Raw genomic sequence first — 143618 nt, forward strand, 5'->3', positions numbered from 1 at the left:
GGAGCTACTGAGTCTTCAGGGAGTAGAAAGGATAGACTGACCTGGACTTAGCTGAGAGTCATTGCCTCCTCTCGAGAATGGAGACAGCTACCTCAGACAGCTACGGTCTCTGTCCTCGGCCAACACCGTGTGTGGTATATACTCAAATTGTCATAGTCATGTCACATGTGGTGGGGGCCCAAGTCTTTACATGCTAAGGTCATGTGTGGCGGATGCTTGAGCAAAGACACGCCATATGTGGTGTACGCCAGAGTCCTCACACAGTCACTACACCTGTAGTGGGCGTCTGTGTTCTCAGGCTATCTTTGTGCCGCACAGCCTCACCTCGTTTGTGAGGAAAGGTGACCGATATATACCCAATAATTTTGGAAGATTGCTGGATAAAGCCAGCACTGGACTGCAACACTGGACCGGTGTCCCCCAAGTTGTGCGGGGTACAAGCATCTGTCAAGAGCATGCCACCAATAAACCCCAGGCCAGCTGTACTGTGGAGGAGTTCACATATTGCTATAGAGGTGCCTTGCACACATGATATCCTGGGGACTAATGTTGGATGCTAAAGAAGTCCGTGCCAGGATTCTGCTCTTCTTGGAGAATCTGACACTGTGGAATCGTGGGGTGCTCTGGAGGGCCCTTGGGGCAGTGTCCGTACCTCCTGGACCATGGCCTGGGACCCCTTGGGACCCAGCAGTCCTGTGGCTGATTAGTGCTGAGTGCTGTAGATAAGGCAAATCTCCCATCATCCCTTCCCTGTTCACTCCATCCTGCAGAGCATCACACATGTATCAAGTCCTGGATGCATATTTTATTTTATTGTATTCTGGCGCTCATTTGAATAGGCTCTGGGTTGAGGACACTGGCAGTTTGTCTGTCTCATCCTGGTCTTCACTGGGGCCGAGGAGTGTGAAAAAGGTGGGTTTTATAGCAGCCTCGTCAGGTTTGGGGGGCCTGGCCCTTGTTACACTAGCCATCATTCCTGTTTGCCCTGCCCAGAGCTCGTGGAGCTGACGGTGGAACCTGTGTGGCTGTATAGGCTCAGTGCCAGGACCCCACCCTGCACCGTAGACTAAAGAGCAAGACATACAGTCCAGTTTAAACTTCAGATGACTAGTGAACACTCTCCCAGTGTAAGTATGTCTCAGCTGTATTTGGGACACACTTACACTAAAACTATTCATTGTTTGTCCGATTTAAATGGGTGCCCTGTAAGTCTTTTCAAAAATCTAAATCCAGCCAGCCTGTTGCAGACCCATCAACAAGAAGGGATGGAATTGGGAGCCATGCTGCTTTGCTTTTCTGTGTCTCTTGGGGTCTAATCGGGGAGGTCTCTTCTCACTCGGGCCCACTCACATACGTAAGCTTGAGTGTCACTCAAAGAGATACGTTCTAAGGCTCAGTTAGTGAGCACAGACACCCAGGAGCCATGTTCTCGGTTGTCCATGCACTGGTAGCTTTATCAGAGGGGTGGTGCTGAGTGAAGGATGAATTGCTTGCTCTGTGCTCTCTGGGTGGAGATTTTAGCCAACTCCCGTCCTAAAGCTTTCTTTGACCATTTTAGGGGACCTCCACTGTAGGTGTTCTCTCAGGGATAGTGACCTTTTGGCCTAAAGAGTTTCCCCCATTCCCACTGTCCCTCCTCATCCCCAGAGCTTAGAAACTCCTAGGTCCTAGAGCTCAGGTCTTGCTTGGACGCTGACCTCAGGGAGCTGTAACTTACCCACTCTGATCCTGACAGCTGCCGGCCATCTTGGTTATAATCTCCCAGGAAGATAGCTAGCAGAGGACAACCACCAGTTGAAAGATGTCATGAACGCTGCTACACAGGCCTGTGCTAGGGACTCTACAGGAAAGGACCTTTTTGTCCTCAAGATGAGGAGACATCTCTCAGACTAGAAGCCTACCTGGGAGCCCTGTGAGATACAGGCTGTCTTGTACCCAGGTCGCCAGCATGCTGTGAACTGTTTCACGTTTGACCACTCAGAGATATACAGCTGTGGTGAGATTCATTTCTGCAATGGCTCTAGTAATTCTTCACCCTCAGAAGGGACCTGGTAGAGGAGGCACTTTAGATGAGACAGAGAGGACTCTGGGAATTGGAGGTCATCTAGTGAAAGGCAGGAACCCACCATGAACAGTAAGGCCATGTCAGCTTTTGCGGTGTATTCAAACCGGGTTTGGACTTCATTCCTTTTTTTTGGATTTTATTGATAATTATAGGAATAATTATCAAGGAGGATGAAATTCTCCAGCAGGCCCTGGAACTCTTTCCAAACCCAAAATCATGTCACAAGTGGTCTGGGAGGCTAAGCAACCGGGTCCCCAGCTATGGTTTGATGAAGGTTTTATGCGTGCCCCAAGGTCTGTATCTCCTGTGAGGTAATGTGGTAGTAGTGGGGCCTTTCAAAGGTAGAGGAAAGGAGCTGGTCTTTTGTGGGAGTTCTTTGGAAAGGCTTAGCTATTTCTGTGGGGTTCTGTCTGGGCTGTAAGAGAGTGGATTCCTCTATGGGCGTGGGTCTAACCCTGAGCCCCCTGGCTTCCTGGCTGTCTACATTCTCTCTGTGAGTCCACTGTGCCATCACCAGAAGCCAAACAAATGGGGCCACTCATCTTGGCTTTCCAGCTTCCAAAACTGTGGGTTAAATAAACCTCTTCACAAATTACCCTGTCTGTGGTTTGTCATAGCAATAGAAAGTGAACTGTCAACTTTAGAATTTTACCAAACAATGTAGACTTCTGGTTCTAGACAAGATGGTATATACACACTGTGGTGGTTTGAAAAGGAATGGCCCCCATAGGCTCATAGATGTGAATGCTTCATCATTAGGGAGTGGAGTTACTTGACAGGGATTAGGAGGTGTGGCCTTGTTGGAGTGGGTGTGGCCTTGTTAGAGGAAGTTTTTTTTTTTTTTCCCTGGAGGTAGGCTTTAAGGATTCAAATGCTCAAGCCAGGCCCAGTGTCTCTCTCTTCCTGTTGCCTGCTGATCTAGATGTAGAACGCTCAGCTATTTCTCCAGCACCATGTCTGCCTGCATGCCGCCATGCTTCCTGCCATGATGATAAAGAACTAGACCTCTGAAACTGTAAGCAAGCTCCAATTAAATGTTTTGCTGTATAAGAGTTGCCATGGTCTTGGTGTCTCTTCACAGCAAGAGAACACTGACTAAGACAGAAGTTGGTACCAGGAAGCTGGATATTGCTGTGACAGGCCTGGCCATACTGCTTGTTGGCAGAATGTGGACTTTGGGACTCTGGATTAGGAAAGCATTTGAATGCTTTTGAGGTTTAATGGGTCATGCTAGGAGGAGTGTGAAAGACAGTGGGGCTGAGAGCCACGTAGATTATGACGGCCTGGCTCAAAAGGTTTCAGAGGAGAAGAATCTTAGTAAGTGGCCTAGAGACTGTTCTTGGGATACTTTCGTGAAGAATGTGGCTGCCTGAGGCTAACTATAAGAGTTTTGGATTAACGACATTGGCAGAGGAGATTTTAAAACAGCCTATTATTGAGAATGTCATGTGGTTACTAGTGGCCACTCTTATGCAGCTCTATAATGAAAAAGAGCAAGCTGAGCAAGGAAAAATACAAAACGTACAGTTTGAGGAGAAAAAGGGACTCCAGGAAGTGGAATGGAGCTAAGTCTTGTGCTCATGGAGAGAGACAAATTTAAGAAAAGTCTGATGCTAAATGGAATAATGGGAGTGGTGATCTCAGAGCAAGACTCTACTCAGTTAAGCTTCCAATTTGTAAAAAGGAATTAACGAAATCTTAAGAAGTAAAGGAAACAATCAACAGAAAACAGATGCAGATGTAATTGAATAGGGGGGCCATGTTCCAGCTCTAGCAAGCAGCAGATCTTGGCAGCTTCAGCCACATGGTTTGGCTTTAGAGTCAAGGATAGAAGAAAGGGGTGTGGAATCTCCCTGTGAGACTAAGGAAAGCCACTGAGGCCAGGCTGTCAAGGATGTCCCTGTATGGAGGCCCAGAGAGGCTATTGCCTGAAGCTATGAAGGAGAAGCCTGGATTGCCTTGGAAACCCCAAGATGTTGAAGATGCCAGATCTGTGGAATATCTGCCAAGAAAAGCTGCTAACAGGGAGTAGAACCAGCCAAGAGAGAGAAGTGTGTTGCAGTCAACAAAGCTGAAAGGAGTTAGAGATCTGAAGAGCACTTTGACATTAGACATGGGTATGGGGAGTTTGGAGTTTGACCTGCTGATTTTTGGTCTTGCTTTGGTCCAGTATTTCCTCACTATGGTCCCTTCTTTATGTTTTAGAATGGTAATGTATATCCTGTGCCATTGTATGTTGGAAGTATGTGATCTGCTTTTTTACTTTTATTTTACAGGGGCTTATACTTAAGAGATTGCCATGAGTCTCAGAAGATACTTTGGACTTTGGACTTTTAAACAGTGTTGAAACTGTGATAGACTATGGGGACTTTTGAAGTTGGACTGAATGCATTTTTGTATTATAATATAGCTACAAGCCTTTGGGGGTCAGGGAGTGGAATGTGGTGGTTTGAATAGGAATGACCCCCATAGGTTCAAATATTTGAACGCTTGGTCATTAGACAGTATCACTACTTGAGAGAGATTGGGAGTGGGTGTGGCCTTGTTAGAGGAAGTGTGTTCCTGGGAGTGGGCTTTGGGGTTTCAAATTCTCAAGCCAGGCCCAGTGTCTCTCTCTTCCTGCTGCCTGTGCATCAGGATGCAGAGCTCTCAGCTCCTTCTCTAGCACCATGTCTGCCTGTGTGCTGCCATGCTACCCGCTGTGATGATAATGGACTGAACCTCTGAAATTGTGAGCAAGCTTCAATTAAATGTTTTCCTTTATTAAAGCTGCCATGGTCGTGGTGTCTCTTCACAGCAATAGAACACTGACTAAGACCCACATTTTTTGCACTTCTTCAAGTAAGTGCAGCTAAACCCTTGAGTGGTGTGAGTGAGGACAGTTGACAGGACTCTGCAGAGGGGGAGGTGTGGGCAAATAATGACATTTCTAAAGAAAGTTGGCACTGCTTCCTATTCCTTGGCCTTGGTGTGGCCCTGGATCCTTTGGGTAAGTATCAGGTTTGGGGAGCTCACTGATGTCAGGTATCTGCATGTGTGTCTTTCTTCAGCTCCCAGAGTTTGGAAATACTTTACAAGGTAGAGAATTGAACAGACCCTGCTGCTAACCCAAGATAGGCGGGACATGAAGAAGGATGTGAGGAAGGGTGGAGGTGTCCCCTGGAACCTGGGAAAGGGACTTTCAGGGTGGGGTGTCCACACACACATGAGACAGGTGGAGAAAGGTTTGCTGAACTCATTGCCAGGGTAATCATCCTGTGCCAATCTCTACTCTCCACCAGCAGCACTTACCAATCCTGTCACCAGGCAGTGCCTAGCCCAGGCCCTGGCCCAGGGTGAGTAGAGAAAAATCCCACTCATGTGGCTGCTTCTGTGGGATATGGCCGACGTCAAAGTAACATACAAATTCTCTAGAGTGTCAGGCGAAGTGGAGAGAAGCAAGGAAGGAGGTTTGTGATGGGGGCAGAGGCCAAGACCAAATCTGCTAGGTGGCCATGATAGAAAGCCCACTTCTCAGGAAAGATCTGAGGGGCCTGTCAGTAGACCTTCAACAGCTGGTACAAGGAAGTCACAGTCAGGTTCTAGAAACAGCTATGCTTTCCCATGACTGACTTAGTTGGTCTGGGCACATGGAACTTTTTAAAGCCCCACTGTGGTGCTTTGAATGAGAATGGCCCCATAGATTCATATATTTGAATGCTTGGTTTCCCGTTGGAACTGTTTGGGAAGGATTAGGAGGTGCGGCCTTGTTGGAGAAGGTGTGTCACTGGGGATGGACTTTGAGAAGCCCACACCATTCCCAGTTAGCTCTCTTTCTCTCCCACCTTGTGTTTGTGGGTCAGATGTGAGCTCTCAGCTACTTCTCCAGCACCGTGTCTGCCTGCTTGATGCCATGTTCCATTCTGTGACACCATGGACGCTAATCCTCTGGAACCATGAGCCCCAAATGAAATGTTTTCAAGGTTGCCTTGGTCATAGCATTTTGTCACGTCAATAGAGGAGTCATCGAGACACATGACGTGATTCTAAGGTATACTGTGGTTCAGAAAGGGCCGGATCAGAGCTGGGTATCATACAAGCTGATTGGACACCCATCCCTCAGTGCATGCGAGCCCAGACCACCAACGCCTCCAGGGGATGTTTCTCCATCAGCTCCCATCCATTGGAAATCATCCAGGGAGGAGAGGGGCTGGCAGCATGTCCCATGGGAAGCTGAAGGGATAAGGGACACTTGATATTTCGTGGCTGTTGGTTATTTCTTCGCTGTGGCCCTGGCACTGAACTCATCTGTTGCTAGCTAGTCACAATCTGCATTTGGGTGGTCCAGACCAAACTCTAAAATACAAAGGCATCACCCAGCTATCACTGGTCTCTCCTCTGTGCTATCTTTTCCAGTCATGCAGACTGTTATGTTCCAAACCTGGGCCAAATGGCTGAGGTACTTATTTAACATATCAAAGTGGACCTGGCTGCCAGGTTCTCCTGGCATCCCTCAGTTCCTACCTGTTACAGCGTCCTCCTGGCTGGCATACTGCACCCCCTACTGGGCTGCCCTTCCCCAGCTACCCTTCCCTATATAATCCAACCACTTTGGTTCCCCGTTCTCTTTGTACCTTGGGGCCTCCTGGCTGCTGCACCTGGTTCCCCTGTCTCCTCTCTCCCTGTCCCTTCCCCATCTCCTCACATGACACAGTTCAGTCTGGTCCTGTCCACTCTGGACTTTCCCAGATGTCCCTAACTCTGACTATGCTCTCCCACATATCTATAATAAACTTTCTCCTCCACCGTACCCACGAGCATCATGTCCTTGCCTTTTATTTCTTTTTTTTTCATTCCCCATCTACCCATGACACATTGACACATGTGCTCCATCTGTGTGCATCTGTGTGTGTGTGTCTTTGGAACTGCTCTGTTTGTCTCCTTTTGGCAGGATGGATATGTAGCTATTTGATTGACAGCACTGAAAATGTTCAGCACTAGGAACGTGTCATACTCTGGCACTGTCTTTTTTACAGAAAGTCAATATTATGCATATGATGTCATATGTATCCACGAGTATATCTGTTGAATTCAGCTGATCAAATCCCTGAGGTGAATAGAAATGAAACACACTGTGGATGTCCCAAAACTGACAAGCTGTAACCATAGATGATGGGGCTTTCCATGGCTCCCACCACAGACTTCATTAAAGCAACAGGGGCTATACCTGTGACCACACAGCCTTGGAAACTTGGGGACTGCCTTCTGCTACCCTCATCCCTTTGCCTTGAAGCAGCCGTCCCCGACTGGGTAGCACCAGGAGCAGAAGGCTGTTGACAGATCTGTCAGCAGGGGTTCTATGGACAGTAGAGTCTGCAAAGCAGGCATCCCATCCCTGTGGCTGGGCCGAGGGATCCTGGCTTTGGCTGGGGAAGACTGGAGAAGAACAAGAAAGGCTTAAGTGCTCAGGATGGTATCCAGCCTGGGCACGGCCAGGTCCCCACCGAAGGAGCTGGGGGTAAGGTTGGGTTCCTTTCCTGCAAGCCAAATATGGGTGTATTAGCAAGTCAGTCTCCTCCATGGGATTGTCCCATTGTGGCACATTGCTGATTCTTCTTTAGTTGATATCCTGTCTGGGTCTGTCAGATACATACCATCCTGGACATGAGCTCCACTGAAACGAGTCCCCAAGGAATGTTGTGCCATCATACTGCACCCCGTTCTGTCATATGAGAGTCTATCTGGTTTGCTCAAACCCATGCACCATGCTCCACCAGGGGTCAGGTGTCGCAGCTCCTGGAAGAAGGGCAGGAAGGAAGACATCCTGGAAAACATGATGCTGAAAATAAATGTGAAAACATTCAAGACGAAGTTTGATCCGGTGTTTTTAAAACCAACTCTAAAGCCCTAGCTACACAGCAATGTTTTTCTAAGGTTACCTAGTCGTTGCCAAGACCAGTGGGCTAGGGGTCCTAAGCAGGATCATGGCGCAGGGTGTAAACAGAACTGGCACCCGCTGTTCCTCCATTGTCCAAGTCTGTCCTCCTCGGCAGGTCAATATTTGATAGGCTCTGGGCACCCAGGCCCAGGGAGTAGCTGGGTCTTGTTTCCTGGCTGGCTGGTGCCTGTTCTCTCCTTTCAGCAGTGGGGCAGGGCTGCTGCACACGGTGCTTTGTAGACCTTTTGGCTAAACCAGGAGACGGTGGTTGCCGGGAAAGACCCCATTCAGTGGGATGGGATGAGAGTGGGGTGTCGTGTGTCCTGTGGAAATGTGAGTCACTAGAGACTCCCTTGTGACTTTCAGCCGGAGTGAATGCTATCATGTATCACAGCTGCAAAATCCTTCTAGCAGGGCTCTGGATGTTATTAATTTTAAAAATTCATGTCTCCGAGAACATCTCCTTTCTGAGCTCACTTCCCACCTGTCCATGCAGGAAGGTGGCCGCTTCTGTCTCCCTATGTTCGGTCTACATTATTCATCTCCAGCTTCATTTCATGGGCTATTTAGTTTCAGGAGGGTTTGTGTGTGTGTCAGCACTACCCAGTTCCTCAGCCCTGAGCTGGCAGATGACACAGGACTCTGGCCGTTGCCATCCAAACAGCTGCTGGGAAAGCCAAACTGTAGACGAGGCTGGGGAAGGTGACCACAAGGTTTTTGTTTTCTGTTTTTTGTTTTCAAGACAAGGTTTCTCTGTGTACCTTTGGAGCCTGTCCTGGAACTCACTCTGTAGACCAGGCTGGCCTCGAACTCACAAAGATCCGCCTGCCTCTGTCTTCCGAGTGCTGGGATTAAAGGCATGCGCCACCACTGCCCAGCTTGACCACAAGTGTTGTGGCTGATGCTGAGGGCAGGTGAAGCCTGTATCCTTGTTTAGGGTCCCGTTGATAGGTCACCTGTCTCCTAAATCAGTGGGGATCTTAGCAATCTGACTGGTGTGAGCCACGTGGGTGAAGGCTCACCAGTGTGCTGGCCTCTAAATGTACTTACCCAGCAGGTGGTAGAGGCTAACCCAGAGTCTGGGGGAAGTTTAATGGGTTCCTCCAGCACATTATCGAGTATCTCTTGATGCAGAGTCCATCGAAGAAGAGAAGACAGGAGGTGAATGTGCCTCCCAGTAGATCTGCTCTGATTGTGGGACTCATAGCTGCCACCCTCTTTTACTCAGGAAAGATAAACCTTGCAGCTCAGCACTCTGGCCTTCCTGGACACCCAGGCCAGCTCCCTCCTCCTGGTGTGGCCAGAGGACCTCACTACACACCTGCCAGTGAGCGTTGAGCAGGCTGCATGGCCAGCCGGACACGACACAGGGCACTTCATTACTGTGAGGCTTATGGATCAGAAGGGAGCTTGCGGCAGGGGGCAGGGGACATTTTCAGTCTTTGCCTTTTTGGTTTCTCCACAGCCTAAACCCAGAGCAGAGATGAACAGTGAGAAGAAGGAAGGCAGGGTTCCTGGGCAGCGACAGCCTTTTAAAAACCAGGAAGGAGACTCCTGGAGTCCAGGAGCAATGCTGAGGACAGGGACAGAGAGGCTCAGCCACAACAGCAGAAGGAGTGGAGGAGGTCACATAAAGCCCCCTGATCTCAGGTGGAGATCAGGGAGAAATGTGTGGATCATGCCAGACGTGCCTCTGCCCAGCTGTCACCTGCCGCTGAGACACATCTCTATGTAGACCTGGAACTAAGAGCCAGTCTTACGTGTGAGCAGTGTGAACCTGTGCATTCTGATATGCATGTGAGCCTGTGTGTGAGCAGTGTGAGCGTGTGCATTCTGATACACACACGTGCGTCTGTGTGAGAGCAGCACGAGCATGTGCATTCTGATAAGTATGTGAGCCTGTGTGTGAGCAGTCTGAGTGTGTGCATTCTGATATGTATATGAGCAGTGTGAGCGTGTGCATTCTTATGTGCATGAGAGCCTGTGTGTGAGCAGTCTGAGTGTGTGCATTCTGATATACATGTGAGTCTGTGTGAGAGCAGCGTGAGCATGTGCATTCTGATATGTATGTGAGCCTGTGTGTGAGTAGTCTGAGTGTGCGCATTCTGATATGCGTGTAAGCCTATGTGTGAGCAGCCTGTGTGTGTGCATTCTTATATACATGTGAGCCTGTGTATGAGCAGCCTGTGTGTGTGCATTCTGATACACATGTGAGCATGTATGTGAGCAGCCTATGTGTGTGCATTCTGATACACATGTGAGCCTGTGTGTGAGCAGTGTGCACCTGTGTGGGAGACCCACAACAGTCAGACTGAAGCTTGTGTGCCAATGCCACACCCCAAGCCCCCACCATCTTCACATGCTAGACAGGACCCAGGTCAATGGGGGAATGCTCTTCTAGGAGAACCCTGCAGTGAAGAAGAAAGACAAAAAGAGACCCCTGGGAAGTGTTGCCACAGCCCAGGGCCTGAGAGCATGGTGCCGCGACACAGCTCTCTGCCTGTGGGCTCTGCCTGCTCAGCTCCACTCATCAGCCCGAAGCAAGCCTGATCTTGTGAGTCCCTGCTTCTACCCTGGTCCTTCCGCCAGCAAAGCAGGCACCATGGGTCTGACTGCGTACGGAGTCCAGCTTGCCTCCAGGAACCATCCATATACTCTCCCTTGTTCTGGGCACCAGCCCGCTCCTACGTGACCAACCAAAAGGTGAGTTACCCACTGAGTTCTTGATCACCCCAAGATTGGGTGGCAAGTGTGGGACTTCATGAATGAGCTGCTTTGGTCCCCTCTGTTCTGCTATAATTGTAGCTAAGTTTTTTTTTTTTTTTGTTGTTGTTGTTGTTTTTTTTATGATTTTTCGAGACAGGGCTTCTCTCTGAAGTTTTGGTGCCTTTCCTGGATCTCGCTCTGTAACCCAGGCTGGCCTCGAACTCACAGAGATCCGCCTGGCTCTGCCTCCTGAGTGCTGGGATTAAAGGCGTGCACCACCACTGCTAAGTTCTTGAAGGGCAGTTCTGTGTGGCTTTTTGTTGCCACTCTCCTGCTCTGTTGCACAGAGATGAAATCAATAAATACTCAGCTGGGTGGCTGAGTCAAAGTTGGATTAAAGATGGAGATTCAAGTGAGTGCATGCTTTCCTTCTCAGAAGACAAAGTTACATTTTAAAATCGGACCTACCTGATGTGTGTATTGTTTCTCCCACTGACCAACCATTTGCCTTGGGAAAGTTTATTCAATGCCTTGGTTTCCCCATCTGCGAAAAGCCCATGGCATCAATGAGGATTAAATGGCAGTATGTGGAAAGTATAGTCACACTGTGAGGCGCACAATAGGTACTCAACCAGGGCCAGGCCTGTCTGCTTCTGACTCTACAGTTCCTAGAGCCTTCTGAAGGCAGGGTTGCTTTAATGAAAGCTCCTGGGTGTGGGAGCTGCTGGGAGGCTTGTTCTTGAGGCAACATTTGAGCCCAAGAGCACAGAAAGGAAGTCCAGGCAGGAAACCTGAGGCTGTGGTAAATACTTTGCTGCAAACAGGAAGGAATCTGGGGCTGGCGAGGAAGTGTGTGCCTGTCGTAACTGCTTAGTTACCTTCCAAATGTCAAAGCAATTTACAGGTCTCTCTGATGGTCTTCAGGCCAGCAGAAGGAAGATTTCGTCATCTCTCATGATTGCTTGCTGGGGAATCGAAATTAGATTATATTTTAAAAATACCCCGATTCCAGACTATTGCTCCCCATGGAGTTAAGCCTGCTACAGCCAGGCCTGGGCCTTGAGCAGCAAGATGGCATGAGGGAGATGGATGAGGATGCTGCTTCAGCATGTGATGGTTTTCTGTACAGTTAACTTTTTATATAGGTAGAAGGACGTGTTCTAAAATAGCAAGTCGTGTGATAAACATGTTGCATGAATTCTAGAAGGTCTTATAATAAAAAACTCAGAGTCAGATATTGGGGTAATTGCTGAAAGATCAGAGAGACAAAGGAACAAGCCACTAGAGAAATTTCTCACCACTACCGAATTCTCAGGCTGAATGGAAGGCGAGATCCTATCTCCACAAATCCTCAGACTGCAAGCCTCCGAGTCCTCAGCCCAAAAGGCTCTAGTTCCTGTCTCCTCATGCCTTATATGTCTTTCTCTGCCCAGCCATTTCATTTCCTTCCTAGTGGTGGGATTAATGGCATGTGTGTTTCCCAGATACTGGTAGCAAAGGCATGAGATCTCAAGTGCTGGGATTAAAGATGTGTAACTTCCAAGTACTGGGATTAGAGGTGTGTGCCACCACTGCCTGGCTCTGTTTCTTTCCTAGACTGAATCAATCTCATGTAGTCCAGGGTGGCTTTGAACTCACAGAGATCCAGACAGATCTCTGCCTCCCGAGTGATAGGATTAAAGGTGTTTAATCTAGTGGCTGGCTCTGTCCTCTGATCCTCAGGCAAGCTTTATTGGATACACAATACATCACCACATAAACACATAAAAACAGCATAGCCCTTTACCAGCAAGTCTTGTGCACTGTACACCATGACCAACGGTAGAGGCCTCTCCCCCCTCTACTCTAATTTCCCTGAGGACACCCTCCCAGACACACCCATAAATAAGTCCTTGGAGCTATGATGGTATCCCTCAGTTCAGTCAAACTGACATCTGGAACAACTGTCATCAACATCCACCATGTTGCGAACAGGTTCTTAAAATGTCCCTTCATTGTCCAGCTACATAGTTGTGTGAGGTTAGATTATCTCTACATATTCCAACCAACAAGTCCACCCACCAAGAGAAGGGAGAGCACGCATCCACATGATAGGAGCTATTCCTGGAAGTTCTGCATTGAACAGCCTGACCCTACTGAATGCCCAAGTGGCCCCTAAATGAACGGATGAACACATTGTCACAGAGTGACACAGTCTAATCAGAGGCAGTCACTGTATGTGTGAGTTTCAGCTCTGAGCTCTGAGTGGAAGAAACCACAGCAAAAAGCACATTGTGATGACTTCTAAAACGCTGCACTGTGCTGAATTACTGGGGAGGGAGGGGCTGTGTAGGGGGTTCAAAAGGAAGCCAGGAAAACATGGAGTGACAGCGTTACTGGAGTTTAGAGGGTGCAAACCTGGGCTCTGGCAGTCCCAGCCAGCACGGTTTGGCTCCTGTCTCCAGCATAGCAATTACAGAAATAAGGGATGTGAAAGCAGAAAAGGGTTTACTCAATGTGGCCACAGCAGGAAGAGAAACAAATCAGTATGTCCAATGACCTCAAGTCTGTCTTCTGGGTACTGATATGAGGTTTAGGTTTATCGAGAGGGTATGAGGTGAATCACTCAGTAGCCCTGGGCTGATACTCATCATTGGCCCATCATGGTCTCAGCTCTGGTCTGTCCTGAGAGATGGTCTGTTAAGTTGTCAGATGGCATGAGGTCTCTTCCTGGGAGGAAAGTTCCTTCTCTGGCTGGCTTCAGGGCCCCAGCCTTTCCCTTCCATCCACACCAGATTCTCAGGGAAATTTTAACTTGTGGGGTCCACTGATTTAATACTCTGATAGCACGAGAACTTATTTTTGAGCTATCCTCCTTCTTACCAAGACAGCTACAATGGATGGGTGTTAGAACATGGTCCAAGAACGGAGTCTTGTGAGGAGATTTCTGAGTGCTTGTGAGAAAACGTCAAGAAAATAAGACACGAGTCTTGTGATCTCTGTGTCTTCAGAACACAGAATTGTTCTTGGAGTGTTTTCACGCCCCTCGTAGGTGTAGTGGACAGGAGTGAGTTTACTTCAGCTGTTGCTATTCATACGCGTCTATGGAAAAACATGTTTTTGCCACGTGTGGCTTGTCCTTGGGATTGTACACTTTACTGAGGTGACTCTTAACCCTCAGAGCACAAATTGTCTGATGATCCGAATAAAGCTGGCTATCGCATGAGACTTTGGTCAGCCTTGTTTTTTAGGTCCCACTGCCTCTAGAATGGGAAACAGATGTGTCCCCATCATGACTGTGCTGGTGATTTTGTGGATGTATATGTCAAAGTCTGTGACATGGGGCCAGGAACACAGTTCAGCAGGTGAAGGTGCTTGTCACCAAACCTGATGATCTGAGTTCGAAGCCCCTGATGGTGGGAAGAGAGGATCAACGCCCCCCCACAAGCCATCCTATGGCCACCACACTCATGACATGGCACATGTACAAGCATGCACGTGCATGTATAGATGTATGTATACACACATATAAATAAATGTATTTTAAAAATATCTATTAATTTTTTTTACTACAAAAAGTACAGTCTGTTGTATGCCAATCACCTCTCCCCAAAGGAAGCTTTTAGAAGTGCTCAGACACACACCTCATTGCAGTGTTCAAGAGAAGGACTCCTAAGACCACTAAGGAACTCAGCCACTGGCCTGCAGCAGACATACTCTAACTTAGTTATACCGAGCTGTGTTGCTAATGTGTATACACAACCCTTTAGACTCAGAACAGTCAGTTGTGGCCAATTTTGTAAAACACTTGGCATGTCTCCCACTTCCTGTAGTTTGGACCAGGGCAACTGGGCATCTGGTGTTCACAGACCCCCCTGGGCAAGCTCCTGTTAGCACCAGCTCCAGGCCCCTGCCAGAGCCTGCCTGGTTCCTGCAGCTGCGTGTGGCACCTGCCTGTTCCCTGTCCTCTGTTGGCTGAGCTGGAAACATGCCTGGTATCTCTTTAGAGGCCATCTGTCTCCACATCTGCATCCCTACCAGGGTCTGGGATCCTCCAGGGCCAAGCAGGGGCATCTCTCTGCTTGTAGTGACTAGCTCCTAGTCAGGCCTGAGCAACCAGCACTCAGAACAAAGGTGCCCACCTTGCCCGTCTGCTGCTGCTGCCTCGATTTCCTCCACAGGGAGGGAGCTCCCCATCCCCCCACATCCCAGGCGGCTTAGACACCAGGGGTCCTTGGAGAGTTAGCCAGATCGTGTCCATGGGTAGCAGATGAAGGAAGGCTGGGCTGCTGGGAAGGGTGTGCCTGGCTTGACCCATGCACACAGTTGGAAGCCCCTTTCAACCTCCTCACGTTCACCAGGAAAATTTCTGTCTTCCTGCAAAGGCTTTGGCTGGCTCTGTGGAAACTGGCACACAGAATAGCTGCTATGGGTCTGGTGTTGAGAGGGAACAGCACCCAGGGCCCGGCTCCTCAGGACAAAATAAGCCTCCTCCCTCCTCATCCTGTGAACAATTGGCGATCTGGGAAGAGGCTCTGTAGGAGTTCCCGAACTGTTCTTATTTTTAATTGTTTTTAGGGACTGGAAATTGCTCTGCTCTGAGCTATGCCTCAAAAAAACAAATTAAAAACACCTCCCAGAAACCTTCCAAATAGCATGAGTGTTGATACACAGGTACCACAGACTTCTCTGTACCCTGACACAAATACTAGGCAAGGTTTCTCCCTGTAGCCCAGGCTAGCCTCAAACTCATGGAACTATTCTTTCCTCAGCCTTCAGAGTACTGGGATTACAGGTATGAGATGTCATTCTCAGCTTAATTCATGACATTTGCATCTATAGGCATACTCAATGGCATTTATGTACTGGCCCCAGCACCTAAGGTGCTAGAAGACTGATCACAGAGTCCCTGTTACTGGTTATGTACTGGCCTCGATGTTTCTGGTAGTCACAAAGCAGCCTCAGTGCACAGGAGGTCATTTACCAGCCACAGCATCCCTGGTGGTTATGTACTGGCTTCAATGTCCCTGTAAGTCACGTGCTGGTTACAACACTCTTTGAAATCACACCAGCACGGTGTGTCTCTGACCTAGCCATGTCTCCTCCTCTGTGTATCTATCTTGGTCAGGCCACTGTCAAGGTGTATTGGATCATGACCTCCTAACACGGGTCTTGGCTCCTACAGCAGCCTCTCAGTGGCTTAAAGAAACCCCAAAGCCCCCTACATTCCTTAGAAAAGGGTCCGAGACCTTTTAGTTTCTTACATGCTAGTTCTGCATTCTCTGGCATGCAGACCTTCTCCAAGCTGCCAATGTCCGAGCCCTTGGAGACACACCTTATCTCCATACACCAGCATCTTTATCTGCTTTGTTCACGGCTATGCCTCCCGGCATGGGGGGAGTGTTTAGAGCAAGATGGAGGCTCAGGAGAGTACTGAGAGGTCAGACACTGCTCTGCCGTCACTGTGGATGTAGGAGATTTCATTCTCTCCAGGTCTCTCTCTGACATCTATTCAGATTGAGCTGTACAGCTCCTGCACTTTGTGTGCCCTGTGATTTCCCTGGCTGGCTCGGCTTCTTTCTTCCCTGGTGATGGACATTCTGTTTGGGACCATCTGTGCAGCTGTCACAGCCCGTGAAAAGCATTTGTGGGACCCGTTTTTCTGTGTCTCAGTGGGTGTCTATGAGGGCAGCGGGGGTTCCCAGCAGAGGTTCCACTCCCCGGGGGTGCTCTGCCTCAACACAAGAGTGATTTAAAGACTGGATGATTCTGGCAGCACCAGAAGTGTAGAACCGCACTTCCTCCTAAGGACTTGCTAAGGGTCTGTTCCTGGGCTTCTCTTAAAGCCTGCTGGTTTGTGGGACCATCATCAGCGCACCTGAATATTGCTCGCTGAGTGGTTGTACAGGCATCCCTCCCCCTCACCGTGGATGCCCTAAGTTCTCTCCGCTGTGAGCAGGCTAGCAAGCAGAGTTCCTCCATGGTCTCTGCTTCAGTTCCTGCCTCGGCCTCTTCCAGTGATGGACTGTGATGGGACACGGCAGCCCGAGAAGCCCTTTCCTCGCCGAGCTGCTTTTGGTCATGGCCTCTTTAGTGAAGCGATAGAAACCTAACTGGGCTATGTCCTGTCCACTCTCTTGTTTCTTGCAGCCCCTCCCCTCCTTCCCACAGCAGCCTTCACTCAGGCTGCCCCAAATGACCTAATCGTCCTCAACTGTGTCTCACTAAGGACACAGCATTCAAGTGCCTTCCTTGGGGAGGAGAGGTTGATTTCCATCACTCTCAAGAACCCTCCTTCCTTCCTTCCCTTGTCTCATTTTTTTGCAGTTAGGGATCAAGCCTGTGGCCTCCTGCATACCATACATGCCAGGTAAAGCACTCTCTACCATCAAGCTACGTGCACACTCTACCATGGAGCTATGTGCACACTCTATCATGGAGCTACGAGCTATGTAAACATTCTACCATGGAGTGCTATACTCTTGATTCTCAAAATATTTTTTAACAATACATTCATATTCTTTAAAAGACTCCCTGCTGCTATGCATGGTATCCAGTCTTGTTTTATTTTATTTTATTATTTTTTTTCAACTTGACACAAGCTACAGAGCTACAGTAACCTGGGAAAAACCTCCGCTGAGAAAACGCCTCCATCCGATCCCTCATGGGCACATCTGCAGAGCATTTTCTTAATGACTGATGTGGGAGGGCTCAGCTCACGGGGGTCTGAAGAAGCCAGGAGCTGAGAACTCTCCAGCACCTGTGTAGAATCCATGGTCTGCACCTGCTGCGTTTCTCTGTTTCTCTGGGCCACCCAGTTCTCGGTCCGGGGCCACCTCTGATGGAGGGCTGGGCTCAGGCCAGCAGCCCACAGTATTTCTCTAGGTACATTCCTCCTCTGTGGGTCTGTCTTCCATCTCTGGCAGCGGAAGCTCAGGGTCCTTTCCTAGACTCTGATTTCCAAGGGCTGGAGGCTGGAAGGAGAGGAGAACAGGGGGAGGAGGAAGGGGAGGGGGAGGAGGAGAGAAAACGGAGGAGGAGCCACAGGCACCAGGACCTAGGAGGGAGGAAGGGAGGTGTAGGAGATGGAGGGGGCAGAAGGGTGGCGGTGGAGGGAGAGGGGAAATGACCAAAGGAGAGAGGAAGACAGAAGGAGAGGTAGGAAGGAGTGTCCGTGGGGTAGAGGACAGCGGATACAGGACGGCGCTTCTTGGGGCTGCTCCTGGGCCTCCTGAAACCTAACCAGACAGAAGGAGCGGCCGCTCAGCGCTGCCCTCCCAGCGGAGGGCACTTCGGGAATGCAGCCGCTCCCGCCGCCTGTGCCTGGCCCTCTGGCTCTGCTGGATACCACAGGTTAGCTGACCGCATCCTGGGTATCTCTACCACCGACGGGCAATTTGGGGGCCCAGGAGCTGGGTTAGAAGTTTCTAGCTCCTCTAATAGGGGAACTACTGGCGTAGCTCAGGGCTCTGGGTGCCAGACTCGCTTGGGGTTGGGGCTGGGGATTCAGGGCTGGTTTCTTGAAGTTCATGTGGCTCGGGCCACCGAGCCACAGGTGCGTCATCTTTCTGCTGCACATCAGTCTATGCTGCACACCATTCTGTTTCTGTCCGCTACTCTTATCTTTTTATTAACGGACCCGGGTACTTCTAAGTGGTGCCGTCCCGGACCGCCACCTTTCCAGTCCCACTGTATTTATTTCACTTTCTAAACTTTTCTGGGAAATGTTTGTTTGAAAGAACCAGGGAGCGCGTCCTGCCTGAGAGAGAGAACGGTACTCAGGGCATTTTGGTATTGTTGGTGGCAGCGAAGGCTTCCACCCACCCATTACCCAGCCACTCCATCTCTAATTGTTTGATTTCCCACACCAAGCCCAAAGCAACTGAAGCCAGGTCCTTCTGGGAAACCAGGAAACCTGTTGCAGGCTCTGGCTCCCGCCACTTGGGCTTAGGTGCTCCTCTGGGAAGTAGTCAGGCCTTGGAGGGGTGCCAGGCATTGTTCCAGGAGGGCAGAGGGTGGGAGAGACTTATAGGGCTTTCTAACCCTGGGTGACCCTCTGCCACGGGATTAAAGGATTGGTGGGGGATGGGGGACTCTGAAGGATGCTTTCAGAGCGGACCCATCATTAAGAACCCAGGTGATAGCCTCCACCCTTCACTGAGACACTTTAGGGGAGTCTTCAGAAACTAGATTGGTAGTGCTGTTAAATAATAATGAAGGAATCTGACTTTGAAGAGACTTCTGTGCACGCTCCTCTAAGGCCAGATGCTCTGTGGTCATTCATTCTCCATCGGCTACTAGCTAGCTAGTGTTGACTGACAGCTACTCTGTCACCAGCTGCCACTGTTGTCATGTTAGGGTGACTTGGTGATTAACAGCAGCAGCTTCTGGCTTTACCCTTTTCTTCTGGTAAGGAGTTCCAGACTTTAAAGTGGTCTGTGGGAGTCTTTTACTGAGACAATCTTAAAAGCAACTAATGGCCTGGTGGCTCCAGGCTGTGACTGTTATATATCGATGCTGCTTTGCTTACAGCTTGGAGCAGTGTTAGATATAAAATCAGAACCTGGTGACTGAGCAGTGCCCAGCTCTGTGCTACTTGGGGTCACTTTGCCTCTGCTATAGGATATGGCCTCGTGGGATCTCCTAGGCTGGTCTCAAACCCCCAGGCTCAAATGATCCTTTTACTTCAGTATCCCCAGTACCTGAGACCATAGACACAGGCCATCACATGAGACCCCAGAGGATTAACCTCATTCTGGGGGTTCAGGTCCTATAGGCATCAAAGTCATGATGAAGAGCCCTGCTGAGTCTTATCCTCCGGGCTGGGGTATCTCTTCCTGTCTCAGTTAAGTGGGGAACATGGTCCAGTACAGAGTACAGTCTGCTTGCTGTCCGTCAGTGCCTGAACCTTCTGGGCAGACCAATTGGAACTATGAGTGCCTGAGTCGGCAGTACAGCCAAGACAGGCAGAAGCCTGGAAAAGAGGACAGCATTTGGAAATGAGGGGTGAGGCGGGGATGTGTTAGGAATGGGTGGGTAGAAAACAGCTAGATGTCACGCTGAGGTGTGTGTGTAGGGCATACCTGCAGCTAAGTAGACAGAAGCACTAAACAGTTGAGAAAGTACCTACCCGCTGGCTCAGTGGTACCCGCAGAACATCCCCGTGCTTTTAAAATGAGTAGGACAGCTTTCACAGATGGGTTTTGGGGATCTTCTCATAGGCTCAGTCTACCGGGTTGTTACCATTTCTGTCTCCACCCAAGGGAAGTCTTTCACTTATTCACACCGGGTGGAATCTCCTCCTCCCACTCTGAGCTGGACACTGGCATCCTGAGAGTGAGAGGCATGACCCTGCTTGGCCACCTTCTCTTCGTGGGCCTGAGTTCAGTCATCACCCATAGTAACTAGGTAGCAGTGGTTTAATTAGCACTGTCTAGGCACAGGACAACAGCACTTTGTTGATGGGATAGGGACAGAGGGAGATGGTGCAGTAACTGTCTGGATATCTGTCATGCGTGAAAAGCCCTGATGTAGAAATGCTTGCATCTGGGGATTTCAGAGATCCCTTCACCTTCTGGTCTTGGGCTTGGTTTTGTTTTTGTTTTTGTTTTTTTTTTTTTACTTCTGTTTATTGCCATACTGTGGATTCAGATGTATTTATAAAAGGCACTTTGAGCAGGACAATTGATTCCCCTGTCTGTCTGGTGGGGAATCCATTAATTCCAGGCCAAGTAGTTGGAAAGTGATGCTCAACTGCCCGGTCCAGCACCATGCAACTTTCCAGACCTTGTTATACCTGGGAACTGTGGACGGAAATGCTGGCAGACTGGCCTAGTTCATGTCTCTGGGTTTTTTTTTTTTATTATGGAATACTCTAGGACAGTGGTTTTCAACCCATAGATTGTGACCCCTTTGGGGATATCGAGTGACCCCTTCACAAGGCTTGCATCTCAGATATCCGGCATATCAGATATTTATATTATGATTCATAACAGAAAAATTACAGTCATGGAGTAGCAACAAAAGTAATTTCATGATTGGGGGTCGTCACAACATGGGGAACTGTATTAAAGGGTTGCAGCTTTAGGGAGGTTGAGAACCATTGCTCTGGGGGGGGGAGTGAGACAGACTCAGGAAGGGACTGAGTAAGAAGGCAAATTGATTCAAGGATATGAACGGGCGAGAGTATGATCTGAAGAGCCTGACCTTTGGCCAAGTGGCTTTGCTCAGGTCAGAAACGGTTAGCTCAACAATGCTAAGTGCCCCCAGCCTAGGATGTCATACTAATGACCCAACACAGAGGAGGACATGATCCAGGGTGCTGTGGGCTGGTGCCTCCTCAGGTGAAAGATGTTTCTGCAGAAGGGTCCACCCAGATCTCAGCCATTCTGGGTCATTCTTAGTTGTTTGGAATACAATTGGCATGTGATGTACTTAGGAAAAAAAGGGGGAAAGTAAAGCCCTTTAGGTGAGAAAGCTCCTATGTGGTTCGCTACATACCTGTTATCTCATTAGCACCTGCTTGCTAGGTAGGACCTAGCACCAGGTATGACCAGGTGGTAGCTAGGCCCATCCTACCTCAGGCGGCTTGCTCCTGAGGCTGAGTGTCTGCAGGTGCTGGCCAGCTCTTGGTGGGGCCATGGGCACCGTGGAGAAGCCAGGGACTGCTTTCTGCTTCAAAGCATGCTTCTCCCATGTTCTGCCAAGAGTGTTCTGTGCACGGTGCTCTCTGCCCTGTTCCTGGTGCTTTCAAAGAAGGGTGTTCCCTTTGCCTCCTGCTAGCCCACCCTCACACATTCAGAGGCCTGAGCCACGTAGGGTGGATTCCATTCAGCCTGCCTTGCTTCGTCTAAATTCACTCAGAGGTTGTGGATGTAGGAGAAAGTGGAATTAGAGTTTCTCCCTCCTGCTCACCTGACTACAGTAGCCTCTCCAGATCCTATTCCTTCAGTTCCAGGCTGCCCACTTTCCAGGCTGCCCACTTTCCACCCTCCAACTTCAGGGCTTTCTCAGGGCCATCTGGACCCACTGCTGAACCTGCTCCCAAACACCTCGGGCCCCATTTCCTGGGAGGTGTTTCCACACTCCTTCCTGAGTTCTTGTCCCCTGGCTCTGCTTCATTTCTGTACTGAATTAGGCACTTTATAAATCTTACGTGTACTGTGGCTCATCTTATATCTGTGGGTCTTCTCTCCCAAGACCAAAAGCTCTCAACGGGGGCAGGATTCACCTCGTGTTCACGGCAGTGTGTCTGGGGTTTGGAAGCATCTGTACATAATGAATGCTCAGTTAAACGGGGGATGGGGAATTTGGGGAATGAGTGTGAGGATGAGTAGGAAGCAGCATAGGGGTGAGTGAACATGTGTGGTGTTTCTGCAGGTGGTATTCAAGTAAGCCCATAGGGTGAGCTGAGGCAGATACAAGGGCCCCATGGACTCTGGACATAAACCTTCCTCTCAGAGGCAAAAAAATGAGGAATGGGAGTGGGAAGGGGAAACTGACTCATATTTGAGGCCAGGACTTAAAGAGCCTGGTCAATAGGAATTCCATCCTCTATGACCCCTTGGGGACCTGGGAAGCAGTGAGGCCTGAGGTGGAGGACAATGCTTGCCCCCTCCCGGGAGCCAGTGATTACTGTGTTGGGGAATGGTAGGTCTGGTCCCTCCAGGGATGAAGGGCGATTTAGGATAAGATTCTGAGAAGACACCTGTCACACTCTGGTCTGGAGAAGGGTGAGAAGGCTGAACAGGGATGAGCAGAGCCCCTGGAAGGAGGTCTTACTCCTGGAGATGTGCCCTTGCTGGGTCAGCCAGATAAAAATGACTTTCTCCAGTCAGCTGAGTCACCGGGAGTGTGAGAAGTCATCTGAAGCTCTTTGAGAATTTATGTCTCACGTTTGTAACAATCCCTTTCTTGGGGTCATAACCTTGACTTGTGTTAAGCTTCACTGGTCGGATCAAAGATGTGTGAAATCCTCAAATGGGAACTTCTCGGAGCGTGAAGAGTTGCCCGTTCAGAGGCAGTGGTCATTTGAAAGGGGGATGTGATTGGGAAGGCAAGCCACTTCCTGATGAAGCTGGCACTGTGCTGTGTGTATGCACATATAGGCACACGTGAGTACACATCGCCGCAGGTGTATCCACACTCAAATGTTGACTCGATAGGACTCTGGAGTCACGAAGCCTATCAGACTTTCCTTCCACCACACTTTTGTGCGCAGCGACTTGTCAAATGCCTGGCTGGATCAGAGCTGAATGTGGTTTTCTCATTTGGTTTTAGCCGTAGCCTGTGGTTCAGGTGTGTGGCTATGAAGCCATTAGGGGAGGCAGGTGTGTCTGGCAGTCAGCGGAAAAGCTGTTAAGAGTCAGGCTCCAAGAGGTGCAGTGGAGGCCGAGCCCTTTCCTGAGAGCTGTGCAGCGCTTGGAGTTCAGCTGCACAGAGCAGGCCGTCCAGAGGAGCACTTTACGGTGCTCAGGCTTGTCTGAGGAAGGCTGGAGATGGATATTCAGTGGTATTTCCTCTCTGATGTTCTCTGCCTGTGACTTCACGCCAAAGTCCTAGTCCAAAGTGGCTGCAGGGCCCGGCCATTGTATTTGTATCTGAGGCAGGAGGCAGGACAAAGGCCCAGCAGCAGCAGTGCCTTTGAAATGCTCCGTGAGTCCAACAACTTCTGCTGAGCTGCAGCATGGGCAGAGCTCAGTCTCACAGCCTGCGGCTGCAGGTGCAACCTTCTGGCCGGGTGGGGAGGTCCACACCCAGGAGCCCCCACGGCCGCATCTGGGTCACGGCTGCCTCTGACACTCATGGCACCTCCTCCATTCCCCATGAAGTCATTCTCTCCTTGGACTTGAGATGGATGAAGACAAGCCAGTCTGCAGCCTCAGGCCGTGACCCCTGACTATGCTCAGCGCCATCGAGGAGTGGGTAGCGGACAGGCTGCTCGCCTGCCTGGCACAGCTGGGACCAGGTTTCCCCATTGTTGATAGAGGACAGGTGTGGAGCTCACGTGATTCCTAATAACTGGGCCTGGAACAGAGTGGGTAATCAGCACCCGGCTCACTACCCCTCCCTCTTTTCCTCCTCACAGAGGGCTTTGGCAGGAGGAGGAAGATCTCTCTGTGGTTTGTGGGCTCTCTGCTGCTGGTGTCCACGCTCATCCTGACCATCGGCCTTGCTGCCACCACCAGAACAGAGAATGTGACCGTGGGCGGCTACTACCCGGGGATCATCGTGAGTCAAGGGCCTATGGGGAGCTGGTCAGGATGGTCAGTGTTCTATGTGGACTATGTTCTATGTCAGAGAGACACATTCTCTGTTGATCCATGGTGGGAGGGGGCCAGAGTCCTAGGAAAAATGACCCCAGCCTAATGCTTAGTATCAGAGAGCGTTTAGCTGAGGGCTGCTGGTCAGAGGGCCCTAAGCTAGGCCATTGTCTTGCACCATGCTGGCGGGCCAGTGTTGTCACAGGGCCTTGGAAGTAGAGGGGGCAGGAGAAGAGTGTGACTTGTCGAGGGTAGGGTGGATTCAGGGCCACATAAGTTTCCATGGTGAAGTGGGGAGGGGTCTGAGGCTGAGAACGGCCAGAGCCTGTGGAAATCTGAAGAGATAACAACACACTGTCAGATCCCTGGAGGTCCAGCCCTGCTGCCCCTGGACATTAACACATGCAGCAACCCCAACCTAATTCCTGGAAGATGGGCTTGTGGTTTTGAGAGCCCCGTGGGGAGGTCACGCATTGAAGCTGTTGTCCACGATGCCACCATGAGAACAAGGAGAAGTGTACAGTTGTTCTGGCTTCTCACTTCTCACAAAAGGGCAGATGACTCCAGTGACAGCATCAGTGACATCAGCAAGGCAGGTCTCTTGGCCCTCAGGATCTAAACCTGCTTTACTGTTCATTTTATCTTTAGATTGCTCTGTATTTACACACCTTGTGAATCGTGTTATCTGCCTGAGTGTAATCCACAGATGACTGTAAAAAGTGTCCATGCAGGAAAAGTGTTCCTGTAACATTGCATGAAGTGCATTCCAGAGATGCTAGCCTTACATAAGCTTCTTCTGCCACACTCCCTGGGCAAAGAGGGGATCCTAAAATTCAGGAGCTAGAGGGTATTAGGGGCGTTTACCCACCAACCCTACAGTTCCCCAGAGTTTTCTTGAGGAAAGAAAATATTAGAAGGATTTAGATTATGGAGATAAACAGATAGAAAATAAAGGATAGCCTCGAGAGGGCCTGGAACCTATTCCAACGGGCTCTGACTGTCTCTGCCCCAGGGTATTTATAGAAACGCCAAGGGGTGGAGCAAAAGACCTCCCCCCAGCATAGCCAAGTGCAGACCATCTCAGACACCTGCACTCAGGCCCGTGGTCCAATCGTCCTCTCTATGAGGGCCTGCTGAGTAAAGCCATAAGGAACCTGAAAACGGGCTCCCACAGGGTATGAAGGTACAGCATCTCAAATTCTTGGAAAAATATGAAGATCGGCCCGCAGTGGGCTGAGTCTTCCCACTTCAGTTATCTTAAGTCAGTCTCTTAAAGACAAAGACCACATCAACCCGATGTAGACAGCCCTTCACTGAGACTCTTTCCCCAGGTCTCTTTAGGTTGTGACAAGCTGATAAAGCTAATCACCACATGATTACATTCCAACATTTCTGAGGGTAATACACAAGGAGATGTTTTCCTGGGGGATGAACTAACACCATATTAACCAGAATTAGCTTTGTCTCAGACTTTGTATTGTCATGGAGACGATAGTGAAATTAGAGAAATCTGAGTAAAAGTTAGGTCATAGAGATACTCTATACAACAAAGCTGAGAAGTCCTGGCCATCTCAGGGAGAGCAGCCTGGAAATGAAAAAACTCATCATTTTGGCAAAAAAAAATTCACATCCAAAAAATAACAAATTTAGTCTAAGTCTGACATTTGTGAACTGTGGGCAAGGAGTGTGGCCTTCAGAAGCTCAGTACTTGGAGAGATACTATTCTTCAGAGACTAGATGGGCAGGGCCTCCAGCAATTGACCCCTCAGACCAGCACAGGCTCAGAGCGGTGTATACAGAGCATGGCTGGAACGTGGGCCTGATGCCCCAGCTTTAAGGTGAGGACAAGTATAAGCATATGACCCTAACACCCAACTGTGCCTCCATCTAGGAGAGCTTCCATCTAGGAGAGCTCCCATCCTGCCTTTCTCCACATCCAATCTGAAGACTCTAGTGTGGGCAGGGTCGTGTTCTTAACAACTCCTCTGCTGAAACACCATAGGTGTCCCAGCTGCCAAATTTCTCTCCATCTTTCTTGGGCTGGCTGGAGAGGGCGTGTCAGAAGCTCAGTGTGAGGTCCCTACAAAGGTGTACCAAGATGGAGTCCTGTGACCAAAGGTTGAACTGATCTCATGAAAGCATCAGCTTCCGTCTATCCCACCAGCAGGCTTTGGTGGGTGTGCTGAACCTTTCTAGGGAAAGCAACTCCATGCTGTGTGGTGTTTCCTACAGTGGGAGTGGCCACACTCTTCTCCCCGACAAAGTATTTAATTTTATTTTTAGTTGTTTTTTAAAGACATTGTCATTTGTTACCTCAAGTTGGCCATTCTCCTGCCTCAGCTTCCCAAGTGCTGGGATTATAGGATGTGAGTTAACATACCCAAGTAGACAAAAAACATTTTAAGGGGTTATTAGTAAAGTAAGTAAATTAAGGGGAAATAGTAAATATTTAAAAGTTATATTTACTTAGCTTGGGAGGGTGGGATGTATGCTACGGTACACGTGTGGAGGTCGGGGGATTGGTTCTTTGCCTTCTGTCCCGTGGGTCTTGGGGATTGAACTCAGGTCATCAGCCTTGCAAGCAGGTGCCTGCACATGCTGAGCTATCTTGCCTGCACAGGGGCATTGTTGACTGCGATGGGTCAGGGTGATGCTAACCAAACGTCTCTCTCTTGTTCTTTTCATCTCAGCTGGGCTTTGGGTCCTTCTTGGGAATCATTGGCATCCACCTGGTGGAGAATAGAAGACAAATGGTAAGAAACATCTCTTTCCACATGGGGTTGTGGGAGTGTTGGTCCTTCAATACAGGATGCTGCAGTCACAGCTGGGGTTTCCTCTCCACATTCGTCTGAAACCCCTGGACTCCATATACTATACAACCCAAGACTCAGGGCCTAGTTGGTGCCACTGCACAGCTTGCTCTAAATGAGCATACCCCACTGGGGAACAGAGAGAAGCAGAGATAAAAGCAGAGCAGGGGATGCTGGGGTCAGATCTTAGAAACAAAGTTACTGTTCTATGGCTGTGAAGAGACACCGTAACTAAGGCAACTTAGAGAAGAAAACATTTACTTGGTTGCTGCAGTCAAACTTCAGCAGGTGGAAGAACCTGGAGAGGTGATGGTGGAGTCAGCGCTATTAAACACACAGACTTACCTGAGATGGTGGGGCGGGTACTATTAAACACACAGACTTACTTGAGATGGTGGAGCAGGTGCTATTAAACACACAGACTAACCTGAGATGGTGGAGCAGGTATTATTAAACACACAGACTTACCTGAGATGGTGGAGCAGGTGCTATTAAACACACAGACTTACCTGAGATGGTGGAGCAGGTGCTATTAAACACACAGACTTACCTGAGATGGTGGAGCAGGTGCTATTAAACACACAGACTAACCTGAGATGGTGGAGCAGGTATTATTAAACACACAGACTTACCTGAGATGGTGGAGCAGGTGCTATTAAACACACAGACTTACCTGAGATGGTGGAGCAGGTACTATTAAACACACAGACTAACCTGAGATGGTGGAGCAGGTACTATTAAACACACAGACTAACCTGAGATGGTGGAGCAGGTACTATTAAACACACAGACTTACCTGAGATGGTGGAGCTGATGCTATTAAACACACAGACTTACCTGAGATGGTGGAGCAGGTGCTATTAAACACACAGACTAACCTGAGATGGTGGAGCGGGTGCTATTAAACACACAGACTAACCTGAGATGGTGGAGCGGGTGCTATTAAACACACAGACTTACCTGAGATGGTGGAGCAGGTACTATTAAACACACACACTTACCTGAGATGGTGGAGCTGATGCTATTAAACACACAGACTTACCTGAGATGGTGGAGCAGGTACTATTAAACACACAGACTAACCTGAGATGGTGGAGCAGGTACTATTAAACACACAGACTTACCTGAGATGGTGGAGCGGGTGCTATTAAACACACAGACTTACCTGAGATGGTGGAGCTGATGCTAATGAACACACAGACTTACCTGAGATGGTGGAGCGGGTGTTAATGAACACACAGACTTACCTGAGGGGGCTAAAACTTAATTCTTCATTTTATTTTTCTCTTTCTCCTCCTGTCTATTCATTTTTCTCTTATCCCTTTTATATCACCTAAGACAAAAACTTCCATGCAAGAAGAAATTACCTGACAACCACACATTACATATTTTCCAGAAACAAATGAAAATCTTTACAAGGAAGAAATCATATTATGATCACATTACATGTTTTTCTTAGAGGCCCACAAGTAGTTAATCATTTTCCTTTGTATTATTTCTCCCACCATAACATCTTCACCCCAAAGCAATGATCCTTTTGTTATTGATTAGTAAAGTTTTAAGCAAGCCGAGTATATCTCGGCCAGTTTCTTTGCACCGGCAGGCAGCTGTCTGCCGTTTCGTTGTAGCAGATTCCTGTCCTATTTCTACTCTACAAAACTTTACTCAAGTGGTCTAACCATTTATTTTTTCTTTACACACAATGGGGTCATCTAATTTTCTTCCATAACTTTGTTTTTTCAAGGTGTATACCGAAGCCTGTGATTAATTCTGTAAGCTACATGATCAAGGAACTCGGACCTAACCTTGGGTGTAGGGACATAATTGCTTTCTTTGATCATCAGCCTGTTTTCCCACAGGCAGAATTTGTGGGTCTACAATGCATGAAACTTCCTTGTTCTTATTTTTCATCCTCAGCAAGTCTTACATCTAGGAAAAAAGGAAGGTGACTTCTAGCCTTATTTTTATTTTTCTTGTATCTCTTTTTGGAGCAATTGGCAGAATAACCTAGACCATTTCCCTAATCATCTTCACTAACTGTCCTAACCACCTGTATCTTTAAATCATTGATCTAACTAAGCATCATTGCTCTACAAAAATCATGTTCATTATGATCTGCAAGGAAACTGCCCAGCGAAGAGTGGGACTTTCCCATGAACTAATCACAGTATACTCGATAGAGTGGGATTCTCTCACATAGCAATCACACCTCGCCAGATACAGTAGGAACAGGACAGCAGCAGGCAGGAGAAGGCACAGCAGAAGCAAGGGGCATTCTGGAGACCATTCCCCGGGGCTTTGCCTCTCCAGGCTGCACCCATAGTAGCCGCGCTATCTGGTGAGCTATACTCCATGAGCTCCATGGCTGACTGCAGCTCCTCTGACATGGCCACTGGCAATTGGTGGCTCGCTTACAGTTTCAGAGTTGAGTCTATGATCATCATGGCTGGGTGCATGGCAGCAGACACAGGAAGACATGGTGCTGGAGAAGTAGCTGAGAGCTTACATCCTATCCTCAAACACCTGGTGGTGGTGTTGGCGGGGGGGGGGGGGGGGGGGCGGGGAGCTGACGGGATGGTGTGGGATTTTGAAACCTGAAAGTTCACTTTCAGAGAGGCGTCTCCTCCAACAAGGTCACACCTCTAATCCTTCCCAAGTAGTTTCACCAACTGCAGACCGAGCATTCAAATATGAGCATATGGGGGCTATTCTTTTTTTTTTTTTTCTTTTTTTTTTTCTTTTTTTTTTTTTTTTTCAAGACAGGGCTTCTCTGTGTAGCTTTACGCCTTTCCTGGAACTCACTTGGTAACCCAGGCTGGGCTCGAACTCACAGAGATCTGCCTGCCTCTGCCTCCTGAGTGCTGGGATTAAAGGCGTGCGCCACCACCGCCCGGCATGGGGGCCATTCTTATCCAGACCAACACAATAGTAGACATTTAGATGATGATTGTCCAAGTTCATAGAGTATTAATTGCCATGAGTAGTACAGGGGACTGTAGACTATATTTGATGGTGAACTGTTGTGAATTATTGTTGTAAAACTAAGTTGTACTTTTTTAGGTCTTGTCTAAGCAGCCATATTTTTTAGGTACCATGGGTGAAGCTCTGCTGTTGTTTCTAGGAGACACAGTCTCCTAGATTTCCTGGCCCTCTGGCTCTTGCAATCTTTCTGCTTCCTCTTTCATGATGGTCTTCAAGCCTTAGGTATAGGAGTTGTGCTGTAGAAGTATCAATCAGGGCTGGTAACCTCATGACTTCTTGTTCTCTGCATTTTGACCAGTTGTCCATCTGTTGAAAAGACAAGTTTCTTTGCTATCTGGCTTGGCTCTTGTGCAAGACGTGTACGACCTCGCTGGGCTGACAGATTGGATGTGGTGCATTGGAGATTGGAATGCATTCTTTCTCCATCAAATGGGCTTGGTGCCTCTGTCAGTCATCTGACCATAAGTATGTGGCTGGTTCCTGGGCTTTCGGTTCTGCCCCGCTGGTCTATGGATCTGCCTTTGAGCCACACCATTTTGTTTTCTTCAACTTTGTCATACTCTCTGCAATCAGGCTATGAGTCTTCCGGCTTTGTTCTGCATTTCCAGGTTGTTTGGCTTAAGCAAGATCCCTTGTAATTATCACGGGTTGAATCTCCACAGCAAGATCTCTGGTAGGGACCGTGCTAAATGTGCGGTGCTAAGGCAGAAGGCAGAGGGCTCAATCCCAGGAAAACAACCATTCCCCATTTGTCTGGCATGTTTTTTTTAAACTTCTTTCACAAATGTTTTTGGTTTTCTGAGTATGAGTTTTGTTCTTGTTAACTTTGTTGACGTTATTCCTAGTTTTATTCATCAAAGGGTATTATGTGGCTTTTGCTAAGTTCATTCCAAGCCTGCAAGGCATAGAGCTCATTTGTTGTTTCTGATAGCTTTTCAGTGGATTCCTTGGGATTGTGTCTGCAAGAATGTGTCACCTTGCAGAGAGCAGCTTTACCTTTCCTGGTGGAGTCCAGAAACCCTGACCATGGCTCCTCTGGGCCTGGCAGATTGAGCATAAAGATTCAGAGACGATGTAGTGTCGAGGGCAGCAGGTAGGTTCCCCCAGTGGACAAGTGGAGTTGGTCCCCCACGTCCTTAGATTCTCCTGATAGGCTGTGTGTGGCTCCTGCATACTCTTGCTTCCGCCCTTGTATGACAAGCACACATTTCAATCTAACACACATTTATGATTGGGTACCTTACTTGTGTACAGCTGGAAGCTTCACCCCTGCTGACTGGCCTTCATGGTGCTAGAAGGTCCTCTGCGTGGTCCTGGAGGAGGAACATAGTCATTGATACCACCCAGCTATAAACCCTGTGACCTACAACAGTGATCATCTGCCTGTGAGATATACTGGTGTAATAGTGACACACGTGTCATGGGAGTAACCAACCATTAAAAATAAAATTTAAGGTCCATTCCATGAGATGAAATCTATACCTGACACTGATCAACTGGCCGAGAACCTGAGACTGAATAGCCCCTGTGAGAAGCCTACTAAGGAAATTAAAAAATGGTATTGGACACCTTACACCTGAGCCCACCATAAGTGCTGTAGTACTAGGGAACTGAGCCACTCTGGACTTCAGTGCTGTCTGGGACAGGGCTGGTACTCGGAGTATCTGCAGTGAGCATTTAGAAATGGGGGCCACTATTTTGTATCTCGGTGGGGGGGCATTTAGGTTGTTCCAGGGAATGGCATCAGGTGGGCAGCTTCAGCCAAGGAGAGGATAGCTATGTTGAGCTGTGCAAAATGCTTTTCTTTTGGGTTCTCTTTATTTTAAAATTGTCCTGTAGAAAAAATTTAAACATATGCAAAAGTAGACTAGCACAATACCCCCATGTACACCCATCACCTCTCAGCCAGTTCAGAGCTCATCTATGGTTCCTTCTGCACTTCCCGTGGGAGGCTGAGGCAAGTCCCAGACACTCCATTTGTCCTTGCTCCAATCTGTCCACTCTAAGGGTGAAATCTAATTAGAAATGATTTCACCATTATCTCTGCCTAATATTATGACAATCTCCAGTGGAAACCAAAGAAAGACTCAGAGGGAGGGCTCTCCTACAGCGAGGAGGGTGAGTGACATTCCCTGGAGAGGGCTTCTGTGCCTGCTGAGCCTTGCTAAGCATCATCCCCTCCCTTCCTATGTTCCCTTCACTCAGTAGTTCTCAGCATCCAACCGACTCAAGATGACACTTCTGTGACTGGGAGGAACAGCACTGTCACTCTGAAACAGAAATTTCTTGTGGCAATTTGTCACAGGAAGTGCAGAAACTGGGTCTCTTCCATGTCGGTGGTACCTCTGTTGCCCCTCTTGAGGCAGGTGTGGCCTGCGTGTCCCTCCTGAACCCTTTACTGCCACACTGGAGCTGTGGGTCACAGGTCCTTCCTTCTTCCTCACAGGGGCTGGGGAAGGAGCTGCACTTCGTCAAGATGGTTCACAGCCAGCCCCCCTCTCTCTCTCTCCCCCTCTCTCCCTCTCCCCCTCTCCCCCTCTCTCCCTCTCCCCCTCTCCCCCTCTCTCCCTCTCCCCCTCCCTCTTTCTCTCTCTTTCCCTCTCTCCCTCTCTCTCTCTGCCTCTGTCTCTCCCTCTGCCTCCCTCTTTCCCTCTCCCTCCCTCTCTTCCCCTCTCTCCTTGTCTTTCTGTCTCTCTTTCTCTGTTTCTATTCCTCTTCCTCTCTTTCTCTCTGTATGTTTATTTCTCTCTCTTCCTCTCTATTTCTTTCTTTCCCTCTTTTCTGTTTCTATCTGTCTCTCTGTCTTGCTCTCTTGGACCGGCACACTGGAGGGTTTCTTTACTTTGTTTCTTCACTCATGCCCATGGGCTCAGGGGAGGGGGATGGGGACTCGGCTGTCTTTTTCTGTAGTGCACTTTGACTTGGACCCAGCTCAGTCATCCCCCGCTGTGTGGTCACTCTGTCTCAGATGGCTGGGGGATGGCCAGAGCAGAAATGCTGGCTTCCTGTACATGGGACACAGGGGTGCCCAGCCGTGGCTCTGTTTTTGGAAGGGCACAGTTCTCCAGACCTTGCTTCAGAAAGCAGGCAGCCTTTGTGCGGTCACTTTTTTTCAGCACCTGGAACAGCTCCCACCACAGCCCCAGTGCGGCCGGGTGACCGTGCCTGTGGTGGGGACTGATGGGGTTAGAGACCCAACACCTGCTAACTGTCTGATGGTCCTTGTTCGTCAGAGGGTGGCGCTTCCTTCCCAGGTGTGTGGGTAACCCACGTGCCCTCAGCCTCTGTGGTGCGCTGCCCGCTTGCCTCTCTTGTCTAGTACTCGAGCTTAGCCTCTTTGACGCTGCCGCTTCCTCCCGCTATCATGACAGGGCCCTCAGGTTCTGGGATGACTGGAGACCTGGAGGATGAAGAGGACAGAGTGCTGGTCGGGATAGTCCCCCTTGGTTGGCTGGCAGGAACTGTGGAGAGTAGCCGGCATTGGTCAAGGGTGGCATGGTAGCCCCAGAGGCTTCAGGATGAGATGTTCCCATTGGGATAGGCTCCAAGTTGTCTCTCTGAGGTGTGTTTTGTTGTCCCCAGCTGGCAGGGTTGGCTGTGAAACCATGTGACTGATGGCTGTGACTGGGTGGGTGGCAGTGTGGAGGATGGAGAGGGAGCTTAATGAGTGTGTAATTCACATGGATGGAGGATGTGGAAGTGACAGACTGGCTGTGTGAAGTTGTGTTGGTCATGCCCCAGGCATGCATGTGATGCATCTTGTTAGTTCCCTATGACAGGAGACTAGTTTCCCCAGGCACCTGGCATGGGTCTCCACCATGCTGTGCATTCCGGTGTTGGGCTGAGATCTGTTTCCAAGGCTCTTGGCCTCCTGGTGACTGCTTGTTGGTTGATCTGCTGCTCTGGAGGCAGAGAAGAGGACGTGAGCAGCACTCCAGATGCTGCTGTGGTTCAGTTGGTTGCAAAGCTGGGTGACTACATCAGGATTCAGGTCACACACACAGGAGGACTTGGGTGACAAATTTGGAGGAGGCCTCTGATCTTACCTTCCTTACAGCAGAGTTCTGACTTTTGGGTTCATGTCGAACAAAAGCTGAGTTGAGTGAGGAGAGAGTGGCAGAGGACACCAGGGTTCAACTACATTACCAGTGCATGGACCAACCCCATGCCTAAGAATCCTGACGCTACCCCGAGGCTAAGGAGAGAGCTGCTGTGCCTTGCTATGCTTGGCTATTTCCTTCCTCCTTCCTCCTTCCTCCTCCCTCCTCCTCCTCTTTCCCTTTGAGACAGAGCCTTACTGTTTAACTTGGTCTAGCCTCAAACTCACTATATAGACCAGGCTGACCTTGAACTCACATGGCATCCACCACCATCTGCCTCCCAAGTGTGGGGATCATAGGTGTATACCACCACGACTGGCCTTTGCTTGCTATTTCTTGGTGGTCATCCCTCTCTCTCCCCTGTGGCTGGTTAATCACAAAGACTTTATGCAACTCCCAGGACTGAGCAATAAACCCACACATTGAACAGATTTTTTCTGCTGGGGGTGGAGGGAAGTGCAGGGCTCACACATGTTTTAGAAGCTATAAATAAGCTGGGTGGTGGTGGTGCACGCCTTTAGTCCCAGCACTTGGGAGGCAGAGGTAGGCGGATCTCTGTGAGTTTGAGGCCAGCCTGGTCGACAAAGCTACACAAAGAAACCCTGTCTTGAAAAACAAACAAACAAACAAAGAAGTAATAAATACCTCGGGGGGGGGGCTCCCAGAAATGAAATGCAGGTTGATTTTTTTTTGAGATAGGATCTCACTGGGTAGCGGAGGCCTTGAACTCACGACCCTTCTGCCTCATCCTCCTGAGCCCTGGGGTTATGAGTGCACTACCACACTCGGGTCCAGGAATCCTCTGAGTTTGTTTTCCTGTTTGGTTAATCTGGAACTGTGTCACAAGAAAAACTGAAGATAAATGTGGTCAACAACTATAAGGAGGTTTTCAGTCTCATAGTCAGAGAAATGTAAATTGAAATATTAGTCAGAAATGTAAATTGAGGCAAATATCTTTTTTAGCACCAATTTCATGTCGTTCTGTATGCAAGGAAGTGGACATTCTATTGTCAATGGCTAAGTGTGTTTATAGGACAGTGTAGCATTCCTTGTTAAAATTTTAAAGTGCAAAGAACCTAAATATGCTGCATGTCAAAGTACTGTGTTAATGTATATTCAAGGAATTTATCCTACAGAAACTGAACCCATACATTTTTATATATTGTATATATATTGGAATCTACAGTAGATAGTTTAGATAACACGGGCAGGCACTCCATCACCTGTGGCCAGATGTGACTCTCAGCCCCTGCAGGCTGGGGTGGTGCAGAATGAATCCAGTCGTTGGAGGCCCAGGGCAAGTACTGATGTGTCTGAAAATGGGACACAGTGCAGCTGAGTGTGCAGAGGTGAGGGCAGAGAGTATACCTCCTGCAGTGGTCGCCCCTTGTGTCTCGTGATACGGAACCCACAGCGTGGACTGGTGGGCGAGTATGTGGCTGAGTCACTGGTGGGTGGAAGTAAAGTGTCGGTGGTCTGGCCAGGGTGCCACAAACATCCACCAGAACTCAGGTTGTGTCCCAGGCTGTTTTAGGTTAAAACCCCACACTCCTCTCTCTTCTCCTCCTAGCTGGTGGCGGCCATCGTGTTCATCAGTTTTGGTGTTGTGGCGGCATTCTGCTGTGCCATAGTCGATGGCGTGTTCGCAGCACGGCACATCGTGAGTACTACCTTTGACTGGTGCACAGTCTATCTCTAGGGCTCAGTGCGCACGTGGGAAACAAAATTTCAGTTACAGAGCCCGACTCCGACATCTTCACACCAGCTTCAGCTCAGCTGCCACGGCTGTCCTTCCTTGTCTTTTCTTCACACCAGCTTCAGCTCAGCTGCCATGGCTGTTCTTCCTTGTCTTTTCTTCACACCAGCTTCAGCTCAGCTGCCATGGCTGTTCTTCCTTTTCTTTTCTTTTCTTTCTTTTTTTTTTTAAGATTTATTTATTTATTTATTTATTTATTTATTTATTTATTTATTTATTTATTTATTTATTTATTATGTATACAGTGTTCTGCCTGCATGCCAGAAGAGGGCGCCAGATCTCATCACAGATGGCCATGAGCCACCATGTGGTTGCTGGGAATTGAACTCAGGACCTCTGGAAGAACAGCCAGTGCTCTTAACCGCTGAGCCATCTCTCCAGCCCCCTGTTCTTCCTTTTCTTGCCAAGTCTGGCTCCAGCAACTCGAATCCTCTGCCTCCCACAGGTCACACACAGGACACAGCAAGCACAAACACATACCACACACAGAAGGCACAAATACAACCGCACACACAGCAAATACAAATACCCACCACACAAGCAGGCACAAACACACATGCTACACACAGCAGACACAAACATACACAACCATATACAGTAAGCATAAACAACCACACCCAGTGGGCGCATGCACGTGCAGACACACACGCACACACACACAGCAGACACAAACACACAACAGATACAAACATCCTTCACTATTTCAGTTACCCTCCACCCCCACCCAATCCTCCCCAACCACTAGGGAAGTCTTGTCCCCGCCCCCTCAGTTCTGGGGCTCAGGTGACTGTCCACAGTGCACTCACCACACTTAAAGCCAAGTGCACTGTGAAATCTCGGACTTTGCTCTTGCATGTGCTTACAGTTCCGTGTTCTCTCTTCGAAGATTGTTACTAATGTGGGGCTACATAGATGAAAAATCTTCTTATCTATAAGAATCAGACTTTAAGAGGATGTAGAGTCCTGCTAGTGGCACAGTTCTGGACCACAGAAGGGAACCCTGCCTGCATCTGTTTGACCTGTAGCTAATCTGAACTTTGACCCCACAGGGAAGGAACAGGCGTGCTTATTCGCCTGTTTAGCAGCTATGGGGCCAGGCAGTAGATCAAATTAAGGAATAAGCACATGGAGTATGTCATGTGACATGCTCTGCTGTGATGTGTGCTGTAGCATGAATAATATGGCACAATATAAAAGGCACAGTAGAACATGGTGTGTGCAGCGTGATGTGGTCTAGACTATGGTGTGAGAGAATAAATAGATGGTGATGTAGGAGGAGGTGCAGAGCATGATGTCATGTGATATAAACATGCTGTGATGTGGAGTGGTAACGTGGTAGGCTGTGATCTGAATGATGTGTACTATGGCACAATCGGTGTGGTACAATGTGCTGTGACACAGGAGATGAGTAGCATCATATGGTGTGATATGAGATGTGAGTGACATGATGATGAGGATGATGAGGATGACGGCTCGATATGTACCAACCAGGTAGGAATTCTGTGCATGTGCATTTGCAAGTATGCACACCTCTGTATGTATGTATGTACAGGTGTGTGTCGCTCCCGCAGTACCTGCAGTTTGGTGTTCAGGCATCTGGCCATTTGCCTTCTCTGGACAGGCATATAGACTATAGTGCTCCCAAAAGAATGTGCCAGTCTTGCCTTGAGATTCTGTCCCTGTGTAGGGTAAGGTTTCCTCAGTCCCATGTCCTCTCAGCTCTTCAGTGCCTGTCTGGGAGAAGTCACCTTCCAAAGACTTCTGTCTCCAGGTAAGTAAAGTCTCCTGCCTGCAGCCATAGGTGTGAAAGGATGCTACTCATCCTTCCTGGCTTCACTGATGAGAAGAGTCTAGAAGGTAGTCTGTCTGTCTGCATATCTGTCTGTGTACCTGCCGCATGCAACCACCTGAGCATGCCCATCTGTTTGTACCCGTCCCCGTGTGCCTGCCTTTGTGTGCAGATAGGACAGGACCTCTGAGGAGTGGCCAGTGTGGTTGAGAGTCCAGCAGAGGGTCCACATGAGCAGCACTGGCTGGGCCCTGACACACGGTATCATCTAGTCACCCTAAAGTCTAGACCCCTGGTGTCCTGCGGTGGGTTACAGTTCTGTGGAGTGGGTGGCCAGATTGTTGGTGACTCACTGGGGTCCCCTTCTGAGGCCACTGGTATCATGCGAATACACACTAAGCTGCCACCACTTGGGAAGATGGTGTGAAGACTCCATGGATCTGAGTCTTGTGATGAAGGCCATGTAAGTCTGAGAACCCTGAAGCCAGGTCTCCAGTCCCAACCGCAGCCACCTGTCTTCCCTGCCTTCCCTGTACCTGTCACGTCTGCTCCCCTCATGTATCACCTGGGGCCAATAGGGCTGCCTCCCATCTGAATCCGTCCACGCCCAGCCTGGCACACAGCTGCTCTGCTCCGCCGTAGCTGCTGCCTACCACTCATGAATGACTCTTCTGCTGCTGCCAGAATTACTTGTGGTTTCTAGACCCCACTTAGGTCAGGAGTAGTGCTTTGAGAAATGGCATTGATACAGAGAAATGAACTCGAAGCAGCATTTACAGACTATATGGCCTTGTGGCACTTTAAGACCCGGGCCCCAACTGTCTTCTGCCTTAACAATTGTAGAAATTGCCTACTTGTTGCTCCGCCCCGCTTCACTCACCTACAGCTCTCTCTAGCTTACCTTGGCTTCCTCGTGGTTCAATGCTATGTTGGATCCATGAATGTTGGAGACACAGGAGTGGGGACATGGTAAGCTAGGAATGGATGAGCTTGTGTCAAGTGGTAGGGCATGACATATGGAAGGAAAAAAATGGATGGATGATTGCCGTCTAAGTGAATAGATGGGTGGTTTGGATGGATGAGTGAATCAGTCCCAAATCTTTTATTCCCTTCCTAGTAGAAGAAACTCCTTTTTTCTTTTAGGAAGAGAGAAGCCTAGTGCCCCTGGCGAGATGTAGATGCAGCATTCCCCTTGTCCCTGTGCTGATGTGTGTGCCCAGCAGGTAGATGGAGGGTGTCTGTAATTCTCTCCTCTGCAGCCTTCTGGACGACACACACACAATTGCTATGCAGGCAATAATGAGTGTGGCCTTGGTCCTGCTCCAGTCCATGGAAGGCAAGCCTGAAATGACCACTCCTGGTTGGGGATGACCAGTCTGTTCCATCTACATTTATTTCTCTAGGAACCAAGACCTCTCAGCGCAGGAAGGTGCCAGTTTTACTCCAGTGGGACCGGGTATTTGTATGATGTCTATCAGACAGAGGTGAGCCCCTTTGGCCCACGTGGTTTCCATATCCCCCAAGTCTTCTGGGTCTGCTTAAAATGGCTGTCTTAATTCTTACCGATCTTCCTGCTGTGTGGATATCAAGGCATTGAAAGCTAGGAGCTATCCGTGACAGTTCAATGCACGGTGGCACTCTATCTGGAATCACAGCTGCACCCTTTCCTCTTCGACACAGTGTTAGGATTCATCTGTCCAGTTCTGTGTGGTCAATTAGCATTCCAATTAGCATTTTCCCTGACTTAATCACTGCCATGAAACACTGGGATCACACATGTGCAGTGTTCAAGGGACTCTCTGGCTCTCCCTGGGCTGGCGACAGCTGTAGTGTGACCTCACTCTTAAGCTGAGTGAGAGAGATGCCAGGAAGAACAAGTACTCCCAGCAGTTAACCTATGAGACCAGCCCAGGTGGGCACTGGCCAGTGGCTCAGTTGGGCTGTCTACACTAGTGCTGTGGGGATTTCAGACCTGTAGAAGGTTGAAAATGCATGCGTTGAACATTCCAGAAAAACGATGTCAATGATAGATGCTTGGGGGATGTGGGTGGGGATTCTGACAGCCCTACCTCACCTAGTCCTGTTCGGATCTACCTAGTGCTGTCCTGTCCAGCCCCATCTTGTCCTGCTTCGCCCATTCCTGCCCTGTCTAATCCTATCCTGTGTCCTGCCCTGCCTAACTCCGCCCCACCCCAGCCTGCCATGAATCAGGGAGGGTCCTGGTAATGCAGCCCTGCTTTTAGACCTAGGCTGCCTGCTGTCTATGTAGGATAAAGTATGAACCTGCCTGTCTCTACCCCAGGTCACCTGCTACTCTCTGAGTGGAAGGTGCCAGCTGAAAGTGAGGAGCAACACATGTTACTGCTGTGACCTGTATGCTTGTGGGAGGTAAGGCTGCATCAGGAGTCTGTGCACATATTCGGCATGTAAACACACACACACACACACACACACACACACACACACACACACACTCACACGCACAGAAGTGAACTTTGCACAGACATCTGTCCATGAGAGAGGCCCCCATTTCTCCCTTCCTATATCTACCTGCATTTTCTGTTTCTTCCTTTGGATCTAGTTTCAGCAGTGGAAAAGTGGATTCTTGGAGTGATCGGGTCTCCACCCAAGAGCACACAGAGTGTGGAAGTACTTAAACACGGCCTGGACTCTGTCGCATACCTTGAGGCAGCTGGCCACCAGTTAGCCACTAACACATCTCAGTTCTGCTCTGCTCCCTGCCAGGGCTGAGATCCACCTGCAGCTTTCTGTTATGATATACATGGAGAATGAGAACACAAAATGCTTGCTTATTCTGGCATGGAAGGTAGCTCAGCCACCGTGCTTGCTCTGGTCATTAAGGGCCCAGGGCGTAGTAAGTTGGGACAACCTGTGTCCACTTTCCACCCCACTGTGAGCCTGGTGGAGCCTCCCTGGCTAGCCCCACCAAATGAATCCCCAGAGAAGTTGAGAGGTCTCTAACTTGTTTGAGAAGTTTTCACCTGGGTGGGAGGAGATAAGAAGTCAGCATTGGAGGAGCCAGAGGCCCCAGGTACCGGGAGCCCCAAGGTTGCTGGTGTAGCTGCTTCTCAGGGTCTGTCTATGGGGCTCCAGGCCTTTGCCACACCTCACACGAATATCCCCCAGGTCTCTGGAGGGACCTCAGTGCTTTATGCCAGACCTGATTACTATCTGCTGCTCTTCAGTGGTGGGGAGGACCACTCTAGTGTGATTCTTGTATGGTGTCCATGTCTGAATGATGTCTTGGTGACTAGAAAGAAGTGTCACTATTTAAATGGTCCCTTTTAACTGGCTTTCTAGATCTGTGAGGGTGAGAGTTAAAGTGATAGAGTTGGGAGTTACTATTAGGGCTAGAAGTAGAATTCTGGCTGGTAGTGGAGTTGGGTTTGGCATTATGGTTAGAGTTAGGGTATGGCTAAGGCTAATGTTAGGGTTAGGGTTACGGTTTAGGTTTTATGTCATGGTTAGCACTAAGGCGAGAGCTGGAGTTAAGTTTTTTTGGGGGGAGTTGGAGTTATGTTTAGTGTTGGGTTTGAATTTGATGTTTAGATTAGGGATTGGGTTAGGCTGGTTTAAGTTAGTGTTGGCGTTGGGGTATATGTCAAAGGCTAAGGCCGGGGCTAGGATGGGGTTAGTTAGGATTACCCTAGAGTTACCATTGTGGTTGGGTTTAGGGTTGTTGCTGTCCTTTGGGTTGTGTATTAGTCAAGGTTTGGACCAGAGTCATTTCTAGGGTTCAGGTTAGGGTCATTAGTTTGGGGTTTGGAGTTAGTTATGACGATTATTGGTGTTTAGTTAGGGTTAGAGCTAGCTCTAGGTGAGGGTTGGGGTTGCACTAATGCTAAGGCTCGAGCTAGGGCAGGCTTTGTGTTAGGGTTAAGGTTGACACTGATGTTAGAGTTTTATTTAGTTAGAGTTAATGGTAGGGCTAGTTCAATGGCTCAGGTTAGAGCCTGTGTTGGGGTTATGGTTAGATTATGATTATTTAGGGATTTTGCTGGCTATAGTGTTATGTTTAGGGCTGAACTGTTAGCATTTGGTTTGAAATACAGGTAGGCTTAGGGTTGCTGCTCTGTTTTGAAGTTTAGGTTCAAGTTTTGGGTTAAGTTTGTGGTTGGGTTATGGCTTATAGTTAAGGTTTTGGATAGGGTTATGGTTACAGTTAGGGTTAGTGTTTGGGTTAGGATTAGGGTTAGTACTAGGCCTTGGGCCAGGGCTAGTTTAAATAGAGAATTGGTGTTGATATTTGAGTTAGGACTAGGTTTTTGATTAAAGTTAAATTCAAGCTGGGCATGGTAGTGTACACCTTTAATCCCTGCACTCAGGAGGAAGAGGCAAGTGGATCTGAGTTCAAGGCCAGCCTGGTCTACAGAGCTCGTTCTAGGATAGCCAGGACTACACACTGTCTTGAAAAACAACAGAGTACTCAGTGTAGTGCTAAGACTAGGTTAAAACTATGGTTTGGTGTTCAGGTTGTGATTTGGAGCTATGGTTAGTTTTGGGTTCAGGTTCATCCTAGAGTTAGATGGCATTGGTGTTTGGCCTTAGGGTTAGGGTTATGGCTATGCTTAGGTTAAGTTTAGGGCTAGGACAAGGGTTAGAGTTAGTTTTAGGGCTAGGACATGGGTTAGGGTTGGTTACAAGGTTGTGGCTATGCTTGTAATTAAGACTGTGGTCATACTTGGTTTGGGACCTTAGGGTTATATGAAAGGTTAGGGTTGATATTGGAGTTGAGATTTAGGATTAATGTTGGGGTGACAATGTGTTTGGCGTTAGGGTTAAGGTTAGGGGTAGACATTAGGACCTAGAAGGGCTAGTCATAATTTTGGGGCTAGAGCTAAGGTTGAAGTTTGGTTAAGGGATAGGCCCAGGGCCTGCCCTAGGTTTAAGTCTGGGGCTGGCTTTTGCTGGTAGCTATTTATGGTTATGGTCACAGCTAGGGTTTAGGATTAGGATTGGCTTTGGGATTAGCTTTAGAATTGTGTTGGTTTCTGAATTCTTGCTTAGGGTTGGTGTAAGGTTTGACATTGAATTTAAGTTTAATTGTAGGGTTAGGGGTTATTATTAGGGCAAAGCTAGCATAGCTTTAGTTTGGGGTGGTGTTGGGATACTGGGTGTGATGAGGGTTAGGGTTTGTCTTAAGAGTTGGAGTTTAGGGGTTGGGGATTTAGCTCAGTGGTAGAGTGCTTGCCTAGCAAGTGCAAGTCCCTAGGTTCAGTCCTCAGCTCCAGAAAAAGAAAAAAAAAGAGTTGGAGTTTAAGATTATGTTAGATGTAGGCTTGCTGTGGGGTTAGGGTTAGGAATGACTTTCTGGTTGGGATTTAAGGTTAGGGCTAGTATTGGAGTTTGAGGGTTAGTATTAGAGCTACGTTTAAGAGTTAGGGTGGTTGTTGGAGAATGGTTTACTGTTATATTAAGATACAATAAATGTTAAGGTTAAGCTTAGGTTTGCAGCTAGGTCTGGGGTTAGACTTAAGGCTCAGACCCAGGACTATGGCTTGGTTTAGGTTGTTATTGGTGTTATAGTTAGGATTAGTGTTGGAATTGGGTTCAGTGTTAGAATTAGGATTGAATTTAGGTTTAGGGTTATTGGAAGGCTAGTTATTGGAGAGTTAGCATGTGGTTGAACATTCAGATTATGGCTAATGCTAAGGGTAAGGCTATGGCTAGGGCTCGTGTTTGGTTATGTTTGGTGTTGGTATTGATTTGAATTTAGTCTTAGGTCTATGGCTAAAGTTAGATTCAAAGTTAAATCTAGAGTTGGGGCTAGCTTAGGGTTGGATATGCTTGTAATTACAGTTAAGACCACAGTCTTGAGGTTGTGCTTGGTTTGAGGGTGTAGGGTCATGTGAAAGGTTAGGGGTGACGTTGGGCTGGGGTTAGGGTTAATGTTAATGCTAGGGGTTTGGGGTTAGTGTTAGGATTTTGAGTTGAGATAGGGCTTGGGTTAGAGACTAGGACCAGTTTATGCTTCAGTTTAGGGATTGGTTTAATGGTAGAATTTAGATATGGATATGACTATGGTTTGGTTTAGATTTGGTGTTGGTCTTAGGATTATGATAGGTGAAATTTTATGGTTAGAGCTACCACTGTGGTTAGAATTAGGAATTTGTCGGTGTTGTAGTTAGGATGAGAGAGAGGGATAGGACCAGGGTTAGGGTTTGGTTTTGGTGTGGAATGGGGACCTGATGGGATTAGGGTTAAGGCTATGACTAGTGATATATTTAGGCTTTGGGTTTAGGTTGTGTTTGGAACTGTAGTTTTAAGGCTGTGGATAATCACTTGGTTGGACATTTGATTGGGTAAGTTTGGGGTCTGTGTTATTTTCATAGCCATGACTGCTTCTAGAGATGTCTTAGCCTTGTTGTTAGGGGTTAGCTTTTCTTCAGGGAAAGTGTTTGGGTATAGCTACTTTTATGATTAGAGTTATTTATGTTTTTGGGGGTGTCAAGACTACTTTAGCTTTAAGATTGTAGTTGGGGATTATGGTTAGGCTTAAGGCCAGTAGTAAGGCTGCCTAAAGCCCCACTCTGCTCTCTCCCTTCAAGAGTCAGAGTGGCCCCAAGTCTCCTGGGTTTCTCTGGTTTGGAAGCTGAGAGCTTCCATGGCTCCTTTACTAACTACCCACCAGCCCTTTACTAACTACCATACTGCCCCAGGGGTAATGTTCATGACTGTGGCTCTAAGCTATGAGGGTTTATTGGCTAGACACAGCTGTAGCTCACAGAGTGGTCCCCTGACTGCGGCATGATGTCCTGGGCTGTTGCCTGACAACAGTTCCTACGCATAGGTTAGTCTACTGGCCATGGATCTGGCACTCAATGGTGGTCATCTAACCACAGATCTAATACTTGGGGGTCACCTGACCACGTTCTAGCAATGAGGGCAGTAACTTTGTTCTCCCTCTCGTAGCACAGAGTCCTCGCCTGCCTACTATGAATTTGTGGGTGTGCGGAGCTGCCAGGATGTGATCCACCTCTACCGGCTGCTCTGGGTGTCCACAGTGCTGAATGTCCTGGGCCTGTGCCTTGGCATTATCACAGCCGCAGTCCTAGGAGCCTTCAAGGACATGGTGAGTAGTACCAGCCTACGTGTTTCCAGCCAGGCGGTTATAGCCCAGAGCTCAGTGGCTCCCTTGACAAAAGACCTAAACTCCCGAGTGATCTGCATGTCAGATGGTAACTAGGATTACCAATCACTTGTCCTGGAAACTGTACTTGATCACCTGCTGGTTGAGTCTTCTCCCATCCTCTGAGGTGGCAGAATTGTCACCATCTAAGAACGGAACTCACCTGCAAAGCTACCCTGTCACTGTGAGGTCCATGATTGCCTGGGTTGGTCATGGTTCTGGGCAGGCTTGGACTCCATTTGAAGAAGCTGGATGAGAGAACTGAAATTCATCCACACCTGCTTCTCGCTGAGCCAGCCCTACTGAACCTGCCCTTGAGCTCCGGCCTGCTACCCTTTCATCACTGGGTAGAATTGTCTTCGTGTCCTTTCGGGGTCCATGGCAAACCCTTTAGGGGTTCTTCCAGATCCACAGGGCCGCAGAACACATTCTGGGCCATTCTTCTTGTGCTCAGCCAGTTGTCCTGGGGCTTTGGCCTTTGGTTGCAGCCTAGAGTTGCTGCTTAGCTCTTTGTTCTCAGATTCCTTGTTGCCAAGGAAATTTAGGGATGTCTCTTCAGAACCTGAATTCCCACAGTCTAGTTCTTGGGCTCTACCAGGCTGCCTCTTCTGGTAGCAGCTCCAGGTGGTGACGCCAACCCAGAGACCATATGTAAGGATGTGGAACTTTCTGTGAGGTCATGAAGAGAGGGCTGGCCTACTCTTCATGGCTTGGGTTAGTGCTCCCTAGAGGACCACGCTGTAGTAATGCCTTGAATGGGTTTCAGGGTGCATTGGCTTGGATAGTCACTTCCTCTTTCTTCACAGGTTCCTCTGTCTCAGCTGGCCTATGGCCCATCTCCACCACCTCAGATCCTCTACAACCCTGCCCAGCAGATCCTAGCCTACACTGGCTTGTGCCCTCCATCTATGACTGTGCCAACCTGTTCCTCCTACCCTCTGCCACTTCAGGTAGGCAAGTGTTCCCTGCTGGGGTTGGAGATGCTGTGGAGTCAGTGATCGTTTCTGTGGGCTCCTTAGTAGACAGGGTATGGCTGTGAGTAGAGAAGGATGTGCTTTGATCTAGATGATGGGGACTGGGATCATTATGGAGTGGATCATACCATTTTTGAGGTGTATTGCTGCTCATGGCCCTAGTAACCTATGAGAGTATTCTTCCTACTGGAAGAACCATTTATTTTATATACTGTTTTTAGCTGCTTTATACACTGTCTATCTTAGCATGAACTGGCCTTATATAGGCCGGGGGAACTGAGGACGCCATTGGCTGCCTGGGTTCTGAACTCTTGTAATGACACAGTGTTCTAAGTGGAGCCAGGTACATGCCAACATCCACTGAAATTTATCTACAAAGCTACCAACCCTGTAAGGCTCATGTGCCCTGTGCTGTGGACCGTGAGGCCATCGGGGAGGAGGTCTGGAATAAGATCTTGTTTGAACAGGGCTTTGCCTCTGTTCCACGCTTGGCTTTGGCTTGTTCGTGTCCTCTGAAGCTCTGGTGGCCATGAATGAAAGGGTCCTGGCTGTCCAGTGATACTGACTTGGACTTTGCACTGTGGACTTGTGGTCTTTCTGCCTTGCTTCTTAGCACTGTGAGGTGCCAGGCAGGCCCTGTCCTCTACCTACCTATGCAGAAACCCCCAGTCATGGCAACCAAACCATCTGTAGACATTGCTCAGTGTCTCCTGTGGGGAGATTGAGAATAGGCCTAGACCAACCTTTCTAGATGGGGTGATGCCCGCTCATGCAGCCTGGCTGCTCGGTGGCTTGTCTTATGGCACTAACAGAAGCAGTTGTGTTGAGTGTACCTCTGTGTCATCACACTCCGCTGAAATGAGCTTCTTTGACCTGTGGGCTCTGGTGAATGGAGTGAAGTCATTTGTTTTGAAGTCACATGTTCCCAGGTATCCCCCAGGAGACCTGCACCTAGTGAGCCACACAAAAGTCAAGTGAGGCCTTGCCAAGCCAAAGGACTGTTTGGGAAGGGCTTGAGTGTCGAGCTCTGACCATCTTGGATAGAGAAAGCTGTCAGGGCCCCAGGACTGACCCAGCACAGTGACCAGGTGTGAGCAATACTTGGGAGTCTTTTGATCATCTGGGCTCCACATTTGTGAAGTGTGGGGGCTGGTATCAGGTACAGCTGGAAGAAGCCATGGGCACCCCAAGAAGTACAGCTTCCTTCCGTTTTCGGGGCCTCACTGGTGCCCTGCACTCAGAAAGGTGAGGTCACTGTACCACTGCTCTACCCACTCCAAGGTCCCTTTTCTCTGTGCTTCAACTTCCTCTGCTTCTCTGCAAAAGGAGCTAGCTGGGGCTGTAATCCCTGGATTTCTTGGGTCCTTTGGGGTCTGGAGGAAGGATGCTGCCGTGGTCCATTGCAGTATTGGGGAGTGGGTCTGGACTCTCAGTGTGGCACCCCCAGGCTGTGCTAGTGGAACTTCCCAAAGGGAACTGGGCTCTCATCCACTAGGATCACAGAGACCTCAAATCAAGGAACGTAAGATCCTGTGAGTAAAGCCTGCCTCAGGACCATCTCCGCTCTCTGGAACACTGGAAGCAGCTATGTCTAGGGTCAGGAAGTAAAGATGGTTCAAGGCCATCAGCAGGAGCAGCTGCAGCTCCAAGGCCTCTGCCTTTCCATGGAACTTCCTGTGTTGGCCTCGAGAAGGATCTCCCAGGTCTCCACACAAGGAAGGATGCTATCATCTCAGGCCATAGCTCGTCCTGGGACCTGCTCCTCTCTCCTGGTCTTTTATCAGATCCACATGTGAGACACTTAGGACTGTCTCTGGATAGACCCAATGGGTCTCCCTTAGCTGGCCTGGCTGCCTTTGGACACACACAGCCACTAAACCACGTAGATGCCAAGGACAACTCCAGAGCACAGCCTGAGCAGGCTGTCTTCTCTCAGAACACGTGATGCTCCGCAGGGGATGATGATGATGATGATGAGGGGTTCCATTTCCTCCTGCCTGATGTCTAGAGTGTTTGGGCCAGCCCTGGTGCCTGCCTACCCCTCTGTCTTGAAGGCCTGGCCTGAGGAAGAAGGGACTGCTGTGGAGGGCCTACCAGCCTGCTCTCGAAGAGTGTGAGGCTCCGCATGAAGTGCTCATCCCTGTTCCACATGGAAAAGGACAAATGCCCCTTGTGGTGGTGTTCAAGGGGCGGTCTTTCGCCATGGACACATTTTGGGAACCTGGAAGACAACCTGCCAAGTCCTGTGGGTGCTCTTATCTTCTCCTACCTTCTGGGACCTCTGTTGCAGAGAGTGGATACCTCCCTTCCTCCCAGAGGAGGCCTGGGGGCCCTGTGCTCGGGGCTGAGCAGCTTTCACAGCAGCATGTGTGGGAGTATAACTGCCACATATGCTTAGTAATCAGATTTCTGTGGAACAGGCATATCGGATGAGCCCGGGTGCTTCCTAAGAACAACAGAATGGATGCCGTCTCCACTGGTCAACCGATGGAAGGAGATACTTTAAGTGTCCTGTTGAAGTCATTAGCAGCCAGCAAACATCCCTGAAATTATTCCTATTAAGGAGGGAGTGAGATGGCTGTGTGGGGGTGTTTTGTGAAGTTAGTCAAAAGAAAACCTTTAAAGGGGCCTGTCCCAACACCCAGCAGTTTGCTCAGTGTGACACTTGAGTTTAGCCTGAATGGTATTGCTGGGGTGGTCCTCTCCATGTGGGCAGGGCCTGCCTTCACAAGGCCTTGTTTAGGGAGGCAGTTTCACCCAAGTTTCCTAGTGGTTTGTTCTGTGGCTCTTGATGGCTTGATCTACGATTCTTGGTGGTTTATCCTGAGGTTCCTGGTGGCTTATTCTGTGGTTCCTGGTGGTTTATCCTGTGGTCTCTGGTGGTTTATCCTGTGGTTCCTAGGAGCTTGCCCTCTGGTTCCTAAGGCTTATGTATCTGCTTTTTTTTTTTTTTCTTTTTCAGAAGAGAGCAGAATGGCTAGGGTGAGAAGCCCATCCTAGTAGACCTAAAAGGATGATCTTTAGACATGCACTGGCCCCTGTGGTCAGAATGATGCACACACAGATTGGAGAGAGAAACAGGAGAAAATTCCCAAGCTAGCAGTTGAATCACACAGGAGTCACTTTTAAAAACTCACTTCAAAATTTGCTTTATTTTTTTTTTTAAATACTGATTTTAAGTTTCAAACTTCTACTTAAGAGGGGAAAAGAAAAATAAAAAGACTTAGAAAAGATTTACTTCAGATCTGTGCTGTTCCCTAAATTTCTCCTCTCACATTAACTCATCCTTGATTTTGGGGGTGTCTGTTGAGGTTCCTCAGAGACACAATACCAAAAGGTGTAGATACATGAGAGACAGACTTGTTTAGTGACTGGCTTTCATGAGTGCAGTCGAGGCTGGTTCACTATCCCCAGGACCAGGGAAACACTGTTGAAACTGTAACCCATGGTCACACTCGGGCAGGATTCCAGTCTCCTTGAGGGTCACTGCCTTTTTTCTTAAGGTCTGCAACCAATTGGACCAGACTCTCCAACAGTAGGGAGCTGTTTAAATGTTAACTGCCTCTGAAAACTGCCTTCCTTAAACTTCTAGACTATGACTGATCACATTTGGTCACTGACCTATTAACCACCATGCTGTGTTGGGAATGTTAATGATCTTGCTCTCTTCAGTGAGTGCCAAGGATCTGGCTCTAGGCTGTCCCTGGTTCTTCTAGTCAGGGCTAAGCAGGCCGGGAAGTCTGGAGTTTGGGAGAGCTTCCTGGGGCTCCCCGGCAGCTTTAGAAGTCAAGTTTGTGTCACCCAGGCACAGACAGGGCGATGCTTGACCTCTCTTAGCTGTTCCTAGGCCTGGGAGGCTTCCTGGGGGTCCTGGTCTGGTAGGGTGCTGGGCCGAGGCAAGACTGGCATATATGCTGGATGGTGTAGCCGAGCCCCCCACCTGCTGATCAAGGATGCCTCTCTGTTTAATTGCAGCCCTCCAGTGCCCTGCCGGCCTCGTCCTCTGCTGACCTCTCTCGGCCTGAGGACACAGAGTCCCTCTCTCAGTGCAACTCCAGCCGTGGGCATTCTCCTAATGCTCCTTCACTCTGCACACCAACCTACTTCCTCCCGGGGGAGAAGCCTCCCCCCTATGCACCCTGACACGGAGGCAGTAGATTAAAAAGTAACTTGGTTTGGGGGTTGCCAGAAATAAAACAAAAATAATAAAGCCATCCATAGGAAGCCTGCTTCTGCAGCCAGCCTCGTAGAGGATTCAGAAAGTATCTCGAAGCTGCGCACTTCTCTTGGACACACCCTCTGCCAGCACAGGCCAGGACCAGAGGCAAAAGCAGAGCCTCTGCTGTACCCCTCCCTCACATGAAGACAGCAGCAAACCATACTAGACCCTAGTCCCCTCATCCAGAAGGGCTTCTCTGCACCTGCCGTCACTCACAGCTGCGTCATCTCTCATCTCCTTGGTTATCAATTGCTATTATCCTGCAAAGGGAAGGGAGCCAGGCATCTGTTTTGGTGAAGATTGTTCCTTCAGGAAATACACTACAGGTTGACAGGCTTCTATGAGCACGTCCCCGAGAAGGAACAAACCGAACCACTTCTGTGAGCATGTCCCCAAGAAGGAACAGACCGAACCCCTGAGCTCTACTTTTCTGATTTGAAGGAAAACAAACTTTGAGTAGATACCTAAAGCTACTTCTAGAGGCCTTTGAGTTCTGCCTCTGTGTAAGATCCACCTTTTGGTGGACTCCAAATCTCACACTCATTTTTCCCTGTGGTGCTCTGCTGACTTGTGGCCACTGGTTTATTCATTAATTAGCTGTTGCGTGGACACTGGGGCCTTTCTTCCCCCTCTTTATGAGGTCCAGAACTAGCAGGTGGGGATGGAGGACCAGTCTGTGAAGTTGCAGCTCCTGCGCCCCCTGCTGGTCAAGGCCACTCTGTCCAGATCTCACCAGGGCAGGCTAGAGAGGTTTTCTAAACAGGGTTTCCCACAAAGGCCCACAACACAGGTCCATGTAGGAAGGTGACAGGTCTGTCTGTGGAGAAGATGTGCTGCAGCTGCTCACTGATCCCTGAAGGGCTGAGACAGCCACTGGTTTCTGAGGACTGGTCACTGTGCACTCTTCATTTTATAGAGAAAGTATCTTGGTTTCTATTTGATGCTGACGGACCTTGGATCTAGCACAGTCTTGCTTCCCTACAATATCCAGGAGCTTGGCCTCAGCCTCTCTGACTCTGGACCAATATCAAACAATATTCTGCTGACTTATATTTACATCAATGTATGTACTAGGATATTTAATACCTCTTTGGACTCCAGTTTCAGAGGCAATTGTGAACGGCTCCTCAGAATTGAACCTGGAGGCAACAGGACAAAATCCTCTCTATATTTGGAGGGGGCCTTGGGCACTGCTCCTTGATGGGGTCAGTAGTGAGTTGGCTCTGGTCCCTGCCTTGCATCTACCCGGCGTGCACAGTCAAGCAGCTCTACCAAGGGGCTTGGACATGCCACCGTGCTGGCTGTGGAAGAAGTATCCTACACAGCAACGGCAAGACTCGTGTCGCTAGTGGGGGTGAGGTTCAGGATGACGAGAATGACCAGAAGCACAGAGGTGCAAGGAGCCACTACATAGTAGGCTGCTTTTCTACAGGACTGGGCCAAAGAACACGTCATCCATGTAATGACCACACACAGAAGAGCCAAGGTCTGGAGGCTGATGGGAGGAGGGTTTCCAAGGCACTGGAGCCTCCCTGGTGCAGGGCCCCCACACTTCCCTATTTACTTTAATATTACAGCACCCCAGTTTTGTATTCAGTAGTCCTGTGTCCTGGGCCCAATGGGCTCGACTTCTGAACTTCCTGAAGCTGGCCCCCAGGTCTCTGAAGAACAACAGAACCTCATGTCTAGGTATAGAGCCCATGCCCACTGGAGGCAAGAACTATTGAGAAACGTTGCATGCCAAGGTCAATAGTTTTGTTCATTGCCACAAAAATGTCTTTCTCCCTCGTCTTGGAGAATGTAAGGTTCTGTACCCTAGTCTCCAGACCTCCCCTCACAAGCCACACTAACCTAGAGTGTGGGCAGATACTCTCGAGTGTCCTTGCCTTTGTGTGGACAATGCTGGGAAGCCAGCTGGAGCCTGCATGCTCAGTGGCTTCTGGCCCAGCCCTTGATGGCTTTGCCTCTTTGAATGTCACCTGAGGGTCTGCTCTGTGCTTGGTTTCTGCTCTGGTTAGTGAGATTTGCTCATGGCCACCCGTTGTCACTGAATCTATCACTTGCATCTGCTTTTGGATCGATGGGAGATGGGGTTGTCCTGAGTCTGCGGTATGGTACCAGCAGATGACTCGCATGAGTGTGTGTGGTCCTGTAGGTGGTGAGCCATGCCCTGCTGGGAGAGACACTGAGCTAAGCTCTTCTGCTTTACCAGATTAGCCTGCCTGAGTCAGGGTTCCACTTGCACCCTCTCCTCTGTGGGTCACAGAGCCCTTAGAGCTCTGCTTCTCAAGATCCAGTATCAATAGCCTGGTAATGGATGGCATGGGTCCACAGACACGCCTCTGTGTGCACATCCTTGTTGATCAGCAGAGGATGCTCTGTCGGGCCTGCCTGGGTCTCCTCCTTGCTTCTCTCTCCGGTGGTTATTCTACCTGTCAGGTTTGTAAGAAGTCATTGTCTGTTCTGGACAGGGACCCTGCGATCCTGGGTATCTCCACTACCTTCAGTTAGAGCACATAGCATTCCTTTATGTTTAAATGCATGATCTGCAGGCTTTGTGATAAGAAATACAGTGAAGTGGTCTCCTGCCCTGAAACAGTGGTTTCTAAAAGGTGACTTTGCCCTAGGTACATTTGGAAAAATCTGGAGACACATTTTTTTTTTTACCAGAGTATGTGTCTGCAAGAGCAGTGTGATAGAACCTGAGGGAGGATGGGGTGCTGACAATCCTGAATGCGTGGGAGGGACCCGGGCTCAAGAAACAGCCTCAAGGATACAATAGCAATGCAAAAATGCTGAAAGTCCTTCCCTAGAAAAGGAATTTTGCAATCAACTCAGATGATAAAGACCATACAATCCATCCCACCCTCTTCCTCCGAACAGTCCGCACCATCCCTCAAAAGTCTCCTGGTGCTCCCCTTGGTGCTCTGTAGTTTGGCTACCTGGACCCAGGGGAGCAAGGAGCTCATGGTAGGCAGCTGGCAGGAGATGGTATAAGGCTTGGTGCCAGCCGAGGCTGAGGATGCAACCTCAGGGAAGAGAGGTGTCTGTGTTCTTCCCACACAGTGGTGTTGCCTCCCTAAGGCAGATAAGGAATGCCAAATATGTGGCTCCCCCTCTCTCATCTGTGTGGTTGAGCTCCAAACCAGCATTTGTCCTACTCTGTTCTTGGCCTCATGACCTTCTGGAGAGAATTGGGGCTGGTTGGAGGGCACTCATGAGAACATTCCATGAAAACATTCCAGAGTTGCCTCCAACACAAGGAAAAACCACTGAAGGTCTAGGGATGCTGCTTCACCAGCTGAGGACATATCTGGCCTCTGGGAGGCTGTGGGCTTCTGAGGCTGCCTGAGGACAGAGGCAGCAAGGAATCCTGGGCAGAACTGTACTCCATACCTTGTCGGAGCTGTGTTCGACAGTGTTGTTCCTGTCCTGTCTTCACCAGAGTTTCCAGGATGCTGGGGTTAAAATCAGTGGCTCCCAATTTCTTCCCTTATTAACAAATGGCAGCCTGGAGCCACTGAGCAAGCTTCTGCTTCTTGTGCCTCCTGCTGCCCAGGGATGGTGCAGCTCCCTCAGCTCTGCTCTGCTCGTAGCTTTGAAACAGAAAATCAGACCTTTTCTTTTAAATGGAACAGAGGCAGCCAAGAGAGGCAAATGGCTAGTTCGGAAGAGATCAGAGAATATGTACAGATTGATATACGACATAGTGGGTGCCAGGGGCAGTTTTAAGAAGGGTTCTATGTGTGGGGCTGATGGCAGAGCCGTGTAGGACTGTCTGCACTTGCAGAATTAACTGAGGCACTGCGGCTTGCTGGTGAACCCTGGCTCCAGCCCTTGCCATCATTCTTGTGAAGAGAGACTCCTGGGGTAGGCCACAGCAGCTGTGGGCCTGTGTCATGGTGCGCTCACAGCCCTTTCACCCTGAAGGCAGCTCGGTTCTGAGACTCCTCCAGGACAGAGAGACAGAGACCAACCCAGGGTTAAAAAGGTTTCTGTAAATATTTTATTTCCCATATTTCAGAATCAGAAAGAAGCATGTGGTAATAAAAATAACAGAATTATTTTCTTCAAATCCACTCAGCTGCAAACTGCTGGCCCTCCAGCCCCACCCTCGCCAGCCAGCTCCCACCAGGCCAAGGGGCTCTCTGAGCAGCTGCTGACCTGAAACCAGTCCCATTATGTACAGATATGTTACAAGGCAAAGAAATCTCTCAAGAAAAACCAGCCACGAGGGCAGTAGCCCACCCACTCCAGTGTTGGAGGACTTGCTCAAGAGGAGCCAGTGCTGTGTGTCCATACCTCTGCTCCCCTTTGTCTGCAGGAAGGTGCAAAGGCCTCTTGTGCATGGGTACTAGAGCAGCTTGATCTAGAGTGTGGCATGTTCCACAGGCGGGCAGGAGTGTGAGGTGATGTCACTGTGCTTGTAGGAGGCCTCATCCAGGTCCAGGGTCTTCTGGTTTACCTCCAGGGTCATGCATCCCCGGTAGAATGCTGTGACAGGTGCAGAAGTGACTGGAACATCTGAGCGGTAGGAGACCAAACATTGAGCAGAGCTACATCCAGGGAGTACCACTTACTGCCCTCAATGTTGTGTAGGGCCAGCCCTGCCTGCGTTCTCTCTGCAGGGCATTTCCTCTTCAGGGTACCATCCCATGGGGATACAGATCTGTACAGGTACAATGCATCTTTACCCCTCGACCTCCCAGGCATGTGTACGATCTCTCTGCCTTATGAGTTCCCATGCTTCAGGGACTATGGGCCCTTATCTCCTTTGAAGCCTTATTGGTTAAAAAAAAAAAAGTCTGTTTGCTAAAAGTAAAGACCTGTCCTAGCAAAAGGCCTTGGGCCTCTCTACAGCTCCTACCCGTGTTCCACCGCTGGGCCTGTGTAGGTTGGCTGCCCCTGGCAGACCCCTGGCAGTCATAGTCAGGTACCTGACTCTTGTATCACTGCTAATCCTCCCGGGCTCCTAGACAACACTTCCCAATGGGTGACCCAGAGCAATGCCTGCCCAGAGAAAGGACTGTACTACTAAGAGGCCCCCAACCCCAGCACAGAAGCCAGGCTGCATTTATATTTCCCATAACTAGAACCCCATCTCCGTCATTATCACTGCCCATGGGTAAAGCAAGTCAGCCATACTGGTTGAGGTGATGCCCGCCATGGGCATTAGGCCAGCGTGCTCCTACCTGGCAGGCCTCCAACAAAGGTGAGTACAGTGCCTTGCAGATGTTTCCCTAGTGTGTCCAGTCTCTCCTGTAGCTGGGCAGCACTCACTTCACTCTGGCCCTTGGTACCGTCCACTTCCAGGGTGGCCTCATCGTCCCGAAGGGAGACAGTGACTACGTGTTCCTGGCTGTCGCACACTTTGATTTCCATCAATGCCAGGGCAACGTCCTCCACTGCCAGGACCACCAGCTGCAGGGCACACCAGTACAGTGTTCAGGGGATACGGAAGCATAGGAGCTACGTGGGGTCAGTGCACCCCCACTCTGTCCTCCTAGTCTCTGGGCACCTCACCACTAGCCCCTTAGGGTGGATGGTAACCTTGCAACCCTGGTACTTTCCTATCCTGGGGTTCGGTTTCTTTGCAATGTAAAGCAGGGAGCAGCTGAGAGGTGATAGAGGGGGATGCCTTAGTGGATAAGAGTACTTCCTTGGATTTTCTCCCCAGCATCCATATAGCTCACAACCATCTCTAACTCTAGTTCTAGGAGATCTGCGGCTCTCTCCTGGTCTCCACGGGTACATAGTATGCATACCCGTAAAACCTTTTAAAGTCCCTGGGAAACTGTGGGACTTGGGTCATCCACCCTGAGCTGACTTCTCAAAAGGGTGTGAAAGGACACATCTGTAGCTGTGGTTCCAGCATGGGGAAGAGCACACACACTGCCTGGCCTCTCCGGGGTGAAGAGTCAGTGCTGGCAGTAGTTCATCATACATGCTAGGGCTGGTCCCCTTGGTGGTATGTAGCATAGCTATGATGCTAATTATGACTAATTAGTATAAGGAGCCAGCATGGCTCTATGGCCTGGGCAGGTGGGGGATAGAAACCCTCCTGCCTGACCCACATTTCTCTTTGGGACATGAGAGAGGAAGACAGACTTCCTTTCAATAGCCTCATGTTCTATAACAGACCAGCAGAGTCTTCAATGAGGGAGGGCTCTGTCTGAAGGACAGCTGACTCCAGGGCCTCACCCACCATGAGCATCTGATAAGTTATCAGAGTTGACGGTGAGGTTAGTGGGTCTGACTCTGGAAGAAACTGGAACTGTCCTTGTTCCAGTGCCACTCCGAGTCATGAGAATCGCTGCTCTAGTGTGGGACACCCTGCACCATGGCCCAGCAGGAGCTCAGATGAAGGATTCAGAGCCTGGCTGTACCACCCGCCCCTTGGCCAGCAGTAGTGTGGCTTCCCAGTCCTGCCTGTGTGATGGTACTGCAGCCTTGGCCCCAAAGCCGGAGAGCGCCACCGAGCTCTGTGTACTCAGACCTGGGGAGAGATCTGGGTCTGGGAAGGAGTCTCCAGGGCAGGGAAAGGTTCAACAAGGCAATAGCCCAGAGAGTGGGCAGAGCCCCGGGCCTTCTCCTTGAAGGGGAAGGGTGGGGGTCAAACGGGGGTTGTTCGGAGCTCTGGGTAGCCTAGTCAAAGCCAGCCCCATACTCTAGCTGCTTCTGTGCGCCATTCAATTCTACCTGTTTCTTGAGCTTCTTTGTAGAGTGGTAGTCGACCAGGGCCACAGAGAGGGGGACGACGTGGTTGTCACCCACCAGTGCTAGCAGCACCCCCGTGTCAGTGGCAGGGCGAATCCGGGCCACAATTTCTACTTCCCAGGTGGTCTCCGTGCCGACATCCAGTGATGTCCGGGCTGCAATGAAAGCGGCACATTACAAGGCCATACAAGGGCCAGAGAGGCGACGGTGAGTAGCAACTCTCACTGGAGTGCCCCAAGGGACAGCTCTGCACACCCCGGGAGGGGCCCTCCTGGTGAAAAGGCCAGGGGGGAGGAAGTATGCACCGAGGCCGGACCTCCAAGACCTGCCAGTGTCTCAACAGCCAGCATGCAGGAAGAGAATGAGACGACCTCCACCCCTGAGTGTAGACCATCGACACTTGGGCACAGGGTATGGCTGCTCCCCTCTTCCAAGTGCCCTCCAGGTAACAAAGACTGATCCGGGGAGCCACAAGGCCAGCGCCAACGGCCATTTACTGCCCGGCTTTCACATTTCCCCCTGCAGAGTTCACGAAGCACCTGCTGTAGCTCTGGGCAACGTGCTACTTCCCTTCTGTCAGCCTTCTGCCAGCTCCGGGAGACGCCGAAGCATGCATGGGGGCAGGAACTTACGAGGCCGTGCCCATGAACAGATGTGAGATGCATCGCTCCAGCAAGCCCTATGTGTGTCTGTGCTCTGGATGGCGTGGCGTGGCATTCCAGAGCCTTATGTCATGAGCTCATTTCCACACACTACACATGGGGCCTGTGTCTAAGATGCAGCTAGGTGACACTTTGTGTCATCTGCATCTAAGGTTATGCACTGAAGCGGACAGGTGGATTCCATTTCTTCCAGGGCAAACAGCTTGTACTCCCCACCATGGGGGAGTCCTTCACTGACTGGGAGGCCAGAAGAAACCCTCCGTCTTGATATTTAAGTCTCTCCCTCATGAAGAACGCCATGGACTATAGAGCGCTGCTGTGGGTGAATCAAGGTTGGCACACACTTGGTCAGCCTCCCTGCTCTCTATGGTGTGTGGGAGGCTCTGGAGCTGGCCTGTTCTCCCCTCCCCACCATTGATCAAATCAAGTCCTCTGCCCTCTCCTAGATGACATCTATGGGGTGAATTCTCAATAGTTCATTGAGTGTATGAATATAAATGGCAAAAGATAATAAAAACACTTTGCGGTGACTGAAGAGGTCAGTGTAACCGCACCTTAGCTGGCAGGTGCTCAGCCAAGACCCCAGACCTTGACGGTGTGCTAAGGTGTCTCTCAGATGTCCTTACTTTTCCTCAGAACTTGAGGTTGAAGGGCCCCAAAATGACCCCCAAAGAAATTATGGGTTCTGCTTTAAAGGAGCCCAAGACCTGAGTGTCCACCCTTCTGCCCCTGGGTCATCCCCAGGGGACAGGTGGCTCTCGGTTCCAGCACTGGTCTGTCCACGCATCAAAGAGATGCAGATCTCATGCATCCTCCCTCCCCGATCCTGTTTTTGAGAAGCACAGCAGAACACACTTTGGCCGGGCCCCATCCTGCTGCAGGGCCCCTTCCAAGGGTGACACAGACTGGCCTTCCTGACTTCATGTTCCTTCCACCTCTCCATCGCCTCTGATTGCTAAGCCTCATGAAGTCACTGGCCAGTGAAGGCCGGGCACGCTTCTGAGAATTGTCACGTGCGTTCGGACATGTCCAATATTAACCTTCCAGGTAGCCCCCTCCGTACACAGGCCTGCCCATTCTACCACTTTCTGGCCATTGGACCATGTCTCCATCACTTCCTCCTCCATGGCTAACTCTATGTGACGTCCAGTGAGTTGTCCTGGGAGCTGAGCCCTGCCCCAGCTTGTGGGGAGCCAGCTCGTCACTGAGGCAGGAACCATTTAGATGGATGGATGCCCCCCCTTTAGCATAGCGCTGCCTGGAAGTCCTGCCACACGGTCCTACCCCAGTAGGGCGACACCCACTTACTGTAGTTGAGGCTGTAGAAGGCGGATGCACCCCCAGGGAAGAAGGAGCCCCTCTCGGTCACAGAGAAGCACTGCATCTTGGTGTTTGCCTTTACCGTTTCCTGGATGGCGCTGTCTTCCCCATTCAGCCAGTTCCAGCTCCTCATGCACCCGTCCAGGCGAGGGTTAATCTGGAAAGACACATAACTCCTGGTGGCTTCCTGAGCCAGGAAACCATAACGGCAGGCAGACCCAAGCAGGAGAGGTCACCACGAGTCTGGCGCCATTGAACCTGCTGGCGGGGCCCTCTGGCTTGTGTGTGTGTAAATCTGTAGTGTAAAAACAATATAGGGAGATTTTTTTTTTTCCTTCACAAAAGAGCTCTTCACTTTTCAAAACATTTCAGGACACCTATATCCATGAAGGATGAGAGCACATGCGTCAGTGAGGCAGCCACCTGCTCCGTCTGCTGGGTCTCCTCATTGTGGGTGAATGGACAGGTACCTGACCCCTGACTGCAGAGGTCAGGGCGTTTTACTGTGTTGTACTTTCCTCTGCCTCGAGCCTACAAAACAAAGCTAGAAAAACCAGGCTAGGGATGCCAGTCCCAGCTTGCCCATACACTGTGTGCAGACTGTTATATAATCCAATCAGGTCACCCTCATGACCATACACTGTGTGCAAGGCTGTTATATAATCCAATCAGGTCACCTCATGACCACACACTCACTGTGTGCAAGGCTGTTATATAATCCAATCAGGTCACCTCATGACCACACACTCACTGTGTGCAAGGCTGTTATATAATCAAATAAGGTCACCTCATGACCACACACTCACTGTGTGCAAGGCTGTTATATAATCCAATCAGGTCACCTCATGACCACACACTCACTGTGTGCAAGGCTGTTACATAATCCAATCAGGTCACCCTCATGACCACACACTGTGTGCAAGCTGTTATATAATCCAATCAGGTCACCCTCATCTTATGTGCTGAAGATCTGCAATGGTGTGTTGGATGTTATCATCCCCTTGGGACTCTCCTGAATTGTGGTGACTGGGTCAGTGACCTACCAAACAGGTTTTCCATCTGTAGTGGATGTTGCCATCCCCAAAACAAGGGTTCTGACCACTGGGCTAGAGACAGATGAGGTACAAAGGCCAGGTGTGGCATAGGACAGAACAAAATAGGACTTTGAAAAGTGATCCAAAGCCTCCCATTTAGAGCTTCCCCCACAGGAAATCTAGGTATGGCTAACGACCCAAAATGTTGAGACATGTCCAAAAAGTTTTTTCTTTTTGTTAAAAAAATGAGGTGTTTTATCTTTACTACAAAATAGACTTTTTTTGTCCTCAAGTCAGAGGAACACTTAAATGAGACTCATGAGCAGAAGTGGTTAGTTATTGTGTACAGTGACTGGCTGCCCGCTGGGGCCCCTCAGATTGTGAGATGGGCTCAGTAGAGGGCAAACCCCTCGAGGCACAGCCAAGCCTGCTGCATTCTCCTCCATGGTCAGGGTTGGACTTACGGGCTGGACGAGGTCATGCTCCTTAAAGGGAATGCCACCGACGGTGAGATTCAGGTGATACAGGCCTCTCTCCAGCTGGAAGAGCTCACCAGCCACGGCAATCTTCATCACGGCATCTTTGTTGACCTTGATTACAAGGTTGCGTTCCAGCTCCTCCACAGAGATCTGAAGGGAGGGCAAGTAGATGGTCATTTCCGAAAGGCCCCCATAGCGCATCACCTGGGTCAAGTGCACCGTACCTCAGGGTAGACATGGCATGTTACTTGTGTCTAATGGCCCAACCTACTAGACTATACCCATGTCACCTGGGCCAGAGACACCTGACCTCAGGTGAAACAACACCCAAGTTTATCTGGTCCAGGAAGAGTCTGACCTCACAAGACCACACCCATATCACCTGTGTCCAGGAGGCACTAACCTTGCTAGAGTCCATGCTCACTCTCACCTCTGTGGGTTCTCCCCACACCCTTCCTTGCTCAGAGTCCCTTCTGTGGCTCCCCTTGTAAGCTCACAGGTCAGGGTTCATGTGAAGAGGGCTAGCCTCTTCCACATTTGGGATTGAAATCAAAACAGACCACCACCCGGTGTATTCTAGAAGACAGTCACAGAAAGGTCCTACTGATGCTTATTCTGGTTTAAAAGAACTGGAGAGCCATGTGTGATGTGGCACGGGCCTCATGAGCAACTGCAGCCTGCCCGTCTATGTGCCTGCTCTAGGACAAGCACAGCACGTTGTCTTGGGTAAAGTGAGATGACATCTGTTCGCTCGTCCTCAGATGTCCTTCAGGCCTGAGACCCTGGGCACTGGACTGGCATGGAGTGCTGCCCTCAGTGGCTCGCGTGTCTGTGAGGAACTTCCAGGCTACAGAGTGGAATCCGAATCCAGCCAAACGCTGGCTCAGAGCCAAACTGAAGCCTAACATGAGCTCCATGTTTGAACTCTTCTCACATGTGACACAAACACAGTGTCATATAACAGCCCAGAGGAGCTCTGTAGAGCCGACAGCTGCACCCAGGTCCCAGGTCCTGTACCGCAGACTGTACTGTGAAGGGTGCCATGACCTTGGCTTCTGTATAGATTTGTTAACAAGCTAAAGTTCCACAGTTGAACAAGTTCAGTCTCTCAGTTCTGACCCCAGCAAGTATGATTACTGTGGGTGGGAGGGTTATCAGTGTGGGCTGGACATAGGCTTATATGCCCTATATCAGTGCTGTGGCCCTGGGCTGATCTCATCTGATATAGCAATGGGTCTTCTGCTCCCTAGGCTCTAGAGGACCAGGAGCAGAAAATGCAGCTCCTGGATGACCCTCAGCCAGTGTTATGCAGATGATGAGGTTCTGCCCAGCAGCAGTACCACAGCTGACTCTGAGATCCATGAAATGGATCTCTTATAGCAGAACTCAACTCTGGAAGACTTTCATCCCCGAAGTGGGTGACATACTTTCGGCTATGCCCAAGGTGACCACAGTGGCAGACGCTGTGCTGGGCGTACAAAAATGCATTTACTAAAGGTGTGATCTCCTCTGTGTGAGAAGGGACTGAGTGGGTGATGAACTCATTCACTACTGAAGCGTCGGGCGGTCTGACATCCAGGACTGAGCCCAGCCTGTCCGGGGGCCTGGCAGCCCAGCTGGCCAGCACAGCTGACTGTGGCTAGGTGCCCATAATGGTCCAAGGAAGATGGGAGAAGAAGTCATTGCTTCCTTCACATGCCTTCACTGACTTCTAGGTTTCTACAGAAGAAACCCCGATATTTCCTCAGTGCAGCCTAGGCCCGAACATCAGTTCGCTCTAGGTCTCGCATTGGTGTGTCTACTCATCTTCCTGCCTCTGCAGCCTAAAAAAGACCCCACAACCACCTCACCTCTGTGGCCCATGCAAACTCTTGCCTCTTCAACCTATATAATCTCTCTGGTACTCACAAGGGGCTCCAGGTCCTAATGCCTGCTTCCTTTGCTCATCCTCAGCCCTGAAGTATCCCATCAGCCGGTAAGCTGTCTCTATTGTGGTTCTCCCTATGCTGGTGCTGTAGTTGGAAGAACATACATGTTCCGAAATTTTCTAAACTCCTAACAGTTAATTTACTGTCTAAGGTGGAGCGAGGTTGAATGATCAAGCAAATTCCTCAGAAACGTTGCACATAGGAATGCCTTGAAGCTGTGCAGGAATGTACATTAGATATGGTATGGTCCCTGCCTTCCAGAACATCAGTATCCTTTTTAGCTGAGTTGGAGGCACACTTAGTGTCTTCCTGCATCTGTCAGAGGAGCAGAGTTATGAATGACTGGGCAGGGAACACTGAGGGGCAGAACTTGGCCTCCTGGGATGCTCTCTTACTGAGCCATGAGTTCAGGGTATGTGAGCCGCCACCTAGACAGTACCAAGTCATGGTCTCTGCTCCCAGCCTGGGTCCTGCCTGGGTCCTAGCCCAGGCTTGTCCCTGCGGCTGTGTAGAGGGCACCCTCTCCCCAGGCTTCTTCTTTCCTTGGACCCTCCCCTGTTCTGCTACAGACACTCTGACCCCTCAAAGCCAGGAAGGAGGGCAGACAGCAGTCGGTAGCTGGAGAGATGGCAGGGGTCCATGTCTGTCTGCAAAGCAGAACATGGATTTTTCATCTTGTTTTCACTGCAAAGGGAAAAACTATGTCTTTCTGTTTTTCTTCCAAACGTTAATTCCCAAGCCTGTTTTACTGCCTGGGGTATAGGAAGTGACTCCTGAGTAGGAGGTCACCGTATGTCACCCAAACTCCAGTGGGGGAAGCAGCCGGAGCCGAGGGCAGAAGACGCCCCTGTTGATCACATGAACAGAAGATCCCGGTCTCAGGTGCTCAGGTTTTTGGGTGTTCTGAGCTAGTTATCTATCTCCTCTGTTGGCCTTCAATGTTTGAGCATCCTCATGCAATTATTCTAGTACCTTCTGGGCCGATGCCCACATGGCTGCCACAGGAAGCCCTTTCTGAGTAAGCCACACTCAGCCAATGAAGCAGCAGCTCTGGTTAACTGGAGCAGGTGTCCTACCCACGGGCCACATCCAGCGCCAAATGCTAGGGGTAGCCTTAGCCTTCCACTCACCGTCTGCCACATGCCATGGTTGATAATGGGCCCGCTGCTGGTGATCCTCCCAACACCGTTGTACCGCAGCTGCAACTCAAGCCGCCCAGCCCGCAGCCCCAGGACGATCCATGTGCTATCTGAACGGCCGCCAGCGAAGAAGAGGACTCCTTCAGGATCAAAAGTTCGGAAGTCAAACTCAGCCAGCAGCCTGTAAACAGACCCGAGAAACGAAGTGGGGCAGAGGGCAGGTGGTACAGGGCCGCCTAGTCCCAGGGCCAAGACCCCTGGGTCACTTTCCAGGACGTGGGGAGCTGGTTCACTCAGAGATCTTGAGTGGCTTTGGGCTCCTGGAAACTAGGAGGCCTGGCTCAGCCTTCTCACCTGGGTTCTGCCGTCCTGTGTGTCTGGCTCTCACCTGGTGGGCTGAAGCCTCTTAAAGCGTAGTCTGATCACTGGGGTGCCGCTGAACATGCGGCCCAGGTACAAGGACTTCACGCTCTTGGCCATGGTGAAGGGCACACACGGTAAGATGTCCTGCCATGAGATAATCGGAAGGTGTTGGGGCAGGGGATGCCCTGTGGCTGCCTTTTAAACAACCTTGAGGTCCTGGTCACATTGTGGGAGATCCTCTGATCTTCCAGAATCCCAAGGCTAGCCCACCCCTGGAAATCCCAGAGTCCATATGACCCATCCCATGTTGGTGCCCCCAGGCAGAGGCCCAGGGTTCTGGAGTCTTCTATCACCTGCTTCTTTCTCACCTGTTCTTATTCGCTAGTGGTGTTTAAATTATGAAATTCTTCCAACTCACAGAGGAGCACAGAGACTCGTAAAAATTAGCACACTATTAACAAAATGAACAGAACCCAAAGGCCTTGAAGACTATGTATGGTTCAAGAAACTGATTTATGCTGTAGGCTTTCCCACTGACCAGAGAGAAGGTAGAATTAAATCAGGTTAAGCTGGCTTCCAGGGGGGATGAGAGACAGAAGGGTCCTGCACTGCCACACTGGCCAGCATGAGCCTAAGGCACACAAGTGCTGCTCCCCTAGCCCTTCAGGAGGACACCATCTCATGCAACGGGAGCCTCACAAAGGAACTAGATTGGGCTGACGAGATGGCTCAGAGGTTAAGAGCACCGACTGCTCTTCCAGAGGTCCTGAGTTCAATTCCCAGCACCCACATGGTGGCTTACAACCATCTGTAATGAGATCTGGTGCCCTCTTCTGTATACATAATAAATAAATAAAGATTTCTTTCTTTCTTTTTTTTTTTTTTTTTTAAAAAAAGGACCTAGATGACTTGAGCTTCAGACTCATAACTGGAAAATGCTTATCCTGCTTCCTAGACCTGTGTCTTGCAAAGTCATCATGGTATGTGGTCACTTGCTGCTGTTTTTCAGAAAATGCCATTAATACACAACTTCCCTAAAGTTTATTTAGCTTGTTACAGAGTCCTGAGTGAATGGTGTGTGTGTGTGTGTGTGTGTGTGTGTGTGTGTGTGTGTGTGTGCACGCGCGCGTGCACTGTACATCCTGGTGTGAACACATCACACCTTGGGTCTGCACCAGCAGGCTACGTGGCTGAGAGTGGAGAGTTGCTATGGAGATTTCATCAACACAACCAAACAGAGGTTTGGCTAGCTGTGTGGTCCTGAGAGCTAGTGGGAGTTTTCAGTCAACCAGTTAGTAGCAGAGGGTCCCACACAAAGCACAGCACAGGGCTCCGCCAGGCCATCCAGTGGACACTAGGGTCACCTACCTCGCAAGTATCCATGTCTGGGGACAGCTTTAGGCCCCCGCGCCCATCACAGTGGCAGGTATAGCTGCCTGGGGAGTTGACACAGGTTTGTTCGCAGCGTCCCTGCTGACACTCGTCCACATCTGCCGGCAAAGGGACTCGGGGTAGGCGTGGGGAAAGCTCCAAACACCGAGCAACCCCACTTACTCTTCCCAGAGACACGCTGTAGACATCATTGCTCAGCCTGCCGCCTCAGAGGCCTGTCTCTTAGGTCCCTGCTTCCCAGAGAGAAGTGTAGAGCTAAAGGTGTCTTAGGACTGTGCTCAGACTGACCGGCTGACTGGCCCAGGGATGGAGGGACCGAGCATGTCTGTGTGGGTTGTGGGAGAATGGTGCAGGGCAGGAGCCTCTGAACCCTTAGCTCTGTGCTCCCTTCCCTGGGGGGCTCAGTTCTTCTCCAGGGCTCCCCTAGCTATCTCTCAGAGTCTCTTGTATGTCTCTGCTCTCAGGACATGGTAAACCTCCACAGTGAGGGAATAAGTACACCATTCCCCATCTACTGAAGGCACAGACGGCTGGGAGGAAGCCAAAGTCTAGCAAGGGATTCAGGATCTTCACTGACTCTCCTGAAGGCAGGGGAAGGGTAAACACAGGTGTGTCCTCATTTGGGCACACACTGGAACACATACACATGTATGAGAACACCCTGTGTGAGCACACATGCATGTATGGACACAATGGTTTCAGGAAAAAGGGGTGAGAGAGAGGACTGACTTTAGGAGTCATCTTCAATGAAGGTACACAGAGACCCCCAGTAGGTCCTGACATTTTCCAACCTTCGTGTGTATACAATGACTTCCTGGAAGGTTGGACCAGTGGGTGCCAGCTGTAGAGCAATGCAGCCCACGTTCAGGCAGCAACCAACATGTGTCCTAGGCTAAGGGTCAAAGAAGGAAGTAACCTGGGTGGCTGCGGCATGGGTACCTTGGCACATCTTCTCCTGGGAGCTGTACATGTATCCCTTGTCACAGAGGCAGGAGTAGGACCCCGGCAGGTTCTTGCAGCGTGCATCCCCACAGGTGTCTGCGTCTGCGCACTCGTCTACATCTGCAAGCAAAGCCAGCCAGGCCAAGGCTGTACAGGTCGGTCTGGGACAGCTGCAGCGGCCACTGGGGATAGAGGGCGAGAACAGCCCCGACACAGGAGGGTGGAGAACGGGAGGAGGAAGGCACGGTGCCTTCGCCGTGGGTGTCAAGTGATGGGGGGCCCAGGGGCCACATGCTGCTCACCCCACACTGGGTACACTGTAGGCTTCATTGCTCAGGATCCACAAAGCAAGGCAGGTCTCCTCAACCTGCTACTAAAGGGTGGGGGCTGTGTCCCTTGGTCAAGGCCAGGGACAAGAGCCACAACGAGAGGGCCTCTGTTCCTGGAATAAGGACACAGGAGGGGAGGCCTATACATTCCCATATGCATTTCCCACACATTTCCCATAGGTACGAGGACACGGTGACTGACTGTTCCCATACAATCACACCTCCTAAGAATATTCTTTGCGACTGTCAGAGGTGAACTCTGAGGTAGATGAGAATAATTTTTCCCCAAAAATGGGTGAGGGAAATAGTCATTTGTCTCATCAGATTTGCGCTCAGATCCCGAGTTGACCCCACCCCCTGCAGCCATCTGGACCATCCACATAGGCTGTTGTGGCCCAGTCCTGTGAGCCCTGGTTCCTCAGGGACACTCTGGTCCATCTGCGTTGGAGCAGAGGTTGAACACCATCCCTCTATACCCTAAATCAGCTCAGGGGAAACAGCTGGAGCATGCACTTTGAGATGCTTGTTTGGGTATCCTCAGGTTCCCTGCTCCGGGCCGAGTGGAAATGGGACCACAGAGTAGGGAGGCCCCATCTGCTCCTGTGTTTGTCGGGGGCAGGGAAGGGGGAGTCTGCGCTGGGAGGGTCTGGAAGGTATGGCAGGTGCACGGAGGTACTGCGGCCTGCCACCTTGCCAAGTTCCCTGCAGTCAGCTGCAGAGATCTACGCCTTGTGACCACACAGGCTGTCCTGCAGGCTCTGTGGGCTGAAGGTACCTAGAAACACTAGTGTGGATGGGCAGTCCTTGCCCTTGCTCTCAGAGCTGGGGACTCGTGTCCAGGATGCTGGGCTGGACCATTTCCAAAGGATGCTCATTCCCTTCTCGGGACAGGGGGGGTAGGTGGGGCGCAGTTGCTCAGCCAGGGACTTACCTTGGCAGTTCCTGCCGTCTGGGGCAAGCGAGAAGCCACTATGGCAGGCACATTGGAAGCTTCCTGGCTTGTTGTGGCAGACCTGGCTGCAGCCCCCGTTCTTCTGGCCACACTCATTGACATCTGGACATGGAGAAAGAGTGAGGGGCTTCTACCTGGACACTCCCCTGCTGGCCTCAGGTAGGTAAGGTAGACAGCGTGAGGGCCAGAGAGATATGAACTGCTGTGGGTGGGGATAGCCACAGACTCAGTTCTTGAAGGTCTCTAGGTGCACAAGGGACGGGGTAAAGGACAAAAAGGACCCACCAATCAATCGGTGCTCAGCAGCCACAAGACCTACACACAGCCTTGTCTGGCACCCTGAACAGAACTATCCAGATGACCTGTGGACGCAGCCTGGCCGCCCGGAGTGAAGGGCTGGGCAGGGTCTGCTATCTCGTTTGTAGCTTTACCTGATGCCTCACCCTCACCTGAGTAAACCAAGGTGGGGCCCCTTAGCTGGGGTGCTAAGACCCATGTGGCATTTCCTTCTTTTCAATCCTGGTTCTAAAACAGCTCTCTGGCTGCCTCAACTCTCCAGGAGCCTGCAGCTTCAGTGAGCCTCGGGGCTGCTGCATGCCACCCTGGACGGGCAAAGGGTTCCCGAGAGGGATGCTGAGGTTGTCCATCAGGGCCTTGTCCCAGGACAGACTAGAAGTATGGCTGAGCTCCCAGTCATGGGTCGTGGGTGAGGAGCAGGTGGAGCAGGGTGTGAGCAGAGAGTGTGGGACAGGGAGGGGGTGGGGCAGAGAGGGGGTGGGACAGAGAGGGGGTGGGACAGGGAGGGGGTGGGGCTGTGGACTCTCACCTTTGTTACAGAGGCGGCCTTCCCAGCCAGCTTTGCATAGGCAGAAGAAGTTGCCCATGAGGTCTTGGCAGAGCTGAGAACCCTTCCTATCACAAGGGTTTGGGGTGCACTGGTCAGGCAAGTCTGAGTTGGAGGATACAAAAAAGTCACATAAGATTTCTCTGGAAGTCCTACCTCACATAGTTGGGGGTGGTCAGAGCCACTGGTGAGGCCTCAGGGGAGCTCCTAAGGGTTCCAGTGTAGGCTAAGCTGTGATGGAGGTCCCCACCTTGGACAGGAACAAATGTGAGGAACTTTTAAGGCCCTGGGACCAGTTCCAGCAATACTACCCAGGTCTAACTGGGAGGAGGTGACTGTCACTGGGCCAGGCAAAGAGGGACTGCTGGCCTAGGTCTCCCAGGGAATGGGTCTTCTAGATCCCCTAGAAGGACACAGAACACGGGACACAAAATTGGTGGAGCCTACTGCATAGGCAGGTAGGCTCTTTTTAGACACCAGCACCACCAACATACATGCATGTGCGCACGCACGTGTGTGTACACACACACACACACACACACACACACACACACACACACACACACGTACGATCTCAGCACTAAGGTGTCAAGTTAGGTGTGCAGTGACCAGCTGAACAAGACACGGGGTGTCTGAACCACATAGCTTCAGCCTCTGGCTTATAGTCTGCAATTAAAAGATCTTCCAATGTCACTGACCTCCACGGAGTACCTTAGGGACGCAGCTGAGACCTCCAGACACAGCCTTGACTATGCCTTGGGTGGGGGTGGGAAAACTCAGCATGTGCTTCAACCCCAAGGTTAGGGAAGTCACAGAAAGAACCATTATTATATCCCGTTCTCAAAGAGTCCTTTCAGAGGTTGAACAGATGTGGGCATGACCCAGGACCCAAAGCATAGGAGCCTTGGGCCCTTCATTCTGCCCCATCTAAAGGATCTATAGTCTGCCTGGATGGGGTAGGGGGTGGGGTGTCTCCTACCTACTAACAGCTAGATAGTTTTAGAGCAGTGGTTCTCAACCTTCCTAATGCTGTGACCCTTTAATACAGTTCCTCATGCTGTGGTGACCCCCAACCATAAAATTATTACTGTTGCTACTTTGAAACTGTAATTTTGCTACTGTTACAAATTGTAATGTAAATGTTTCCTGATGGTCTTAGGTGACCCCTGTGAAAGGGTCATTCGATCCCTAAAGGGGTTGCGACCCACACGTTGAGAACAGCTCTTCTAGAGGTTTTAGAGACACACAGGGTGCCACTTCCCGGCCCTGATCAGTCTCTGCCAGGTTGGACAGCATGCTGACTGGTGTCCTACTTGGACTGGCATCCTATTGCTCAGGGTATTTTACCACCTCTGTTAAACATCTGGATGGTCCCCTGCTTCCTGCCTTCAACTCTGCCCTGTGCAGGGTCTGACGGAAGACAGACTCCAGACTGTCACTGTTAGAAGATAAAGATGGGGCTGACTTCAGACAGCACACCCAGAGCTCTGACTGGATGAGGGTGACCAACCCCATTTCCCTCCTGTCCTCGAGTGTGGTCACTGTCATCTGGCCACTTGAATCCCACATCTGCACCAGAAGGCGGAGGTCAGCTGTGATCCAGCACACCGAGAGCATAGCCACACTCGTATCCCTCAACACCAGCCAGCCCATGCCTCACACTGGCAGGTGATCTGCACTCCACCTGGCATCCAAAAGGGACGTTCTGGGTTAGGTGGGCCCTCTGTAGCACATGAACAGCCGAGACCCAAGAGCTGAGGACCCGGAGGAAGGCTGAGCTGTCTCTCTTTGAGGAAGCAGTGATGAGATACGCATTCATTCATTCTCTCCTCTCTCTCTGCTTTCAGTTGGTAACAGCCATTTTGAGTCTCATGACAATCCCTATCTCTGGCTTTGGTTCCTGGGCACCCCTATTCTACTGGCTGAAGCCAGCATTTGCTCCTCTTTGATTTACAGGAACAGTTTCAGGCCAAGCCAGAAGAGCATCGGGAGTACCGGCCAATGTCTCCTAGAGGCCATCCTGGCAGGATGTCAAAGTCCTCCCGGTTACTCACACCAGTGCTTGCTCCATTCTTGGGGGCCCTTCCCACAGGCCTCTGGTTCCCACACCTGAACTCTAGACAAAGAGGGTTCTTGCTGCCCGGCAGGGACGGGGTCAGGGGTGGGGGGAGCTGGCAGAAGATGAAGCAGGAGCCAACCTCTGGATTTCCCAGATGCATTCCTTTGCTCATCCAGGATTTTCAGGTCAGCCCCATGGCTGGCAGCTTCTACTTGGACCGGGCCAGGCTGGGCTGGGCGCCGAGCCCACAGCGGGCCTGGGAAGCAAGTCTAGGCTTCTCAGGGGAGCTCCACGATCCCCTCTGTTTGCCTTTTCCCCCCTCTGTGGTCTTTCCACGTTTACATCCAAAGTCTGCTGGGTTTATACACATGACAGCCAACAACGTGCCTGTGAGTCTTCAAGTGTTTTTGAGATTCTTGCAGAGTGGTTTCTGGCAGATCATTATAAAATGCCATTTTCTCCTAAAGCATGTAGGGGCTGGGTAAAGTCAGAGTGGCCTGTAAATGAGGGGTGAGGATGGGAGGTCCTCGTCATTCCACAACTTCTTTGGCCTCACGGGAGCCCACCTGAAGCCAGGACACAGTGTCCAGTATGCTTAAAGTGTCCGGCTGGAGGGTTAACTTTATTTCTAAAGTATACACTAGCAAATTTGGCACAGGGACTGGTTAACTTGGCCAAGAATGCCACATCCACCCCTTGCAAAAATCTGTCCTTAGGCTGAGAGATGGTGCAGAGCCAACTTCCAATGGGGTAATGTTATTTTTTAAGAGTCCCAACACAGAGCCAACACCACAACCCTTGTCCCTCTGTCCCTAGAGGAATACCACCCACTACATGTCATTTCTTTTCCTGTTGGAAATTTACCAAGTCCAATGTTTGACCCTTGGCAGGTGCCTGGAGATCTCTGCAGCGAGACCAGCACATTCCCAAAAGGTGAAAGAATGGACAGTTTTGTAGGCACTGTGGGGCCTAGGGAGCGATTCCCCAGGCAGGTTGCTGTCCTTTTTTTAATTTTTTTTTTTTTTTGACAAGTTTCTCTGTGTGTGGCCGTGGCTGTCCTGGAACTCACTCTGTAGACCACGGTGGGCTTGAACTCACAAAGATCTGCTGTTATTAACAGTCTATCCTGGTTTGCTTGTGTGGCTGTAGGTGAAGTGTGAGCTGGCTCTCCAGGTGGCAAGTCAGGACCTGGGCAGTCATCCTGTCCAATCTAGACCCTTTGTTCTGGGCCCAGGAGCCCTGACCCCTGGAAAATCCTGATGATCTGACTCATCAACCAGGGCCTGATCTAGTGCGTGGGGAACAAGCTTCCTGTTGACGTGTGTGTCAGAGGATCCCACTGGACATGGCAGGGGACCTGGAACAGCTTATAAGAAAGGAACGAAATGGAACCCAAAGCCTTTGCCGGCATCGAGAGAGCAGAGCCCATGTGTAGTCTGTGACTTCTCCCTTGTCACTTTAGTTACAGTCGGCATGGTGATCAACCCCCATGCGGTGAGGTGTTGGGCTCCAGAAGGCCTGTTAGGGTAAACGCTTGTCTAGGACTAGGTCTAAGCTCTCTAGAAAATGCCAGAATGGGGCCTGCAAGACTTTTGTTTTAAATTTTTAACAAAAATGGGTACTCAGGGCACTCAGTGACATATCATGGGCATCAAGGTAAAGAACCAGGTTCAAAGGGCAACAGCCTGCATAGCTGGTGGGCCTGCCCTGTGGCTCTGTCTTTCCGTGGCCCTGCCCTGTGGGCCTGCCCTGTGGCCCTGTCTTTCCGTGGCCCTGCCCTGTGGCCCTGTCTTTCCGTGGCTCAGTAGAAAGATCTCTGGGTCATCGGGGCACTTTTGTACAGCCACCATGAGGGGCCCAGACAATGACAGCTCAGGGGCATGCTGCTGGGACCTGTGATGAGCAGAGCCAGGCAGGAGGTAGCCTTGTGTCAGGGACTTTGGCAAAGCCTCTGCCCTGAGCAGGCAAGGCATCTGGCAATTGAATTCAACATATTTGGCACCAGAAGACACAGGAGATTTATCATCTAATCAGCTCAGGGACAGGCTCTGGGGGTGGGTACAATCTCATGCCCCTCTTCCAGGCCACCTACCACCACGGCGGGGTGGGGGTGGGGGGTACAGAATCTCAAGTCTCACCCAGAGGATGTCAATGCAATTCCAAACACCCTAAGAGGCTCTGAAGCCACAATAATGGCCACAAACCAAAGCAACAGAATAACTCCACAGAGCCCTGGGGGCAAAGGTTGACGTCCAGGATCAATGTACCATCACATACCAACAAATTAGAAAGTATAAGGAAAGAAATTACCACACTTGATAGAGCAAGGGTCAAGAACTAAATTCGGAGAGAAGCACAAAACTAAGCTAAAGACAAAACCAAGTAACAACACAGTGACTGAAACAAAGGGTTTTTTTTCCGATGGGAAAGGAACACCTGAGTTACAGAAGCTGCTCTCAAAGTGAAATGTGGATGCAGGTCTGTCTCTGACCCTTTCTTAGGAACCAGAACTGTGAACAGATGCGTCAGACATCATTCTGCTTCTGCATGATAGAGACAAAATAGCCCCAAAGCTGGTCAAGCCACTTGGGCTAAGCCGAGCCGAGCCAAAGCAGCTGACATCTGGTGGGAGATGGGAGTGCCCTTGCCCCGGAAGAGACTCCAAACAAGGCAGTGACTAGGGATGGGGGGGACACAAGTGTGCAAAGGCCATTTCTGTACTCTAGGTACAAACAGCTGAAAGATGGCCTTGCCTGCATGATGTAGGGGTACACTTCACACCCTATGAAATATTTAACCCCCCATAACAAGTGCATTTATTGTGCATTTGAAAACAAAAACAAGATGTACTTTCTTTAAGAGAAAGTTCAGTGTACAAGGAGCAGACTCCTGGAGGGCCTGACAACTTCTCATGCTGCTGCAATATTCAACGGCTTTATCCCAACCACAGCGGAGCCACAGCTACCCAGTATGCGCTTCCAGTGAGACAGGAGGGGGCACTTACTCTGAACGCAAGGGGCAAAATTTGGGTTTTTATCTTCAGGCTTGCCATATTTCCTCAAGCATTCTGAAAGAGAGAGACAGACAACAGTCAGTTGTCATCCCTGGGGTAGCACAGGTATCCAAATTAGTGCCAAGTGACAGTTTCTTTTCACCTGGATACATGGATCTTCAGTGAGTGTATAGTCTAGCTGTCAGTATAAAGCACTTGGTGGTAAGTATCCCCAATGTGACAGAAAATCAACTCCAGAACGGGTGAGTGCTGGAGCCTCCTATCAACAGAACACCATGAACTTTAACACAGTCTGTCTATGGCCAAAGAACTGAATTTCAAGATTTCAGGATCTGAATTTCAGGAAACATTGTCCTTCCTCTGAAAGTAGAACTGCTCTTGGGGTTCCCTCACAAGCCTGCAGGGCACTAGACCTGGCAGACACATGTGTTCCACAAGGGAGCCAGGAGCAGAGCACTGGAACACAGACCATACATGATGGCTGCCTATGATGGTGTTCAGCCGCTCTGCCTGGCCCTTCTTAGGTCACTGTTGACCGTCCACATTTGAGAAGACAGTGTGGACAGCGAAAGTACAGTTAAGATGCATGGACGGGCTATCTCCCTCTGCTGGGCACTAGAGATGGCCCAAGGCTAGTTGGGCTAGTGTAGGGATCAGAGAGAGGCCTGAATGAGTGAAGTCCTGAGTGAACGTGTATTTGGAGATGGGCAAAGCTTGCCAAGGACTCCAAGGCCAATTGATCCATGGGAAATTGGATCAAGAGGAATGGCAAAGCTTTCCTTGAAAAGGTGTGTTTACGAGCAATCGATCAGTGTGTGCAGAGACTCCACCCCCTCCCAGATGTTGACAGGCTGATACTGCTCATCTACAGAGGCCAATGAGACTAGCTAAGCCTTCCCCGCTCTGTGTCATACCTATTAACCCCCGTGGGGTTCTGGGTGGCAGTTATTGCGAACTCCCACGGATCCCAGCTTGACTGTAACTGTCTGTCCCTTCTCTAGTCCCCTGTGTCCACTAGCCCAGATTCTGGTACCCAACCCTGGAGAGTCACAGCAGGCAAGTCACTGGTCCTCTGTGCTACAGCTTGATACAGACTACAGTCAGGTGCCTCCTGGACAGAAGGCCAGCCTCTTATCCAAAAGTGTGTTGATAAGTCCAAAGACTAAGAACAGACACTTCTTACAAGCAATATACATACAGCCAAAGTACTTTGGGTATTGACCAAACAGCACCCAGAGAATTTAGGACTTCTTGAGGGAGCAAAGTAACTGCCCTGTAGACTAAAACCCTATTTTTTCCCCTGTTTCTCCTGTAAGAGCATATTGGTATTTCTTATGCCACTATGTGCTGAGCTGAGAGTATGTGTGTGTTCCTGTTCAAACTACGTAAAAACCTTCTGCAAGGTTCTAAGTTTTAACCAATAATAAAGCAAATATTGATAAACACATCACACAGGAGCAAATTTTTTTGTGAGGGGGTGGTCCTCAATAATCTCAGAAGTACAGAGTCCTGAGACCAGAAACTTTGAGGGCATGCAATTAGCCATACTTCCAGATGTGGGCAGGGCCTGGAATCAAAGAAGACATTTGCAAATGGCAGTGTTAGTCTGAGTCTCAGGCAACTTGGAATTAAAATGGTGTGTGTATGTGTGTGTGTGTGTGTGTGTGTGTGTGTGTATACACACACATATATACACACACACACACACACAAAAACCACACTCATGTTTTGATCCATGTGCACTCAGCGGCTCTAACCTCACAACTTCCTCCTCCCAGGAATAAGATGGTAATGGGATTTCCCTGACATGAAACAGACACTAGGCCTGTGTGACAATGAAGCTACCATGGCACCTTTGACTTACCTTGGTATCTTGGATAGAAATAGTCCTGTGGAAAGAAGAAGGCGAGAGTTAACCGACACAGCATGAGGCCTCATAAAGAGGATGTAATTGTTTAATCAAGCCTGGAGACAGGGACACAGAAGCAAGAACCTTGCACTGCGGCTGGCTCCCTCAACAGTAGAGCTCCTTGGTAGCCCTGTCAGAAAGGATGACCCCTGAGAGAAGCATGGGGGCGGGAAGCCTCTGCTGACTCAGCTTCTGCAGGATCACCGCAGAGCCTGACTGCAGAGCATGACTGTGCGGCCACCTTCAGGAAGAAGCAAGTCAGTGTCACCCATAGCTAGTCAGAGGGTGCCTCCCACGTTTCCTGAGAGAATGCACGTGGAAGGATAGGAACATTCCAGGTAGCCCAGTGTCAGTTCAAGGACACAGACTTAGGGATTTGTCTTAGGGATTCTATTGCTTTGGATGAAACACCATGACCAAAATCAAGTTGGGGAGGAAATGGTGTATCTGGCTTACACTTCTACATTGTAGTCCATCATTGAAGGAAATCAGGACAGGAACTCAAGCAGGGCAGAACCTGGAGACAGGAGCTGATGCAGAGGCCATGGAGGGGTGCTGCTTACTGGCTTGCTCCCCATGGCTTGCTCAGTCTGCTTTCTTATAGAACCCAGGACCACCAGCTCAGGGAAATGGCTGGATGCTCTTTCATTAATCAATAATTAAGAAAATGTCCTACAACCCAAGCTTATGGAGGCATTTTCTTAATCCATGTTCCCTCCTCTCAGCTGAGTCACGCTGATATAAAACTATTCAGCACAACTGATCCCTTGTCAACTTGACACGCAAACACACTGACATTAAATCACCTTTCCTCTCACACTCATCCCCAAGATCTCACGATAAAAACATGGATAACATAGTCCCACAGTCCTTACAAATTCAAACATATTAAAAGCTCAGTCCCTTTAAAATATCCAGACTCTTAAAGATCCAGAACCTCCTTTTAAAGTTTGAAATCTCTCAACTGTGGGCTCCTCCAACAGGCTTGGGTCACTTCCTGGCTCTGTCCTCTGCAGCACACACGGATCTTCCAGGCTCTGGTTGGCTCCACTCCACCGCTGCTGTTCTTGGTGGTCATCCACGGTACTGGAATCTCCAAAATGCTGGGGTCCTCTGCTGTAACTGGGCTACTCTTTCACCAATAGCCTCTCCTGGGCTCTCTTCAGGGACACCAATCCTGCCACACAGTGCCAACTTCAGCTGCTCCACATGACCCTTCACGCCTTCAAAACCAGCACCATCTGGGTGACTCTTACACTACCAAGTTCGGCTGCCAGCACAAGGTACAACCTTGGCCATGTCTGGAACACGGCTTCTGTGTGTGCTGATTTGCAGGAAACATTTTACCTCAATGATGCTGGTCTACCGCTAATTCCTCAGCTCCAGCTGGCCAGCATCCAGTATCTCAGCAAAGCAAAGGTTTCACTTTAGTAGTTCTGGTGTCTTGTTAACCACAGCTGATTCTTCAGCCCCAGCTGACCAGAACCACAGAATGTTAATTCAAAATAACAAATGGCCCTGATGGAGTCTTTAAAGTTCCCTCTGAAACTTCACAAGCCAGGCCCCCACTGTCCGCACTGCCCTCAACATTCTTGTCTTCCAAGCTCAACACTCGTGGCTCTTCTAGTCGAAAGTTCCAAACTCTTTCCACAATCCTCCCCCAAACACATGATCAGGTCTCTCACAGGAATAACCTACTCTCCTGTACCAACTTCTGTCTTAGTCAGGATTCCATAGCTGCAATGAACACCATGACCAAAAGCAAATTGGGGAGGAAAGGTTTTATCTGGCTGACATTTCCATGTTGTAGTCCATCACTGAAGGAAGTCAGGACAGGAACTCAAGCAGGGCAGGAACCTGGAGGCAGGAGCTGGTGCAGAGGCCATGGAGGGGTGCTATTTACTGGCTTACTCAGCCTGCTTTCTTATAGAAAGCAGAGATGGCATCACTCACAATGGGCTGCCCTGCCCCCAAACAGTCACTAATTAAGAAAATGCCCTACAGGCTTGTCTACAGCCTTATCTTATGGGGCATTTTTGTAATTGAGATTCCCTGCCTGCAGATGACGCCAGTGTGAATCAAGTTGACATAGAACCATCCAGCACGATTCTCAGCCTTAGGTGTTCCCTGTCATTGTTTGTGTACATTATCTTGGTAAAACAAGTTCTCTGGCTAAGCATAAGGCTGTACACGAGGGACCTTTTCTGTCTCTGTATCCCTACATTGTACACAAGTGTATAAGAGCATTCTGGCCATCCAGGGACAGTCACAGGATGGCTAGAAGCCTGTTCAGGAATGTTGTGAGCAACAGGCAGCCAGACAGGCCCAAAGCCACAGACCCCCAGCAGAGAGCGTTCCCCCTCCCCACAAACATACCCGCCCCACAACGGGAAAGGCGGCTCTGTTTGCCTTCCCCCACTGTTCTCATTGGTCAGGGGCTATGTGGATGAGAACAGTGGTAACAGGGATGGAATAAGCTGGAGTATGGTTCCTGTGACTGGGGGGCGAGAGACTGCTCAGGTGATTTTTTCCAGGTTTAGAAACAATATCAGGAAAGCACATAGATGACAAAATGCCCTTCCTGTCACAGAGCCAAGTGTGGGGATGCAGCCAGCAAGCATGGGGAGAAGTTTGTTGTTTATGTGGACAGGAAGAGCCTTCCCAGCCATTTGCATGGAAAGGCCAAAGGTAACAGAGCGCTGCCTAGTCTCCGCCATGGTACTGCTGTGGGGTCCGGCTTGAGGCCAGCCCGAGGCCAGCCCGAGGCCAGCTTTTCTCCTGGAAGGATGCAGCCATTCTGACATCCAGCTCAGAAGGACCCGGTGACTGTTGAAGCTTCCCGAGAGTGACATGGCTCAGAACGGATCTCCCCGTCCCCCAGCACAGGGACCAGGTGGGATCCACGGCTTCTAGCTATCATTCTTCCTGGCCTCCTTGGAGGGCCTCACCAAGGCAGACTGCAGCTGGAGAGCTTCAGTGGCTGCCTGATCAGACTAAGTCAGACAGTCTATGCTCCAAGACAGACAAAACCCATATAAGAGGACAAGGTCGGCTGCGTGCATTATCAAGATGGAGAAACATCTGAGTCCAAAGTGGGGTGAACTGACATCACTTTCATAATTACAAGAAGGACACCCCAACTGCCAACCCCACGCCACACAACTGGGAAGGTTCCAGTTTACAGCTGCTACCTGTAGAACATCCTTCTCACCTGGATCTGTAAGTCCTCTCAGACTCTTAGAGGCCAAGACAGCTCTGCCTAGCAGAAATGAGGCAGTGGACTAAAATCTGAGCTTTCAGTCCTACTCTTGACTTCCTCATGGTAGGGCGTCAGGGGACAGGCAAGTTATGTTACACAGCATCTCCATCATATACAGGCCTCACATAGAAGGGCACCCCCCCAAAAAAAAAAATTTTGCTTCCACAGGCAGTATCGGGCTCACACCATACACAGGCCCCATGAATGCTCACACCATACACAGGCCCCATGAATGCTCACACCATACACAGGCCCCATGAATGCTCACACCATACACAGGCCCCATGAATGCTCACACCATACACAGGCCCCATGAATGCTCACACCATACACAGGCCCCGTGAATGCTCACACCATACACAGGCCCCGTGAATGCTCAGACCATACACAGGCCCTGTGAATGCTCACACCATACACAGGCCCCATGAATGCTCACACCATATACAGGCCCCATGAATGCTCACACCCAGACCATCAGTAGGCCTCAGGAGTGCTGCTTTTCATAGACTTTGTGGAGAGCTCATTCCCAGTGAACTCTGGGCATTAGATGCTCCATGTGGAATGAACCCATGTTCTACCTCACCAGCTTGTACACAGAGTGTGAAAGCGTGAGGTGTAAATGGTATTGCTCATCTGAGTTTGGGGAACATTCTATGTACGCATGCACACACCACCACCTATGGCTCCCAAGGTAGTCTCTATCAGAGCAGAGACGTGAAGGCCCAGTTGCAGGGGAAGAGCTTTTAAATTCTGGGGAAAATCCCCTGAGCTTCTAAAGGTAGATCAACGAAACAATTCTACAGTGCTGGACCTGTAAGTGGTTCCGTCTGTCTGTGACCATCCATGACGAGCAAAGGGTCCAAGGAAGGGCTCTGGGCCCACTGAGGTAGGAGCTGTTGGCTAATCCCTAATCCCTCTCTGAGGACAGAGCCTGGGCCCAGAAGTATGCTCTGAGAGATCCTCCTAAGCTAGGTCTACAGCAGGTTTGAGGGATCCATGTGGTAACGTGTATGTCACTATCATGGGCATGAACACTAAAGCAGACTCTGGGTGGTCTAGTACCCATTGCTTTTCTCATGTACTGCATGTCCATGCAGCTCAGAAGAAAACAACTGATGTTTTCAGCTCCTATTTAAAAAAACAAAACCCTTGAAAATACAAAAACACACTTTATAATCTGTCAAGGTCAAACCCAAAGCATGTGCAGGAGGTGCTGGCACCGTGACTGTCAGCAGGGAAAGGCTCTGACAGCATCCCTAAGCCTCAGACAGGGGCTCTGCATGGCTGGAGCCGCTGCAGCTTTCCACTCAACATGTCTTGTAGCCTCTGTGAATGAAGGAAGTACGGACCTTGCCTAGGAGCATTGGGTGAGTAACCTCAGAGGGTCTGGCTTGCTGATCTCCAAGCTCTGATTGTGGAGCCTTTCACTTTGCCTGTTTCCTGAAGGATATTTTCCAAACACCTTCGCCCTGGTAGGCCCCTCGCTATCATCCATAGCACCCAGTGCCCACAGAACCAGAGGGGCTTGTCTCCTTCCCAAGCTCACCTCCAGGACCCTAGGAGGCTAGTCCTGTCTCCTGACCCATTTGCCAGACTCAAGCCTATGCCAGGCCAGCTCTGAAGAGTGACAGACAGTTTGGCCATGGCTTGGTGGCCCAGGACTGCAAAACCCTACCCTCAAGGTCTGCGGTAGCAAACACCATGAAGAAATTGATGAGGGAAGAGGACGGGAGACTTGGAGAGGGGGACTCAGAGAGCAGCCGAGAGAATGTGAATGTGCGCGCGCGCGCGCGTGTGTGTGTGTGTGTGTGTGTGTGTGTGTGTGTGTGTGTGTGTATCTCAGTGTGGGTACGAGTGTCTATGCAGGCATATGAATATGTACACATGCGTTGGGGGCATGTGTCTAGGCAGAGTATTCCACCTGATGTCCCTTCTCTGCCAAGCCTCAGAGAGTCCCGTTTCCTGCTAGGATATCCCCTTCCTTAAACTTCCTAAACTGAGTCTGTCCCTGTGGTGTAGTGTTCTAAGAGGAAATGGGGGGGGGGGAGGCTTGGGGGGGGGTGTTCCACCTGCCCTGGAGCTGGCCTTCCCCAAGCTGTCCTTGGAGAGCCCACCATCTAGGAAAAATGTCCTTGGTGGGTAGACCATGGTTTAAAACGTGGTCACCTAGGTATGAGTTCAGCATCAGAGAAGGGCCATGGCCCTGCTGGCTAGGCAGGGACAGTGAACTAGGGCTACTGAGAGGTAAGGGGTAGTCAGGGTAGGAGGGGGCTCTCCTTCAGCTCCTGGGGTGTTAATCCTCACAGCCAGCTAGCCAGCCCCGTGACGAATCTTGCAATACTACACTTTGTATCTTAAATAAAACAAGGTACCAATCAGGCCCCAGGCTTGAGTTTTTCTTGATTAGGAACCTCTCGAGGCAAACATCCTAAACTGGAGACACAGACTTAAAGGATTAGGGAAATTACTGAAGAGATTCTGTAGGACCTCACCTGCCTGCGGGGCTTCAACCTTGGGCCTCTGTGAAATTAACAACTGGGACAGGGAACCCAGCCAATGAGAATGAAGTGCCCGGAAGGGATAGTAACAATAAAATGGGAAAAAAGCAGATAACAGAGAAGCTGTGGGGGAGAGAAGGGACAGGGTGAGAGTGATTAGAAGTGGCCAGGGCTGCCACCACAGGGGAGCAGCCACTGAGGAATGTGGGTGGAGGCGCACAGGAAATGTGTGGAGGGGGACCTGCACTCCCTCCCGGGAGAGAGTTAACCAGAAGCTCCCAGTGTGTCTGTGAAGTCTGCTCTACTCACTGGAGGGCTGAGGGCTGAACACTTGGCCTCCCAGGGTCAGAAGAAATCCTAACAGAGCAGAAAACCCTGTGGTTCCTCTCGTGTGTGTGTGGGGGGAGGAGCGGGGGTTAGCCGCTTGATTCCAGATGCCTAGGCCTACCCCGTATGGAGGGCAGGACCACGCTCTCATTCCCTTCCCAGGGCCCTGAGAATGAATAGCAAGGGTAAAGAGCCACAGGTGTGCACATTTGTGATAGCTACAATTGGCCAGGACACCACTCAGAGCAACAGGTGGCTCGTCTACCCCAGCCCTGTAAATCCACGAGGGCAGGGAGCATACAACAGGATTCTAATTAGGCACAGAATACAATTCTAGCAAGCGTTGAGTGCTTTTACCAAGAAAACATTGACTCCTCATTCAGGCCCCCAAGAGGACTTGGATGAAGGCCTGGCACCTCTACCTTCATTTTTATCTGTCTCCTTTATGTTAGGTCACGTGCTCAGCTTTGCATGTAGGCATGCTAATCACTCAAGCATTGTCTACATAGGAGCCGTACAGCTATCTCACCCCTGCAAGGCTGGCCGCACAAAGATAAGAGCACACTTTGAAGGATCTGTCAACACTGTGTGTCTTGTCCCACCACCACCACCCCCCACCCCCCACCCCTGAGGGAAGCTAAATGTCTCAAGGAACAACAAGGTCTCAGAGAGGTCACTGAGAACAATTATTATGAAGGAAGCTGTGCTCCCGGGACCACCTTGTCCCTGCAAAGAGTAAGGACTTCCGACCACGTCTCAGAACCAGAACTGAGGCAGCACCAGCCAGAACACACTGGTCAAGCCCTGCTTACCTCGGCATACCTCATGCCCCCACGCCTTAAGCCTTCTATTAAAACTTAAAGCTCATGTCAGTATCCCAAAGACAGCCTAAAGTCACCGACCCCCTGATCCGGTCCTTTTCTCAGAGGGTATTGATTAAATCTCCACCCTCCACTTCTCACCATTTCCGGTCTCCGTGGGTACAGTGGTACAGGTGGCTAAGCCTAAGTCTTGGGGACTCCCAAACCTGGCCCTTCTGCCCTAAAATTTCACTTACAAGATCAGCCCTTGTGTGCGGTCCTGCCTGGCCCAGCAGTCAGGATTTCCTAGGACCACTGGGGAAACTGGTCCGTCAGGTGTTCTGTAGACCACAGCTTCTCATTGTCACACACAATGTCCCGGTAAGCCCAGGCCATGCTGCTTGTCTAGACTGTCTGTGGCTTCCTTCAACACAAGAAACGAGCTACATTTCAAGGCCAGGAAAACTGAACTAGCATTTTCTTAGGAAGAGCAGTCCTTTCCCATTCTTCCCAGGCCATGGAGATGAGTGGTGCTTGCAGGACCATTGGCCCTGGTCTTAGGTCTCCCCAAGGATATGGAGTAGGGGAGACTCCAGTCAAAGGTCCCTGCTGGCGGACACCATGTCTCCGGAGCACAGCTTTGCCCGACCCCTTCCTGCGGCTTGCCTCATAGGGTCATGGCAACAGGAGAAAGGTGACTAGCCGCCAGATCAAGGTGGGTAGCAGCCAAGCAAGAGCTTTGATTTGGAACTCTGTGCACAGAGGCCAGGGGGCAGGCTGGGCACCAAGGTTAGTAATTCCCACACCACAGGCAAGAGGTACAGGTCAGGCACCCAAGCTGACTCATGAGAGGAAAATTCATGTGTCAGGGTATAGGGGCTGCAGAATGAGAGAGAGCTGTGGACCATTCTAGATGGCTCTGATGGAACAGGTGTCTGCCAAGTCCTGATGGAGACAGGCTGTGACAGGACCAGAGGGACTGCCTTTTCCAGCATGATAGCTTGGAGTTTCATCCAAATACAGAAAGGAAGGGAAAAGCTTCCCATGGACTGAAGAGAAGTTTGAAAGAGACGGGGGTGGGGGTGGGGTCCTAAATACACTGCTCTTTTTCATGTCTTCATTTCACACCTTTGCAAATCAAATTATAATTAAAACACAAAAGCAATGGAAACCAGAGGGACTTGACTCAAGAGGAGCCGCTCCATGTCCAGGCAGCCAGGAGGGGCCAGCTTGGGCCTGTCTGCCCTGGCAAGCAGGCAGGCAGGCTGCAGAGGGGCGGGACTCCACAGCTGGGCGGTGGCCTTCTCGCTTTCAACTCTTGTCATCACAAGCCCTGTCCACACTCTGAATGGCAGAGAGCTCCATGGGAGGGTGGAGTTGTAGCTCACACAACCAGCCACCTAAGTCCCCAGCCCAGGCGACCAAGGACCCGGATCCCTGCCCTAGACTTGGTAGCTGAACTCCTTGGGTGGAGAGTAATCATCATCAAAGACAGGCAAACAGCAAGGGTATAAAAAGATTAGCAATCTGCCCTTCTACCGCTGTTGATGCCTCGGGCAGTACCCTGGGGGGAGGGGGAGGACACGCAGCTTGCCACCTGATCTTGGCTTCCACGCTGGAGAGCAGTGCCAAAGCAGCTCCGTCGTCATCGACGACAGCTGTAGCACCGGTATCCGAAAAGCAGCTTTGACAGGGATTGTGTCCAGTCAGCCGATTAGACGGGAGTCAAGGCAAAGGCCCTCGCGGCTCACACAGACCCATCCTTTTTATCACGTGGTCCTTATTTCATCCCAGAAGAATTCTTTGAAAGGAAAAATGCCAGCGGAACCCAAACTTGTGAAACCAATACCAATTTGGCAGGTGACGGGAGGCCCTCTGCACCACTGCGGAGGCTTGGGTGCTTAGAATCCAGATCTTAACCTCGGGCATGCCCTAATCTGGGGCGTGTTCCCCCGTGAACCCACTCAGCCCTCACATTCACCTTTATGGAGGCTCCTGTGCACACACGGGCTGCTGGCTGCAGTTGGCTGTATGCCTGCTCCGTTCCCCAAGGACATTATTAATAGAAGTTTGTCCTGGGCCAGCACGGCCCTCACAGAGGCAGGTGCTGGTCCTTCCCTACGCTCCTCCCCGTCCCTCCATATGCATGCTCTTTGCACAATTCCAGCCATCGTATTTTTGGACCTGCTGTAGCAAGCAATTCCAGCCTTGAGATCTTTCAATTCCTCTTTCAGGAAAACCCTGGGTCCCTCTGGAGGAAGACCAAAGAAGAGCTCCGCCCCTCACCTCCAAGCCAATTTGGGGACAGGGCAACCTGAGGAAGCCTTGGGTTTTCAAACCACTGTTTCTTTCCCATGGGCGCCTTTCCTTTGGGGATAGGAGAAAGTTTAGTTTGAACACGTCTTCAAAAGGGCTTCCCTCAGAGGCTCCTGCATGGGCCTCGGCGGACCTCACTCTCGGACACGCCTCCTCCTGCTCCTGAAAAGGAGAGGACTTGGGGTCCCCAGAGGAGCTGGGGCTCAAGAGTAGTGAAGTACAAGGGGGTGGGCACAAAGCTCGGTGTCCAAGAGTTCTGCGGTGCGCGCAGCGGCACGATCCCCACAAGGATCCTCAAGCTTCCAGAAAGGGTGTCTGGGATTCCACAGTTCCCCCCACCCCGATCCCCCCAGACCTGCGCTGGGTGGGAGTCAGGACTCGTGGCATCCAGAAGTACGGGTTCTGGGACGCGCAGGCCCCACCCTGAGACCTCGGCGCCCACTCACCGTCTCGGGGTCATTCTCGAACACCTCTCTGGCCTCCTCCTTGGTGCACACCTCCTCCACGCACTCCCGTTCCAGGTGGCCCTGCTTGGCTTCCTCAAAGACTTGGTAGGCGCGGCGCTGCCTGGGCCGCAGGAACTGCGCCGCTTCTCGTGCCCGCAGCAGCACAGCTGCAGAAAGAAGGGTGTGCAGTCAACCTGCACCCACTCGGGGGTATGTCTTGGGTCGGGGTTTCCGGGGACCATGATGCCCGTGTATCTGGGATGCTCCGGGACCGTGATGCCTTGAGCCCAGAGGTCGGGGGCCAGGATGCCTGGGTGTCTGGGGCACTCCGCACCAGGATGCTGCGGCCGGGTGCAGGCCTGGCGCCCCACTGCAGGGGGCGGTGGGGTTTGGGGGCCCGCGCGGTACTCACTGTGGGAAGACTCGGAGGCCAGCAGGAGCAGCAGAAGCGCAGTGCCCAGGGCGGCGGCGGGCCCGGGCGGTGGCGGCATGGCGAGGCCCGGGCCGGGGAGCCCGGCAGCCGGGAACGTGCAGTCAAAGCACCCGGGAGGCTGAAGCGAGCCGCGGACGCCGCGAGACAGGGGCTCCGGTCATCCTGGCCAGGCGGCGGTGAAGGTCACATCCCGGCGGCGGCGCAGCGCCGCACCCGGCGCTCGCTGCGGTTCTGGGCCCAGAAGGAGGCTGCGGATGGGGGCGGGGCTTGGGGCGGGTGGGGTGGGGCCTAGGCCGGGTGGGGCGGGGCCTTTGGGGGCGGGGCCGAGCTGGATGAGGCGAGGCGCTGGCTGACTAGTTTGACTCCAGTATCCTCAAAGAAATTTCTCTGCCATCATGACCTAGAATGCGGTAAAATAAAGGAGACCAAGATCTGGCGCCCTGGTGAAGTGCAATTTGGCTGTTTTCTACCCCTCCTCTGCAGACATCGTTTCTGGACTCTTCATTCTTGGGCACATTTTTTTAAGATTTAAAATCCACACAAAGGTCATACCCAAATGTCATGGAGGTCCACAGTGCAAGATGATGTTGTTCCCTTTGTAATCTGATTTCCACACCACTGGCTGAAAGCAGCGTTGTGTGTTCTCCAGGACCAAAGCTCCCTGACCTCTTGTCTCAGAACACTTTGCAAAGTTATATGCAAACACACAGACACACACACACCCCTTACAGACCAACCATAGGACGCAGCCAGCCAGACCCCAAGAGAGGATCTGCTCCCGAGACACTCTTACCTCAACATGCTGATGGAAAAGGATTAGGGAGTTACTCCCTTTCCCTGGGTAAGTGCAACCCAGATTCTTGGAAGCACACAAGGTCATTACTGGTGGAATTCTTTAAGGTCACTCATTTGAAGGTGGAGTTAAACAAATATGTTAATTTCAGAGAAATGAATGTCATGGGAATAATCTTGAAAGGAAATTAAAAATTGAATAGATAAGCCATCTGTGCTTGCTTCCAAACCGGAATCACGGCACTCCCATGAAACAAAGCCAAATGCTTCAGAAGCCAGAGAGCACCCCAAATTCCCAAGGCTGCTTCAGCCCTATAAACACTATCATGCACTTGGGAGGAATATTTGCCTTATTAATTATCTGCTCTTTCTTTTTTTTTTTTTTTTTTTTTTTTTTGGTTTTTCGAGACAGGGTTTCTCTGTGTAGCTTTGCGCCTTTCCTGGGACTCACTTGGTAGTCCAGGCTGGCCTCGAACTCACAGAGATCCGCCTGGCTCTGCCTCCCGAGTGCTGGGATTAAAGGCGTGCGCCACCACCGCCCGGCTGCTCTTTCTTAAGAAGAAACACTGTTTCCAAAAATGTGGGTGGATATTCATGAATCTCATGGTGAGGATGGCATTGCTGTCCACCATTTCCTAGGGTCCTAAGTCCGGCCATGGTTGGAGGTCAAGTGGTTTGCAGGCTCCTGCACATCATCTGCAGCTGCTGCCTGTGCACCTGTGGAATTCTGGAGGAGCAATGCAGGTCCATCCCCCCCCCCACTCCCCCACTCTCCACCCCCGCCCCGCTCACACCCACCCACCCATGAGAGGAGGCTTCTCTGGCTTCTAGGGTGTGGCCATGGCTCAGATGACCCAAAGCCAGTACTGCCTCAACTAGGTAGAAAGTCATCCAGGTCCTGTGGCTCCCTGAAGCCCAGACCTCAGTCTCCCCCTCACCTCACTCTCAGTGCAGTCTTTCTTCTGAGTATACCAGTGAAGATGTCTCCAGTTACAGTTACAGTGTACCAGTGAAGATGTCTCCCGTTACAGTGTACCAGTGAAGATGTCTCCCGTTACAGTTACAGTGTACCAGTGAAGATGTCTCCCGTTACAGTATACCAGTGAAGATGTCTCCCGTTACAGTATACCAGTAAAGATGTCTCCCGTTACAGTTACAGTATACCAGTGAAGATGTCTCCAGTTACAGTTACAGTACACCAGTAAAGATGTCTCCCGTTACAGTGTACCAGTGAAGATGTCTCCCGTTACAGTTACAGTGTACCAGTGAAGATGTCTCCCGTTACAGTATACCAGTGAAGATGTCTCCCGTTACAGTTACAGTGTACCAGTGAAGATGTCTCCCGTTACAGTTACAGTATACCAGGGAAGATGTCTCCCGTTACAGTGTACCAGTGAAGATGTCTCCAGTTACAGTTACAGTGTACCAGTGAAGATGTCTCCCATTACAGTGTACCAGTGAAGATGTCTCCCATTACAGTATACCAGTGAAAATGTCTCTCGTTATATAGATATTTGGCTTACTAAGGTGTATTCACTTCCTGGTTTTGATTTAGAAAATGGAGCAAGGAAGAAGCAAATGTGGAGGGCAGTGGAAGATTGATGACTGGAGGTCACTTTAAAATCTTCAAACAAGTTACTGGTACCAAAAAAAAAAAAAAAAAAAGTTTTCTAGGGCAGAAATGGAAAATGAGTAAGAAAAAACCTGGGAAATATTCCATGTTTGATGTACCCTGAACTGGGAAAGGTGAGGCGGATGACTCAGCCCCACAGAGTGGGGGGTCAGAGCTGTCTGGGGTGTTGTAAGAAGGAAAGCTGCTGGCTTCTCTCATCAGGAACAAAGTGGGGTGACTTGTGGAGGCCAGGTGGAAGCAAGGCATCTGGACAGAACCAGTTCTACACTGTCTCCACTGCCACATCTCTGTTCCGTACACATTAGCTGTGAACCTCGTTTTTGTTTGAAACGAGTTGTCCTGGGTGTGGACCAACCAACATTCCGTTTGGTTTCTGTTTGTTTGTGGTTTTGATAGCCTCATCAATACATGGACAAGCTGCACCTCTAAGCTAGATTTTGACATTCCCGAGACCTACGTGGATTCCTGTGATGCCACCGTAGTCAGATGCCACCGTAGTCAGGTGCCCTGGGCCCCTGTTAACCCTTCCTTCTCCGTGTCTCTCCTCCCCTGAGTTCCCATGCTCTAGAAAGAAGCTTCTGCCACTACACATTCTCCTGCAGTTTCTAGCATCGCATCTAAAAGCAAATCTGTATTATACACGTTTTTCTGCTCGGCCTTTTCAACCTTTGCTCAGCATATTCCGTTGTAAGGATATATACTACCTATTGATGGACATTAGACTTGGTTTTTTTTTTTCCATTGGAAAATAGGCTGTGAACACTTATGGACCATTTATGTAGAAATTATCATATACAGATATGCTTTCATTTCTCATTTTTCATTTTAAGCAAGAAGTTTATTTAAACAGCAAGATGCCTGGCTTGAAGAAAAAAACTATTTAGGATCATTTTGTTCAAGAGTAATTTACAGATTGTCCTACATGTAACAGGCTATGTACAAAAGTTATAAAATTATCCTTGGTTTTACAATGATCAATGAAAAACATTAAAATTCTCCAACTGAACAAGGTATGTGTGGTAGTTTAAATGTCATTGGCCCCCATAAGCTCACAGGAAGTGGCAGTATTAGGAGGTGTGGTTTTGTTGGAGGAAGTGTGTCACTGTGGGGTCCAGCTTTGAGTTCTCCTGTGCTCAAGCTGCTCCCAGTGTCTGAGACCACTCCCTGTTGCCTGTAAGACGTAGACTTTTCAGCTATTTTTCCAGCACCATGTCTGCCTGCACACTGCCATGCTCCCCACCATGATGATAATGGACTTAACCTCTGAAACTGTAAGCCAGCCCCAATTAAATGTTTCCTTTATAAGAGTTGCTGTGGTCATGGCGTCTCTTCACAGCAAGAGAAACCCTCAGTAAGACAGTGTGCAAAGATTTTATGTTGTTGGGTTCTCCTGTTAAAACAATGAGAACAAAATAACTTACTGGACTGTGAAGATAAGAGATGAATGAGCATGCCACTAACGGAGAAAGGGGGATATTTTCACAGAACCAATACTTTCCCCAGATCATCCCCATCTGAAGTCAACTAAAACACAACACTGGCCATTTAGTTAAAAAAAAGAAAAAGAAAAAGAAAAAAATTGCAATGTGCTTGTGCACATACCCAGTTATTTTATCTACAATAATGAAATGGGACAGGGAAATGAAAGAACAGAGAAAACTATACTGTAGTAGTCAGGCTGTGGTGGACCCAAATTGCAGCTAATTGAGAATGTATTCTTGGGCTATAACAAACTTCTGGAGTAAAGCAGCAGGTTCCTTTTTTAGTAGACTCCTGTCTGCTGCTGGAACACATCAATCGTTTCTTTTCCCGCCTTTTCCAACTGTGCAGGTGTGTCTGTGCCATTGGTTGTCGCCCATCAAATGGAATCTGATCTGCCTCAATGACAAACCTTGTCCTTCACAATAGGCTCCGTTAGTTCAGGAAATGGTGTCTGGCTCCTAATCTTCATCTGCGCCGCAGAACCATCTGCCCGCCACCTTCAAATTAATAGGACGGGTGTTCTCGGTCTCGACTACTTCCTTGGGTTTCTCCTCGGCTGTGGTGAGTGCCAGAGCCTCCTCAGCTACCCCTTCACAAAAGAGGCACCGGGCCCCCACTGAAGGAGCACACAGCTGGCACCAGGGTGGCAGATTAAGGAGGTAGCTTGAATTTCTTTTTTTCATTCATTCATTCATTCATTCATTCATTCATTCAGTGTGTCGCACATCTACAACCTGTACGAGTCTCTCTCTCCTTCAACTATGTGAATCCCAGGGACTGAACTCAGATCTTCAGGTTTGGCTGCAGATGCCTTTACACCTAAGCTGTCTCAACAGCCCATGCTTTCATTTCTCCCTGGAAAACACCTAAGAGCTGTGGTTGGGATGGAAAATAAATGAAAACAATAGTATTTTTTTAAAAAAGGAAAACACCTCAGAGAAGAGTGGCTGGCTCACGTGGCAGATATTCATTTAGCTTTTAGAGAAAACAGAAGCACTTTCCCTAAGTGATTGTGTCCTTTCACACCCACCTGCAGTGTATAAAGGTTCTAGTTCCAACTTCAGCAATGTTTGCCGCAGGCTTTAAATGTCGGCATTTTAGTGGATACACAGGGATATCCCGTTGTTTAAACTTGAATTTCCCTACCAGCTCCTGATTTTAAGTAGTTTAGTGTGCCTTTGTCAACCAAAGGACTCCTCTGCTGAAGTGTGTGTTTAAATTTCCTTCCTCCCTCGGTCCTTCTTTCCTTCCTGTTGAAGATGTTTGTTTTTCCAATCGTTTCAAAAATTCTTTAAATAGTCCAGATGAAAGTCCCTTATCAGATGTGTGGTTTGTAAATATTTATTTCCAGCCTGTGGCTTGTGTTTTCAATTCTATTATTAGAATTGTCTTTCAAAGAGCAGGCTTCTTAAGTTTGAGATAATGTCCCTCTTTTTTTTTATGCTTTTGATGTTATATTTGTCCAATCAGATATCATAAAGATTTTATTCTAGAAATGACTGCAAAGTTAAGTGTTATGTTTAGGAACGTGATCCATTTTAAATTAGGGATACTTTATTCAGGTGAATAATCATTTGGTCATCAATAGTGTTGACCTGTTAGTCAGCATTCTGAATAAACGGTTGAGGAACAGATCTCTACATGTGTGTATACATGTGGTAACCGTATGCACTTGTCCTAGCCCTGGTTACCAAAGACCACTCGACCTCTGGTCTCTTGTCTTTGTGTCAGCAATCAATTGATTGTACATGTGTAGGTCTGTTTATTGACTCTGTTCTGTTCAATTTATTTCTCTTTAAAGTTAATACCACACTTTTTTCTTCTGACAGGGTTCCTCTGTGTAGCCTTGGCTGTTCTAGAACTCACTCTGTAGATCAGGGTGGCCTCTGCCTCCTGAGAGCTGGGACCATACTTCTTTATCATAGTAGATTTATAATAATTGAAGTCAGGTAGTATGAATATTCAAATGTTCCCTTCTTCCTCAAAATTGTTAGTTTATTCTGTTTCTTCGTTTGCATATGAATTTTAGGGGAGCCCTCCTAAAAAGATGTGCTGAATTTTAATTAGGCTTACATTGAATCTATAAATCAGTTTGGAGAGTAAACATTTTTACAGTCTCCTGTCTCCTGATCTGTGGATGTGGTTAACATCTTTTAATTATTATACAGGCCTTAGGTTATCTCAGTAATATTTCACTGTCGGGAGTGGTGTATATACACCAAGACTTGTTCCTCAGCATTTCATCCTCGTTCAGTGGGTTTTAGTTTTGAAGCAGGGTTTTATTATGTAGTTCAGGCTGACCTCAAACACCCACCACTCTATCTCTCTCTGTGTGTGTGTGTGTGTGTGTGTGTGTGTGTGTGTGTGTGTGTGTGCAAGCCAGAAGTCAACCTCTACAGAAGACCTCCAAGTTGTGGAGAGTGGGTCTTTTATTCAGCTCTAACTGGCTGGCCTGCAAGCCCCAGAGATCTTCCCATTTCCACCTCCCTAGAGCTGGAATTAAAAGCAGTTGACACCATGCCTGGATTAAAAAAACAAGCAAAGCAAAAAACAAAACAAAAACAAAAACCCAACCAAACAAAAAGAACCCACTTTTTAATAGGTTCTGGGGATCAAACTGAGACCTTCATGGTTGCATAGCCAAAACTTTACCAGCTGAGCTGTTTCTCCAGATCTAAACTCAAACTCTTGGTCCTCCTTCCTTTATTCCCCCAGTTCTGGCGTTACAGGTGTGTGCCACTGTGCCTAGTGTGGATTTTTTAAAATTAATTTCTCTGTATATGAGTGTCTGCCTGCATGTGTGTGTGTGTGTATACTCCTTGTTTATGTATATGAGTGTCTGCATGTGTGTGTGTATACTCCTTGTCTATGTATATGAGTGTCTGCCTGCATGTTTGTGTGTACACTCCTTGTCTATGTATATGAGTGTCTGTCTGCATGTGTGTGTGTATAGTTCTTGTCTATGTATATGAGTGTTTCCCTGCATGTGTGTCTGTATACTCCTTGTGTGCTTGGTGCCCACAAAGCCCAGAAGAGGGAGTCAGATCCCTGAACTAGAGCTAAAGATGCTTGTGAGCTGCCATGTAGATGCTGGGAATTAAACACTGGTCCTCTGCAGGAGCAGCAAGTGCTCTTAACCTCTCAGACATCCCTCCATGTCACCAAGGATTTTTGTTTGTTTGTTTGTTTTCAATTTCAATCTCTGATTGCTTAAACATTGAATTTTGTTTGTTTATCTTGTATCATATGATTTTAACTCTATTAATAGCTTTGGTGCTATTTTCCTTTAGGCTCAGTAGGAAGTTTTGCAGAGGTGATCGATCACACCATCTGTATAGCTAAAACCTTCAATTCGCTCCTTTGCGACACATTTTTACTTCTTTTCTTGGCTCATCATACCACTTAGTGACCTCTGTTGCAATGCAGACATGACGGGGACGTCCCTCCTGTTCCTGATCCCACCAGGCAGTATCCCAGTCCTTCATCAAGCTGAGACCGTTCCTGTTTACTCTGGGTTTCCTGTGAATCCTCCTTTCTAAATCAGGGATGGGGCTGAAGAGAGGGCTCAGCCATTAAAGGTTATTAGGCTCACAACCAAAAATACAGGGATGGATATGGAAATGAATGAAATGCTTCTTCTATATCTGTCGAGGTGACCATGCTGGTTCTTTTCCCCTTCTTTAATATGTGAGTGGCCTTGATTGATCAAATGTTGAGTGAACCCTGTGTTGCTGGGTTGGCCCCACTTGATTCTGATGAATTATTCTATTATTGTTGCTTTGTTGATGAGAATCCTTATTGTAAAGGGATCGCTCTGCTGGTTTCTTTCTTTTTTTTTTTTTTTTTCTTTTTTTCCAGACAGGCTTTCTCTGTGTAGTTTTGATGCCTGTCCTGGATCTTGCTCTGTAGACCAGGCTGGCCTTGAATTCACAGAGATCCGCCTGGCTCTGCCTCACAAGTGCTGGGATTAAAGGCATGCGCCACCACCGCCCGGCTCATTTTTTATGTTTATCTGGTAGGGTGACTGATGAATTCTGGCCTCACAGAATCAGTGTTTATTTCTTCCGTTTCACGAAGAATGGTGTTGTTTGGTTAAGTGACTGCCATCAGTCACCAGCGATGCCATGAAGATCTTGGACTGTCATTGTGGAGATGCCTTCATGGTTACATTTGGCTTCTGTAACAGGCACAGGGCTGCTCTCTCTCCAGGCTGTGGTGGGGACTCTCACCTTTACCTTGTCAGTTTTTCTCAGGGCACACTCTCCTCTGCCACCCAGTGTCCAATTCCTCCAAATCTGTCCTTTCCTATGATTGTCTATTGCTAATTATTTCAGGGTAGGTCTAGACCCTGATATTCTGCCCTGTCCAGAGGCAAAAATCCCCAGTCACATTTTAATGAATATTTTCCAGCCATGCTTTGCTACCTACTATAGAAATGAATTTAGTGTTTTTCTAACCAATAGATTTAAAAAATAATTTTATTTTATTTTTATGTGTGTGGGTGTTTTGCCTGCATATGTATCTCTGTATCACATGCATGCCTGGCACCCAGAGAAGACAGAAGAGGGCATCAGATCTCTTGGAACTGGAGTTACAGATGGTTGTGAATCAGCATGTGGATGCTGGGAATTGAACCTTAGTCCTCTGTAAGAGCAGACAGGGCTCTTAACTACAGAGCCATCTCTACAGCCCCCTAACCAGTAGACTTTTAAAGGTACAGAATACAGAGCCTCGGGGCCTGTCTTCAGTGGGTCGGAATCTCCCATTTCCACTATACATGCTTGTGTGCACGCAATGACTCGCCTATAATATGATGCTAACCTTTGTGAGTGAAAGTGGTCTCGTCACTCTGAAGGGAAAGTCCTTGTGAAGAGTGTCCCAGCGGCTCTAGGTGCCGTTGTATTCTGCTTTTTCAGGATGCTCTCGGCATTAGAACCCAGAATTCTGGCCCCAGAACCAAGATGTCTTCCACTCACTCTATCCTCTTGGAACCTCCTTTTACAGCCTGACATTTAACAAGGGCATTTTTCAGCCAAATGTCCATATAGAAGTATCTTTACGGAGTGTTGCACTGATTTTCCAACAGGAAACAATATTTATCTCCCAGGCAAACCTGCTTGCTGTAGCCTGGCTGATGGTGGTTTACCACACAGTCTCAGCCTGGTGCTGGACCCTGGGTTGCGCGTATTTGAGAACACAAAGGCAGAGGCAGAGGCTAGGCGGCTGACTAGCAGGAGCTGTCCAGCTCTTCCGCTGATGCCTGTTTAGACTTTGAAAGCCATTTTCCCTTTTCACACCCAAATCCCCTTAGGCGAAGAAAGGTGTAAGACATGCCCTGGTTTAGGGTGCAGTGTAATAATTAGAGGAGGTATCAAGTATGGGCTCCTTGGTGTACAGAAATGAGAGACATTGTGACCACACACTCCCGTCCTGCTACAGCTAGCATGGCCCCTTCACCATCAACACAGTCGTGTCCCAACTCCAGACTACCTCCAGTCTAGAAGATGACCAGCAGCTCTCTGTTGACCTTCTGTCACTGGGTCTATGATACTAGGTACTGATCTGCCCAAGAAATTGCCCATACTCCAGTCTAGCACAAAAATGGTGCTATGCAATGAATATGTGTGTCCTTCAATGGCTTATATTCAATTCTTACTCAAATTGATGGTGCCATGGATGGGGCCACCAGGGCTGGGTTGGGGTAAGTGTAGGTCATTAGGGTGGAGTCCCTGATGGGATCAATGTCATATAAGAAGAGGCAGGAGACCTGGGGCATCCTTCTTCTCCATCACAAGAGGACCTGCCCAGAAGCACCTGCCTCTACACTCAGACCTGTGATTCCAGGAAGCCTCCACACCTGATCTCCTGACCTCTTGACCGTGGACTTCCAGCCCTAAGCACTGTGAGAGTGACATTCGAGCCAGACGGTCTGTGGTCATTTGCATCAGTGGTCCACACTAAGACAGTAGAAACCCCAGGCGGGGCCAGCACAGGCCGGTTGGAGGAGGGTGGGCAGGCAATGAGCCCCACTGGCTGCAAGGGCTCGCAGGTCTGGGACTGGGCACAGGATGAAGAAATAGGACCACGAAGAACAAATGCCAAGTTCTCCTGGTCTACAGAGTCTGGAAGAGTGTGGTCAAAGGAAGCGGAAGTATTGAACAGCATCTACACGCGTTGGTCTTTCATCAATATATTGCAAATAGAGGCCAGAGGTGATCTGGGGAGGGGATTCGAGAAAATGGTTGTGCCTCAGATGGCCTCCACAGAGGAACATAATTTAAACAGACTGGCTGGGGCCAACTCAGAGCAGCAGGCAGAGCCCTTAGCAAAAGGTGGAGGGGCAGACAGCTTCAGGTAGGAGCTCAGTCCAAGAGGAGTGCAGGACACATTGGATAGCTCAGGATGTTTGGTCCACCCTGTTGAGGTTGCCCAAAGTGAGGTGTGCTGTGCCCAGAGCTGCCTGAGGGACTTACCCAGGGCTGTGCCTCCAACACAGAGACATTGATTACAGCTTTCTGAGAACAAGGGGGAGTCAGGACTAGTAACTGCTGTTCTCCAGGCAGGGACCCAGGACAGGAAGAGTAGCACCTAAGGTATGGAAGGAGCTTTGTGTGTGGCCCTGAGGGCAAGGGACAGAAGCAAGCTGTCCCAGCTGGCCCTTTGGGGAGCTGAGCTACGACCACCAGACTTTATGTCGCAGGCCTAATAAGACCTCTTGAACCTACATTACCAGGGAAAGGAAACTGGTCTTTTACGGCATTTTCATATGCCTTCCTCTGAATTTTTTCCTAATGATCATCTATTTCATTCTAACAAGCATGATTTAAAAAGACCTGGGCAGCTCTGAGAGTGAGTTTTGTCTCCTGCAGAAAGAGACTTTTATAGCAGCTGGGGCATGTTAGTCTCAATAGAAGCAGAGAACCCAAGCCCCCAGTAGCCTACAGAGACTCCAAGGCGGTGCCCACGGCTCTCTAGCGCTCGGGTGGCTGCTGTGACTGGGGTCTTGGGCTGAAAAAGCCTAGTGATGATGGAGATTGAGTGACTGCTTGCTCTCCTGCTGGGTTGGCCCTCAGAGGTCTTTGAAGACTCACCATGTAGGAAAGGAAATCATCCATGGAGAAGACCAAGGTGTCCTGTGTAGTCTCCATGGGGAGATTTGGACGCTGTTTTGGCTTTTGCGGCAAAAGCATTAAAGGATAGGAATTCTGGGTTCCTACATGGTGATCAAGTTACTTGTGGATCTTTGGGACAGGAGCGCAGGTGAAGGTGTCCTTGTATAGCTCGTTGGCCTTAAGGCCAGCTTTTTACTTACAGTTTACATAATAGGAATATAGGACAGAATTACAAAGAACACACACAGTCCTGGCCCGGACACCTCCCTCTGACTGGGAAGGGAAGATGGGCAGCTGTGCTCAGCTCTGCCCTTGTGATCTGGAAGAAAGGGATGTCTGCAGGCTGTGAGGTCTTGCTCCTCTCTGTCTATGTCCATGTATTTGTCATGCCATCTGTCCTCTGGGGAAGGACTCAGGGCCACTGGCACAGGCATCGTGTGGAGCTGCACTGAATCTGAAATGCCCTTCATGGCCGGCTGGAGGCCATGGCTTGATCTGAGCCTATGGTGATTCAGCCACACTGCCTCGTAAAGCCAGTGTCCACAGGGATCAGGCCCTGGGTTATGAACACTGAGGAAAGTGTATGCAGAACATCCCAAAGGAAAGCGGGCAGGCTGTAGAGGACATCTCCTGTCACAGGCCGTGGTTTGCTGATGTCTCGTGTTAAACAAACTGATGAGCTTTGCACTCATTGATTTAGAAAAAGGAACCTGGCTCCCCCAGAGCCGGAAGAGGCTTACAGATATTATTTTGGAGATTATCCAAGGCATTTACAGCAATTGCACACGTCTTTGGAACTGACACAGCTATTTTGGTGTAACAGTGGTTTTTTTTTTCTTTTTTTTCTTTTTTTTTTAACCTCCTAGAATGGCCAGTCAGCTCTAGGCTGCTCAAGGGTAGCCCAGCTCTGCTAGCTAGACCTATATACCCATGAGGGCATAGGCTCTGTGTATGCCAATGCCCTGGGGTAGCCAAGTGATTCATTTATTGGGCGTCTTAAAAAACTGATAGAAATTTATTCTATCAGTCTTGTACCCCAAAGCCCAAAGTCAAGAAAGCCCACCTCTCCCAGGAGGTCCTTTCTGTCTCTCGAGCTTCATCCATCCACATGTCTGTGTTCCTAGATGCACACTTGGTCTCTGCCTCTTTTTGTATGACTTCTGTGTCTGCACCCATCTCTCCTCTTCTTAAAGTAACAGTCCTATTGGATCAGTGCCCATTTTACCCGAGTGTGAGTTCACTTTAACTAATTACATCTGCAAGCAAGCACCTGTCGGGAGGTATCAGCCTGAAATGCTGAGGGTTAGTAATGGACTGGCGATCTAGGACAGACTCATGGGTGCTAGCCTTCACTGCTGGCCTCTAAGATGGGATCTATAATGGCTAGGATGGATCTGGATTGTCCTCTGGGTGCCATGGGCCTGGAGCTGCCATGCCCAGGTCCGCCTTTCCTTCTCAGGGACAAAAGTGCAACTTTATGATCCTTAAACTTGGCTCTCATGCACACAGCATGAATAGATGTGGAAGAATCGCCAACTTGGTAGTTAATAAAGGAGGCAGGAAAGCGGATAGAACAGGTTCCAGAGGTGATTTAAGAAGGAATTTTTTCCAGATTCAGAAAGGAACACGAGAGCCGGATTGCTGGGTCAGGCACGAAAGGAGTCTCCGTCCTTCGATGACATTGGATGTATAGAGACACGGCCTGTAAGCTTACTGACTCCTGTGAGCAAATACTGGGTGCCTCTTTACTGGAAAAGATCCGTGGATTAATGTGTAACTTAGAGTCAGCAAGTATTCACAGCAAGTAGCAAGGTGAACAAGGGCACCTGCCAGATGTCAAACATCCTGGTGAGGCTGGGGACAGGGCTGTGCCCCGTGCTCCCTGACCTGCTTTCCCACTCAGGGATATTTTCCAGACAGACATGAGTGGCCCTCTACCTAAGAGGCCCCAGTCCCTGCCACACAGTATTCTGGAGAACTTTTCACAATGTTGGATGTTCTCTGTGTCCTCTGTGACAGAACTGTTCCTTCCAGACAAGAAGAGACCATTTCAGGATAAACTCCTTAACTACAAATTCCATTTTTAAAATTTATTTGATGTGTATGGGTGTTTGCCTGCATGTGTGGCTGTGTACCATGTGTGTGCCTGGTGCCCACAGAAGCCAGAAGAGGGCAGTGGAACCCCAGGAACTGGTTGTAAGCCACCACGTGGGTGCTGAGAATCCCAACAGAGTCCTCTGGGAGAGCAGCCAGGGTTGTTAACTACTCAACCATCTCTCCAACCCCAACCACAAATTCTCAATATACAGATTTCAAAATGTGCTGATTTACCTGGTAAATTCAATACAAGGGTACGTAGGAAGACCCTTGGCGACTACTCACATTCCCCAAATGGCCCCTGTTTTGCGTTGGCTCTTTATAGAGAATCGGGGATTCTTGTTAAAATTGCTATTGGAAGCTAAGAGCAGGCATGAAAAAGGCTACATCCAAAATCTAGCGTAAGTTAATTGGACATCACACGACAATGACATTCTTAGGGTGTACCAGCCAACTCACCCTGCCGTCACATCTGCAGTATACAGTGGAGTGCTCATTCCTAGGCAGGGGTAGAGGAAAGGCGTCCACAGATCTCTCCTAAGCCCTGCTTCTCCTCCAGCCTGGATGGATGGAGCATGTTACCTAGGTCTCGTTCCCTTTGGAGAATTTGTTCTTATAAGACTTTTCTCTAAGAGAAAGGTGGCCTCATACAACAGCATCTTTGTGTCCTTTGAAGGCAGAATGTCCCTTGTCTCTCCTGACCCCTGCAACTTATAAAATGAAGGACACAGGTATGACATCCAGGGACTCAGCAGGAGCAGATCTGGCCGATAATGAAAACTGCCCATCAATCTTTTGGGTCCTTAAACAGCCAACATTTGTCACCAGGGAGAGTGGCAGGGAACTTGGATATAGCAGTCATTTGATCCAGACCTGTCACCTGTCTCCTTGGTGTGGCCAGTACCTAAGTCCTCACACAGTGGCAGGGACAGGAGCTATGGGTTAAAGGCTGAGCTGTGGGCTGGCCCAACTTCTCGGAGAAGCTCATAGCCTCCAGCACTACTGAGAAAAGTCCTTGAAAAAATGGGAGAGCAAAAAGACCAAGGGACTGGGTCAGGGTGACCATGTGGGGTTGGCAACCTTGCAAAGATGCTGAGGAATGAATTCCATATTTCCAGAAGTCATTGTGTTTGGCTCTTCTTCGTTACCAACTGAGGTTTAGATGTAACCCTGCTCAGCTCAGTGGCAGGGCTGGGACGTAAGTCATAGCAGCTTTGATACCAGGATGGATCATGGCGACCTTGGCTTCCCCAGGACTCCCACTCACACATTGCTGCCTCACTTGCTGGCTGGCTCAGGAGGGCACCTCAGCCTGCCCTTGGCCACGCGCCAGCCCTACCACATGCCGTCCTGACTCAGCAGGACTGGCATTAGGCCATGCTGCACAGAGTGTGTGTGTATGAGGTTATATTTGTCTGTCCGGGCTGCAAAACTCAAGAGCTGAATCGTGACTGAGAGCTCAGATTTGGCTTCTCGTTTCTGTCTCTGAGACTTGGGGGATAAAGTAACAGAGGGACCGTAAATTCAAGGGCCATTGACATTTGTGACATTCAAGGTGGTATTGCCAAAGGAGGGAGATGATAGTAAAGGTTTTCATTTGTTTGACACTGTGGACTTGAACTTTATATCTCAAGCGGGACTGGTCTCTGGGCTCAGGTGTGTTTGTGCTGAAGAATGTGGGAGTCACTGTACTGCTGTAGAACCCTGCAAGGCAACATGGCTGCTGGATGCTTTCTTTTGCTTCCCCAGTGGAGAATGGGTACCCGGCCATAGCAGAACTGAAATGTTGACAGGTGTTCTTGCCCAGCTTTTCTCTGCTTTTCCCTGCATGCACTGTGGGGTTCTAAGAAGGTACCTCCTCTGTGAACATGGCTGTGGTGTGTGTGTGTGTGTATGTGTGTGTGTGTGTGTTTGTGTGTGTCCGTGTGTCCGTGTCCCAGATGTCTGGTCTGTGGCCCCCTGCCTCAGGACAGCTTTGTCCTGTCTTGTCATGACTGGACATGGGACACTCAGTGTGGGTCTGGGTAGTTGAAGCCCTGAAAAGAGACAGGTGAGCAGAAGGCAGGTGTAGCCAAGCTCTCCAAGACAGCGGTTTGAAGTATTTCGTGTGTTCCATACCCCTGAGCTCCTCCTAAAACTGCAAGTCATGGTTGAAGAGCTGATGACATCCACGTCAGAGAAGAGGACAATGATGTTAGGACTGGGAGACAGACGGAGTGTGTGTGCCCGAGATATGGGTCAATGCACAGAGGAAGTCCCTGCAGGTGAACCCCACTTCCACTCCCTCACAGTGGGGGCCACACACTGGCCTCATGGCCCAAGGACACCTTGTACATGGAACTTGGGAACCAGAGGCTGGATTCCCAGCTCCAGCGGCTTGCTAGTCTATAACCAGAGCACCATGCTCAGACACGGAGTATTTATTTAGAAGCTCTCAGACATAAAAGAAAACAAAGGCCCCACACTGGCCCATGTACCTCACTTGACTGCCATGCTAGCACTCTACACACACACACACACACACACACACACACACACACACACACACACACCTTCCTCAGGGTTATTTCAAACCAGTCCCAGACGTCACAACATGACATAATAACATTGTGTTCGGGAACTTCTCAGAAAAGAATTGTAAAGACAGGCCTGGGAATCCTTCACCACCTGGATTCTACATCTGCACCTGAAATAAGGGAGGCCTCAGGAGGCCAGCTAGTGGGGCTGGGCTCCTGGTGGCCTGCTGCCCCTCCTCACTGCGCTTGCTCAGAGGCTGCAGGACTTGTTCTTAGGACTCTTATCTCTGACTCTCCAGGTCTGGAGTTGGCTAACTGTACGGGGCACCCCTCAATTCTCGTCCTGTCTCTGGGCCCGGCGTGGGTCCCATGTCTTGCCTGTAGTGTGGCCCATTGGGCAGAAGCCCTGTGCCAGCACATCCTCCACTGTTCCCGTGGGGTAGAGGGCTAGGACACCCTTTGCACGCAACTGTTTCATCTCACAGTTCAAAGCAAAGCTGGTTTCTGTCCTTCCTCTTCCGTCTCACCAGCTGTAACGCTTCAACAGTTTGTCCTTGCTCTATTTACCAGCTTCCATAAAGGTAAGTCTCCATCTCCAATGGTGACTTGTGACTGTCTTCAGTATTGTTGTGAGCCCATGACGTCTGCAGAGCTGGGAGTGTTTCCCTGCAGATATTCCCTCGGTTCCCTTACTGATGGATCGGAGGTCCCCTGGCAAGGATCATCACAAATTTTGGCCAATGAGAGTGTTCAGTGTCCCTTGGCATATGTCCCACATAATGCGTAATGGGTAATTCTTAATGCGTAGTAACTTTCACGGCTGGAGTTTGAGCATAAAACTGGAACCAGTGGTAGTGAAGGCTGGTCTTTCTACTTTTCAAAAAACTTCCTGGGTCTAGAACCCAGATGCTTGCTCTGTGACCATCTTCTTGCTACCACATCACTGCCTGGACTTCTAGGCTGTGTCTGTGCACATCCCAGGTGACATCCTGGACCGCAGGCTGGGGTCTGCCTTATACAGACCTGGGGAGAGGTGTCCCTGCCATTTTTCCCTTGTTCCTGTTTGGATAGGAGCAAAGATATTCCTTTTTGTTTGTTTGTTTGTTTTTGTTTGTTTATTTGGGTTTTTTTTGTTTTTTGTTTTTTGTTTTCCGAGACAGGGTTTCTCTGTGTAATTTTGGTTCCTGTTCTAGATCTCACTCTGTAGACCAGGCTGGGCTCGAACTCACGGAGATCCACCTGGCTCTGCCTCCTGAGTGCTGGGATTCAAGGTGTGTGCCACCAAAGCCCGGCAGATATTCTTAATATAGACACGTGTGCCCCTCCCTTTGAAGGCTATGACCAAATAGTTGGTCTATCAGATTATTGAAACAATGGCCCCTATGCAATTAGAATTTCTCCAGGAATCTCAGGCTGGGAGAAGGGAAAGCATGATGCCTGTGTTTAGCTAGAGGAAGAGATTGTCTCTCAGATTTCAAACAATTCTAACAAGTTCTCAGAACACCTTGCAGGAGCATCTAGAGCCGAGACAACATGCATCAAGGATGGGCCGGAACACACCCGTCCCGGGCTGCTTAGCTGTGTATTCCTCTTGCCCTTTATTTACACCTAAACCTCATGTTAGAACATTGAAGATGAGCTTGGGAGTGGGTGCTGGTGGCAGGGGGACACTGAACTCTTTATCTGCTCCTCTTCCTAATGTGGCCACATTGAATTACTTTCCTTTCTCTGTGTCACTGTTACTTGTCTGTGTAATCAGTATATTGAGAATGCGTGGCTGAGTCTAGCTTGTTAGGGTTTCCAGGGTCCAGTCTCTGAGGCTAACATTGCCAAGAAAACTTTTGGTGAGCCAGCCAGGAGCGAAGACACATTTTGGGTATCAGTCACTTGTAGCCAGCTGACCCCGAGTAGAAAGACTGAAAAGTTTCCCCAGCTGCTGGAGTCGCCTTTATGATCCCCGACTCCAGCCAGCTCCAGATGCTTTACACCTCCATTCGGTGCGTTTCTCTGGGGTTGGTGCCCTCTGACCTTTCCCTTCCTTTTAATGCGAGGCTCCATGGAGCCGTTGTTTGCTTTGAATCACTCTGACAACCGTCATTTGGAGACTGTCTTTTGGTTTATTCTGAGCTCACGGGGTTCCCTTGAACCATTTGGGCATTCCGCTGTTGATGTGACTGGCTTTGTCAATTTGGAAGCTTCTTGAGCAAATCTGGAGTTATGTTGAACTTTTTGATCATCCTGAAGTTAAATTGTGTTGGTCTTTTGGGGTTCGGCTGGCCACACGAATTTTGTTGAATCTTTGAGGCAGGAAATAAAGTTAAGAGGAATCTCTGTTGTGACCATGTAGCCATGGAGAACATGAGGTCTGTACTGCCTTGGTGCTGCCTAGGGAGAATTCCAGCTGCCTAGTCTTTTATAAATGTATGATGACTTAACATAATTATTTTTGTGTCATTTTGTATCTGACAGAGCATGAGGAAAAAAACTCAATCTGCACCTAGTTAACTAAATAATAAACCTCTGACTATACATTTACATTTTTAACTTATGACAAGGTGAAAGCACTATCCGTGGCATGTATAATTTAAAATGTGTATTTATGTATGAATGTGAGTGTTTGGGGGACAACTTTTTTTGGCAACATTAATATATAGGAGTTATTGCTAATGTTTTTTCCACTGAAAAAGAGGTTAATTAAAATACAGGAATTTAAGAATTAGCTATAGAATTTAGGACTGAAGAAAAACTAATTATACAATTATGCCTATAAATATATGTAATTATATTACAATTGTATCTCTTTATATATATATATAAAATGTACCCTAATTTAAATGTTAATTTTGAGGTTACTGGTGGAATGGTTTGTGTCTGGTACTTTCAATATAAATTCTGGAAACTGTGGCTGAGAAAAAAATTGTTATAGGATTACAATGTAAGCAACTTATATCTTAAATTTAAAGAGCAACTAGATTGTTAAATCATGCTTTTGTTAAAGCTCAGGAAATTTCTAAAATTGCCTTTCAAAGGCAAACTTAATTTAAACGATTAATTTTATGAATGGCTTATTTGTAGAAATACTTTTATGGTCCCGAGGCTTTGCCCCATATGACATATAAATATATTTTGTCAATATTGAGAAAGGCTAATTTTGCTATTGGGATAATAGTTATCATTCAATATTGATTCACTGCAGATAGATAGTATACTTCGTTGTAAATAATGCTGTGAGATTAGCTGTTTTGGTACCTAGTTTTGTTACCAGGATTTTATGTTTTACTAAGACAATCATTTTTTTCCTACTGATTATGTTGGACTTTTAACTTCTAAAGAATTGTGTCTTGCAGGGAGCCTTCGTGGGACTGACCGAGGCACTCGGCAAATATGTGACAGTTGTGTAGCTTGGTCCTCTTGTGGGACTCCTAACAGCGGGAACAGGGGCTGTCTCTGACTCTCTTACTGGCTTTTGGGACTCTACTTCTCACTCTGGGTCACCTTGGCCAGTCTTAATACATGGGGAGGTGCTTAGTCTTACTGCAACTTGATGTGCCATGTTTTGTGGACACTCATGGGAGACCTGCCCTTTCCTGAACAGAAATGGAGGAGGAGTGGATTGGGGGGTGGGAAGAGTGGTGGGGAGGAGGGACTGGGAGGAGAGGAGGGAGGGGAAACTATGGCTGGGCTGTAAAATGAATAAATAAGTAAGTACATTTATATAAAAAAGAACTGTGTCTAAACAGTCAAGGTTCCTTTAAGTATCTGTTTATAGAAAAACTTTTAAATGATCACTTTATAAACAACTATTTTCGGGTGACTTCAGTACATTTAATCCATGAATCCGTGACTAAAAATGTGTAGACATTTGTGTGTGAACTTTGTGTATTGTGCAAAAGTTTGTAGTGCTAATGTATTATAATACATTAATATAATATTTTTTGTTTGTTTTTTGAGACAGGATTTCTCTGTGTAGCTCTGGCTGTCCTGGAACTCACTCTGTACACCAGGCTGACCTTGAACTCACAGAGATCCGCCTGCCTCTGCCTCCTGAGTGCTGGGATTAAAGGCCTGTGACACCACTGCCAGGTTAATATTTTAAATAATATCATTATTTTATAATATTGCTATAAAATAATAATCATTACTTTAAAATATATTAACTATTATTATATTTACTATAATAAAAGTTTAATATATTAAAGTACAAGAATGGACTCCAGGTAGGCTTTACTCAAGAGCCTCCCCATCTATAATTCTTGGTTGCTTAATATTGGACAGAAAGGGTTTTTTTGTTGTTGTTGGTGGGTTTTTTTGTTGTTGTTGTTGTTTTGTTTTGTTTTGAGACAGGGTTGCCCTGGCTATACTAGAACTCACTCTGTAGACCTGGCTGGCCTCAAACTCAAAGATCCACCTGCCTCTGACTCCCCAGTGCTGAGACTAAAGGCAGACAGAAAGATTTTATTGGTACTAACTCCTTGACATTTTGTCACCCCCCCCCCCCAACACACACACACACACACACACACACACACACACACCCATAGGGTAAGATCAGACTCACCAGAACTGATCTTGTCCTGGTGACAATAGGCAGATATAAAACCACAAGGCAGATAATCAGCAATGTCATCAGAGAAAATTGTTCAGGGCTACGGCAGGACAATTTCTGAATTAGAGCCACACTGGGCGTGCTGACACCTGCTCCTGACTCTAGCAGCTGGGAGGCTGACATGGGAGGATGGGAAGCTTGAGGCCAGCCTGTGCTTCATGACAACACTATCTCCAAGCCAACCACAAAAACTGTCCCCATGCTGGGCGGTGGTGGCACATGCCTTTAATCCCAGCACTCGGGAGGCAGAGCCAGGCGGATCTCTGTGAGTTCAAGGCCAGCCTGGTCTACAGAATGAGTTCCAGGACAGGCACAAAGCTACATAGAGAAATCCTGTCTCAAAAATAAAACAAAAACAAAAACAAAAGCTGTCCCTTGTGCCAGCCCTTCCAAATGTAACTGAATCCAAGAGGTCATGGAGAAATGGTTCTTAAACACAGTCACCCAACAGCAAATGAGCACCCTCTAGAACACTGGTTCCTGTTTGTATTGTTTGTGATCTTTCTGACGCAGGCATATCTCAGGAAATTTCACAGCGAATCCCTCAAGATTGAGATGGTTCCACAGGTAAGGACACTTGTCACCAAGACTGACACTTGAGTTCAGTCCCTAGAACCCACATGGTAGGAGAGGCCAACCGATGACTCCTGCACGTTGTCCTCTGACCGCTATGCACACCTCGGCACGCACACATGCACGCGCACGCACACTCTAAATAAATATATAGACTGATAAATGTTAACATTTTTAAAAGATTGAGGTGTAAAAATGAAGAATGGGAAACTGTTCCTGGCGGAACTGAAACTCCCGAAGGCAGATATTTTTGCCCTTTTACTACCAGAGAGCTGAAACAGTGGCTTCTGAGAAGTTTGAATTTCCCCAGCAATCTCCTGCTGGGAGAAGGAAGAGAATGAAGTCTGAGGCCAGCGAGAGGCAGAGCTTGTCTCTCAGGAAGAGGCTTCACACACTCCTGACCTCACGTCAGACGGCCCAGGAGAGAACGGAGCTGAGACAATGATGGGCCAGTGACGGGCAGGACCACACCTTGACTAAACTATAGAGTTACATGTACTTCCTGTTCTCTTTTAACCTAAGCTTCATGTCAGAACCCTGAAGATGGACTTAGGGGATAGAGGGGGTCACTGGGTCTCTGTATGTGTTCCTCTTCCCAGTGTGGCCACATTGACTACATCTCCTCTCTCTGCCTTTCACTGTAACTTGTCTGTTTAATTGGTGTGTTGATGGGCAGCTGAGTCCTCTTGTTAGTGATGACTAATAGGTTCTTTAACATCCTCTCAGGCTGGACCCAGGAGGAGACAGCCAGGCTTGCACAGGGTATAGTGTTTATTAGGAAACCCAGGGATCCTGAGCCCCAGGAATGTTGACAAAGATCCCAAAGCTCTCTTGTAGAATCTGTAAACAAGGAGTCTTTCAGAGGAAGGAGGCAGCTTGAGCCACCTGTGGAAAGGTTCTTTGGTGAGTCTGACATGTCCCCTGCTCTTGGACCACCCAGACCCTATCTGCCCAGTGCTTACATACCATCTGCTCCATGCAAGAATGTTATTCTCCTTGTGAGCCTATGTGGGCCCAGGAACTATATAGGACGAGTGTCTTAGTTAGGGTTTCCATTGCTGTGATGAAATACTGTGACCAAAAAGCAAGTTGGGGAGAAAAGGGTTTATTTGGCTTACACTTCAGCATTGCTGTTCATCACTGAAGAAGTCAGGACAGGAACTCAAACAGGGCAGGATGCTGGAGGCAGGAGTTGATGCAGGGGCTGCTTGCTCAGCCCACCTTCTTATAGAACCCAGGACCACCAGCCCAGAGATGGTATCACTCACCATGGACTGGGCCCTCCCCTATCAATCACTAATTGAGAAAATGTCTTACAGCTGGATCTCACAGAGGCATTTCCTCAACTGAGGCTCCTTCCTCTGATGCCTCTAGCTTGTGCCAAGTTGACACACAAAACCAGCCAGTACAACTGACCCCTTGTCAACTTGACACACAAACATATCCTATTAAGCCACACCCCTTCTTATTCATCCCCAAGATCTCACATTAAAATCATAAATGATTTCAAAAGTCCATAGTCTTTCCAAATTCCGTTTTTAAAATGTCAGTCTCTTTAAAATATCCAATCTCTTTTACAAGTTCAAGTCTTTCATTGTGGTCTCCTTTAAAAATCAAAATGAAATTAAATGCTTTTTTCAAGAGGGAAGAACCAGAGCACCGTCACAATCTGAACCAAGCAAAACCAAACTCCAACAGTGTAAATAAATCAATGTTCAAGGGTTTAATTCACAATCTTCTGGGCTCCTCCAATGGGCTTGGGTCACTTCTCCAGCTCCGCCCTCTGCAGCACACACAGCTTGTCTTCCAGGCTCCAGCTGGCTCCACTCCATGGCTGCTGCTGTTCTCGGTGGTCACCCCATGGTCCTGGCATCTCCAAAATGCTGGGGTCTTCTGCTGCACCTGGGCTGCACTTTCACCAATAGCCTCTCCTAGGCTCTCTTCATGGCGCCAAGCCTCAACTTCTCTGCATGACCCCCACCGTCCCGGGCCTTCAACTGCCACTGAGGCTGCACCTTCACCCATGGCCTCTCCTGGCCTCTCCACGACCCCCCCTCAGCTGCTCTCCACGACCCCTTCATGCTTTCAAATCCAGTACCACGTGGATGACTCTGACACATGGCCAAGTCTGGCTGCCAGCGTGAGGTACAACCTTGGCTGCCTCTGGAACACAGCTTCTCTGTGCCCTCAGGAAACACTTCCCAGAAGGGTTCACCTCAGTGATGCTGGTCTCTTCTTAGTCACCACTGATTTCTTAGATCCAGCTGACCAGCATCAAGTCTCCCAGCAAAGGAAAATTTTGCTTTAGTAGTTCTGGTATCTTGTTAATCACAGCTGATTCTTCAGCCCCAGCTGACCAGAACCACGGGATCTTAATTCAAAATAACAAATGGCCCTGACAGAGACCTTAAACTTCCCTCTGAGATTTCACAAACTGAGCCTCCATCTTTTGCATTGCTCTTAACATTCTTATATTCCGAGCTCTGAACACTCAATGGCTCTTCTAGCCCAAAGTTCCAACGGCCTTCTACAATCATCCCCCAAACACGGTCAGGTCTATCACAACAATACCCCACTTCTGGTACCAGCTTCTGTCTTAGTTTGGATTTTTATTGCTGTGAAGAGACACCATGACCACAGCAACTCTTATGAAGAAAACATTTAATTGAGGTGGCTCCCTTACAGCTTCAGAGGTTCAGTCCATCATCATCATGATGGGGAGCATGGCGGCATGCAGGCAGACATGGTGCTGGAGCTGAGAGTGCTACATCTTGCAGGCAACAGGATGTCGACTGACCGTCACATTGAGGGAAGCTTGAACAAAAGAGACCTCAAAGCCCATCCCCACAGTGACACCCTTCCTCCAACAAGGGCTCACCTCCTAATAGTGCCACTCGCTTTGGGGGCCATTTTCTTTCAAACCACTCCAGTGAGGAAATCCCTTTCTTCACCTGGAGGAAAGGGACTGAGAACACACATGTACACATGCATGTGTACAACTGTGATATGTGCTCATGGTGCAGACCACAGCCACTTTCTTCTCAGATGCATCCTGGTGCCTGCTGAGCCTGGAATCTGGCCAACATTTAAGAAATACTTATTGAATGTTTATTGAATGAAAGAATTACTTTTTTTCTTAAAATAGCATACATTTGGGCTGGAAAGGTGACTCCTCAGTTAAGAGCACTGGCTGCTCTTCCAGAACTCCTGAATTCAATTTCCAGCACCTACATGGTGATTCACAACCATCTATAATGGGATCCAATGCCCTCTGCTGGTGAGCAGAGGAACAATCATACAGAGCACTCATACATAAATAAATCTGAAAAACCAAAAACCCAGCACACATTTATTGTCTTACAGTTCTGAAGCAAATGTGTCCAGTTTCACTCTGTAGATGTGCAGGGGTTTCCCATCATTTGACATTTCGATACAACGTTGTTATATATAAGTTCACACTATAGAACACAGAATTAAATTCCAAAAATATATCAAAGGGCTGGGAAGACAACTCAGTCAATAAAGGATTTTTTTTTTTGAATGCACACAAGGACCTGCATCTGATCCCTACTATTCACATAGAAATAGAGTCTGGCTACGTAGGCCTATAATCCCTGTACTGGGGATGGAGAGGCAGGAGGATGGCGGGGGTGGAGGGGGACACTGTCTAGCCAGCCTAGCCTAATCCACAGGCTCCAGGTTCGGTAAGAGAGTCTCAAAACCTAAGGTGGAGGACAATTAAGGCAGATGCCTGATGTTAACCTCAGGCCTCCACACACAGGTGTACACATGAGCATCCATGCTCACACATGTGTACACACACACACACCCCTCAGTGTTTTAAGTAAGTTTAAGAGTTTGTGTTGGATCACATTCATAGCCATCTTTGGATACATGTAGCCCATGAGCCAAGGGCTGGACACACCTGATAGAGGGTCTGGAAGCATGTCTGCAGTGGTTCCCATTCCTAGGGGTACTGCATGCCTGCCTCACAGCCAGCCCTCCGTCCTTAGGGAAAGCATAAAGGTGGTCTGTCTTTCTCTCAGAAGGGCCTTGCTTACTCGGGGCCCATTGGATTTTCTGGACAAACTGCACCTCGGTTCCTGACTCAGTTACCTCTGCTAGGACTCTTTCATGGTGTAATGTGACAAACAGGTTCCGGGACTAGGAGGGACATTAGGACCATGTGGTCCTGCTGACACTCTGGGAGCAGATGCATCTCTATGGTACAAGCACAGGCACCACTGATACTCACCCAGGATGGTTTGCTGGAATTCGGTTGTGTGTGTACCACGTGTTCCAAAATGAAGTTCATCCAACCAGCCACAGAAAGTATAAAACGAGAAAACCTGGATATTTATGTGGGTGGAGGACGCAGCACACAAATGTTTGGACGTGGTTTGCTGGCCTCTGTTCAGAAGTGCTTTGGTTCCATACACATTCCTGAGAGTGAAAATCTGCCCTGGCCTTAGGCAGTTCAGGGTTCAAGATCACACAGTGCCGTCCCTTCAAGGATGGGATGGATAGTGGGTGATGGCTGCCAGCTCCAGCAGCCAGAGAACCTACTCACTGAGAGCTGGCTTCTCCCTCTCCTCTAGCCCTGGCCATGCTCTCCTACTCCCTTCTCTGAGTGGGTGGGGAGCTGAGGTGAACAGGCTTTAGCCTGGATTAAGGGCCTTACTTAGTTCTGTTGTGTCCTGCTTGGACGTCAGGGCAGGGTGGAGGAAAAGCAGCAAACGTGTTTCTCACCTTGCCCCTGTCTGCAGACAACACCACGAACTCACTAGCTCATGATTCCACGTTAGCTCTAGAGCTGCCAAAGTGCCTCTTTATAATGATTCCCTTGTGAACGGATCCTTTATTCTACAATCCTGTGGATCACATGATTCCTTAAAACCAACTTGTATTGTGAGATAAGGCAGGTCCTCTCTTCTATAGATGTGTTGTCTGGAAACTTTTTAAATTTAATATATTGTTTTGGCCATGGGTCTACTCTTAACAAGTGAGGTATGGTCACTGTATCAGCCACTTTCTCACTGTCTCAGAAAGGTGTGCAGATTTTCTTTAGAGTAGCTTCATTCCAAGATTACAGAATGGAAATCTCCCTCTCTCCCTCTCTCTCTCTCCCCCCTCTCTGTGTGTGTGTGTGCGCGTGTGTGTGTGTGTGCGTGTGTGTGTGTGTGTGTGTGTGTGTGTGTGTGTGTGTATCAGTCTGTCTGTTTCCTCCTCCTTTCCTTTCACATTTTAATCCTGCATTTATTTTGACATTTTAATACATGAGATGAAAATATGCAACAGGAGTTTTGTGCTCACCAAGTGGATACTGGTTGTCCTGACATTGATTACTGACTAGTTTATCATTCAAACATTTTGCCTTGAGTCCTCAGTGCTCATCCTAGAATGTGGGTGTCACACCCCCATCACCAGTGACACATCTGAGATCAAGTTAAACACAAGGTTCCAGGTCACACACACGGTTCCAGGTCACTCAGCTAACAACTTCCAATGCCACGGTTCAGATTCCCCAGACTTCCCTCCCATCTCTGCTGTAAACTACCCACGCAAGTCAGACTCACAGAGGCTGCAGGACCCCTGACTCGCATCTGAGAGCTTGAAACATGGACAAGTTATGGGTTGACCTGAGGTTGCCCAACGCAAAGAGATCCTGGGCCGAGTGGCCCAACCACAGAACTGGCTTTTATAAGACCACGGTACAAAAGTGACCAGAGTCTCTCGCCTGCCAGGGCTGTCTTCATGTGGTAGTGTCAGCGCACCTTCTAATCATTCTAGGAAAACGAGAGGAGAGTGTGTAGAAGGAAACTATTTTCAAGACATTGGTTTCTGAAGAGTAGTTTTGGCAGTTCATGCCACTGAGTTACTTTAGGATGAGTGAGTTAAGTAGTAGTCCTAGAAAGCATGGGCAGACCACATGAGCACCTGTCCTGACCTGAGGCCACAGCGGTGGAGGTGCTGGCCTGCAGGGTGGGCTGGCTGGCATTGCCAAGGGGCCACCCGAGGTGTAGGCTGAAGGAGGCTGTGCATTGTCTTCCATGGCCTACGGTTGGACTCTTGCTGAGGCTCTGTTTTCCCTCCAGCAAAGCCAGGGGTTTCGATGCTCTGAGATGGTGTCAACAAAGCCAGAGCTGTGGCTCATCAGAGAGGGCTTGGACTCTTGTTCCAAACCTTAAAGGCCCCAGAGTAAGAACATGCCACAGTTAATTGGATCCAAGCCTCAGCAAAGCAGCAAAAGACCGCTTTATCAGAACCACCCAGACACTTGCTGGAGGAAGATGAAAGCCACTTCAGTAAGATCTGGACCACAGGCCAAGCACACACAGCTCAGCTCCCCAGCACTCTTGGCCGCCAGCCTGCAGATCAGAATCTGACCTGGTAGGAGAGAAGCCACTCACCCAACAAGCCCGGGTGGCCCCTCCTTGTCCTCATCATCCACCCCTTTGGATGGATGGATTACTTCCTATAGAACCTGTGGGGTCATTTCAGGAGACAGAATGTGCTTGACCGCCCTACCAAAAGCAATAAATTACTCGAGCTTCATGATCCTGCTTCCCTTTAGGGCCTGTTTCCTATTCCTGTGGACTGGGAGAGTGCAAACGCTCAGCCAGCACATGCTGCTGTGTCCCGCTGCAGGATGGAGCTCTCCAGCGTGAATCAGGGCTCCCCATGACTACTTCTACCCCAGGACCGACGCTCAGAACATCCTTCACTCTGGACAGGACTCCAGGAGAGGATGTGGTGTGACCAAGTGTAGGGGACCAGCCCCCACACTTATTTACCCCAGGAACTCTTATGGAATGAGAGATAAGAGACTTAAGAGAGTTACAAAGCAGAGAGCAAACACAGGATAAATTCTGGAGGGCCTGGATCCTTATCCAAACGGACCCAGAGCTTTATTGCAAAGGTCTATTTATAACAATGCCAAGGGATGGAGAAAAAGACCTCCTCCTTTCTATTCACAATCAAGTGTAGACCCTTACAAACAACTGGTACCCAGGCTCGTGGGCCAATCAACCTCTCATGCAGTCCTGCTAGGTACAGCCACTAGAAAACCTAGTGGGCTCCAACAACCAAGGAGTGGGAAGAATCACAGAACTCATTTATCCTCTTCCTAACCATGTCTGAGCATCTTTTTCATTATTCTTCAAAGCATGAAAACAAACTTCGTCCTCAAACACCAACACAGTAAAAATGTCTCTGTGATGAGTACATGTTATTAACTAGGAGGCTGGCCTGGCGTGAGGTCACAGTCCAGGACACCACAGTCTCTGGAGGTGTTCTTCTTGGGGTTTTACTCTGGGAATGGACCCAGAGGAAGAAACTGAAAGTGTGGAAAAAAACTCAATGCCCCCCAAAACTCACTTCCAGCATAGTATGTTTCTTTAATCATAGTGAAAAATCTCAATGTCCCGCAGGAGGTAAATGGGCTGTGGAAAATTCTTAGTGGGCGCCCATAAGTAACAAAAGTTAGTCATCCAGTGAACACTCACTCATCTATCCCTGTGTATGGTAACAGGTTCTGCGTGGCAGTTTTGTTCCAAGAAATGTCAAATTTTATGTATGACACAGAAAAACTACGGTTTTAATGACAATATAAAGCTCTCAAAGAAAATATGTCATAAATGTTCATGATTTTTGCTGGGATCTGGTGATCTCCCCCGTCCCTGGTCCCTTCCCAAATCTCCTGCACTGAGTATATTATAATGGAAAATTCCAAAGAGCCTTGGCTTCCCCCAGCACATTATTTTCTGTTCTTGCCTGTGTGGTTTCTGCCCTCCTGACACCTCATTGCATGTGCTCTCCTACTCTGCCCTGAACATTCCTGAACAAATGAGTTGCTCTAGAGCCTTGGAGTCCACAGTGTGCCTCTTTAGGCTGCAGAGCTGTGGCTGATCACAACTTACCTGTACATACCCACACGGTTAAGAAACCGGCAGAAGGGGAGGATGTGCGCACGGCACAACGTGGTGGAGTCAGGGTGTCAGGACATTGGTACTCTTTGTGGCTTGAAGATGGCCTTCTTGGAATCAGCATGAGTCCTTCCCAAACACCTCCACTGGTCTGGTCTCACTCCCTCCTGAGACAATTGTGTTGCAAGCAAAGTTTTCATGATTTCCAAGCATAAGTTGGCCCAGTTGGTGAGCTGGGACACGTTCACAATCCAGATCCAACTTCCAAGACCTTACTGTAGGCATTACCCAAAAGTTACTTCCAGAAAGTTCCCGGACCATCAGGGAGTCCTGGCATCCTTGCAGCAGACATGTAGACAGCAGTTCACCCAGAGCAGCTCTGCAGGGAGCCCACCTACTTGGTACCTGCTTACCAAGCTGAAGATGCTAGGAGGAAAAAGCAGCTCATGGAAAGCCCTGGAAACAGGAAAATGGCGGTGGTGGTATTTGAATAAGAAATGTCCCCCGTAGGCTCGTATATTTGAACACTCAGTCCCTAGTTAGTTGTAATATTTGAGAAGATTATGAAACCTTTAGAACATGGAGCCTTGCTGGAGGAAGAGCATCACTCAGGGTGGGCTTTGAGGTTTTATAGTGTGGACTTACTTCCTGTTCTCTCTCTCTCTCTCTTTCTCCCTCTCCCTCTCCCTCTCCCTGCTTCCCATGTGTGGATGAAATGTGATCACTCGATCCCTGACTGCTGTTGGCTTTGTGCTCCTGATGCCTTGCCATCCCCACCACGATGGACTATTTTCCCTTTGGAGCTGTAAGCTCAAATCAACACCTTCTCTTCCAAAGTACTTTTCGTCTGGATGTTCCATCACAGCTACAGAAGGGTAACTAATACAGGTGCTGAACAACTTGGAATTTGTTCCCCAGAGATGGACCTCTTTGGGGATAGGTGACAGTTTGTCATGCATCTGTAACATAGCCCAGTGGATATTTCAAGGCAAGCCAATCGACTTGGCTGTTCCTCAAACCAGCACCAACCCCTCTGTGGAGTTGCTGGACAGTAGCTCCCTCCTCTTCTCTGCTTACTGAACCCACTAGGCCTGAAGGGTCCCCTGCATCCAACTTTCTCCCAGGGTCATTGCTCAGGAGAGTCTGGAGTCCCTTAGAAAGCCTGTGCTTCCTAGGCATCCAATAACCCTTAATCACCCTGGCTAAGTTCAAACCAGAGCAGAGAGTGGCATCAATGGGCACAGAGTGGGTATGGCTGCTGAGTGCTCAACTAGCCTGCTATAGTCAAGCAACCTCAGGCGTAGAGTCCCACCCAGCTGTCTGGGTGCTTAGATCACTTATGTATTGATAAGGAGGTTTTGTTCTATTTCAAAATAGAAGTAAAAGATAGAAATGTGTCAAAACTTAAGGGACACAGAATGGCAAATGAGCCTCTCACTCTGGAGTCTGGTTGGGGGTCTCTCAACCAATGGGTGTTAGAGAATTCTAGCCAGCCACTGAGATGTTGACTCAGTGGATAAAGTCTGCTTCCAAGCATAACAGTGTGTGTTTGATACCTCACTCCTGTATGGTGGGAGGAAAGAACTGATCCCTTGACTCTTTTTCAAGTTGGTTGAAATAAAAATAATAAAAAATAAATATTAATAAAAATAAAAAAGAATTCTAGCTGTAAAAGTTGCCTTCACAGAGACAATATTCCTTTCGTGTAGATATTTCAAATAAGGATGTTAAAAGAGCAATCAACCGTTCTTAATGCCTAAGCATGTGTGACCAAATGTGGCCTTTCTTCTTCCCCAGCTGTGAACTGACAATTTCCTAGAATCTCACAGGAAACCCTCTTACCATAAAAGTCCTGTCTCAGCCCGCTTCTGCAACCCACGTGATCTATCACATTGTCTTAGTCAACAGCACTCTGTTCCTCACGGTGCCTCGGAAACCACGCTACGGTCTCATTTATCAAAAGGCAAGAGGAAGGGTCGCTCAGCAATCCTGTGAAATGTCGCTGGAGATCGACCATTATCTTCTCTATGGGACAGTGAGATTGAGCAGTAGGCTTTCCACCCAGCCTGGTCGCCAGAGGTCAGTGGTCATGACAGACAGACAGACAGAAGTAATTCCTGAAAGATATGCTGTGACTTCCACATGAGCGAGCACGTGCGCGCGCACACACACAGACACAGACACAAGTGAGCGCGCATATACTCACACACACACACACACACACCACACACGCACACATGCACCAAGTCATATGGCTACTGCTTACTGCTGAGACCTTTAAGCATGACTCTCTCTTAGGATACTCACACTCATGCTTGTATGTACTGTCCTTTCCCTGAGCCTCCTTTTACTAACCTTGTGATTAAATCTATTTTTAAATCTTTTTTTTTTTTTTTTTGAGACAGGGTATCACTATGTAGCTCTGGCTGTCCTGAAACTCACTCTGTAGGCCAGGATGAGTTCAAACTCAGAGACCTGCCAAGGGCCATGGCATAATACAGCAGATGGCAACTAATATCCAAGCTGTCAAGTCACCAGATGAGCAATTCTCTGATGGGTGGACCTCGTTAGGCCTGCACCGTAAGACTACAGACTCCGCAACATTGTTGCCTCTGTCTGCGAGTTCACGTGTGCGAAAGTGGCTGTGGGAACTCCCACCACCTGTGCTGTTATCTGTCTAACAATCACACCTCAATCTAACGGGCACTTAGATCTGTGGGCCGTCTAGAAGAGGACTCCCCCTTAACTGCATTGTGCACTTGATATCAATGACGTTAGCCTACACAGAGTTTTGAATACAAAGAAATACTGCACAAGTCAGGAATTATATAGTTAGTCCCTGAGAACTGTCCTGGAACTCACTCTTAGATCAGGCTGGCCTCGAACTCACAGAGAGTTCTCCCTCCCGTGTGCTTGGGATTAAGGGCATGCACCACCACCACCCTGCCTTAAAATCTCTTCTTAATAAAAACTCAAACTCTGCTTGACATTGGCTCATCCTAAAATTCTTTTCTGAGATGAAGTCTTGAGTCCAAGCGCTAGGGTCAGAGAGATGGTTCATCAGTTAAGAGCACTTCCAGAGGACATAATCACAGCTACCTGTAATTCCAGTTCCAGGTGACCTTTCCAGAGACCTGCATACACATTGCGCATGTGTACACACACACACAGGTCTCACTATGTAGCTCTGACTGTCCTGAAACCACATGGGCCTCAAACTCAGTGATCTGCATGCCTCTGCCTGCTGAGTGCCGGAATTAAAGGCGTGCACCACTATGCTCAGCTGAATAAATCTTTAAAAACAAAAGAAAAGTGTCAGCTTCATCTCAGTAGAGGTTACTGAAAAGAATCCCTTGGATGCTGCCGACATTGGGGTGGACTATGGAACTATCTGTACCCTGACTCACTAACACTGAACAACAATAACACTAACACTGGAGAAACTAAAGATGTCTTTAGTCAAGTCTGTAACACGTCTGTGTGAAGCTGGGCATGGCAGTGAACACCTGTAATCTCAGCATTCAGGAGGCAGAGGCAGGAGGATTGCTTGAAGTTTGAGGCTAGCCTGGTTTACACAATGTCCAGGCTGGTCAGGACATATAGCATATATAGAGATTAGTCTCACATTTAAAACACACACACATATACATGCCCCTTCTCTCTCACTCACTCTCATATACATTACACACACACTATACACCATATACACAAAACACCACACACACACCATATATACACCATATACACACCATACACACACACCACACACACACAAAACAAACACACACTGCACACCACACACACACACACACTGCACACCACACACACACACACACACACAGGGGAAAAAAAACAAAACCAAAAAACTACCAAACAAAAACTCGAATGCATCCCATCACAATAACATTGAGATAATAGGAGAAATGGTTTTTTTTTTTAAAAAAAACTTAAGGGTACCAAGATTATCATCTTCTGTAAGTCAATTGGAACAGAACTTAGAGCAGTGAAGACAAGACAGTGTGGTGATATATTGTGCACGCCAATAAAACTGATCTGGGGATCAGAGGACAGAGCCAGCCACCAGATTAGACATAGAGGCCAGACAGTGGTGGCACACACCTTTAATCCTATCACTGGGAGACAGAGATCTGTCTGGATCTCTGTGAGTTCAAGGTCACACTGGGAACAGAGCCAGAAATGGTGGCACACACCTTTAATCCCAACACTTGAGATCTCATGCCTTTGCTTGGGAAGCACACACCCCTTTAATCCCAGGAAGTAAAGATGGCAGAGCAGAAAAAGGTAAATAAGGCCTGAGGAACTCACTCTCTGGAGGCTGAGGACTTCGTAGAGGTAAGAACGTGGGTGGCTTTGTTCTGTTTCTCTGATCTTCCAGCTTTCACCCCAGTATCTGACTCTTTTTTTTTTTTTTTATTAATAAGACCTTTTAAGATTCATGTTATAGGACAGTGCATGGGCCCTCTGCAGTGTGTCCCGAGTGTGGCTGTCCCTTCAGTGTTTTCCACACATCACCCTCTTGTGTGCTGTTGTGGAAGTTTTACACGACAGACCATCTAGGTCAGTGGTTCTCAACCTTCCTAATGCTTCGACCCCTGAGTACAGTTCTTCATGTTGTGGTGACCCCCAACCATGAAACTATTTTGTTGCTACTTTATAACTGTAATTTTGCTCCTATTATCAATTGTAATGTAAATATCTGCATTTTCTGATGGTTTTAGGCAACCCCTGTGAAAGGGTCAGTTAACCCTCAATGGGGTCGCGACCCACAGGTTGAGAATAGCTGTTGTATCTCACCTTCTGACTAAGCTCATCTTAGTAGACTCGTGTCTCAGCATTTAATTGCACATGGTGACACTGGAGAAGCATGGGCCTGCTTCACTGTCTTCCTACAGGTCACCAACGGGAATTAGAAATGTTAGGGAATACCTGAGTGCCGCCGGAAGCATCCTACCCATGGGCTACAGGCATGCAGCTTCCCCAGAAGACACGTCACACCGAGAGGACAAATGAGGGCACTGCTGGCCACTGTAGAGTGGAAAGGTTGATGCCTGTCTAGGGAATTCTCCATTTGAAAACAGGCAGAATTGGGGGATGTTACTGGATTCTTGCTAAAACAGACGAAGCTCGTCTATGGGATGAAGGAGGGGGAAAAATCCAGACTTACGCAGAAAAAAAAAGTAAGACTAACAAATACTTCTTTCTTTTTTGGTTTTTCAAGACAGGGTTTCTCCGCGTAGTTTTGGTGCCTGTCCTGGATCTTGCTCTGTAGACCAGGCTGGCCTCAAACTCACAAACATCCACCTGGCTCTGCCTCCCGAGTGCTGGAATTAAAGGTGTGCGCCACCACCACCCAGCCAGACTAACAAATACTTCAACAGTGACCACGGTGAACAGTTTGAAACGTTCCAATGTTGGTGTTGTTTGGGTGCTGGGGGATCAAACCAGGCCTGGGAAATGCTGAGTAAGCACTCAGCCCCTGAGCCAGCCCCTACATGATTTAATGAGCTTCCATACAGCCCTATCCAGGGCGCTCCCAGGTGGCTGTGTTTGACTTGGTTAGCCTAATTCTGCTTTCCTCTCCACCCGACCCAAGGCCATGAAGACTAAGCTTCCCTGGGCTGTGGCTGAGCTGAGGGCTCAGTGGGAGTCAGTCTGTCAGTCCCAGGCTTATGTCATTTCTCGACAACAAAACTCAGCCTCTGTGAGAGTGATTTGCTGGACTGAAACTGGCAAAATGTCTCCCAATGCAATAAAACTAAGGGTATCCAAGAAAAAGCCCAAATGCAAGAAAAAACAAAGACTCCAAAGGATCTGTTGTTTGTGCTACCGTGAAAGTTTCCACAGTCCACCCAGTGCAAGGACAGATAAATCAAACCCGAAGTCACAAATGCTGACTTCAGAATTCCTACAGAATTTATACTTTCGCCAAGCAGAGGCAGACATGCAAAGAATTCAGAGACGGTCGCCCAAGAATGGTGAGTCAGCCTACACACTTTAATATTATATACTAAGTTATGATGAAGCGTCGAGATTCCTACATTATCACTGCTAATCCCCTGCCAGAGCCCATTTTTCACTTATTTAACTAAATATTACACACACACACACTCCTGAGCATGCGGTGCTATGGCTCTCCATCCAGTCACACGGTTTTCTCCTGTCCTCAGACCTACCACCTGTCGGTCTTCTGCTGCTGCTTTTGGTATTAATATTAGTTACTTTTTAAAAAATAATGTGACCAAATAACTGATAAATCTGAGTGGGGGGTCTAAGTGCTTTGGACGGACTACACATTAGAGCAAAGGTGCCTGAGGTAGACTGGGCCCTGGGGTCTGAGCCCTTGGATGGCCAGGCACTGGGATCTCAAGGTCTTGCAGGATTTGCCTAAGTCTAGGGGGTCTATGTTCCCTCAGCGATTCCCCCGTGGGGGCTCTGCCTCAGCCCTTCTACCTGCCAGCCACCCTGAGAGAGAAAAGGCCTCACAGAGACCTTCTCGCATGCTCTTTTTGTGCCCCGCCCCCATTTATCTTAACGTTTAAAATAATGTTGAAATGCGCTGGGCAAAGCCAGCCGGGGAGTATTTCCAGGCAAAACAGCTGTCATCACACAGGGATTTACGGCTTTTCTCTGGATGTTCTGCCAGGAGAGGTGGTTAAAGCTGGCACGTCGGCACATTGAGGATAGTTTCCCACCAGCTTACAAGAGAAAAAACCAATCTCACTATTACATAAAGTCACAGGTAAAGTCACAAAATTTTATCCACATATTTTCAGTATTAACAACAACAAAATAAACCTTCCCATTTTCTTCTCTGACCCTTTCCTTTGGATGTGTGAATGGATCATGGTGTCGTCCAACATTGACCTGATCTAGCAAACTTAACGTAAACATGGATTGGTCTTGTGGACTGTTCTACTATGAAGCTTGAACACTGCTTGCTAATCTTTTGTATAGAAATTTCTTTTTATATTTTAAAAGATAGGATCTTATTATGTAGCTGACACTGGCCTTGAACTTTCAATCCTCCTGCCCCCAGCCTTCAGAAACCCATTTTGCAGTCGTGGATGCCAGATGAGCAAAGTCAAGGTTTTCGCCCATCTGTGGGCTGATGTTGTAGATCTGTCGTTGGTCCCACCGTTTCTCAGCTAGATTTTCTTGTCTCCTCAGGTCAGGACTTGCCTTATTCCAGGGTGGACTCTGTTAATTCCATTATCTGCAAGGAATTTATTTCCAAACAGAGTCACACTCAAATAGGATGCAGATGATAGCCACCCCAACAGTGGTGGCATGCCCTCAGGGGGCCAGGATGAGGAACAGGAGGGGAGTCTGGGTAGCAGTCACGGCCAGAAGCAATGGGACTGTGTGGATTCCCCTCCCTCCAACAGAGACGCCACTTTGACCCCACTGTGCAGAGGCAAGAGAAGCCCCTGAGGTGCCACAGCAGGGAGAGACATCAAACCAGAGACCCAGAACCTGCTCCTTCTCTCTCTTCACTCAGCAGAATCATCTCAGAGACCAGCAGTCCCCTGATGGAATGAGGGACCATGGCAGGAACCATGGTAGTCCATGCACGTGACTCTCTGAACATTACGAAGCTGACCCATTTCTATGCCAGCATTGGCCCTATGATGAAGTTGGAGCAAGGCAGTGGGCACCCAGAGGCCAAGGGCAGAGGGCAGACACCTGTGGGCAGGAGGGGGGTGCTTCTTAGTCCTAAAGGCTGAAGCACCAGCAGGATGTGCAAGACCTGTGGTGTGAGGATGCTTGTCCTTCATTATTAAGAATTGGGGGTGGGTGGGTGGGACTGGAGAGATGGCTCAGTGGTTAAAATCCTGGACTGCTTTTGCAGAGGCACTTGGTTCCCAATACCCACATCAGGCTGCTTACAAACGCTTGTAACTCAGCTCCAGGGGATCTAAAGCTGCTGACTTCCACAGGCACCAGCACTGGACACACGGATAGATGGGCGCACACACACTCACACACGCATGTGCACGCATGCACTCACAGACACAAATAATTAAATCTTCTAAAAAAGACTTTCAAAAGGGCAACGGCTGAGTATCGAGCAACAAAGGAAAACTCTTCAGTGCGGCTGGCCAGCCTGGAGGGCTCCTGCGTGATGTCCATCCTCCTGTCTCTGCACACGGTGTGACTCGGAGCATGAAGGGAGCCACAAAACAGCTGTGCTTCCATTCCCCTGCACATGATTGCAGACACCTGGCTCTGCTCCTTCTCACGGCCTCCCAAGGCTCAGGGGCTGGGGCGGGAGTTTCTCTCGCATCCCTCCGTGCTGTCCTAGACGCCTGTAGACCTTGAGTGCACAGCTCTTCTCCTGCACTTGGCCGAGCTGCGCTCCTGCATTTCCCTCCCCCGGTGATAAGTCGTGGTGTGCACTTGCACTGTGGGACTTGGTAGTGTCATGATGTCCTTCCTCCTTACCCTGTGTTCCTAGCCCTGATCGACACACTTGAGCTTTAGCAGCTTTAACGTCTACATCTTCTGCTGCATGTATGTCATTGTATGTCACACACGTGAGGACACTGGGGCCCAGACACTGCACAGAGCATCTGATGGACAGCCAGGAGTCTAGGACATACCTTTGCAGCCTGACTTGAGCTCTTGGAAGGTAGCATTGAATTTCTCAAACATTTCATTTGGTGTTAGAAATGTCAAGGAATGCAACATTTTTCCTGTCACCACCTTCTCTGTTTTCTCACATGGCAGGGAGCTCGGGATGGGGCTCCGTATCTCTTGTGATAGAGATATTTATTTCCTTGTGGGCGCTTCACTCTCACAACCTCATTTAAACCTAATTATCATGGGAAGGCCCCCATCTCTAAGTACTATGAAAACGAGAGTCAGGACTTCTGTGAGTGGGGATGGGTGAAGTTCAGCCACAGCGGCGAGTACCCCACATAGTTCTCATTTATTCTTTTGCCCACTGTTGGTTCCCAGAGCAGTTTTTAGTCACTGCTTCTTACAACTACGCTGACCATGAGTCTTGCTCAGAGTGCTCTATTCTGTTATCCAGCAGGCTTCAGTGAGCACCACATACGGGACCTGCACACCACTGCGGTGGCACATTGAGCAGACACAGTTCCCTGCGTTCACAAAACCTGTACTGCTGTTTATGGCCTGTGATGTCCAGGCAATACAGAGACTGACATTATGACCTAAACTGTGTCACCCCTGGCTCTGCCTTGGGTGGAGAGATCGAGAGTATAAATCTCTTCCTCACTCACACACACACAAAAAACCTCTTAAGCTGGGCTCCGGGATTTCCTTAAGGCTCTTACAGGATCGGGATGTAATTTCAGCCTTCATTCTCTAGCAAGGCCTCTGTGTGTTATCTACTTGCTCTGATGGTCAGTAACCGGCTCTCTACAAGTAGTTATTAGCTTTGAAAAACAAAGGTGCTCTTTCATGCTTGCATATGACTTGCTCTGCCCTCCAAGAGAAGATTGGTCTGCAGGCTGCTGGAGTCCCCTTTCTTAGGTCCTTTTCCATACTAAATCCTTCATCAGTGAAATCTACCCTGTCATCTTTGACTCCCTGAGGCTTAGCCCTACGGAAGGGAGCACGTCACCCACACTCTGTGTACTGTGCAGTCCTGAGTGTCAGGGCACTGAAACAAGTGGCCTGATGCCCGGTCTCAGCTCCCCACTTGCTCACCCAGTTCTAGGGAGCAAACGAGTCAGAGAAGGCATCCTGCACCCCTGTCTCCAGAGAAGAGGCCGTGCTACAAAAGCGGGTGTCACCAGGAGCTGGCATCACCAGGAGCTGGCATCACCAGGAGCTGGCATCACCAGGAGCTGGCATCACCAGGAGCTGGCAGTATTGTCACCTTGCAAATGTCCTTCTCCTGCCCAGGGGACACTGTGTTGTGCTCAGTGCCCGAGAAAGCTGACCTCGGGCTCAGAGGGGAGAGACCTCAGACTGAGGTTAGCAGCTATGGCTCCATCAGAAAGCATTCAGTGTTGGCCCGGACCCTTCACTCTAAGGGTAGCCCCTGATTCAACGCCTTGTTAAAATCCCGATGTTTTTCAAGCACAGGTATGGCAAAGCCACTCCTGGGCTTCAGGAGGAACTGTAGGGGATCCCGAATCACCAAGCAATATTTTAAAAAACAAAATTAAACAGTGCTTTCCTTCATTAGACGTGCCTTAGTACGGACAGTTTAGAAACAAGGGAACTTACCGCACACAGTTCTAGAGGCACAAAACCCAGTGGAGGCATCAACAGATCTGGTGTCTGGTGAGAAACTTTCCTCCTAATGCTGCCTGCTGTGTGTCTTCAAGCAGAAGAACCCAGGGCTCCTCAGGAATAAGCAGAGCCTCCATGACCTAGTCACCTCTCAATGCCCCACCTCCACCACGTCACCGTGAGTGTTAGCTTTCAGTATATGAATTCAGGAAGACAAGGCTTTCAGACCAGAGAAGGTGACTCACACATCCCCCTTCACGACAACCGTGAAGGGTTCCCTAAGGACAGACATGTAGATAGATACCACAGAGCTGGGGGTTCAGAGGAGACAAACACCAGCGCTTTGGGGGCATGAAGGCCACATAGTCAGAAGAGCAACTGAGTCAATAGCTCAGAGACAACTGGGCAGCCAATGCAAAAGGATGGATTTAGAATCCTCTCATTTCACATATAAAAGTCAACTCAAAATGGATCAGTGACCCAAATATGAAAGCTAAAAATCCTTAAAACTATTAAGAGAGAATAAAGATAAATATACATGATGTTAGGTTTGTCAACAGACTCTTAGATCTGACCCCAAAAGGCAGACACAGTGAAAAAGACATGCATTGGATTGCATCAAAATAAAGATTTAATAATGCATATCAATGGCATTATTAAGAAAAGGAAAAAAAAGAACTACAGAATGCAAGAAAATACTTGCAAAACTTCTGATAGGGGCTTAGTGTCCAAAATGTATAAAGCAGGCTGTGGATATAGCTCAGCAATTTTTAAAACACTTATCTAGAATTTGTGATGCTCTGGATTTAGTCCTCAGTAATGCACACACATACACATACATACACACATCACACACGCATCACACACATCACACAAATTTCACACACACAACATACACACATGACGCTCACACACACATCACACAAATTTCATACACACGACACATGCACATCACACACACATCACACACACATCACACACATCACACACACATCACGCACAACACACACACACACTCTCATTGCTGTGCTGAAATATTTGACAAAACCACCTAAGGCAGGTGTCTCTGGCTCACAGAGGCAGGACCCAGCTCATTGTCACCATAGGGAATCGTAGTCATCAGCGTGGGAGGAGACTGGTCACAGCACTCCAATCAGGATGCAGAGAGGCGTGAACACCGGTAGGGATTCAGTTCCCTTTCATTCTGTCTAGGATCCCAGACCATGAAGTGGTCCTGCCCACACTTACAGTGAGTCTCCTTACGTCAATTAGCCAAATCCCTCGCAGACCTGCCCAGAGGTTCATGTCTCAGGTGATTCTGTCAAGTTGACCATTGATATTAACCATCACTGTGTGTGTGTGTGTGTGTGTGTGTGTGTGTGTGTGTGATGTGCATTTACACATATATGTACATATAGACACAGGATTCTTACATGAAAGACAAAACCCAATTCAAAAATAGATAAAAGGTTTAAACAGACGTTCCTTTGAAGATCTACAGATGTCCAACAAGAACATGGGTAGACAGTCGGCATCATTTACCATTTAAAGAATGCAAACCAAAGCTGCAGTAAAATACTGCTTCATGTCATGGTGATGGCTATGGTTTTTTTTTTTTTTAAGCCTGAAAGATGAGGGTAGAAAGACACGGAAGCCTCATACTGTGTTAGCAGAAGTGTAACATGGTACCACTGCTGTGTAAACGCTTAATGGGCCCTCAAAACTCAAATATAAAATTATCAAACCCAGCAATTCGACTCTTATGCATATACCCAATAGAAATGAAAACGTGTCCCGAGGAAACTTCTATGTTCACAGCCACACTGCTGCCCCTGGAGGAGATACCACATGTCCAGCCATGGAGGAATGGATAGAGATTGTGCTATATTGTACAAGGAATGTTATTCATCTATGAAAAGGACTCGAGGCCTGATGAACAGAACTGGGGTGAGTCATGAGAACATTGTATTCACGGAGAGAAGTGACGTATCAGTTCATGCATTGCTTGATTCCTTTCTTGTGGGATGTCCAGAGCGGCTGCGGTGGTTTGAATAAGAACGGCCCCCACAGGCTCCTAGGTTTGAATGCTTGGTCAGCAGAGAGCAGTACTATTTGAAAGGATTAGGAGGTGTGGCCTTGTTGGAGAAGGTGTGGCCTTGTTGGAGAAGGTGTGGCCTTGTTGGAGGAAGTGTGTCCCTGGGGGTGGGCTTTGAGGTTTCAAGGGCCCAAGCCAGGCCCAGGGTCACTCTCTTCCTGCTGCCTGTGGATCTGGATGTAGAACTCTCAGCTACCCCTCCAGCATCATGTCTACCTGTGTGCTGCCGTGCTTCCCGCCATGATGATAATGGACTAAACTTCTGGACCTGTGAGCCAGCCCCAATTAAATACTTCTTATAAGGGTTGCCATGGTGTCTCTTCGCAGCAATAAAGCACAGACTAAGACAGAAGTCAAGTCCATAGAAATAAGAGACAGTGTGTGAGTCGCCAGGGAAGTGAATGGAGGGCACTTACTTAAAGGGGCACAATGATGCCTGTCTGGAGTGATCAAAATGTTTTGAAACTCAAGAAAGGATGTGGTGGAACACTGAGATGCCCTTGAAGGTTGCTAGGTGATGTGACTGTCCCCTTAGTAAGAATAAGTATCAACAAAAGAGGGTGATTCTGAATGGCAGTTACAGGTGAAAGTCACTGACACAGACAGTGGGCTCCCTCCCCTGCTGTGTGTGTTCTTATTCTCCGGTCTACTGGAGGTGATGTCACCACTGTCCGGAGCTGTGGAAGATCTCACCTTTCCCATTCACACCAAGGACTCTGCAGAGAGCCCACCATCTTCTCTGAGTCTTCACCCTTCGTGTCTGTCACTACTGACTGTGTGGGGTTTGCACACACACACACACGCACACACACACACACACATGCACGCACACACACACACACGCACACACACATGCACACATACACACGCGCACGCGCACACACACGCACGCACACACACACGCACACACACGCACACACACACACGCACACGCACACGCACACGCGCACGCGCACACGCACACACACACACACACACACACACACACACACACACACACACGCATCCCCCAAAACACAGCTCCCCTTGCTGGTAGAGGAAAGTACCTCCCCAGTGGGCCTTACTCAGCAAGAAAATAGCAATTCCTGGAGGGGCCCCTTGGTTCCTGTCCTGGGGCTGGGAACTGTGAAGGAGTTCTAGTTACTGAACCCTCTGGGGCAGTGGCTGGACATCTCGCCGTAGGTGTGCTGCATGGCTGTTCCACAATTCCAGGCTCAGTGCTGCCATCACAAGTACCTCATCCACCTCACCCCTTCTCCTGGCCTGTCAAGGCCTGTGCGTCTTCTGCGGAGATGCGTATCCCTCATTTCACGGCTGATGCCTCACCCCAGAGACCTGTTTATCCCCAGTCTGCCCATTGTTTACCATCCTGGGGTGGGCGGCTTGTGCTGTACACACGCACATCGGCGTCCTTGCTTCAGTACGAGCTGAATGGTTAATAGTCATGACTCAGGTTTACTAGGTCTGAATCTGCCAGAACTCCCAGCTTGGCCAAGCGCAAATCGCCTCACTAGCAGCTTAGGAACGGTCTTCCTCCTGGTGCAGACTCAGCGGGCCTTGGCTGCACTCTACGCTGTCCATCTCCAGCTCTGCTGAGACCCCAGACCCTGTCCAATATGCTTCAAGCACACATGCCCAGAGCCCCGAGAAGGGCTTTCTGTCCATGTGAGTGATGTGAACTCAGACCCGTTTCTGCTGGTGAAGGAATGTGGTGTAGACTCTGTGGCAGCCCACAGAGCTCAAGGAGATTCCTGGAAGAGAAACTCCATGTTCTTCCAGATTTAGAGCCATTAACTCCAAGTGTAGCCAGGGTGTTTAAAAGAAAGTGGAATTTTTGTTTTTCCTTGGAATTGGCGGTTATTTATCTTGTCAGCTCCAGAACACGTGAGGCACAGGGTTCTGGCCTGACCACCGCAGAGCCCGAGATTCTGTTGTCTGGGAAGACAGCTGCATTCCTGAGGTGTGAGGCCGTAAAGAGTGTTGTTTTTATGGGCTCTGTAGAGACACTGTGGCCAGGAAGAATGTTCTTGTGGGTACTGCCTGGTCTGCCAGAGGAGCGGGCTGGACTGGCTTGCGTTGGGACCTCGGCCTTGCACAGGGGACAAGTTTCACCCATGGCCTCCTCAGCTCACAGACTAGCTGGAGCCTCTCTGGACCCTGGATGTGAATCAGCTCACGGATGGACAGAGGAAGCAAGTGTAGCTCAGGAGTCCAGAGAGCAGGCAGCTGAACCTGAGAGGCGGCATTGCCTCAGCCAGCTGCTGGCCCAGTGTCTACAATACTAGTGTTCCACACTCCTAGAAGATTTCACCAAGGCTGGTAGAAGCAAGCAGGCTAGAAGTCACCCTCAGGTTCCCCGTCTGTGAAAATGAGAAGTACGTTTATCCCATGTGCAAACACACAGATGTGTGCCCGGCCTGGGAGCACCATTCTCTCCCTGTTCTGGGCTTCTTGCAGATGAATGTCTTCCCCTTTCCAAGGGTTTCACACCCTCGGTGCCCGTGAAGACCTGTTCCCAATTGTGTTGACAATTGTGTTGACACTGGTTGTGTTGACATTAAGTGCCTTGTTCCGGTCACTGTGTCCCTCTGTCTGGCCCAGCATGGGGCTTACTGTGCTCTTGGTTAGGCGGAAACTCGGAGTTGAGGTTTTGGAGGCTGGGACTTAAGCCAAGGCCAGAGGGAGCCAAGCCCTGACTGTCCTCGCCAGAATTCACAGGATCCAACTACCAGGCCGTCAGCCAAGAGAGGCGTTCTATCTGCCACAGACTTGAGGAGAAGCTCCTGTCCTGCACATGGAGGCCCTGCAGCCACTCTGTCCTGCCCTCTGTCACCTCCAGACGCCAAGGGTAATAAAAGTAAGGGCCGTTGATCTTGGGGGTCTGAGTTGTTGGGGCTTGGGGATGTGCTGTTCCCCTGCCTGTACACTGTACCCCCAGGGATGTCCAGCTCCCACAAATGACTAGGGAATCACCATGGCCAACCATTCAAGTCCTGGTCCCCCACTGTACCAGGATGTCTAGTTCTAGATGGAGGCCCCTGCCACAGGCTCACACGCAGCTTCCTGAGCCGGGGGGGGGGGGGGGGGGGGGGATAAGGGAGGCATGGCGAGCTCGCCACTGCTTACAGGGGTGCTCCGGCCTGGTTGTGTCCTGCTCTTGTTTCTCAACCTATTGGCAGAGAGTGGACTTGTGGAGACCGAGGCAGCGCTGTGCATTGCCGGTCACTGAGAGCTCAATGTATGTATGAGAGGTTGGGGGGGAGCTTCATCACAAGTGCAGGTATGCACAGCCACTTGGGAGGACTCCACTTTAAATGATGGCCGCACTCCAACAGCCCTCACACCCTGGTGTGTAGCATGAATCTTAAAAGTTCTTATTAATAAAATCAAACCTGGTGGTACACGCCTTTAATCCCAGCACTCGAGAGGCAGAGCCAGGTGGATCTCTGTGAGTTCGAGGCCAGCCTGGTCTACAGAGCAAGACCCAGGAAAGGCGCCAAAGCTACACAGAGAAACCCTGCCTCAGAAAAAAATAAATAAATAAAAACCAAATAAAATCAAACCTGGAGCCAGGTATTGGGGTGAAGCTAGAAGATCAGAGAAGCAGAACAAGCCACAGCTAACTTCACCTCTCTGGGTCCTCAGCTGGTCCTGTTTCCTCAGACTGGAAGCCTCTAGGTCCTTATCCAGAATGAATCACAGCTGAACTGTGCTGCTCAAAACCTAAAAGTTTAACCAGCCAAATGCTTCTAGTTCCTGGTCCTCACACTTTATATACCTTTCTGCTTTCTACCATCACTCCCTGGGATTAAAGGCGTGAGTCACCACGCTTGGCCGTTTCCAATGTGGCTTTGAACTCACAGAGATCCAGAGGGATTTCTACCTCTGGAGTGCTAGGATTAAAGGTGTGAGTGCCACCATTTTCTGGCCTCTGTATCTAGTGGCTGTTCTGTCTCTGACCCCAGATAAGTTTATTAGGGTGCACAGTATTTTGGGGAACACAATACCACCACACCGGTGATACTGCCAAGGCATCTTCTTCGGATGTCACTGGAGTTTCTAGCACTCTGACTTTCTCTTTGGGGAGCTGAGTCCATGCAGCCCCAGCAGTCTTCTCCTCCTTACCCACTGGATTGCTGGCTCTCTAATAGAAAACTGTGATTCATCCTGAGACAGCCCTGGGGCCACCCTGGATGTCCCCCGCAACAGGGGGTCCCGGGTGATTAGTCCCTGTGCTCATGCTGGACTTACAGGTACAGAGTGTTGAGCCACAGTGGAGTCCTGGGCTCAGGAGGAGGTGTTCTGGTTTTATGTCCATCCATTCATCGGCCATCTATGTTGAGCGTCAGCCCCCAAGGCTGCCATGTGGCATTGCCTCCTCTTTGCCTGATAAAGCATGGGGCGAGGGCAGGCAAGTTCCTGGGGAATCTGGAGTCCAGCCCAGGCTCAGGAGCAGAGGGCCTGAGCTCCTGCTGCTTCCGCTCCATGGCCCATTCTCAAATGTGTCACTGGCCATGAGTCGGGTGGCTGCAGGACCTCTGTGAGATTATGTAAGGCATGAAAAGCCTACCCCTCCGATCAGGCAGACAGGCAAGGGGAGCGATTTCTAAGCCATTTCCTTTGAATTTCCAGCATGATGTCCACTCAGACCTTCCAACGTCCTGACCTCCATGTCAAGATGCCCGTGTCTGAGGGCTCAGTGTCCCTGACTGTCCCATGGGTCCTCCTCTGACTACAGAGTCTGAGAACTTGTATTCTTCGTGAATTTCAGTGGTGCTGGAACTTCTTTTTGAAGATTTATTTATTATGTATACAGAAGAGGGCACCAGATCTCATTACAGATGCTTGTGAGCCACCATGTGGGTGTTGGGAATTGAACGCAGGACCTCTGGAAGAGCAATTGGTGCTCTTAACCTCTGAGCCATCTCTCCAGCCCTGTTTCTGGGATTTTGAGATGCTATTTCCTGTCAAGGGTCTGGGCTTGGTTACAGAGTAGAAGCCACCAAGGCTCACCTGAAAGGGGGTGGGGTTAAAGGTGGCTGCAGTCAGTCGTAGGCTTTGACAACAGGCTCAATCATGAAGATGACCATGTCCCTGAGAGACAACAAGAGCACACCAGTTGACCAGGTTGTAGTGGCCGAAGCAGAGGGTTCCTGGGCACTAGGGTCTGGGAGGGGCCGATTCCTGACCTGATGACCGTTGTGGGTCCAAGGCTGGCCTGGGAATGGATGACTCAAGCTGGCTGAGATAGTTGGACAACTTGGGAAAAGCGGGCAGCCGCTTTCGTGTGCCCAGGCATGATTTTGCCCAGTGTCTCTAAGACGTCTCCACATAGACAGGTTCCCCTGATAGACACACACGTGTAGTCAGGCTCCAGGTTTCCTCTGGGCTATCTCAGAGGCAAACTCTACTCCTGGCTCACTCAGACTCCTAAGCCTGTTCTGGATGGTGAGATAAAGAAAACTACAGCACACACACTGTCTGGCTTCTTTGCTTGACACAATGACCATGAAATTCTCCAAGGTCCCTGGAAAGGTTTCCAGTGGATGGGGGTAACGCTTGCATGCCCTGCCCCAGGGTGTCACTCTTGAAGTAGCTCAGCAAGACGGGATGTGTCCTTGAATCCAGGGAGAGGGTGATGGGGTAAAGAACTGAGGAGTGGGTGCCTGTCTCACCCGGGAATCCTCCAGCTGCTGTGCATGTGACTGTTACAGACTTTAAAGGCATGCCCACTTACTTCCACTTTTTCCACAGGTGATACAAAATAGCATGTTAGTTAGCATGCTTAGCAAACTACTTTTTTTTTTTTTTTTTTTTGAGAGACAGGGTTTCTCTGTGTAGTTTTGGTGCCTTTCCTGGATCTTGCTCTGTAGACCAGGCTAGCCTCGAAACTCACAGAGGTCTGCCTAACTCTGTCCCCCGAGTTCTGAGATTAAAGGCGTGCAGCACCACCGCCCAGCAGCAGACTACATTTTAAGGTCCTCACTTGTCCTAAAGTTTAAACACACCTAAGCAGTACCACAGCTCCTCAGAGACCCACGGCCTCTGGTGATGATTCTTTATTGCTTACTGACCTCAGCCCACTTCACTAGGATGCCGTTTTTCATGCATTTTAGAGCCATTTCTATCTCTGTTCATGTATTTTTGGCACCCTGCTGTGGGATGGTCTGTATGTCAAATGTATTGCTGATTGGTCAATAAATAAATCACTGATTGGCCAGTGGCCAGGCAGGAAGTATAGGCAGGACTAACAGAGAGGAGAATTGAGAGAACAGGAAGCTGGGTGGGGGAGACACTGCCAGCCACCACCATGACAAGCCACATGTAAAGATCCTGGTAAGCCACGAGCCATGTGGCAAGGTATAGATTTATGGAAATGGATTAATTTAAGCTGTAAGAACAGTTAGCAAGAAGCCTGCCACAGCCATACAGTTTGTAACCAATATAAGTCTCTGCGTTTACTTGGTCGGGTCTGAGTGGCTGGGGGACTGGTGGGTGAGAGAGATTTGTCCTGACTGTGGGCCAGGCAGGAAAACTCCAGCTACAGCACCCAGTGGAACATCTGCATCTAGGATGTATTTAAGGGTCTTGTAAGTTTTGTGCATAGCTGCACAGTCACAGTCAAGACCATAAACACACTGGTCACCCAAAGCTTTCTTCCTTCCTAACTCTCTCCCTAGATAACATTTGTCTTCCTAGTGTTGCATTTTGCAGGCTTCGGAATCTGATAGAAATGGGAAAACACTTTTATTGCCCATTATTTGTTTATGCAACATAGTTTTTACCCAATAATGGTCAATGCTGTTTTGTGAGTCTCTTGGAATGTGTTCACCTCCTATCATTTTGAAGGGCATCTGGGTTGCTTCTGGACTGAGCAATCACAGACAGATAAGCTGTTATAAACATCTGTATTCCAATCATTGCACGCGCACACACACACACACACACACACACACACACACACACACAGAGAGAGAGAGAGAGAGAGAGAGAGAGAGAGAGAGAGAGAGAGAGAGAGAAAGGAATGTGTGGGTTGGAGAAGACGGCATCTCTACCTTGTTAAGGAACCGACAAGCCATTCTCCATGGGTTTACTGCTGTCTGTGCTGGCCAACAGTCTCTAAAAGATATTTGCTCCATGTCACCGTCAGCCCTCAGAGTGGCCATTCTAATGGCTTGTAGGCCTACCTTAAACTTATTTTAATTGTCATTCGCACAGACCCTATTATCTCCTGGGCTCCTCTGCAGCCTTCGGAGCCAATGACTTATTCTCCATGGCCATAATTGATCATTTCAGGAATATTAGGCAACACAGTATGTGACTGGGTTTGCCTCAGCATGATTCTCTGAAGGTTCCAAGTCACGGGCTAGGTCCTATTACTATCAGGGGTGTCCTTTGGTGTTGATGCACTGCCCACCTGTGTGGCCAACCCCAGGTGTTATAAAACAAAGTGGTAAAAGTACATCTCTGGGAGCATGTCAGTAAAGCCTCATTTCCCGAGGATCAATGCGTGGGCTGGGTCATAAAGTATGTGCATATTTATTTATGTGCAATGCCAGTCAGACAGAATGCATTAGAGCAGGGGCCTAAATAGAGGAAAACATCTTGTGATTTTTCTTTAAAAACTACTTTAGAAACAAAGAGGTCACATACATTTGGTAGATTGTTCTCCCTCCCCCTTACTCCTTTGCCTCCTCTTTCCATGCCTGTTTGTTTGTTTGTTTGTTTTTCCAGTTTTCCGAGACAGGGTTTCTCTGTGTAGTTTTGGAGCCTGTCCTGGATCTCGCTCTGTAGACCAGGCTGGCCTCAGACTTACAAAGATCCGCCTGCCTCTACCTCCTGAGTGCTAGGATTAAAGGCATACGCCACCACCGCCCGGCACCATGCCTGTTTTTTTGATAAATTCTCCCTAAGTTGTCTAGGCTGGCCTTTGACTCAAGATTCTCTCATGCCCGACTTCTGAGTAGCTAGAATTACAGGCATATCACCAGGCTTGTTTTCTTGGTAAATTAACTTTTAGTAGAGTGCAATAATAATTCAATTAGAAAAAAAAAGTCTTTCCAACAGTTAGATTCAGACTTACTTTTAAAACCCTGGCCTTTATCTAACACAGCATACACAAATAAAACGCAAAATGGTTTATAAAATACAAATTCTAAGTTACAAAAGAAAAAATTCTAAAAATTAAATTCTAAAACCTTGGCCTTTATCTAACACAACATACACAAATCTCAAAATGGTTAATAAAATACAAATTCTAAAACTATGAAAATCATAAGGAAACACAGGATAATGCCTTTTACTTGGGGCGGGTGAAGATTTCTAGAGAACAAACCATGAGAGTCAGTTGGATTTCTTACAACTAAAAACTGCACTTTAGAAACTGCCAAGCGAAAGAATCCAAGGCTCATCAGGATGTGAGCAAAGCCTGCAGCATGGGCATTGTATCCAGAGTGGGCAAGGAACTCCGTTTTGTTCAGATTTGTGCAGGTGCTCACATGGTGGTCAATGTGCTTAGAAAGATGTGTGCTGCTGTTACCGCCAACAGAACCATCTGATTACACAAGACACATCGTACCAAGCTGGGGATGTGGCAACAGGTGCCTCATGCACAGCCTGCTCTGGAAAACTAGCTACATCTGAAGCATTACTGCTCTACAGTCCAATACTTCAACACCACATGATAGCCCCAAAGGAACACACACCCGTTTATACCAGGATGTGTACACGAGGCTCTGCCTGGGACAGTCAATATCATGAGCTCCAAATGGCCACCATTTGGTAATCTGTGCACAGGTGTTGAGATTGTAGATGTGCCACATCAGGCCTGATAAAGCAGAGAGATGAGGAGGAGGGTTTTGTCTTGGACTCCCAAGAGTCTGACCCTGGTGAGTGTCCCTGTGACCCTACTGAGTAGTGTGAAAACACACTTTGAGTGAACTTGGTCTTCCTTTTAGCTCAGGGATCTTTTGAGCTGTTGTTCGCTTTGGATCATGCTGACGACTGTCACTTGGTGATTTTGTCTTTTGGTTTATGCTGAGCCCCTGAGGTTGTATTGAGCCATTTGGGAACTCCACAGTTTATGTGACTGGCTTTGTCAATTTGGAAGATTTTTTTTTAAGCAAATTTGGAGTTATGTTGAACTATTTGGCTATCTGCCATGATAGGGAAAGTTAAAGTGTGTTGGTTTTGGGGTGTTCTGTAGAACCACAGGGGTTCAGTTGAACCTTTGAGACATGAAAACAAGGGTTTTGAGGGAGTCTCTGCTGTGACTCATGTGACCGCATGAGCACAGCCTTGGGTTATATAGGAAGGTTTCAGAATGGCAACAAAGGGTTAAAGAGACCAAGATGGCAAGGTGCTGGAGGACACTGTGTCCCCACAGTGGTGGGGGTCTTCCTCTTTATGGTGGCCTTTTCCTCAGCTGAGTATGTCTGCTGAGTTCTCTGGCTTTCTTGATATGGTTTTAACACACCCATGTGTTCTCACAGCCCCAGCTCATCCTGATGAGTTTAGAGGGTGGTACTCTCTCTGCCCCCAGGCAAAAGTCATTTACCAGTGAATGCTACGTGGGTAAGGCCAGGCAGGTAATACCATTCACCTGTCTACCCAAGTTCACATCTGCTTCCATCCTCAAAGAGCTGCTTCTAAAATGGAGTCTCTGGAGGCAAGGCACAGTATGGAAAAAAAAAGTGTTTTATACAACACAGAGTAACTTTGGGCAAGGCACAGTCCAATCTCAGTAGAAAAGCCAACTCTCTGGTGGCAGCCAGAGGGGAAATCGCCTCCCAAAAGGAGATCTCAAAGCACTGATAACTTGTCAGACCACTTTGAAGGAGATCGGAGCCAAGACGATGGTGGTCAATGATGAGCAGTTATGCATTTACTTCCTGCCCTCTACTTCAGTCTAAAAGCTCATGTCAGAACTCTGAAGATGGACTTGGGGCTGCGGGCCCTCCTCTTTGTTCCTCTCTCTGGTATAGTCACCTTGACTAAACCCTCTCTCTATGGTTTTACTATTACTTGTTTCCTAAGTTGCTATGTTGAGGATGGGTAGCTGCATCTAACTTGTTAGGGCTGCTAGGAACCAGGATGTGACCCTAGCCACTCTGATGACAATAGAACCTCACTGGGGACACCCAGGATTTCTGATCTGTCACCAACTCCAAGAAATGACACCCTCTTCTGTCTCCAGGAAGATCCTCTGTTTGGCTTTTGATGTAACAGGAATCCATGTCCAACTGACATCATGCTTCAGCCATACCTTGACTCCCCCAAGGATTTAATAGCTAAGAGAAGTAAAAACCAGCTCTGAAAGGCCATTTTTAGGACTGAGCACACCAGGCAGAGAGGTTTTTGGCCCTGGCTTTTTTTTTTTTTTTTAATGAGCAACTTGGCTGTGGGCAGTCTAACCAAAAATGCTTGGCCTCTCTACCCCCTGCTGTGAGAGGCTAGCCTTGGGATCCAGAGGGGGGCAGCTGCACGAGGCTTGGCTGTGCTTGGGCTGAGAGAGTCTGCCAGCTCCTTGGCCCACATTCTTGGTGCATTTCAGATTGTCCCCTCTAAGGACCCACGAAGCCAAGCCCCCCGCCCCACTCCTCTACCCCCAACCCCCAGCCCTGCACTAAAGCCAAGCAGGATGCAGCTGGCAACAGCACTTCAGGCCTCCTTGTCCCCATGGCAACGACTGTTTGGGTAAACTGTGTCCAAGCCCTCCAGCTGGCAGGGTGAGAGCTTTCTCCTGGAAGCCCTTTCATGTTTACATCCTCTGGCTTTGTCCTGCTCCTGGTCACCAGCCTGCAGCACCAAGCTGAGCAGAGGGGATCCTACAGCCTGTATGGGAACTGAGTGGTCATCACGCGCCTGCTAAAAAACAACTTTTATGACCAGGCACGATGCCTCTCACCTGTAATCTTACTTAGCGTGTAGTGGAAAAGGGTAAATTACGGGATCCACAGTCCAGAGTTGGCTTAGACTACATAGGCCTAGACTCCATCTCAAAACACGCCACATAGACACCACACACACCACACACATCACACACACATACACCCCACATACCCCCCACACACACTATGTACCACAAACACACATCACACACACACACACCACACCACACCACACACGCCACACACACATACACCCCACATACCCCCCACACACACTATGTACCACAAACACACATCACACACACACACCACACCACACCACACACGCCACACACACATACACCCCCATACCCCCCCACTATGTACCACAAACACACATCACACACACACCACACATGCCACATCATACACGCCACACCACACACACCACATCACACACACATACCCTACGCCCCCCCCCCCCCATACCCCAGACAACACACACTTCTGTAAGCAAGCCCTCTGTCATGTGATGTGGATACCAGCAAGTAAAACACTGGCTTAGAATGCAGAATTGAGCAGTATTGAGCTGCTAATGACAAGGACTCCATCAAATTCATGGTCCTGTAGTGCTAGACAGAAGGACATTCATTCATACCAGGCTCGTGGTGATGATTTGAATAAGAATGATCCCCTCAGGCACATACGTTTAAATGCATAGTCACCAAAGAGTGAAATTGTTTGGGAAACTTTGCGGTTTCAAAAGTCCATGCCATACCCAGTCTTTTCCTCTCCCCCTCTCCTCCCCCCCTCTCCTCCCCCCTCCTCCCCCTCCTCCTCCTCCCCTCCCCCCTCCTCCCCCTCCTCCTCCCCCCTCCCCCCCTTCCCCCCAGGTGGGGTGGGCCTGGGAGAAGTTAGGGAAAGGAGTGGGGTTAAATATGATCAAAACATATTGTATGGACTTCTCAAAAAAGCCATACAAATCCCTTTTAAAAAGAAAGGGTTTAACTGACTTAAGCATAGGAGTTAGCAGAGAGTCACTCAGGTAAAGTATGTAACCCACTCAAGTGTGCATGGGAGTGTCTCAAGATTCACCGAAAAGAGTGGCTAAGGAATTTAAATAAAATCATAGTACAATGGGGGGAATCAGGGCTGACCAGGAGGCCCGAAATCAGGAGGGCTGCAAGGGAAGCTAATATGCTTTTTATTGCAAAGAAAAGTTTATTATTGTGGTGAAAACGACAGAAAACATCTGAGAAAGGAAAAAGGCCATTCTCAGATATATGCCTAGGTCCTGAGTACGGTTTGTTGGTATTTTAACATTATTTGAGATTTATATATATATATATATATATATATATATATATATATATATATATATATATATCTGTTTAAGAAAGCATTCTGTCAGCAGTCTCCACAACAAATATGAATTGTGCTGGGATCTCGACTCTCAGTCAGTGAGAGGCTTCAGCTCCAGGGCGAGGGGCTTTTCTTCCCATATACCCCGGTTTCTCTTTCTACCTCAGTCTGGTGTGTGCATCAAGGGACCAATAGGAAAAAAACCTGACTGTCCCCTGGGATTCAGCTCAGCACAGTCCCCACTCTTTGCCATGGCTCATTCAAATCTGTCTGTCTGGATCAGTCTTGTATCTCTGTACCCTCTAGTAGGTCTCCAGCTGGATTCACTATCAGCTTATCTAATGACTTGTAATATCTGTCCTTGAATGTGTCTATTTTCTGTGTCTGCCTTCAGCAAGCTTCTTTAAACTGTGTCCTATTTAACCCTTTTAATACACTCTGGAACATGTATATATATATATATATATATATATATATATATATATATATATATATATATATATATATGTATATATATGTCTTACTGTGTGATACATGTGTGAGAGTATTACTAATTAAGGTTGGAATAAAAGATCCTTTGATTGCCAACGACCATGGTACAAGGGCAATCAGCATTACTTGATATGGTGACACTCAGTTGTCCATCTGAGATCTAGAATCACCTGGGAGATGGGCCTGCGAGCAGACCTGTGGGTGACCACCTTAAGTAACTGAGGTGAGTAGCACCATTCCTTGGCTGGAATCCTGGACAGTTTAAGTGGGCAAAGATTGAAGTGGTTGTGTGTACTGGCGTATCCCTCTTTCCTACTCAGTTCTGTGTGATGTGTGCCCAGCTGCTTCAAGCGTCTGCTGCCTTAACTTCCCACCATGATGGAATGCACACTTGAAATGTGAGCCAGAAGAGACCCTTTCTCCAGATTATCTTAGTGCAGCGACAGAAAAGAACTACAACACTAGGAAAAGTGCACCCTCTGAGTGTGTGGATTTATTTTTATTCAGTAAATTCTGTCATTGTGGAGAGACACACACGCATCCATTTATTTCTGGCAGAGTGCATTCATCTGTCTCTGGAAGCCACAGCTCTTGGCTGGAGATGGCAAACTCCCATAGTTCCTCACTGCTTCATGTCGCCCATGTCCAGCAAATAGTTTTTCTCTCCTTGGTCTGCCTTTTGGTCCAACCACAGACTTGCGGAGGGATGGGCCCTATAGTTGGCAAGTTCCATGGAACTTAGTTGGAAAAGCCCCAGGACAGAGCAGGGTAATGCAAGAAGTATCCCATGTCCACTGTCTGGGGACCTGCGGGACCCAACCCTTCCCCGAGAGACTGAAGGGATGGTGTTGAGATCAAGCTGTGTTCTGCCCCAGGTTAATCCATAGCATATAAAATGGTTGTTTTTTCCAGGCTGTGCCTTGCCTGTGTCTTAGGCAAGTTAGGGTGGCTATTGCTTTGATGAAACCCCATGACTAAAAGCAAATTGGGGAGGAAAGGGTTTATTCAGCTCACACTTCCACATCATGATTTATCATCAGAGGAAGTCAGGACAGGAACTCAAGCAGGGCAGGATCCTGGAGGCAGGAGCTGATGCAGAGGCCATGGAGGAGTGCTGCTGACTGGCTTGCTCCCTATGGCTTGTTCAGCCTGCTTTCTTATAGAACCCAGGACCACCAGCCCAGGGATGACACCATCCACCATGGTCTGAACCCTATCCCACATCAATTACTAATTAAGAAAATGCCGAATCTTATGGTGGCATTTTCTCAATTGAGTTTCCCTCCTTTCCAGTGACTCTAGCTTGTGTCAAGTTGACATAAAATTAGCCAGCACAACTGACTCCTTGTCAACTTGATGCATGAACATCACTATTAAGCCACAAACCTCCTTTCTCACTCATTCATCCCCAAGATCTTACATTAATCTGAACATCACAATATAAAACATTCCAAAGTTAAAAAGTCTCACAGTCTTTAAAAATTCTCTTAAAAATTCAGTCTCGCTCCAACTCCAGCAGGCACTCCCTCGGAACTCACAGGCCACTCCTGCCAGGGGAGCAGGTAGGCTGGCTGCAGATCTTCACCTCTCCTTCTGCTCCTCCAAATCCCATCCCCCTGACTCATGCCCAGCTCTGTAGCAGAAGGCATGCTGCTCCCTTTGCTCTCTGACCCCATCTCCAACAGATCAGGAAGACCTTCTCCCCCAACTCCTGCCAGTATCTCAGCCTCCAACTCCAGCAGGCATTCCCTGGGGACACACCAGCTGAGCAGTCCAGGGGAACAGGTAAGCTAACTGAAGACCTTCGCCCACTTCCTCCTCCTCCAAATCCAATGCCCCTTCTCATCCCTATCTCTACAACAGAACACCTGCTGTAGCCTTCTCTCCACTCTGTTGCAGAATATTATTTTAAGATGTGTTACATTTGTTTATGTTGAGGAACATTTGTTTTAATGATGCAACTCTGTGAAGCTGTGTTACTGTGCCTGTCTAAAACACCTGATTGGTCTAATAAAGAGCTGAATGGCCAATAGCGAGGCAGGAGAAAGGATAGGTGGGCTGGTGGGTAGAGGGAATAAAATAGGAGAAATTTGGGAAGAGCAGGATCAAGGAGCGAGAAAAGGAGGAGGAGAGGAGGAGGTCAGGGGCCAGCCACACAGCCACCCAGCAAGACACAGAATAAGGAGGAAAGAAAAGATATACAGAAATAGAAAGAGGTAAATGCCCAGAGGCAAAAGGTAGATGGGATAATTAAGAAAAGTTTTAAAAAGCTGGCAAGAAACAAGCCAAGTTAAGGCCGGGCATTCATAATTAAGAATAAGCCTCTGTGTAATTTATTTGGGAGCTGGATGGCGGCCTTCCCAAAAGCCCAAAGAGTAAAGAGTAAAAACAACCAATGACACCCCTCGACATCTCCTGTGGATCCTACAGGTCTTCCCCTCCTAACCCCCTCCCTGACTTGTTGCTTTATTCCAGGCCCCAATTCCAGCAGGCACCCCCTGCTAACCCACAGGTCACTCCCAGGAAACCAAATAGGCCCACTGCATATCTTCACTTCTCCTTCAGGGCCTGCAGACCCAATCCCCCAGTCTCATCCCCAGCTCTGTAGCAGACCTTCTGGAGGGACCTCATCTCACTCTCTGCCCCATTCCAAAGAGACAAAATAAGCAGATTCTGGTGGAACACTCGGTTTTCCTCCTCCTGTGAACGCCCTCAAATCCCTAGCCTATTCCTATTCCTGAGTGTCAGCTCCTAAAACCCAGAAACACATGTTACCTGGAATCCCCAGCAGCCATACCTCTCAGGTCCACAGAAAATTTTCTACCAGGCAACACATAGCTACCACACTCTCCCAAGAACCAGAGAGGAAACAGAAACCAAGGAACAAAATACCCACCCAACAAAGACAAAGACCAGATATCAGCACCTAGAAGTATAATCCTCAAGCTCAGGAATCTAGATGCCACAAAACAAACAAACAAACAAACCACAACCAGTAACAGCCAGAACAGTATGTCTCCACTAGAGCCCATCAACCTGACCACAACAGGCCCTCAGTATTCCCTCGTAGCTGAAGCATGAGAAAAAGGCCTTCAAACAGCCATTATAACTATGATAGACAGCACAGACAGTGGAGGGGAATGACCAAAACTGTTCAGAACCTGAAAGATGGACACAGAATCAATAAATACTCACACTGAGGGGAATCTAGAAATGAAAAATTTAGGAGTTCAAACAGGAACTACAGAGACAAGGTTCACCAACAGAATGAATACAAGAGACGGAAGAGAGCCTCAGGTATTGAAGACACGTTAGAAGAAATGGATACCTAGGTCGAAGAACATGTTAAATCTAAAAAACTCCTGACACAAAACATCCAGGAAATCTGGGACACTCTGAAAATACCAAACCTAAGAATAATAGGAAGAGAGGAAGGAGAAAGAAACCTACATCAAAGGCCTAGAAAATAGTTTCAACAAAATCATATAAGGAAATTTCCCTAACCTAAAGAAGGAGATGCCTGTCAAGGTAGAAAAGCATATAGAACACCAAATAGATTGGACTAGAAAGTCAAAACATCAAAAAGAAAGAATATTAAAATCTGAAAGGAAAAATGACCAAGTAACATACAAAGGCAGACCTATTAGAATTATACCTGACTTCTCAATGGAGACTCTAAAAGCCAGAAGGGCCTGGGCAGATGTGCTTCAGACTCTAGGAGACCACAGATGCCAGCACAGACTATTATACCCAGAAAAACGTTCAATAACCACAGATGGAGAAAACAAGATATTCCATGAGAAAGTCAAATTTAAACACTATCTATACTCAAATCCAGCCCTTCAGAAGGTGCTAGAAAGAAAATTCCAACCTCAAGGGGTTAACCAAACTCAAGAAAACACAGGGAATAAATAATTCCAGACCAGCAAAGTCAAAAGGAAGGAAATATACACACACCAACAACAACAACAACAAACAACAACAACAAACAACAAAATAATAGTAAGTAACCATCATTTGGTCATTAACATCTCTTATGAGCAATGGTCTCAATTGCCCAATAAAAAGACACAGACTAACAGAATGTATGGGAAAACAGGATCTATCTTTCTGCTGCATCCAAAAAACACACCTGAATATCAAGGAGAGACATTACCTCAGGGAAAAGGGTTGGAAAAAGATATTCCAAGCAAATGGACCCAAGAAACAAGCTGGTATAGTCATTTTAATATCCAACAAAATAGAGTTCAAACCAAAACTAATCAGAAGAGATATCAAAGTGTGGTGATATATTGTGTACCCTAATAAAATTTGCCTGAAGATCAGAGGACAGAACAAGCCACTAGATCAAACAGATCACCAGGCAGTGGTGGCACACACCTTTAATCCTAGCACTCGGAAGGCAGAGATCTGTCTGGATCTGTGTGAGTTCAAAGCCACCCTGGACTGCATGAGATTGACTCAGTTTAGGAGAGAAACAGAGCCAGGCAGGTGGCACCTTTAATCCCAGTATCTGGGAAGCACACACACCATTAATCCCAGCACTAGGAAGGAAGTGATAGCTGGGTGGAGAAAGGTATAGAAGGCATGAGGAGACAGGAACTGAAGTTTTTCAGGCTGAGGAGTCCTAGAGGTAAGACATGGCAGTGGCTTGTTCCTTGTCTCTCTGATCTTTCAGCATTTACCCCAATATCTGGTTCCAGGTTTTTATTATAAGACCTTTTAAGATTCAAGTTACAGGGAAGGACATTATGTACTCAAAGGAAAAAAAAATCCATCAAGAGGACACTTCAGTTCTCATCATCTATGCCCCAAACACAAGAAACACTACTACAGCTTAAATCATGTATTGACCCTCACACACTGATGGTGGGAGACTTCAATACTCCACTCTCACCAATATACAAGTCATTCAGACAACAACTAGACAGAGAAATGTTTTTTTACTCTTATTATTCTTTGGGGGCC

The 143618-nt window shown here is 48.9% G+C and overlaps 2 protein-coding genes and 1 pseudogene across 2 annotated transcripts; 1 reads left to right on the forward strand and 2 right to left on the reverse strand.

The window, feature by feature from the left end:
* Positions 1-17761: 17761 nt before the first annotated feature.
* Tmem255b (transmembrane protein 255B) lies at positions 17762-49719 on the forward strand. Its single transcript, XM_059244285.1, has 9 exons — positions 17762-18020; positions 23755-23897; positions 26620-26682; positions 35392-35481; positions 38770-38850; positions 39669-39754; positions 44300-44459; positions 45323-45466; positions 49466-49719. The coding sequence occupies exons 1-9, from the start codon at positions 17966-17968 to the stop codon at positions 49631-49633; spliced, it is 990 nt and encodes a 329-aa protein (XP_059100268.1). The 5' UTR covers positions 17762-17965; the 3' UTR covers positions 49634-49719.
* A 3973-nt stretch (positions 49720-53692) lies between these two features.
* Positions 53693-85097, reverse strand: Gas6 (growth arrest specific 6). The gene is made up of 15 exons (XM_059244284.1): positions 84850-85097; positions 84438-84604; positions 74747-74771; positions 72874-72936; positions 67793-67915; positions 66946-67068; positions 65683-65805; positions 64720-64841; positions 63377-63495; positions 62980-63169; positions 59907-60071; positions 58397-58565; positions 56409-56581; positions 54902-55130; positions 53693-54233 (listed from the first exon to the last, which is right to left on the reverse strand). Exons 1-15 carry the CDS (start codon positions 84926-84928, stop codon positions 54079-54081), a joined length of 2025 nt encoding a protein of 674 aa, XP_059100267.1. The 5' UTR covers positions 84929-85097; the 3' UTR covers positions 53693-54078.
* Positions 85098-89057: 3960 nt separating this feature from the next.
* On the reverse strand, positions 89058-92922 carry LOC131894682 (small ubiquitin-related modifier 2-A-like; annotated as a pseudogene).
* Positions 92923-143618: the final 50696 nt, after the last annotated feature.

Source organism: Peromyscus eremicus, chromosome 17 (genome assembly GCF_949786415.1).
Source record: "Peromyscus eremicus chromosome 17, PerEre_H2_v1, whole genome shotgun sequence".
NCBI classification, from domain to species: domain Eukaryota; kingdom Metazoa; phylum Chordata; class Mammalia; order Rodentia; family Cricetidae; genus Peromyscus; species Peromyscus eremicus.

Bases quoted from the DNA above. Each gene is read 5' to 3' on its own strand.
- Tmem255b (XM_059244285.1), top strand. From the start codon at position 17,966: ATGCAGCCGCTCCCGCCGCCTGTGCCTGGCCCTCTGGCTCTGCTGGAT. The intron at 23,898-26,619 runs GTGAGTCAAGGG...TTTTCATCTCAG, and splicing joins GCTACTACCCGGGGATCATC to CTGGGCTTTGGGTCCTTCTT. The intron at 39,755-44,299 runs GTAAGGCTGCAT...TCCCTCTCGTAG, and splicing joins GACCTGTATGCTTGTGGGAG to CACAGAGTCCTCGCCTGCCT.
- Gas6 (XM_059244284.1), bottom strand. From the start codon at position 84,928: ATGCCGCCACCGCCCGGGCCCGCCGCCGCCCTGGGCACTGCGCTTCTG. The intron at 74,772-84,437 runs GTGAGTGGGCGC...TTCTTTCCACAG, and splicing joins TCGAGAATGACCCCGAGACG to GACTATTTCTATCCAAGATA. The intron at 63,170-63,376 runs GTGAGAGCCAGA...GTCTGTTTACAG, and splicing joins AAGAGGCTTCAGCCCACCAG to GCTGCTGGCTGAGTTTGACT.